The 127,963-nt window shown below is 40.1% G+C and overlaps 1 protein-coding gene across 1 annotated transcript; it reads right to left on the bottom strand.

Annotated features, from left to right (window-relative positions):
- Positions 1–6,813: 6,813 nt before the first annotated feature.
- Positions 6,814–105,314, bottom strand: CUL5 (cullin 5). Its single transcript, NM_001132119.1, is given in 19 exon segments — positions 6,814–9,507; positions 15,117–15,240; positions 15,883–16,001; positions 17,948–18,109; positions 18,658–18,833; positions 19,131–19,254; positions 24,018–24,149; positions 24,982–25,114; positions 35,383–35,447; positions 40,131–40,238; positions 41,162–41,292; positions 43,448–43,541; positions 58,727–58,807; positions 58,890–59,035; positions 60,907–61,048; positions 63,689–63,865; positions 67,375–67,474; positions 80,867–80,976; positions 105,269–105,314. Coding segments are annotated over 19 exon segments (2,343 nt in total). The 5' UTR covers positions 105,293–105,314; the 3' UTR covers positions 6,814–9,312.
- Positions 105,315–127,963: the final 22,649 nt, after the last annotated feature.

The raw sequence follows: 127,963 nt of genomic DNA, 5'->3' as shown, positions 1-127,963 counted from the left end.
TCCACCTGCCTCAGCCTCCCAAAGTGCTGGGATTACAGGCGTGAGCCACTGCGCCTGGCCAATTTTTTGTATTTTTAGTAGAGATGGGGTTTCACCATGTTAGGCAGGATGGTCTCGATCTCCTGACCTCGTGATCTGCCAGCCTTGGCTTCCCAAAGTGCTGGGATTACAGGCGTGAGCCACTGCACCTGGCCTAGTGTCTTCTTTTAAAATATTGACAGGATCTCTTAGAACAAAACAAAACAAAAACAAAAACAAAGATCCAAGAGGGTATTTTGGAAAGTTTTTTTTTTTTTTTTTTTTTTTGAGAAAGGGTCTCACTCTGTCACCCAGGCAGGAGTGCAGTGGCGCGATCACTGCTCTCTGCAGCCTCAACCTCTCCCGCCCAAGTGATCCTCCCACCTCAGCCTTTGAGTAGCTGGGACTACAGGCACATGCCAACACACCTAGCTACTTTTTGTATTTTTTGTAGACATGGGTTTTCACCATGTCAGCTCAAACTCCTCGGCTCAAGTGAGCCTCCCACTTTGGCCTCCCGAAGTGCAGGGATCACAGGTGTGAGCCACCACACCAGGCTAGGAAGTTCTTAAGTGTAAGACATTAGTCCTACTTGCCCAGAGAATGCCTTCAGACTCATTACATGTTCCTCTACTTTAGAAGATGATGTGGTCTATTCAACAGTGATTCCCAAACCTATCAACTCAATTTCACACATAGTGGGTCCATAATTAAGTGTAGAATTGTACTAGAAAGTGTGAGGAATTTAAAAATGATAAAAGTCTTTGCCCTGCTTTTATATTTTAGATTTAGAGTGATCACTCAGCCACAGGCTAAAGAGAAATACTCCATTCAAACCTTCTGGGGTCTTGGGGCTCAGGCACTGAATTATAAGCTCAATTAAGAGAAAACTTGAGGTTAGGTCAATGGTTCAAAAATGCCAAAAGCAAACATAATCTTACTGACCACGGCTTAACCACTCTGTACATTCAGGTAATCCACTTCAAAAATGTAGGCCAGCCCAGAATAGAGAAGCATGCAAAAGAAAAAATTAAAAAAAAAAAAAAAAAAGTAAGCCAGAAGTAACCCAGCAGCTAGTAAAGGTGCATCATTCCCTACCTCAAATGGTATAAGCCTGTTACAGAGTGTGTGTGTTCAGTGAACACAGGAGAAGCAGAGGTAAACAAAGGCCAGCTTCTGGAGATAACACAGAAGTGGAATCAAGTGTGGGGCAGGGGCACAATAGGGAATTACATCAAGGTTGCTAACCTGGGCGACTGAGATAGTATTAACTGGATCAAGTGACAGATGATATGTTCAAGAAGTAGCTGGAAATACATGTTGACTTTAGAAGAGAAACCTGGGCTGGAGACAGTCTGAAGCATCCACATGCAGACAGCGTCAAAGCCAGGGAAGCAGATGACATCACCCAGGGAGAGTATACATACTATGAGATGAAATCATGGGATGTGCAGGCAGAAGAACCAGAGAACGAGACAAAGCAGAGAGAGAGGAGTGACACCAAGAGAGAATAGTGTCTTTGAAGCCAGGGAATGAAACAAATTCAGTAACTAGGAGTGTTCAAGATGCAAATGCTGTAAGATCAAGTAAGAAGCAGCTTGAAAATGAACTTTTTTTTTTTTTGTAGAGACAGGGTCTGGCTCTGTTGTCCAGGTTCGTCTCAAGCCATCTTCCCACTTTGGCCTCCCGAAGTGTTGGGATGGTACAGGCATGAGCCACTGCACCTTGCCAGAAATGAACTTCTAATAGCACTAATGAGGTAACTGATGACCTTGGTAAGAGGGACAGTGAAAACATGAGCCAATTACTACCATATTGAAAATACGAAGGCCAAGCATGGTAGCTCATGCCTAATAATCCCAGCACTTTGGGAGGCAGAGATGGGAGGATCCTTTGAGGCCAGGAGTTTGAGATCAGCCTGAGCAACACAGCAAGATCCCATCTCTGCAAAAATTAAAAAAGAAAAAAAGCCAGGCACGGTGGCATGTACCTGTGGTCCCAGGTACTTCGGGAGGCTGAGGTGAGAGCATCGTTTGAGCCCAGATGATAGAGGTTGCAGTGAGCTGTGATCACACCACTATGCTCTAGTCTGGCCTGGGTAACATAGCAAGACCCTATCTCAAAAAGATCTATAGACAGTAAGACTGTGGAATGCTCTTCCAACATGTTTAGCAGAGAAGGGAAGGGGGAAAATAAGGTCATAGCATGACCGAGGTAAGGGGAGGGGATTTTTTTCAAGCATGGTGGGTACTTCAGTATGTATATAGGCCAGTGATTTTCAAACTTGACTGTCATCAGTATCATCTAGAGGGCTTCTTAAAATTCAGATTGTTGGGCTTCACCTGAACAAGTTTCTGATTGAGTAGGTCTAGGGTGGAGCTCAAGAACTTACAATTCCAACAAATGACAATGCTGCTGGTCTGTGGACCAAAATGGAGAGCCACTGGAGTAGGCGAAGAAAAAAATATCCAAAAGAAGAATGTCTTGAGACATTTAGGCGATGGAGATATTTAAAAGGCAAAACACAGCGGGAAGGAGAGGATGGAATTCAGAAAAAGGTAAAATAGTTGGTCTTGAGCAACAAGTGAGGTCATCTCTTCCTCTGAGACAGGCAGGCAGATGAAGATGTACATGATTAGAGGTAAAGTTTACAGGTGGAGAAAAGGCAAGTTAAGAGTTCATGCCTGAAGGCCTTATTTTCTCTGTTTATTTTTTCAAAGCAATATCATCTACTGAGAATTTAGGAGATAAGGTAGAGTAGGGGAAAATATTAATAATTATGCATTTAGCAGCCATGGAAAAAAAACATGTTAAAGTATTCCCAAGTTCCACTTATTTTTAAGACAGAGTCTCATTCTGTTGCCTAGACTGCAGTGCAGTGGCACAATCACAGCTCACTGCAGCCTCAGCCTCCTGAGTAGCTGGGACTACAGGTTTGTGCAACCAACCACCGCTGGCTATTTTTACATTTTTGTGGAGATGGGGGCCTCACTATGTTGCCCAGGCTGGTCTTGAACCCGGCTTCAAGTGATCCTCCTGCTTCAGTCTCCTAAAGTGCTGGGATTAGAGGTGTGAGCCACACCTCGACCATCAAGCACTGCTGAAGAAAAATCTAAACAGTATCAGTCTGGCTCAGTAATTACAGCATAATAAAGGAAAAAAGGAAATACTCTATTTCCTTTATTATTAAGTAAAATAGCAAGAAGCCATTAACACTCAGAGAAGTCTTCTGTTATTCTCAAGGTAAGTAGAGCAAATCAAAGTTTGGATCAGCACTCCTGAAGTTAGGCCATGACCAATCCACAAAGCAAGCTGTTACTCATTTTACTCACTCTAGGACATCACTATTAAAGATTTCTAAGCTTGGGTGTGTTAACTCTTAACATTTATATATGCAATTGTTTATATTTTTGTATGCATGTATTTTGCTTTAATCAGATGTTCACCAAAGTCTGGAACTCAACTCTCACCATCAATTGTTAATCTCAATTGTCACCCTGCTCTGGATTGTACACTGTCAAAACAGGAGTTCAGTGACATAAAAAGTCCATATTCTATTGTATAGCCCAGAATGGGGAATGGGAAATAAAATCTCCACACTTAAAATGTAAAATATTGGCCGAGTGCGGTGGCTCATGCCTGTAATCCCAGCACTCCTGGATGCCAAGGGAGGAGGATTGCTCAAACTCAGGAGTTCAAAACCAGCCTGGGCAACATAGTGAGACCTCCTCTCTGCAAATAAAAAATTACCTAGGCATGGTGGTGTGTGCCTGTGGTCCCAGCTACTCAGGAGGCTAAAGTGGGAGGATCACTGGAGCCCAGGAGTTCAAGGCTGCAATGAGCTGCAATTGTGCCACTGCACTCCAGTCTAGGTGACAGAAACTCTATCTCAAACAAAAAAAAGAACTAAAACATTGAACTATATTCTCAGGCACATGTGCTATCATTCATTCAGTCCTATTATGTGCCCTTTTTACATTGAGGTTTAACAGGGCTGAATCCAACTTGATATTTTGAGGACCCTCTTTAAGAAAATACAAAATTAAAAATACAAAACTTGTAGGGCTCCCCCTCCCAGGGCCTTGTACAAGGGGCCCAAAAGCTTAAGCTTAGTTTCTTGGTTTAAATGAAATCTGTTTCTTGCTTCAGACGAAATTTTACACTGAGAAAATACCTTCTCTAGCTTCATTTCCAAGTCAACTCCTCCCCCAACCCCAAATTCCCAAATGCCAGTTTAAGTTCAAGGTTGAGTTTAGAGTCGTTATGAAGTCAAATGTGTTCCTCCATCCAGCTGTCCAAAACATTTAGTGACTACTACAGTAGGAACAAGAAATGATCCCTCAATGTAAAGGAGCTCTATAACATTTATTTATTTATGAATCAACGAATGAATTAGAGTCTGGCCCTGTTGCCCAGGCTGGAGCGCAGTGGTGCGATCTCGGCTCGCTACAACCTCCACCTCCCAGACTCAAGTGATTCTCATGCCTCAGCCTCCTGAGTAGCTGGGATTACAGGTATGTATTTTTAGTAGAGACGGGGTATTGCCATGTTGGCCAGGCTGTTCTTAAAACTCCTGACCTCAAGTGATCTGCCCACCTCAGCTTCTCAAAGTGCTGGGATTACAGGTGTGAGCCACCGCGCCCAGCCTGAAATTTCTTTTAAACTTAGTTCCTCTGTGTAATTAAGTCCCTGTATGCAATTCAAGTTTCTTATAGTCAGAGTTTTATTATTAAATTGTTCACTTGATCAGTAACTAATCGCTATTATCTGTCCAGTTTCACAACCTTATTGCTAACTATTTCTAGCTTAAAAATAAGTATTTCAGGCCGGACCCGGTGGCTCACGCCTGTAATCCCGGCACTTTGGGAGGCCGAGGCAGGTAGATCACGAGGTCAGGAGATCGAGACCATCCTGGCTAACATGGTGAAACCCTGTCTCCACTAAAACTGCAAAAAATTAGCCAGGTGTGGTGGCGGGCACCTGTAGTCCCAGCTACTCGGGAGGCTGAGGCAGGAGAATGGCATGAACCTGGGAGACGGAGCTTACAGTGAGCCGAGATTGCGCCACTGCACTCCAGCCTGGGTGACAAAGTGAGACTCTGTCTCAAAAAAATAAAAAAAAACAAAAATAAGTATTTCACAAATTTTCAAATATATCCAAAATGTGAAATGATATGTTTTACATTTTTTACTTTTTTTTTTTTTTTTTTTTTTTGAGACAGTCTCGTTCTGTCACCCAGGCTGGAGTACAGTGGCACAATCTTGGCTCACTGCAACCTCCACCTCCCAGGTTCAAGCGATTCTCCTGCCTTAGCCTTCCGAGTAGCTGGGACTACAGGTGGGCGCTGCTACACCCGGCTAATTTTTGTATTTTTAGTAGAGACAGGGTTTCACCATGTTTGCCAGGCTGGTCTCCAACTCCTGTCCTCAGGTGATCCACCCACCTTGGCCTCCCAAAGTGCTGGGATTACAGGCGTGAGCCACTGAGCCCGGCCCATTTTTTACTTTTATCTGCTATAAAATTTGAATTTTGTTATGACATAGCCTATCTTAGTTGATGAATATATTAATCACTTTCAGGTTGGAATTTTTTTTTTTTTTTTTTTTTTTTTTTTTTTTTTTAACCTCTTCCAGGCATATAGCCACATGCTATCATCAGTGGAAAAGCTACATTCCTGACTGCTCTCATTTTGAATTAGAATTTGAAGTCTAATATAAATAAGTGGGTTACTTGTCATATTTCTGATTCCTAAGGCTGGCTGAGATTAATTTACCTTCAAATTTAAAAATATACCTACTATAAAAATTTCAATTAAACTCTTTGTAACTATTTTATAGTACAACATCAACATTTTCTGGATAGGTAAAAGCTTTTATATTACATTTTTATTTTGCAAGAAAATAAATTATACAACTTAAAAAATAAAATCCAAAAATTAAGCAGTTCATCAAAATATTTCAGCCTACTGCATACAGAAACTGCTACCACTTAAAATTGTACAGCATTATCATCTCAGTATGTAGTGGCACACATTCAAAATCGTATAGACCATATGAGGATAGATTACAACTTAGGAACTAAAATAAATTTGTTCAACACTCCAGACAACATATAGTGTAGATGACAGGAAAGCTCTCATGTAATGTTTATTTCACAAACATGACCTTGGAAGAATTCATAAGACAGCATCCCAGTCACTTACATGAGAACAGAAAAACCAGCTTGAGTTTAAGATAGCAAATCTTTCTGTAAAACTAGCAAATCTTTCACCCAGACTGAAGTTTTAAAATTTGCCCTTTGAGCAGTGCTAGAGACATCTTACTGCAAATAATGCAAAATACTTTTTAACTACTCAGGTCATATTTTCTATTAAATTTAATAAAAAGTAAAAGAAAGAAAGCTAACATTTCATTTTTGGAAGGTTTAACATTTATGCACAAAATAAGAGCAAGAGACTTAAATGAAAAAGTTGACAGAACTCAGGGACCCCTCCAATAAATGTAAAAATTGGAAGACTTCAGAATTTATTTCAAGATTCTCATTTAATCATTGGAATAGTAATATTCTAATATTTATCTCATTGTGACCATCAAAATTTTTCTATATTTTTACTTCCTAAACTCTGTCTTATGTCTACTTACTCCAGCAACGAGATGGCAACACAAGTTAACGTTTTCCAGATGGGATGTCTCCGTCTTTAAACTAGAAAATGGGTATTCAGAGGTTAAGATAGCCTCTGAAGTGTCTTATTGCCATACCACTAATTTTTAAAAATTAAATGTATTTTTTTTTTTCTGGAGGGGGAGGCTGGATTTTCTTTTCCCTTAACTGCAGGTTTTATCCCTGCTCGGCACCAATTTTAAGTGCACACTGGAGAGAAGAGATGTGAATAAAGGATGCCAACTGTGATTCCAGACCTTTACAAACTGCTGGTAAGATTTTTTTTCATTTTTTTTTAAATTAGCAAATCTAATTTAAGTAATTTAATTTAAATTAAATCTAATTTAAGTAATTTAAATTAAGTAAATTACTTAAAGAAAATTTAACAATGGCATAGGCACCTTGTCAACTAAATGGTTTTCATAAACACCAAAAAGTAGTTAAAACTTTTGTATACATAACCAAAAAAAAAAGAAAAAAAGAAAACTGTACGTTTACAGTATTTGCTGCTGTTCATTCCCCAAAATACAATTAGGACATAATTCGCTATTAAAAATTTATAAAATTTAATAAAAAACTTTGCTATGAATGTAGTGTTACCCACTTTTGCATTAAATTCGCCTTCATAAATCAAAACATCATGACTCTCATTCTTAAATTAAATGACCCAAAATTAGAAGTTCCAAAAAAGTTCTGAGAACAATTATGGTTTAAAACAACAAACCTAAATTTTTTAAATGGACGGCAATTTTTCCTGTTTACTCCTTTGGCATTCTTGTATTGGGACAAGCAAATACGCCAATGCTGAATTATCTGTTAAATATAAGGGCCACAATTACTACAAAATTATTTCTTCTAAATTCCAAATATACCCATTATGAACAGTCACCTAATCAGAGAAAACTGTACGTACTAATTTTAGTTTAATTCTTCACAATATGCTCGGTCTAATAATTGACATTTGCTACCTTAAAGTGTAAAATTTTAAACAAAATTCTAATTTCCTATGAGTTTCAGAACAGGCATTCGGCTATACTCAGCAAAACTCTAAATGTTTTAAAGTTGCTTTCCTTCCATTCAGCAGGCAGTTGACAAAGCCTCTTCGGATGGGGACAGATCCTATGAAATGCTCTTGAAAGCACTCCACTGTAACATAATACTGTATGCCTTTCTGTACTCCGTTTCCTACTATCTTCAAAAACCATACTTTAAAAATATTACTTAACATCAAACAAGATTTAAAATAATTTGCAAGAAAATTTGAAACGTGCACCACAATGAATAAAAACCCACATTGAGCCATTCTTTCCCCAAGGGGAATAAATTTTCTCTTTCAAGTTGTTCACGTCCTCAAGTCCTAAAATTTCCACTACTCTGGGTATTCAGTTGCCAGCAACTAGGTAAGTTGCTACTTTGGATAGACTGAAAGGAACATGGTAAATGTTGCCTTCTGACGATTTAAAAAATGTTTATTTTTAAAATATATAAATATATATGTACATATATTTGGCAAGTTTACTGCTCGTATTAAGAGTGCAACAATTTTGCTTCTGTTTTTCAGGTCTTATGTTGTGGTTTTTCTCTTACCCCTAGGTGACTGATTCAAACCTGAGGCTACAAATCCCTAATCATGAGACCTTAAAATACCAAAATACTTCTATGCTACAGATGAAGAGATCAGTTACGTAACTATATCAGAGCAGGAGCTTTCTGTGTTGTTTTTAATAAATTCAGATATGGCATAATAAATATTAGGTATATAAACATTAAGTGTGTTAGTAAACACACAATATGTTTAGTAAACACACTTAATATGTTTGTTTTGCTATTTTGGCTCTGCAATCATAATGACCTACCTATCTCCATAAATTTTTTAAACGATTGAAGCAACAATTAATATAAGCTTCACTTTTCAAAACAAGCTCTCCAGCCATATTTAAAAAAAAAAAAATCCTTATCATTTAACAACAACTAAAATAGCAGTCTCCTGCTTAAAGAAAACCAACATTTGAAAGTTGAAAATATTTAATACCATTTTTAGGTCACCATTAAAATCCAGTTATTATACTGAGCAATGTTTGAACAATTTGATACTATTAAATACTTAACTTCTCACCTACATCTGCCGTTTCCCAATGTTGCATTGACCAGCTCACTCTTTTCATCAAAAGAAACCAAGAGTGCTATTTCTAGTTTTAATTGCATTTTTTAAAAACAAAAGATAACAGCATTTTTCAGTGCATGAATATCTGAAGATCCTTCCTTGTGCAAGTACATTTTTTAAGAGAGGAAAAAAGAGAAAAAAGCAACAAGAACCCCGCCCTCACCCTTCCCAACTATATTTCTCCTGGTGGGTACAAATCAAATTCACTTTTAAAAGTCGATAATGGGCTCTTCATGAATGCAAGTTTCTCCACAAAACAGCATGCTGTTAAAGAGTGTGCAACATGAAGGGAATGCCATCATGCTAACTAATGTGATTGGCAAAATATAGTTGTTTTTGTAAGGTAAGGCAGAGATTTTAATATTTATGTAATCAAAGTCCAAATACACCTTTCTCCAGCACAAACTTTACAACTTTCTGCCCAAGCACTCCAAAATTTGGGTTCTAAATATTGTCCATGATATTCAAAATTATGCCATATATATGAAAGTGTTGATATCAGATTCATCTCTTCTGATGTATTTGTGCTCTATTAGCCACTCTATTTGCTCTTTTATCATTTTCTTTTGTGGCAAGAACATGTTTTTCAAAATTTCTACTAATTCAGTCTGCAGCTGAGCATTACTAATTTTCTTTCTCATTTTCATTATTTGTATGATAGCTTCCTAAAAGAAAAAATAAAAATAAAAGTGCATTAATATATGAAATTATTTTAAGTACAACAAACCGAAAAATGACTTTTTATGCATATTCATCCTCTATCCAACATCTACCCAAATGAATAATAATCAGTAGGGGATTAATGTTGAGACTAGTATCTTTTACTTAACAAATAAAAACATCTTTTATTTTCTCATGCCCCATAAAAGAAAATCTGCTTATTGGGGTGGGGGGATAGGGGAGGGATAGCATTAGGAGAAACACCTCATGTAGATGACGGGTTAATGGGTGCAGCAAACGACCATGACACGTGTATACCCATGTAACAAACCTGCACATTCTGCATATGTATCCCAGAACTTAAAGTATATATTTTTAAAAAATCTGACTATAGAGATTTTGAAAAATAAGGAAAAGCAAAATTACCTCTGCTTCTCTGCTGAAAGAAAACTACACCTAACGTTTTAATATTATTTCCTTCAATTCGTTTTTTCCCATGCCATTCACATTCTTAAAAGTTATCTTACCTGTGAAAACAATGTGTATATAACCTGGTATCATGTTAAACATTAATTAAAATATAACAAACCCCTTACACCGAATTTTTCCCTTGTATTCAGTTATTTCTTTGTATAGCAGTACAGGTCAGGTGGGGTCTGTTTTAAAAGTCATTAAGTAGTACTCTTTATATATTTACCAGATTAATTATATTTGCTACAAATATTATCTTCAGTTTATATTGACTCAATTAAATGTTTTTAAGGTTTTTTTTTTCCTTCTTCTCTTTAAATACAGAGACAAGGTTTTGCTATGTTGTCCAGGTTGGTCTTGAACCCCCAGACTCAAATACTCCCCTGCCCCGGTCTCCCAAAGTGCTAGGATCACAGGTGTAAGCCACGATGCCCAGTCGTTTTTAAGTTTCTAAAGAAATAAATCTTTTTCATCTAGGTCATTTTATCAAAATTTTTCTTGATGATTTCCTTAATTACTGTTAAGTTTACAATAAGAGTTATCAGAAAATCATTAAATATTCTTTTCTCTTTTACCTTTTCCAGTACAAGCTCTCTCTTTACCCAACAAAAGGCATGTATATGCCGGGTGTGGTGGCTCATGTGTGTAATCTTAGCACTTTGGGAGGGTGATGTCGGTGGATTGCTTGAGTTCAGGAGTTTGAGAACAGCCTGGGCAACATGGCGAAACCCCATCTCTACAAAAAATACAAAAATTAGCCAGGCATGGTGGCGTGTGTCTGTGGTCCCAGCTATTCAGGAGGCTGAAGAAAGAGGATTGCTTGAGCCTGGAAGGTGGAGGTTGCAGTAAGCTGAGATCGCACCACTGCACCACAGCCTGAGACCCTGTCTCCAAAACAAAAGGCATATATCTATCTTAGCACAGATTAGAGTTTGTTGTAAAATAAATGTCAAAATAGAAAAAGAAGTAACATTTGCTTTTAACATTTAAAAATATAATTTTGCTGCAAATCAACAGACTTGGGAGTCAGGCACTATTCAGTAAGAGAAAAACTCCTTCAACTTCCCCTGTATAGATATGATAACCAGCCAGGGAGGGTGGCTCATGCCTGTAATCCCAGCAACTTGGGAGGTTGAGGTGGGCGGATCGTTTGAGTCGTGGAGTTTGAGACCAGCCTAGGCAACATGGCGAAACCCCATCTCTACAAAATATACAAAAACAAATTAGCTGGGTATGGTGGCATGCGCCTGTGGTCCCAGCTACTCAGGGGGCTGAGGCAGGAGGATCACTTGAGCCTGAAAGGTAGAGGTTGCAGTGAGCTGAAATTGCGCCACTGCACTCCAGCCTGGGTGACAAAATGAGACCCTGTCTCAAAAGAAGAGAAAAATAGGCCGGGCATGGCGGCTCACGCCTGTAATCCCAGCACTTTAGGAGGCCAAGGGGAGCAGATTACGAAGTCAGGAGTTTGAGACCAGCCTGGCCAACATGGTGAAACCCATCTCTACTAAAAATACAAAAAATACAAAAAATGCTTGGCGTGGTGGCAAGCACCTCTAATCCCATCTACTCAGGAGTCTGAGGCAGGAGAATCATTTGAACCTGGGAGGTGGAGGTTGTAGTGAGCCAAGATCACACCATTGCACCCCAGCCTGGACAACAGGGTGAGACCCCGTCTCAAAAAACAAAACAAAACAAAAATAAATAAAAGATATGATGACACCAGAAGGTCAAGTGAATTCCTCTCACCCTTGATGGTATTCAGATACCAGGCTCCTGATCATCATAAATTGGGGTTTATGTCAGGGGTTCAGAGAGGAAGAAGGAAGAAGGAAAGTGTGTTCCTTCAGGCACCTGAAGATTACAGGAACCCAGAGGAAAAGCAGAGGCATTTGTAAACATCCCAGTTTCTCCTTAGATAGAGGTGAAGGTGGTAGTTAGAGAACCTAAGAGGAAAAGAGAGCAGAGGGACACTGGCCCTGGTCCCCATTTAATATGCTGGAGGTCACTTAAAGAGTAGCATAGTATGAGGGAAATAATCTGCACTTCTGACTCTCCCTCAGTTCCCAAGTGTGACAGCAAGAGTTTCGAGCTAATGGACCTGCCGCAGGGCCTTTAATGACAGGGCAAGGTGATCCTGCCATTATTCTGCAGAGAACAGTGACAGTGTGCCATGTAGGCCAAGGAGCCACACAGAAGATGTAGTGGAGTCTCAGAGGCTTCAAGAGCTCAGTAAGAGCAGGGGAAAGAGAGCAGGGAAGAGGCCATGGGGCCCTTAGCAACTAGAAAAAGAATGAACCATAAATTCACCTGCTATAGACAACAGCAGCAGTTACCAACAGAAAGCCAAATTCCCAAAGATGATAAACAATATATCCAGATGCCACCTATGCAAATAGCAATCAATGGGGATGAGTGGAGTAGGATCAGGAGGAAATAAAGTCTGAGCATTACCTAAAGACACCTTAGATTATTGGATTGTACATAATTATGGGTCACATTAAGACAAAACAAAAGGACTTCAATTTCTCTGCACATGTTACCGTACGACTACACCCGCTTATACATTTCAACTCCTTTTTTTTTTTTTAAGATGGAATCTTGCTCTGTTGCCAGGCTGGAGTGCAGTGGCGCGATCTCCGCTCACTGCAACCTCCGCCTCCCGGGTTCAAGCCATTCCCCTGCCTCAGCCTCCTGGGTAGCTGGGACCACAGGCATGCACCACCACACCTGGCTAGTTTTTTGTATTTTAGTAGAGATGGGGTTTCACCATGTTGGCCAGGATGGTCTCGATCTCCTGGCCTTGTGATCTGCCCGCCTCGGCCTCCCGAAGTGTTGGGATTACAGGCGTGAGCCACCATGCCTGGCCACATTTCAACTCTTTACTCCAGGAGTTTATCCTGGCCTAGCTATGAATATCTTCTTACTTTTCCTCCAAACAGAGAAATTTCCCAACACCACTTAGTGAATAATTCATTTTCTTTCCATAGGTCATAGAAATTATTTCCTTTATTGTATAAATTCTTCTATACTTACAGAGTAAGGTTTTTTGGTTGTTTTTGTTTGCTTTTTTTGAGATGGAGTCTCACTCTATTGCCCAAGCTGGAGTGCAGTGGCGCAATCTAGGCTCACTGCAACCTCTGCCTCCCAGGTTCATGCAATTCTCCTGCCTCAGCATCCCCAAGTAGCTGGGATTACAGGCGTGCGCCACCACAGCTGGCTAGTTTTTGTATTTTTAGTAGAGACAGGGCTTCAACATGTTGGCCAGGCTGGTCTTGAACTCCTGACCTCAGGCAATCTGCCCGCCTCAGCCTCCCAAAGTGCTGGGATTACAGGTGTGAGCCACCGCACCGAGCCTAAAGTTATTTACTTCAATTAATCTTCTTGCCATACTGTTTTATTTTATTACTACAGATTTTTAAAATATTTTAGTATTTGGCAGGGCAAGTTCCACCACTACCACCTTTTTCTTATTTTTTTAAGTTTCTCCATCATTCTTACTTATTCTGATAAAAAACTGAGACTCAATTTGTAAAATTCCAAAAATATTCCTAGTTGAATTTTCATATGAAATTTTAAAATTTTGAACTTGATATTAATATCAGAAAAACCAATCTTTTATGTTATTCAGCCTAGCTGCCAGGTGCGGTGGCATGTGCCTGTAGTCCCAGCTACTGGGAAGGCTGAAGGAGGATCGCTTGAGTCCATTAAAAAAAAAAAAAATTTTTTTTTTGTTTAAGTTATTCAGCCTTATAATGAAAGAATATAGTTTTTCATGTTGAGCAAAAAAAGTCAGACATAAAAGTACATACTGTCTGGTTCCATTTATATGAAGACCTAGAACTGGCAGAACCAAGTGATGGTAATAAGAATCAGCTGGGGTAGGCGGAGAGCCTGCCTGGAAGCATGGGGAGATGACTGGTGTGACACAAATGTTCTGTATCTTAATTGGGTTATGTTCACACAGGTATATATATTTATCACAACTCACTGAAAATTATACTTTGAAAGATACATTCCATTGTGTCTAAATTACAACTAAAAATTTTAGCAACAAAAAAAGAGCTCAACCTTTCTATTTATTCAACTCTCCTTCTGAATCTCCCAGTAAAGGGCCACTCTTTTCATACAGCTCCTACACAGTACTTTTTAAAAAATGTGTATGTATTTTTCTTATTTTATTTTCCTTTTATTTATTGCTACATAGAAATGCAATTGGTTTTTATTCATTCATCTTTTCTCTGCTACATTATCCTATTACATGATCTATAGGTAATACGCATTTTTAATCTTTTCGTCTTGTTTCATATTTTAAAAAGTACACTGGGCTAGGCACAGTGGCTCACACCTGTAATCCAGGCACTTTGGGAGGCCAAGGCAGGCATATTGCTTGAGCCCAGGAGTTCAAGACCAGCCTGGGCAACATGGCAAAACCCTGTCTCCACTAAAAATACAAAAATTAGCTGAGTGTGGTGGCACATGCCTGTGGTCCCAGCTAATCTGGAGGCAGAGGTGGGAGGATCCTTTGAGCCCAGAGAGTTGAGGCTGCAGTGAGTTAAGATGGTGCCATTGCACTCTAGCCTGGGTAACACAGTGAGACCTTGTCTCAAAAAAAAAAAAAAAAAAAAGAAAAGAAAAGAAAGAAAGAAAGAAAAAAAAAGTACACTGGCCAGAAGTTTCAAATAGTATTAAATGAAAATAATAAAAGTTGAAAAATTTGGTTTTAAAAGGACTATTTCTAAAATTAAAAATAATCATGGGTAGGTGTTACTTATTATATTCAGAAGGTCTTAATCCTAATCCTAGTTTTAAACTATTTTTAAAAGAAGAAATGAATATTAGAGAACTTTTTTGGTTCTAAATAAGTTTCCTAATTTCACATTAAAATGGAATGTGAAACTGGAATTCATATTTCAACTGGAATGGAAATTTTTAATATATTTTTAAAAAATTGATTGAGACAAGATCTCACTTTGTTGCCCAAGCAATCCTCCTGCCTCAGCCTCCCAAAGTGTTGGGATTATGTGTGGGCCACTGCACTTAGGCCCTACATGCTTTTAAATTCAAAAAAGATTTCAAAATTTAAAAAACAAAAAAAAAACTAAGTTTTTTTTTAAACTTCAGACATTCTGTCAACATTACAAACCTGGGTTCTTAGTATTCGTAGTTGAACTATTCCTTCATTCTCTTCTTCTCTCATCCTTTCTGTAGTGAGCTGCAAACGTCCAATCAAGTTGATTTTACCCCTTTTCTGAACCTTTGCATTTTTTCTACAAAAAGAATTGAATCAAATATTTTATGGTGAAAAACACCTTAAAAATCCTATTATAGCAACAATGTCTGAGAGAAAAGATTTAAAAATATGCTAAAATATCAGAACTGTTTAAAGGTTAAATGACAAATAACCTACATATTGCTTTAAAACAAACTCTATGTATTTTCCTTAAACATGATAACTAACCTGTTAACAAAACCAGTGATTACATTCTCTGTAAAAACAAAAGTTAATATTTTATATTGCCATGAAAGTGACTAGCTAATTGAAGATATATGGGTTATGATTCAGTGTTACCGCCTAACTGGGTCTTAACCAAAAAAAACAAAAACAAAACAAAAAATGCAAAAAACACTTTCTCTGAATAAAGTTGCTTTAGAGCACAAAAAGATATCAACCTGAAAGATGAAATGCAATACAGTATAATGTCAGAGACCAAAAATGTATCAATGAAAAATACAGAAAAGAAGTAAACATCTGATTAATATTTTCCATAAACAACTAAATGATCTAAGTTTAGACTGATGACAGTATGTAATGTTTTAAATATAATGTAAGGAAAACAATTATTTTGCAAAAAACAAAGTGCTAAAATTCAAACAAGGTGTTTTTATTTTAGATCAACTAACGAGCTTACATTAAACTGAACTCCTGGTTCACTGAGAAGAGGGTACCTTCTGTAAAGTCTTTGGGTGAGTTGACTTGAGGTTCATACAACAAAACTTGCCGTTTGAGTTTTGGGAAAGCTACTAAAGACTATGAAGAATAAGGAGAAAACAATCAGCATCTATAAACAGTATGGAATACTAAGATCAATTCTCCCACATAATCAACATAGGCAAGAAAAAGATTACAAACACAAACTTAAAATGTTTGGTACGTCCATGAATATAACATTTGAATGCATAATGAGGAAAGAGAGGAGGTGAAAAGAGTTGGTTATGGGAAAGCAATAAATGCTCTCTTTACAGTAAGACAAGAAACTGGGATTGGTCACACAGGACCACAGTAAACCCCATCTGCCAGTTATATACCAGCTATTTCCTCCATAGGTAATAATTAATTTTGGAACTTCAGGCCAAGTGCAATGGCTCACACCTGTAATTCCAGCACTTTGGGAAGCTGAGGCAGGCAGATTACTTGAGCTCAGGAGTCTGAAACCAGCCTGGGCAACACGGTAAAACCCCGTCTCTACTGAAAATACAAAAATTAGCCAGCGTGGGGCATGCACCTGTAGTCCCAGCTACTTGGGGGCTCAGGTGGGAGGATCGCTTGAACCTGGGAGGTGGAGGTTGCAGTGAGCTGAGATTGTGCCACTGAACTCCAACCTGCAGGACAGAGCAACACTCTGTCTCAAAAAAAACAAAAAAAAAACTGGAACTTTTAAGAAGTCTATAGAGTAGGAATAAAATGTAGTTGTGAGCAGGGGGCTAATGAATACAATCTACAAGTCCTCAAACAGACCAAAGTTTTCTTCTAGATTTTTGATTATCATAAAATCTTTGAACACATTCTCAGTATAAAAATTAAGTATGTATCTGAGGCACGGTGGCTCAGGCCTGTAATCCCAGCACTTTGGGAGGCCGAGGCAGGCAAATTACCTGAGGTCAGGAGTTTGAGACTAGCCTGACCAACATGGTGAAACCCCGTCTCCACTAAAAATATAAAATTAGCTGAGTGTGGTGGCACGTGCCTGTAATTCCAGCTACTTGGGATGCTGAGGTAGGAGAATCGCTTAAACCCTGGAGGTGGAGGTTGCAGTGCGCTGAGACTGCGCCATTGCACTCCAGCCTGAGTGACAAGAGTGTCTCAAAAAAAAAAAAAAGTACATAGCTGGTCACATTCCTCACAGGTAACACTTAAAAACCAACTCAATCTTTCTCTTTTTTAAAAAGAATTTTTTTGAGATGGGTCTCACTATGTTGCCCAGGCTGGAGTGCAGTGGTGTGATTGTGGCTCACTGCATCCTCCTGGGCTCAAGCAATCTTCCCACCTCAGCCTTCCAAGTAGCTGGGGATACAGCCACCAAGCTGGCTAATTTGTTTTTTTTTTTTTTAGGGATGGGATTGCACTATGTTGCCTAGCTAGTCTCAAACTCCTGAGTTCAAGCAATCCTCTCCTCCCACCTCGGCCTCCCAAAGTGCTGGGATTACAGCCATGAGCCACTGCCCCTGGCCTCTCCTTTTTTTTCAAGCACTTTTCTCTGCCTTGGTAACTTGCCTATTTGCAATTTATTTTTTCCATAAATATCTCGTGTGTGTGTGTGTGTGTGTGTGTGTATGTGTGTAATTTTTTTTTTTTCAGACGGAGGCTCACTCTGTCGCCTGGGCTGGAGTGTAGTGGCGCAATCTTGGCTCACTGCAACCTCCACCTCCTGAATTCAAGCGATTCTCCTGCCTCAGCCTCCCAAGTAGCTGGGATTACAGGCACCACCAGGCCCAGCTAATTTTTGTATTTTTAGTAGAGACAGGGTTTCACTATGTTGGCTGGGCTGGTCTCGAACTCCTGACCTCAAGTGATCTGCCCACCTCGGCCTCCCAAAGTGCTGGGATTACAAGCATGATCCACTGTGCCCAGCCTCTATTTTTCTTGATAAGACATTCTGAAACTGTTATGAATTTTACTAATATATTACAAGCCAATCATATATTTTCTGCTACATGAGAGGATACAGTCTTAAAAACAAAAAAACATAAACCAACCCATAAAGTCCTTCTAAGTTCAGCATCAGGGAGTTCAGTTGCAAGCTTAAGATTTTCAAAGCTGATTTTCTCTCTGGGTCTTTGGTTCCATGCAAATAACACAGCGAGCTGAAATGTGGTTACCTCCAAATCATATTGACCGACTTCATTCTTAAATGTTATCTATAATAGATAAAATAGATTTTTAATAAATAAGAATCTCATGATGATTATCTCTTAATATCTATGACATGAATTTATATATGAAAAAGGTTGCTGTCTTCCAATATCTACTCTTTCTTTCACAGTAATAAACATTTTAGAAGACGTTAATGACTGCCCAGAATACATGCTCATCTTCCAGCTTTCCATATAACAAAATGTGGCCAAGTGACTGAGTACTGGCCGATGCAAATGGAAATGACAGAGGAAACTTCTAGAAGTTGTCCCTAATGAAAGGTATAAGCTACCCTCACCTTTTGCTTTCTGTTGCCAGGAATACTGAGATAGCTGAGATCATGTTGAATTCTGTAGACAAGGGCAGTATCTTAAGCATGATGGTATAACCAGAAGCCTATGTCCCTAATAGCTTCATGAAAAAAATTCACTATTTCTGCTCAAACTTTTACATGTGAGAGAGGCAAAAATCTATTTTGTTTAAGCAATTCTGTGGAGTCCTGCTACTTTCATCCAAACTGAAAGCTGAAATAACAAACACACTATGTACTTACAATTCCATTTGACATGAGATGATGCCAATGTAATTTTCTACCACTATGATTTTTTTTGTAGAATTCTTCTACTTCCGGTATCAAGTCCTCCAGTTCAGTAGGAAGTGAGACAAAGACTTTCTCAGAACTTCTTGACCAGGCGCCAGCATTCAGAATTTTTATATTAACTGAATCAGCTATAGAGAAGAATATCAGGAATATAAAGTAAATTAACAATGGATAAAATTCAAAATAAATACAGGGTAACTTTGGGTGAAAAATCAATAAGACTATAAAGATTTTGTTAAAAGTGTCCTTTTGTTGTGAAATAAAGATCTGTAAATCTAACACACTGCTTTGATAGCTGTCTCCACGGAAACGGACTTCATAACATCTTTCGATCTATTACTGCTGAGGTTTATTTTTAATTTACTGGAAAACAAAGATATTCTTCTAAGTTTAAAAAATATATACATGTAATTATAAAATAATACCTGGTAATGCCAATTTATTATTTTTGTGCATTTCCTTAAAAGCTTGGTTCAAATCTTCAGATACTTTTATGTCCTGAAACATTCTAGCAAGCTTGTTTACATAATCCGCTGGCATACCAACTTCCTATAAATATAAACCAAAGAAGGAAGAGGTAATAAATACATAATCTGATATACTACTGGGAAAAATTTTAGTGGAAAAACTAAGTCTTAGATGTTTTAATACAAAATTTTTCTCATTTATTAGAATTTTATTGTCTAATACCTATGAAATTTGCTACTTAGAAACAAAATACAGTATTACAAGGGGTCCCTGCTTTGCGCAATTTTAGTATGTATGAATTTCAGTTACCACAGTACAGTTAAATAATACCAATTCTCCAAGAACAAAGCTCAACTTTCAGTTGACACTATATAATAAATGTAACTGCATGAAGTAAAAACTTTATTTCTAACTCTTTGATCCACAAATCATGACAAAAGTAACAATGACTAACCACAATACTTCTTTCAAAATCTATTAGTTGGCATGCTGTGTAATCCTAGCACTTTGGGAGGCTGAGGCAGGAGGATCACTTGAAGCCACGATTTTAAGACCAGCCTGGGCAACACAGTGACACCCCCATCATTACAAAAAAATTTTAAAAGTTAGCAGGATATGGCGGCATACTGCCGAGATAGTCCCAGCTACTCGGAAGGCTGAGGTGGGTGGATTGCTTGAGCCCAGGAGTTTGAGCTCTGATTGTGTCACTGTGCTCCAGCCTGGGCATCAGAAGATCCTGTCTCTTAAAAAAATTAAATAAATAAATTTTTTAAAAATGTAAACACAACCTATTAGTCATTTGTTTATTCAGTTAAACCACAGACAGCAAAGTATGCAGTTTCATTGCCTCCTTGTCTTCCAGTAATAAACCCACATGACTACTTACAAAAAAGAATAATCAAACAAGATAATTGGCAAAGATAATAAAAGTAAACAGAGGAAATGAAAAGTGATAATGCTGGAAATGAAAATAAAATAGAACATAAATGGAGTTATAGAAGAAAGCTGACTGTGATTGTAAAGCTGACAATGCCAGTGTTGAGGAACTTAGTGAAAGCAAATTATCAACATAAAAGATAAAAGTGGTAAGTGACAAAAAAGATAAGATACCCTAGAGGAAGTGATCCTGGCAAAAATGCTATAAAGGAATTTGCAGTATTTCATGACACTGAAAGCCCAAAAGATAAAATGCTAGAAGATGATCCAAATTACAGGGGGTGTGACAACTCTCCAAGGCAAAGAAAAGATGCTTACTCTGTCAAGTTACAAAACAAGGCAAAAGCTATTCAAACTACTCTTTATTAACAGCTTTACTGTGTCAGATAATTTATCTACCATAAAATTTACCATTTTAAAGTATACAATTTGGCTGGGCTCACGCCTGTAATCCCAGCACTTTGGGAGGCCGAGCCGGGTGGATCACCTGAGGTCAGGAGTTCAAGACCAGCCTGGCTAACACGGTGAAACCCATCTCTGCTAAAAATACAAAAATTAGCTGGGCATGGTGGCATGTGCCTGTAATCCCAGCTACTCAGGAGGCTGAGGCAGGAAAATCGCTTGAATCTGGGTGGCAGAAGTTGCAGTGAGCCAAGATCGCACCACTGCACTCCAGCCTGGGCAACAAAGTGAGACTCTGTCTCAAAAAAATATAAAAAATAAAAATAAAAATAAAATATACAATGTAATGAAGTTTAGCATATCTACAGAGCTGTGTAACCATCACCACTATCTAATTTTAGAACATTTTCATCACCCCAAAAAGAAACCCCATACTATTTATAGTCACTCCTCATTTCCCCTCCTGGCCCCAACTCCTGGAATTTGTGGATTTGCCTATTCTGGACACTTCACGTTAGTGGAATCATATGATATGGTCTTTGGGATTGTCTTCTTTCACTTAGCATTATGTTTTCAAAGTTCATCTAATATTGCAGCATGTATTAGTAGTTCATTCCTTTTTATTGCAAAAAATATTCCATTGTATGGATAAATCACATTTTATTCATTAGCTCACTGACATTTTGGGTTGTTTCCACTTTTTGACTATTATTAGTAATCTTGCCATGAACATTTGTTACAAGTTTTTACATGAAACATATGTTTTCATTTCTCTTCAAATGAATTACCTGAGAGTGAAATTGCTGGGTCAGCTCTATGTTTAACATTTTAAGGAACTGCCCAATAGTTTTCCAAAGTGTCTGCACCATCTTATGTCCCCACTAGCAACTTACGAAGGTTCCAATTTCTCCTCTTCCTTACTAGCATTTGTTATCGTCTGTCTTTATTTTAGCTACCCTAGTGGGAATAAAGTAGTATCTCTTTGTGGTTTTTTTGTTTGTTTTTGAGAAAGGGTCTCACTCTGTCGCCCAGGCTGCAGTGCACTGGCACAGTCTCTGCTCATTATAACTTTGAACTGGGCTCAAGCAATCATCCCATCTCAGCCTCCTGAGTTAGCTAGAACCACAGGCACACATCACCATGCCTAGCTGATTTCTGTATTTTTTGTAGACATGGGGTATTGTTATGTTGCCCAGGGTGGTTTCTAACTCCTGGCTTCATGCGATCCTCCCACCCCAGCCTTTCAAAATATTTGGGATAAGCAGGAGCCAACATGTTGAGCATTTCACTTGCATTTAACTAATGACTAATGATGTTGAGTATCTTTACATGCACTTATTGGCCATTTGTCTATCTTCTGTGAAGAGATGTCAATTCGAATCCTTTGCCTGCTTTTAATTATTTGTCGTGTGTGTGTGTGTGTGTGTGAGAGAGAGAGAGACAGGATCTGACTCTGTTGCTCAGGCAGGAGTAAAGTGGTAAGATCTCTGTTCACTGCAACCTCCACCTCACAGGCTCAGGCGATCCTCCCACCTCAGCCTCCCAAGCAGCTGGGACTAAGGTGCATGCCACCACGCCCAGCTAATTTTTTAAATTTTTGTATAGAGATGGGGTTTCACCACGTTGCCCAGGCTCGTCTCAAACTCTGAGCACAAGCCATCTGCCCTCCTCAGCCTCCCAAAATACTGGGATTACAGGTGTGAGCCACCATGCCTAGCCTTATTTGTCATTTTACCGTTGGGTCTTGATATTTTTTTTTAACAAAGAAATAACGTAGGCTGGGTGTGGTGGCTCATGCCTGTAATCTCAGTACTTTGGGAGGCCGAGGCAGGCGGATCACTTGAGACTAGGATTTCAAGACCAGCCTGGCCAACACGCAAAACCGTGTCTCTACTAAAAATACAAAAATTAGCCAGGCGTCATGGCACAAACCTGTAGTCCCAGCTACTTAAGAGGCTGAGACAGGAGAATTGCTTGAATCTGGGAGACAGAGGTTTCAGTGAGTCAAGATTGTACCACTGCAATCCAGCCTGGGCAACACAGCAAGACTCCATCTCCAAAAAAAAAGAAAAAAAGAAAAAAAGAAAGAAAAAAATAAATTTAATTCTAAAGGTTTCTCGTAGTAAATACGTATTAGTTTCGCTATTTTCCCCTTTTCCCTGTATACTTATAAGTGACAGTAAGAGTTTTGAGTCTTTTGACAATAGTTCTAAAAAGTCACAGAATAATCATTCTTTTTCCTACTAAGCAGTTTCAGTTAGCACAGTAATTTTTACTATCCTACAGTGCCATGCGAAGGGCTAGCTATAAGTTAAAATATCTGTAGGTCTCTCTCGTGTGTGCTTGCTCGCACTCTCTCTCTCTCCATATATATATATGGAGAGAGTTATATACATACACAGAAATTAAAGACATTTACTTTAATAATTAAAACAAAAAAAGAACTCAAAATATTTTATATGGGAATTTAGTTATAATCAGCATTGATTACCCTAAATAGGCCATCATTTAAAGGTTCTTTTTGCTATATAGAAGTATTTATTGTTATCATTTATAAACATCTCTAAAGTTAAGCATTTAGTACTGAAAATACCTTAAAGATATAATAATTTGTCCTGCAGTCCATTTATTTTTTTTTTTTTGAGATGGAGTCTCGCTCTGTCACCCAGGCTGGAGTTCAGTGGCTCGATTTCAGCTCACTGCAAGCTCCACCCCCCGGGGTTCATGCCATTCTCCTGCCTCAGCCTCCCAAGTAGCTGGGACTACAGGCCCCTGCCACCACACCTGGTTAATTTTTTTGTATTTGTAATAGAGACGGGGTTTCACTGTGTTAGCCAGGATGGTCTCAATCTCCTGACCCTGTGATCCACCTGCCTTGGCCTCCCAAAGTGTTGGGATTATAGGCGTGAGCCACCGTGCCCAGCCCCTGTAGTCTATTTATTAATAAGGTCAGTTTAAATGAGAGTTGAGGTACAAATGGGAGTGAAACAGTAGAAACAACTCAAGAACAAAGATACTTTACTGAAAGTATTAAGAACATTTATTAGATATCACTTTATTTTATATAATTGATGGTATATTCTTTTCTTTTGAAATGGAGTCCCACTCTGTTACCCAGGCTGGAGTGCAATGGCACGATCTCGGCTCACTCAACCTCCACCTCCTGGATTCAAGCGATTCTCCTGCCTCAGCCTCCCAAGCAGCTGGAATTACAGGAGTGCACCAGCACGTCCAGCTAATTTTTGTATTTTTAGTAGAGATGGGGTTTTGCCATGTTGGTCAGGCTAGTCTTGAACTCCTGACTTCAGGTGATCCACCTGCCTCGGCCTCCCAAAGTGCTGGGATTACAGGTATGAGCCAGTGCGCCCGGCCTAATTGATGCTATATTCTTATAAAATGTTTCCTACTTTTTTGACATTAACAGTATCTCCAAAATGTATTACTTAAGCACACATATAAATGATGTAATATATTAGAAAACCAAATATTTAAAAAAATTTACTTACTCTTAGCCACTCTACCATGTTTTCTTCAATTTCACTATCAGCAGAGATGTCTAATATAAGACGTCGTGTCAAATGAGCTTTATGATACCTCATAAAAACATCTTTGTTCTGTACATACTTAAGTACCAAGAGCTGTATGAAAAATAAAGTTACTTTCAGTTCTTATATACTCTTACCATCTCTCGAATTTAGACCTTTCTATATCCACCAATTGTCACAAGTCAGAAATTTTTATAAGCACATACAGATAGAGGCCTATTGAATTATCCATCTCTGAGAAATACCCAGTCCTGATACACTACTTTAAAAGTTAGCAAAACTGAGACTATAACCAAATTTTTAGTTGTTCTAAATATCAGTTTTTTAGATTTTGTATAAAATGCAACGATATACTTTACATGAAAAAAATCAATGTCCCCCCGGCAAAGTGTCTCTTCTACTTATCTTTTTCACTTTTTTTTCTGACACTAATCATCTCTCTCGGCCTTTCTGTCTACACTTGCCCAATATCTTATTTTTTTTCTTGTTTGTATTCTTGGGCTTACATCATTACACTAACAACTGGGTGACAAAGACTAAAGCAACTACTTAATCTACTCTCATTCATCCCTTGCTATCTATCTTGGACTCTCACAAAAAGGAGGAGTGAAAAACTCCCAATCTGTCAACTATCATTCCAAATTTGTTGGAATGATATGTCCTGTATTAGTAGCTAGAACTTAATTCCTAAAAATAACCAAGAAAGGAGAGGAATTAAATGGTATTCCTTTCAAGAAGCTGTAGAATAAAAATTTTCAGAAAGAAAAATAACCCCCCGAGAGGTCTTGCACTGTAAAACTTCATAACATTAGTTCTTTACAGATAATGCAGTTTTAAATTGATACTATCACAGAAAGTCCTGTAAGCAAAACACAAATTCAAAGTAAGGTAATTTTAAAAGTTGAAATACAAAAAATTCATGTACCACTTCTTTAAGCTTTGCTTCAATCTCTTCAGAGGTTAGTTTTTTGCTTAATGGTGTTTTTCTTAGCAACATGTCACAGTAATTGGCAAGCAGCTCAGGGCATTTTGATTCAGGCTGAGTTTTTAATCCCACCCTAAAAAAACAAATTAAAAGCAGTTGATGGAAAAATTATTAATGTTTGCAATTATTTTTTTCTAAAGTCAATTATTCACAAGTGAATTTCTTATGTTAAATAATCTAGTGATCAGGTTTGGAACTAGGATGAGCAAGCATCCTAGGGTGCCTAATTTAGGGAGGCACTCACTTTTACGTTCCCCTAAGTGCTGATGCTGCCCTTGCAGAACCCTGAGAGTAAGAACCTTCTTCAATTTTGCACTCTAGGTGCCTTCTTGCCTCACCCTAGTGCTGACCTTGGCAATGATAATTAAAATATTTTTTTCAGAAATCTGTTAAAATACTTTAGAAAAAGTGTTAAATTCTTGGATATTTATGTTAACATTTAAAACTTTTTATGATTAATACATTAAAACTGCTACTTCACTCTTTAAAATGAATCCAATATAACCTACATTCCATAATGATGATATATATACCATCATGCATTAAAAAAAAAACTATAAATGAATTCTTCCTAAGCAATAAAGAATTTGTATCTCCATTTCACTTTCCTGATACAAATTTTTTTTCAGTTTTTTTGAGATGGAGTTTTGCTCTTGACCCCCAGGCTGGAGTACAATGATGCCATCTTGGCTCACTGCAACCTCTGCCTCTCGGGTTCAAGCGATCCTCCTGCCTCAGCCTCCAGAGCAGCCGGGATTACAGGTGCCTGCCACCATGCCCAGCTAATTTTTAAATTTTTAGCAGAGATGGGGTTTTGCCCTGTTGGCCAGGCTGGTCTCAAACTTCTGACCTCAGGTGATCCACCTGCCTCGGCCTCCCAGAAAAGTGCTAGGATTATACGCGTGAGCCACCACACCTGGCTCCTGATAACAATTTAAACACAGCATATTGTTGCTTTTTTAAAAAATAACTGAGACACAAACACACACAAATTAAAAAATTTAAAAAATTGAGACAAGGTCTCACTATCTATATTGTCCAGGCTGGACTCCTCCCGAGTAGCTGGGACTACAGGTGCATGCCACTGCACCCAGCAGTATATTGTATTTTTATGCTTGAAAGTCTTACATTTATTTTTTAATCCTACTTCTCTAAAAATATACGTAAATAAATTTAAATTGAAGATTTTGAAATTTCTCGTGCTTATGAAATTCAAGTATTGTTTTCCAAGGATTGAGCTATCCAAATTTTAAGTATACAAATAATTCAAACAACAATTATATCATGCATACACATACATAAAATATATGCATATGTAAAATTTTACTGGATGTGTCAACTCTTAGTGGGGTGGATGAAACTTTTTTCCTCCCAATTATAAATCCAGGAATCAGCATAGATTAATTTCTTTTATTTGTATAAATTTATGTCTTTGCCCTGAGAAATCTTATTCACATAAATAAGTAGATGAGACTAGAATATGTTTTTCTTATTATATCATTCAATTATTTGAACACCTCCTGAGCCATTTGCAAAACAAAAAAAAATCCATACTGATCTAATATTAAAATTTATTTTTAATTATGCATCTTTAAAGAATGGCTAACATCTACCAGCGAGGTGAGGAATGAAAACAATAAAATAAAAAAAGAACACAAAAATAATATCTAACATTAGCTGTGCTGAAAGCAAAGAAGTAGAAACTATCTGACTAGGATCTGATACCTAACTCATTAAAAATTAATTCTATGTACATCAATACCAGTATTTCAAAATAGCCTGTCTTAGGCCATCTGAAGGCTGCTACATTCTGAGGCAAAGCACCACAGTAAGAATCAAGAGAGGTATGCCTTTCTTTGCAAACCGGGAATGGGTAATTGTGAAAGAAACAGAAAGGAAAAACTGCTGTGATACTTCCATCACAGGGTGGAATTTTAGAAAAGAGTGAATGTGGAAGTTGAAAATTTAGAAATGGATTTCCCTGAAAGTATCCATACTGGCATGCTCCAGGGAAGTCTTTCTGTATTCCCTTAGGTAGCCATACTCCACTAACTTACTGAGAATCCATCCATCTCTCCTTGCAATGCCTGGCTCAGGTGTGAACTACTGTAACAATCAAAGTGATCTACCTCCCTCCTTCATTCAACCTATCAAGAGGACAGCTATCAGTTTTTATTTTTGTTTTGATACGGACATCTAGATATGTTGCTCAGGCTGGTCTTGAACTCCTGGGCTCAAGCAGTCTTCATTCCTCAACCTCCCAACTAGCTGGGATTACAAGCTAGCTATTAGTCTTACATTGTTACTTTGAAGGTAGTGTGTTATTTTTCCCCCGTGGCTGTTTTAAAAGTTTTATTATTGTTTTACTATAATGTACCTAGGAATGGTTTAATTTGTATTTATCCCACTTGGGATTCACAGAAACCCTTAAATCTTAGATCAATTTTGGAAAATTTTAGTCAATACCATTTCAAATATTGGTTAATACCCTCTTTTCTATGCTCTATGACTCCAGTTATATATGGTTTTAGACACTTTCTTTCCTCAGATAACAATTTCCATCTATTTATCCATTAATATGTATTATTTCTTCATTGCTATTTATTATCTAAGCTTATTAATAATTACTGATATACAATTCGCAAACCACACAATTCACTCACTTAAAATGTACAATTCAGTGCTTTTAAAGTATATTCAGAGGGTTGTGTAATCACCACCACAATAAAATTTTAGAACACTTTCATTACCCCAAAAAGAAACCCCACACCTGCTAGCAGTCAAATCCCATTCTCTAGCTATCCTCCTCTCACCTCTCAGGCCTGGGCAACAACTAGTCTACTCTATGGATGTGCTGATTCTGGGTATCTCAGATAAATGTTATCATACAGTAAGTGGTATTTTGTGACCCACTTCTTTTACTTAGCATCAAGTTTTCAAGATTCATCCATGTGTCACAGCATGTACCAGTAGTTCATTCCCTTTTTTAACACATATCTTTTATTAAGAGTAAAAAAGATTTATCATTTTAGTAATTTTTAAGTGTAAAATTCAGTGGCATTAAGTACATTCACAATACTGTACAAACATCACCGCTATCTATTTCTAGAACTTCTTCATTATCCCAAACATAAATCTTGTATACGTGGAACAGTAACTTCCCATCCCCCCTTCCCCATCCCCTGGTAACTTTTATTCTACTTTTTGTCTCAATGGATTTGCCTGTTCTTGATACCTCATACAACCGTATTCATGCAAAATTTGTCCTTATGTGTCTGGCTTATTTGAATCACCATAATGTTTTCAAGGTTCATCTACCTTGTAGCATATAGCAGAATAATAATTCATTTCTTAGAACTGAATAATATTCCACTGTATGGATACAGCATACTTTGCTTATCTATGCAACTAATGGACATTTGGGTTGTTTACACTCTTTGACTATTAAGAGTAACGCCACTCTATTATGAACATTTATGAGCATGTTTCTGAATGAAAGTATGTTTTCATTTCTCTTTGGTATACACCTCAGAGTAGAACAGTTGGGCCATACAGCAACTCTGTTGAACTTCTTTTGTTTTAAAAGGCTAGTCAAGTGAAGCAGTGGGAGTGGAGAAGGAACAACTAAATCTGTAAATGGTTGTGATCAATTAGCTGTGAACACCACTGCACTTGGACCAGCCTATGTTGAACTTCTTGAGGAACTACCAAACTGTTTTCACAGCAGCTGTGCCACCAACAATATGATTCCAATTTTTCCATATCCTTACCAACACTTGTTATATCTGTCCTTTTTATTTTAGTCATCCTACTGGGTATGAAGTGATAGCTCATTGTGGTTAAGCTATTAATCTTAATTAATTAAAGTCCTTATGTGCTAACTCCAACATCAGGATCACCTGAGATCGCTTCTAAAATGATTTTTCTTTTAGTTAAGTCACTAATTTATCTGTCTTCATAGGACTAGTAACGTACTGAATACTGGACACTGTACATAAAAGAATCACACAAGAACAAGATGACGTTATCTTGCATTAAGAATGGGTTCACCCTTTGTTCTGCTATGAAAGGGAATCAGTCCATCTCCAGGGTTAGCCACTGAATCGAAGATATGTCCCTCCTGGACTTTCAATTCAGTGTCCAATGGGTTTTGTTACTCCAGTCCTGTGTGACCACCAAAACATCTGCCCCCCAGCAGTATTGCTTAGCCTAGGCCAAAACTACATTCTCAGCTGCTGCTTCTCCTTAGGGAAACACAGTTACAAATCCTCAAGTAACCTCTGAAAGGTTTATCTGGCATTTCTGTACATTTCAATCCTTTGTCATAGCTGTTTCTATAGCTCTTAAATAGCATGAAATTACTATTTTCTACATTTACCTGATTTTCTAGTTGTTCTCAGCAGCAGCATTGGTCTACCACAAACTACTCCACTCCTCCTCAGAAGCAAGTCTCCCAAATAACTTGGATGCTACTATCAGTTTATTCTTCTAAAGCAGGGGTGTCCAATCTTTCGGCTTCCCTGGGCCACACTGGAAGACGGACTGTCTTGGGCCATACATAAAATACACTAACACTAATGACAGATGATGAGCTAAAAAAAAAAAAATCGCCAAAAAATCTCATAATGTTTTACGGAAGTTTACAAATGTGTGTGTTGGGCCACATTCAAAGCCGTCCTGGGCCGCATGCGGCCCGCGGGGTTGGACAAGCTTGTTCTAGAACATCACCTCCTCCACACCTCCAATAGCCACACCACCTATTCTACTGCCTAAATCAGCTAATGATACTTACTCTACTCCACAGAAATTTTCTACTTTGAGACAGGGTATCACTCTGTTGCCCAGACTGGAGTACAGTGGTGCCATCATAGCTCACTGCAGCCTTGACCTCCTGGGTTCAAACAATCCTCTTGAATACCTAGGACTACAGGTACCCGCCATCATGCTCATCTAATTTTTAAAACATTTTGTAGAGATGGGTCTCACTACATTGCCCTGACTGGTCTTAAACTCATGGCCTCAAACAATCCTCCCATCTTGACTTACCAAAGTGCTGAGATTACAGGCATGAGCCATGGCACCCAGCCTAGAAATGTTCTACTTTAATGTGGAGCTAAAAGTAGGACATAGTCACCTCAGAATCAGAAAACTAAGAGAAACCCAGCAATCCTCACTTCTGGGACTCTATCTTGTAGATAAAGATTCACAAATATTCAGTGTACAATATTATCCTCTGTAGCACTAACAGTAATAGCAACACATTGGAAACTACTTAATGCAGCAGTAAAGGACCAGTTAAATAAGCTATAGTACATCTACCAGACAGAGTGCCAAGCTGCTATTCAGCATAGTGAGGTTATGAAAAACCAACATAAAACAATATAATGGCAAAAGACTAAGAGTGAGCACCCTAAAATCAGGAATAAGACAAGGATGCCTGAATTCACCCCTGCCATTTGTTACTATAGTAGACGTTCTAGTCAGAGCAATTAGTCAGAGAAAAGAAAATAGAACCAAACTGGAAAGGAAGAAGTAAAAGTATTTCTATTTGCAGATGTCATGATCTTATATATAGAAAAGCTGAAAGAATCTACAAAAAAGCTATCTGAGCCAATAAATAAATTGAGGAAAGCTGCGAAGTACAAAATCAACACATAAAACTTATTTGTGTTTGGGCATGGTAGCTCATGCCTGTAATTTTGGCACTTTGAGAGGCAGAGGCAGGAGGCTCACTTGAACCCAGGAATTCAAGACCAGACTGGGCAACACAGCAAGATCCTGTCTCAAAAAAAAATTAGCTGGGCATGGTGGTATGGCCCTTAGTCCCAGGTACTCAGAAGGTGGAGGCTTGAGCCCAGGAGGCGAAGGCTGCAGTGAGCTGTGATCAGGCCATTGCATTCCAGCCTAGGTGACAGAGTGAAACCCTGTCTGAAAAAAAAGAAACAGAAAAAAAAATCAGTTGTGTTTTTATACACCAGCAAAGAACAATCCAGAAGAAAATTAAGAAAACAATTCCAGGCTGGGCATGGTAGCTCCTGCCCGTAATCCTAGCACTTTGAGGGGCTAAGGTGGGAGAACCACTTGAGCCCAAGAGTTCAAGACCAGCCTGCTCAACACAGTGAGAGACTGTCTCTACAAAAAATAATTAGCCAGGTGTGGTGGCCTGAACCTGTGGTCCTAGCTACTCAGGAGGCTGAGGTGGGAGGATTACTTGAGCTCAGGAGGGCAACGCTGCAGTGAGCCGTGATTGCGCCACTGCACTCCAGCCTCAGTGACACAGTGGACCTTGTCTTTAAAAAAAAAAAAAAAAAAGAAAGAAAGAAAGAAGAAGGAAGGGGAAGGGAAAGGGAGCGAAGGGGAAGGGGAAGGAAAAGAAAGGAAAGAGAGAAGAAGGAAGAGCAATTCAATTTACAATAGCATCCAAAGAAAATACCAAGGAATAAATTTAACCAAGAATGTGGAAGACTTGTACACTGAAAGCTATAAAACACTGCAGAAAGAAAGACAAAAAACAAATAAAAAGAAATTCCATTTTCATAATTGGGAGACATAACATTAATACAATTCAATGCATTTCCTATCAAAATTCCAAAGGTCTTTTTCACAAAAATGGAAAAGCTGATTCTCAAATTCATATGGAATTAGAAGGGAACCCAAATAGCCAAAATGATCTTGAAAAAGAACAAAGTTGAAACATGCACACATCTTGCTTTTAAAGCTTATCGCAAGGCTACAGTAAATCACAACGATGTGGCACCAGCATAAAGACAAATATAGAAACCAATAGAACTGAACTAAGCATTCAAAAATAAACACATACATCATAGCCAACTGATTTTTTTTTTCGAGACAGAGTCTCGCTCTGTCACCCAGGCTGGAGTGCAGTGGCCCGGTCTCAGCTCAATGCAAGCTCTGCCTCCCAGGTTCACGCCATTCTCCTGCCTCAGCCTCCCGAGTAGCTGGGACTACAGGCGCCCGCCACAACGCCCAGCTAATTTTTTGTATTTTTAGTGGAGACAGGGTTTCACCGTGTTAGCCAGCATGGTCTCGATTTCCTGACCTCGTGATCTGCCCGCCTCAGCCTCCCAAAGTGCTGGGATTACAGGTGTGAGCCACCACGCCTGACAGCCAACTGATTTTTGATAATGGAGCAAAGACTGTTCAATGAGTGCTGGAACAATTGGGTATCCACATGCAAAAATATGAAGTTGGACCTGTATCTCACACCATATTACAAAAGCTAACTCAAAAAGGATCAATGACTTAAATGTAAAAGTCAAAACTACAAAACTCTTTCTTGTTGTTGTTGAGACGAAGTCTCACTCTGTCACCCAGGCTGGAGTGTAATGGCATGATCTCGGCTCACTGCAACCTCCACCTCCCAGATTCCGACGATTCTCCTGTCTCAGCCTCCCAAATAGCTGGGATCACAGGCATGAGCCACCACGCCTGGCTAATTTGTTGTATTTTTAGTAGAGACAGGGTTTCACCATCTTGGCCAGGCTGGTCTTGAACTCCTGACCTCAAGTGATCCACCCGCTTTGCCCTCCCAAAGCGCTGGGATTACAGGTGTGAGCCACTGTGCCCAGCCCTATAAAACTCTCAAAAAAATAAATAAATAAATAACAATACATCTTCATGATCTAAATATGAAACCAAACCAAAAGCAAAAGCAACAAAAGAAAAAAATTGGTAAACTGAACTTAATCAAAATTAAAAGCTTTTGTGCATCAAAGGATAGTATCAAGAAAATGAAAAGACAACTTACAGAATGGGAGAAAACATTAGCAAATCATCTATCTGATACGGATCCAGTACCAGAATATATAAAGAACTCTTACAACTCAACAACAAAGAGAAAGAATCCAATTAAAAGTGGCCAAAAGGGCCAGGCATGGTGGCTCACACCTGTAATCCCAGCACTTTGGGATGCTGAGGCAGGCAAATCACGAGGTCAAGAGATCGAGACCATCCTGGCCAACATGGTGAAACTCCATCTCTACTAAAAATACAAAAATTAGCTGGGCGTGGTGGCACACACCTGTAGTCCCAGCTACTCCGGAGGCTGAGGCAAGAGAATCACTTGAACCCAGGAGGTGGATGTTGTAGTGAGACAAGATCAGACCACCGCACTCCAGCCTGGCGACAGAGCAAGGCCCCTTCTCAAACAACCAAAAAAAACGGGCAAAAGGCCTGGGCATGGTAGCTCATGCCTGTAAGCTCAACACTTTGGGAGGCTGAGGCAGGAGCATCTCTTGAGGCCAGGAGTTCGAGACCAGACTGAGCAACGCAGCAAGACCTCATCTCTAAAAGAAATTAGTAAAGTATGGTAGTGTGTGCTTATTGTCCTCCCAGCTACTCAGGAGGCTGAACCAGGAGGAATGCTTAAGCCCAGGAGGTGGAGGCTGCAGTGAGCTATGATCACCCTTCATAAGGGAAAATATACGAATACAAAAAAAAAAAGATGAAAAATTGCTCAACATCAAGACTCATGAGGGAGACGGAATTAAAACATTAAGATACTACTACATACATCCCAAATGACTAAAGTTAAAAGAACACTAAACACTGATGAGAATGAGGATCAGCTGGTACTCTCATACGCTACTGGTGGAAGTGTAAAACAGAATAACCACTTTGGAAAGCAAACTACTGTTACATGCCAAAACATCAAAGAATTTCAAAAACACAATGCAGAATGAAAGAAGCTTTACACAAGAAGTACACAGTGTATGATCCTATTTATACAAAGTCCTAGATTAGGCAAAACTAATCTATATTGAGGGAATTAATCAGGACAGCAGATGCCTCTAGAAGGAGGTGGTGGGGGGACCAACTGGGAATAGACATGAAGTAACTTTGTACGACGATAAAGACATCATACATGTTAATAGGGGTATAGGCATTTGTCAAATCTGACTCAAATGTACACTTAAGATTTATGCATGGAACTGTATATAAATTTTGCCTAAAAACATAAACATTAAATTCAATAAATGACTGTATGCTGAAGTGTTTCGGGACTAAAGGTTACTGATGCCTGCAACCTCTTTAGAAATACACTTAAAAAGTTGACTGATGGATGTACATAGGGAGATACATATTTGATAAAGCAACCATAGTAACTCTATTGTAAGTTTGAACATTTTCATTTAAAAAATGCTTGGGACTGGGTGCGGTGGCTCACGCCTGTAATCCCAGCACTTTGGGAGGCTGAGGTGGGCGGATCACTTGAGGTCAGGAATTCAAGACCAGCCTGGCCAATATGGCGAAACCCCGTCTCCATTAAAAATACAAAAAAATTAGCCGGGCCTGGTGGCGTGTGCCTGTAATCCCAGCTACTCAGGAGGCTGAGGCAGAAGAATTGCTTGAATCCGGGAGGTAAAGGTTGCAGTGAGCTGAGGTCGCACCACTGCACTCCAGCCTGGGTGACAGAGTGAGACCCTGTCCCAAATAAATAAATAAATAAATAAAATTAAATTAATAAATAATACAAAAAATACTTGGGTGAAAGAGAATGAAGAAGATCTATCTACTCATGTGAAGAGATGGCCAAGATGTAGTGCTATATGTTTCACATATTTCACAGTTTATAAAAGAGAACATATTCCTTTCTAAAATATATCAATATTATAATATGGTATGACTCAGATGTCTTCCACTGTAATATTACTCAAGCAACATACACTGCTCAAAAAAGACAAAACGAAAACACTAAATAAAAAATACCTGATTATTTTTCCTTCTTAAGAAACGTTATTTTTCAGTATTTTTCAAATATTTTAGCATTATATAGAAAATTTCTTTAAAATGGTAATTCTTAGCTAGAAGTACATCAAAAGACTTTTTTCAATTAACCTTTATTGCTATTTAGTACTACTCTGAAAGTACTATAACTAGCTCAGATTTCAGTTGTCAGATTTTCTATAAGCTATGCTTAGCACAGGCATATTCATCTTACCAATTATAGAACAATTTTTTAAAATGGTAATAGGAAAATTTACATTAAAACTGAGTTCTTTTTATAACATTATGGTAAACTGAGTCATTTTCTCTGCTTCTAGGGGTAATAGAATACTTTTAGTGACTAATGAGGGAAAAACAAGTAGAGAACCTAAAAGATTACAAATATTTTTTTACCTGAAAAAATAAAGTCAATTTTTGTATTGTAAAATAATTTAATAAAAAATTATAAATGAACTTTAACAGCCAAAAGCTGCAAAACTCACAAAACTAACAATAACAAAAATAAACCTAACAGGGTACTTTGTATACCTAGTTAACCCCTATTACACTAAAGAAAATTTAAGTATTTTTAAAGTATGGTTTTAAAAAACTTACCCCTTCTGCTTCAAAGGTAATTCAAGTTTAAATATGGTAGCATCATTAACAACTGCTTTATATGCCTGTAAAAAATAATTTGGAATAAAATATTTTTAATATTTAAAATATACAGATAAATTTTTATACATCCCAAAACACATAAAAATATGTTAGTTTTTATTTCTAATGGTATATCTGGCCAAACAGAATTTGCCTATTCAAAGACTTTAGCAAGTGCTTTGTCATATTATAATTATCAATATTCTCAAGTGAGGTTGTTGTTTTGTTTTGTTTTGTTTTGAGATGAAGTCTCACTCTGTCGACCAGGCTGGAGTGCAGTGGCGTGATCTCCACTCACTGCAACCTCCGCCTCCTGGGTTCAAGTGATTCTCCTGTCTAGCTGGCCTCCTGGGTAGCTGGGATTATAGGTGCCCGCCACTACACCTGGCTAACTTTTGTATTTTTAGTAGAGACGGAGTTTCACCATGTTGGCCAGGCTGATCTCAAACTCCTGACCTCAGGTGATCTGCCTGCCTCAGTCTCCCAAAGTGCTGGGATTACAGGGGTGAGCCACCATGCCTGGCCTCAAGTGAGATTTTTTTTCTTTTTTTTTTTTCGGAGACAGAGTTTCACTCTTGTTGCCCAGGCTGGAGTGCGGTGGTGCTGATCTCAGCTCACTGCAACCACCGCCTCCTGGGTTCAAGTGATTCTCCTGCCTCAGCCTCCTGAGTAGCTGGAATTACAGGTGTGCACCACCATGCCCGGCTAATTTTTGTATTTTTAATAGAGACAGGGTTTCATCATGTTGGCTAGGCTGGTCTTGAACTCCTGACCTCAAGTGATCCACCCGTCTCAGCCTCTCAAAGTGCTGGATTACAGGCGTGAGCCACCACACCCAGCCTACACAACTGTTCTTGTTAAAGTCACTGGCAACCTCCATGTTGCTGAAGACAATGGTTTATCTCCATCTTATTATCAGCATTTAAAAACAGCGGATCACACCCTCCTCCTGAAAGTACTTTTTTCACTTGTCTTCTAGCACATAACATTCTCTTGATCATTTCTCCCTTCTCATGAAAGATGACTCCTCATTTTTCTAACAATGAAATATCAGAATGCCCTAGGCCAATCCTTGGATCTGTCCTCTTTTCTATCTCCACTCATTACTTTGGTGATTACAGCCTGTGTCCGTGCTTTAAAAACCATTTAGATGCTGAAGCTGCCAAACATATTCTTCCAGCTCCATTCTTTCTCTTAAGCTCCAGACTCAACATTACCATATGGATGTTTAACAGATATTTCAAAGCTAACTTATTCAATACTGAGTTTCTGATCTCTCTGCAACCATCTCTCCAAAAACTATTTCTCTTACAGTCTCTTCCCTATCGCAGTGAACATATCCTTCTAATTGATCAGAACACGAATCTGAGTGTCATCCCTGACTAGTCTATCACATTCTACATCTGATTCAATAGCAAATCCTGAATAGTCTATCTTCATAATATAATCGTAATCCCAGCAATCCCTCTTCTAGGCATATACCCGAAGGAAATGAAATCACCACTTCACAAAGATAACTGCACTCCGAAATTCACTGCATTATTCACAATAGCCAAAATATGGACACAACCTCAGCGTCCATCAATGGATAAAGAAACTGGTACATATATATGACGGAAGCCTGGAAGACCTTAAAAATAAGCCAGACACAGGAAGAAAAATACTGCATGATCTCACTTATATGTAGAACCTTAAAAAAATTCAAATATACAGAGAGAGGAATGAAAGAATAGTACCAGTGGCAAAATGGGTGGGAAAGAAACAAGGAAATGTAGGTCACACGATACAAAGTAGCAGACACACAAGATGGAAAAAGTCTAGAGAGCTAATGTACAGCATGAGAACTATAGGTAGTAAAATTATACTGGGCTGGGCATGGTGGCTCATGCCTGTAATCCCAGCACTTTGGGAGGCTGTGGTGGATAGATCGCTTGAGCCCAGGAGTTCAAGAACAGCCTGGGCAACATACTGAGAACTCATCTCTATAAAAAAAATTACAAATTAGCCAAACATAGTGGTGCATGCCTGTAGTCCCAGCTACTCGGGAGGCTGAGGTGGAAAGATCACCTGAGCCCAGAGGGGTCGAAGCTCCAGTGAGCCATGTTGTGCCACTGCACTCTCTCCAGCCTGGGTGACAGAGCAAGACTCTGTCTCAAAATAAATAAATAAATAAAACAAAACAAATTAAAATTATACTGTATATTGGATTCATGCTAAGTAAGCAGACTTTGGGTGCTCTTGCCACAAAAACAAAACAAAACAAGAAAATGGATAACTATGTCAGATGGTGGATATCTTTATTTCCTTCACCAGTGAGATGACAGGACTGAGACAGCATCAGTGCGGGTGAAGAGTTCTCAAAGAACATGATTTAAAGGGAAAGGGGGCCAGGGTGGTGGCTCACGTCTATAATCTCAGAACTTTGGAAGGCTAAGGCAGGAGTTCAAGACCAGCCCCGACAACATAGCTAGATGTTGTCTCTACAGAAAAACTTTAAAAACCTAGCCAGCTGTGGTTGTGTGGGCTCACAGTCTCAGAAACTCAGGTGGCTGAGGCGGGAGGATTGCTTGAGCCCAGGAGTTCAAGGCTGCAGTCAGCTATGATTGCACCACTGCACTCCACACTGGGCGACACAGCGAACTTCCCTGACAAGTCACTTGTAGAGCCTGCTGTCATTTTTATTTTCCAATTCCAAGCCACATACCTGGTGTAACAAATGCTGTCAAACCTTCCCACATCCCTTAGACTTTTCCCACTATTAGTATCTGCATGTGCACCCAAAGCTGTTTTTTCCTAAAACTGCAGAAATATGTGTTGCCTGTGCAAGTGGCAGGCAGGAAATTTCAAGAACTCAACACTTGATAGGTGACGTAATTTTGAGCAGGGTTTTTAATAAGTTTCCTTGCAGAATTAAGTTCAAGTAGCTCACTGTAGATCTGACTTACTAATACGCCACGCTATCGTCCCTGCATTTCCCAAATAAGCTACTTGCATTAAAAAAAAAAGAGAGAGAGAATTATCGAACTACTTTTGACCACCTCTACCATCACTCTGGGATACGCCTCCATCATCACTTAATTGAATTATTTAAATAAGTTCTTAACTGGTATTCTTCCTTCTTTCTTCCCTTCAGTATATATTTTGCAACAGCCAGAATGATCCTGTTAATACATAAATCACATCCTACCATTCTGTTTAAAATTTTTAAATGACTTCCCATCCTACTCACAGTAAAAACTAACTCCTTCCCATGGCTCAGAGTCTTATATGATCTGGCTTCCTATGAAGCCTTTGCAGGCTACTCAATTTAAGACTTCACACCACCCTCACCATGTCTATACTCCCTTAACTCCTTTCCTACTTTACCTACTTATTTGTTTTATTTTTATTTATTTATTTTTTGAGACAGAGTTTCGCTCTTGTTGCCCAGGCTGGAGTGCAATGGCACGATCTCAGCTCACCACAACCTCCACCTCCTGGGTTCAAGCAATTCTCCTGCCTCAGTCTCCTAAGTAGCTGGAATTACAGGCATGCGCCAACACGTCCAGCTAATTTTTCATATTTTTAGTAGAGATGGGGTTTCTCCATGTTGGTCAGGCTGATCTCGAACTCCCGACCTCAGGTGATCCACCCGCCCTGGCCTCCCAAAGTGCTGGGATTACAGGCGTGAGCCACTGCACCTGGCCTATTTATTTGTTTTAAAATAGACAAAAAGAGTCTGGGCACAGTAGCTCAGGCCTATAATCCCAGCACTTTGGGAGGCCAAGGCGGGCCCATCACCTGAGGTCAGGAGTTCGAGACCAGCCTGGCCAACACAGTGAAATCCCATCTCTCCTAAAAATACAAAAATTAGCCAGGCATGGTGGTTGGTGCCTGTAATCCCAGCTACTCAAGAGGCTGAGGCAGGAGAATCGCTTGAACCTGGGAGGCAGAAGTTGCAGTGAGCCAAGATCACGCCATTGCACTCAAGCCTGGGCAACAAGAGCGAAACTCAGTCTCAAAAAAAAAAAAAAAAAAAAAATTATAATAGACAAAAAGAGTGAGAAAAAAATCCTACTGGAGAATGGAGAAAGTTGTCTTTTTAGAATCAAACTTGGGAAGTAATGAAAGGTAGTCAAAGAAGAGAAAAAACTAACAGCAATTTCTTGTTATAGGTTTATTACACTAAAAAAGATACAATGCTAAGGACAGTATGGTGTTTTATTATCATTATCCTATACTAGTGAGGACGGAAAAAGATGGTATGCAATACAAATGCTTCCCTGGGAAACAAGGATAAGTATAACGTAACTCTCGAAGGAGTCCCATGAAAGGACAGAGGATGGAGGAATCAACTCTGCTGGTGATGAGCTGCGGAGGGAGGCAGGATATCAAGGAAGCTCCAGGGGAAGTATTCTTTGAGCTGGGTCTTAATGGAAGGATGAATAGGAATTCAATAGATCAGTAATATTCAAAAACAGAAAAACATTCTTGGAAAAATGAGAAAAAAGCAACTTTCTAACTAAATTCTAATTCACAAGGCTATCTAATGTTTAACGAATGCTTACAACCAAAACAAAACGAATAGTTGTTCTCCACTGATGAAAAATAACAGTTGCTGGGTTTTTAAGTTTATAATAGAAAAATAATGCAAATTGATTATTAGAAGTAAATTATGAGAATAAAACTTTTAAAAGTGTTTTTTATATATATATAGGAATATATACCTTATCTCTTGCAGTAAGAAATCGTGGATCATCTTGAAAAGCTTCTTTGACGAGTTTACTAAATCTATTAAATAGTGTAAGTAACTGCTCAACGTATTTCTCAGAGTCCTAGAAACAAAAGGTTTTATATTAAGTTTTTAAAAGAAAAAGAATAACACAAAAAAAGAGAAAATAAACATAATTTTAATAAAACTCATTTAAAACTGGGGATTTTTTTCTTAAAAATAAAACTAAAAGGTGTTCCAATATTACTGTTTTGCCACTTCTTTCTTTCTTCCTTTTTTTTTTTTGAGACGGAGTCTCGATCTGTTGCCCAGGCTGGAGTGCAGTGGCGCCATCTCAGCTCACTGCAAGCTCCGCCTCCTGGGTTCACGCCATTCTCCTGCCTCAGCCTCCCGAGTAGCTGGGACTACAGGCGCCCGCCACCACACCTGGCTATTTTTTTTGTATTTTTAGTAGAGACGGGGTTTCACCATGTTAGACAGGATGGTCTCGATCTCCTGACCTTGTGATCTGCCCACCTCGGCCTCCCAAAGTGCTGGGATTACAGGCGTGAGCCACCGCGCCCAGCTCCCTGTTTTACAGAGAAAATAGTAATTTCAATTACTATTTTCAATTTTCAATTCTGCATTTTTAAAAATTTAATGTTTTTATTTGTAATCAACACATAATGGTACATACTATGGGGTACAATGTTATATTTCAATGCACGTATATACAGTATAATGATCAAATTGGGGTAACTACTATATCCATCACTTCAAACATGTATAATTTCTTTGTGGTAACAACATAAAAAATCTCTTCTATCTTGAAATATACACTACATTGTTACTTGCTATAGCCGCCCTACTGGGTAACAGAACACCAAACTTTTTCTTCCTATTGAACTATAACTTTATACCCCACTAACCAACCTCTTCTGCTCCCCCAACCCCCAGCCTCTGGTAACCACTCACTATTTTCAATAATCCTACATTTAAAAAATAGCCTTGATATATATCTATCATTGCCATTGGAAAAAAACTTACAGTAGTAATAGTTTCAGCAGCTGCTACCATATCTGCCAGGCCAGCACTAATGATATGTTCCTCCAAGTCTTTCAACATTGGCTCTATACCATTAGGAACTTTGTCCATCAATGAAAACATTAAATGTAATTCTGGAAGGAGAGAACACATTCACGTAATCATTTCATTTACTAGAATAAGAGTTTAGAGAAATATTAGTTAGAAGTTTGTAATGTTAATAGTATTCTGTGGATACAATGCCATTAGGAGTAGTTGTTTGTTTTTTTTTTGTTGTTTTTTAGTTTTTGAGACAGGGTCCCAGTCTGTCACCCAAGCTGAAGTGTAGTGGCTTGAACAAGGCTCACTGCAGCCTTAACCTCTTGGGCGCAAGCAATCCTCCCATCTCAGCCTCCTGAGTAGCTGGGACCACAGGCACATGTCACCACGCCTGGCTAATGTTTTTTGTAATTTTGTAGAGACAGGGTCTCCCAATGTTGCTCAAGCTTGTCTCAAACTTCGGGGCTCACACAATCCTCTCGCCTCGGTCTCTCAAAGTGTTGGGATCATAGGTATGAGCCACTGTACTTGGTCTAAAAATTATGTTTAAAAAAAATCGAATTAAAAGTGATCACGCTGGGTGTGGTGGTTCACGCTTGTAACTCCAGCACTTTGGGAGGCCAAGGTGGGAGGATCATTTGAGCCCAGGAGTTAAAAAGACCAGTCAGGGCAACATGGCAAAACTCACCGTTACACACACACACACACAAACAAAAACAAACAAACAAAATTAGCTGGGTGTGGTGGTGCATGTCTCTGGTCCCAGATACTTGGGAGGCTGAAGTGTGAGGATTGCCTGAGCCCAGGAGGCTGAGGCTGCAGTGAGCTGTGATTGCACCATTGCACTCAGCCTGGGCGACAGGGCAAGACAGTCTCAAAAAATAAAAATAAAAAAAGTGATCAAATACTGCAAAACCCAACTCCTTTCTTTAAAAGGTCAGTCATTTGGCCAGAAACAGTGGAGATCAGCCTGGGCAACAAGGTGAGGCTCTGCCTCTACAAAAAATATAAAAATTAGCCAGGCATGTACACGGCTGTAGTCCCAGCTACTCAGGAGGCTGGGAAGTGGGAGGATCACTTGAGCCCAGGAGGTCAAGGCTATAGTGAATTGTGATCGTGCCACCAAATTCCAGCTTGGGCAACACAGCGAGACCCAGTCTCAAAAGAAAAGGTGAGTCATTTGATTTTCAATGCAAAGGAATATTTATTTACACACAAGATTAGTGTATTTCATAAGGTAGTTGTAATATTAAATATACAGCCACATCATCAAAAGGTAAAAAATAACATGAATAATAATTACGAAAGCAACTGTATTAGAGATTAGAATATAAAACTGTATTCATAAAGAATTTTTCAATTTACAAAGCACTTTTTCATGTTATGCCATTTTATTGACCTTCACAAAAACCCTACCTCACGGTACTGATTACCACTAAATAAATCCTTTTGAAAAGAGTACAACATAGATCAGACATAACTCTAATTAGACTGGCACACAGAATACAAGTATTTTGTTTATGCCAGTAAAGCAGCTTGCTTTTTACTACTGAATTACTCCTAAAAAGTGTATGAACTTAAGTGAATTGAAATACGCACTTTAAATGCAACTAGAGATTAAACAGGACCTTGCAGTTAGATATAATAAAATCTGGAAACTCAGCAGAAGTAAGTTATTTAAAAAACAAAAGCAAAAAAATGTTAAAAGCAGTTTTACTGGGGTAGTAGGTATATGTACAATTTTTTTTTTTAGTTTGTTATATACTTGCTACCTCTCAAAACACATCTTTTTAAGAAGACACTGAAGTAATAAAAAAATCCTTTAGAAATCTTACGAAGTATTTTGGGGGACAGAGATAAAGACTATTAACAGGGAGTGTTTTATTACATTCTAAAAAGATTCATCACAAGGTTCCACACAAAAGTCAAATACCTGATTCTAATCTATAACATATGTTTCCAGTTTAAATTGGCTTTTAAAAGCAGTGTCTTGCTTTTGAGAAAAAAGTAGAAATTCACCATATACATACACAGATGTTGCTAGCCAAGAGGGAAAATGCTAAAATTTATATACTCTTTAGCAGTGCCTCTGTGTTAAATATTTTATCTATTTCCTTAAGTATAGTTCACTCTAACAGTTCCACATATACCTATGTGGAAAAGAATTATCTAAGAGCAACTTACTAAGTGATTTGTTTCAAAGATACCCTCTTAGAAGATTATGATAACTTTATGTGATGTTTTACCTACTTTCAGTTTCATTTCTCTTGATCATGCCTTGGCACTCAGCTAAGATAGTCTCTTTAAATGATGTCACCAGGGCATTTACACAGCATTCCATGAGCTGAAATATATCAAAAATTAGTCAAGGCTACTATAAGCTGTATAGCACAAATCTATTCCAACTCACAAAATAAAACAATATTGTTCAACAGAAAAAAAAATTATACAGAAAGTAGATTTCACTTACCTTAACTATAGGATTATTGAAGTTGGATATGCTATACTAGTTTACCAAAGTATATTTTCCCCTAAGGAAAAAAACTATAGAACTAGACTCTCTTTAGAAATTTTAACAAAAGTCCTCAAGAAGGGGAGAGAAAAATATACAAACCAAACTTTGATTAACTCTTCCTATCTGGAGAGAACCTGTTTTAAAATTAGGTTATAAAATTCTAGAAGTGTGAATACATTCATTCAACAAACCATTATTGGATGCCTACTACGTGCAGGCACTAAGGAAGTATTTAGGAGACAAGAATAAGATATAATTCCTGCTCTTGAAGAGATCACTGTCTAATTGAGAGTGAGGAGGGCAGTAAACCTACACTGCTAACTAAATATAACTCAGTTAAGTGGCATCACACACAAACACACACAAAATAAAAAAAAAACTTAGAAACTACTTTTTTCTAGGATAGTTAAAATGGCCTCATCCACAAGTTGATATCTAAATGGGATCCTGTAAAATAAGTACAGGCCTTAAAATAGGTTATGTATTCTAGGAATACCAGGAAGCTTAAAATGGTAGAGAAGAGACAGACAGTGGAAGAGAAGGCTAGAAAGATAGGCTGCAACCAGATTATGAAAGAAAATCTATGATTTGGGGTTGTATTTCATAGGTAGGGAAGGAAGAACAAAGGAAGGTTTTTTTGTTTGTTTAAGAGACAGGGTCTTGCTCTGCTGCCCAAGCTGGAGTACAGTGGCATTACTACATAGCTACTATCCTACCTCACTACAGCCTTGAACTCCTAGGCTCAAGTGATCCTCCTGCCTCAGCCTCTCGAGTAGCTAGGACTACAGGGATGTACTATCAAGTCTGGTTAATTTTTTAAACTTTTCTGTAGAGATGATGTCTTGCTATATTCCCCAGGCTGGTCACAAACTCCTGGTCTCAAATGATCCCCCTGTCAGTCTCCCAAAGTGTGGGATTACAGGTGTGAACCATCAGGCCTGGCCCCAAGGAAGTTTTAAACAGAGGATAAACGTAATGAGATTCTCCTCTCCTCAAGTCATTATTAAAGATCAGTGTAATGGTAGTAAGGCAGGTGCTAAGGAGTGGGTGGTTGGGATATGGTAGCGAGGCTGTTGAACTATTTCAGGTAAGATAGCAAGGGTCTAGTGCTCTAGGAGGCCATCAGGAAAATCTAAATGAGGCAGAAGATATCATGTCATCTCTGCTCCCTCATGTCATGTAATTATTTACTTCTCTTTTGGGGATCAGATGAAATTAATAGGTTGTGAGGACTAAAGCTAAGTACAATAAGGCTGATATATTTCTTCTGAAAAACAGATCATCTATCTGTAAATTAAGGGAGGGAATTACGTGTTCCTTAAAAGTTTTTTATTAAAAATTCCTTTGGAACTCACATAATGTTGATAACTACTAAAGTTGAATTTAGGTAATGGGGATTCATTATACTGTTCTTCCTACATTGTAAAAATGCTTAAAATTTTCCAAATAAAGAATTTTCTGTGGTCCCTGCAAGTTGGGGGGCTGAGGTAGAAGGGTCACTTAAGCTCAGGAGGTCAAGGCTGCAGTGAGCCTTGATCATGTCACTGCAGTGTAATCTGGGCAACAGAGCAAGACTGCCACAAAAAAAAAAAAAAAAAAAAGGATTTTTCAGGCTCCTCTACAAGAATGATGCTGATGACTTTTAAATGCATATATCCATGTATATTTCTGTCCTAAGAAAATAATACACATGGCTGGGCGTGGTGGCTCATAGCCTATAATCCCAGCACTTTGGGAGGCTAAGGCGGGCGGATCACCTGAGGTCAGGAGTTCAAGACCAGCCTGACCAACACAGAGAAACCCTGTCTCTACTAAAAATTAGCCAGGCATGGTGAGCGCCTGTAATCCCAGCTACTCGGGAGGCTGAGGCAGGAGAATTGCTTAAACCCGGGAGACGGAGATTGCAGTGAGCCGAGATCGTGCCATTGCACTCCAGCCTGGGCAACAAGAGCAAAACTCCATCTCAAAAAAGGAAAAAAAAAAAAAAAAAAGAAAAAGAAAGAAAAGAATACACATATAAAATGGTTAAGAAGAAACTCTTTCCTTGCAAGGTGGAAATCTCTGCCCCAATTGCTGAGTAATCTTATTCTATAACATCACTGAAATAGGCCCAACTAAACACTTCCACCTTCAGCAGTGAAACCAGATTCAGCATAGGTAAATCTAACAATATATAACTAATAGAGAACAAAGACAAAGTGGAATCTTAATAAACTCTAAGCTCTGTGTTTTCTATTTCATTGAAAACTTTCACTTGAACATTATCCTGTTCAGCAGTAGTTGAAATTTTGCAGATTCTAAAAATCCAGACCAGTGTGTTTCAGACTGTATGTTGTGAAATCAGTTTTAATAGCTGTGACCAGGTTTAAAAAAAAAAAAAAAAAGTACATAGGACAGAACAAAAAATATCAGAGCGTATCACATATTGTAACAATGAATATTATTTCATAAGACTTTTGTTTCAGATATGTACAAATAAACAGTATATTCTAAGCCACAATATAAAATGTATTTCTTATTGTGGGTTACAACTAGGATTAAAAGGAGAAGCTAAATTGACAACATAATTAAAGTAAACTGAGAAGAATTTGATAAATGCTTAAATGAAAGGGATTAGGGAAATAAAAGGTTGTTGAATCCATTTCTAGCTTGAGAGGTTAAACAAATTATTATAACAGGTATCTTTTAATGAGCACTTACTTTGTAGCAGGCATTATGCTAAATGCTTTACATATAGATCTCATTTAACCCACATGGCAACCTGATGAGGCAGATATTTACTTCATGAGGACATAGACTGAGAGTAGCTACATAACTTGCAAATGTTGCACAGTTGGTTCATAAGCCATAAGGTCTTGAGTTACAATTTGAGGCCAGGTGTGTATCTCCATAGCCACCAACTTTTCTTACTACAGAAGTAGAGAATGTACATACTTAGTAATGGCTATATGCTCAGAACTGAGTTACATGTTTTAAGGAATAGAGAAGTATAAACATGGTTCATGCCCTCAATGATCTTACAATCCAGTTGGGAACCCATAAACTATATACCTAAAAACATGTGTATGGTTCATATGTACAGACGTGTATGAAAAGAAGATCAACTTCATTAGTAAGCAAATAACTGGAAAACGCATCATTACTATACTATAAACTTAAGGACAAAGACTGTGCTCTGTCCACAGCTATAAAGACTGTGCTGTGTCCTGGCACACAGCTGGTGCTTGATAAGAAATACAAGGCAGTCTATAATTTGCTCCTAAACCTAGTGGTAGAAACAATAGTTACCAGGGGAATTCAAATAGGAAGAAACTGATGAAGGCTAGATGATCTGAGCTACTTTATTACAACTTTATTACAAGATGAGTTAAAAGAATCCTTGCAAGATTTTGGGTAGGCAGAAGAAAACATTGCTAAAACGAATCCAAGAAAAAAAAAGTAACAGAGTGAGTTATATGAATAAGAAAATATTTCTTATTGGAGTAGAGTGACTCTTGCTGGACAATATTAAGTTAGAAAAATAGGTTAGGGTCAAATTATGTAGGGTCTTAAATATTAGGGGTATGAAATAATGATACTCTGGTTTTTTTTGAGACAGAGTCTCGCTCTGTCGCCCAGGCTGAAGTGCAGTGGCGTGATCTTGGCTCACTGCAAGCTCCGCCTCCTGAGTTCACACCATTCTCCCGCCTCAGCCTCCTGAGTAACTGGGACAACAGGCGCCCGCCACCACGCCCGGCTAAATTTGTTTTTGTATTTTTAGTAGAAATGGGGTTTCACCGTGTTAGCCAGGATGGTCTTGATCTCCTGACCTTGTGATCCGCCTGCCTCAGCCTCCCAAAGTGCTAGGATTACAGGCGTGAGCCACCGCACCCAGCCAGTACTCTGGTTTTTGAATAGAAAAGTAAAACAATGAAAGTGATGTTTATGAAAGATTATCCTGAATTCACAAAAGAATAAATACAAATGGTCAGGAATAAGAATAAATATGCAGGCCAGGCTGGACAACATAGTGAGACCCTGTTTCTAAAAAAAATAATAAAAAATAGAGGAGTGGAGCAAGATGGCCAAATAGAAGCCTCCACCAATCATTCCTCCTGCAGGAACACCAAATTTAACAACTATCTACACACAAAAAAACACCTTCATAAGAACCAAAAATCAGGTGAGCACTCATAGTACCTGGTTTTAACTTCATGTCACTGCAAGAGGCACTGAAGAGGGTAGGAAAGATAGTCTTGAATTGCCAATGCTACCCCTCCCTCATCCCCCAGCAGCAGCTGTATGGCATGGAGAATCTGTGTGCTTGGGAGAGGGAGAGAGCAGCGACTGTGAGATATTGCATTGAACTCACCGCCACCCTTTCACAGCAGAAAACAAAAGTAGGATGAACTCAGCTGACACATGCCCATGGAGGGAGCATTTAGACCAGCCCTAGACAGAGGGAAATCGCCCATTCCAGCGGTAAGGACTTGAGTTCTAGCAAGCCTTGCACTGTAGGCTAAAGTACTCTGGGGCTCCAAATAAACTTGAAAGGCAGTCTAGGCCACATGGACTGTAACTTCTAGGCAAGCAATAACAACGAGATAGAAGCCATAATAAAATTTCTCCCAACAGGCCAGGCGCAGTGGCTCATGCCTGTAATCCCAGCACTTTGGGAGGCAGAGGCAGGCAGATCATGAGGTCAGGAGAGAGACCATCCTGGCTAACACGGTGAAACCCCATCTCTACTAAAAATACAAAAAATTAGCTGGGCGTGGTGGCAGGTGCCTGTAGCCCCAGCTACTTGGGAGGCTGAGGCAGGAAAATGGTGTGAACCCAGGAGGCGGAGCTTGCAGTGAGCCGAGATCACGCCACTGCACTCCAGCCTGGGTGACAGAGTGAGACTCCGTCTCAAAAAAAATAAATTAATTAATTAAATAAATAAAATGAAATAAAATTTCTCCCAACAAAGAAAAGCCTGGCACCTGAGGGCTTCACTGCTGAATCCTACCAAATATTTAAAGTAGAACTAATATCAATCCTACTCAAACAGTTCTGAAAAATAGAGGAGGAGGGAATACTTCCATACTCATTCTATGAGGCCAGTATTACCCTAATACCAAAAGCAGACAAAGACACATTTTAAAAAGAAAACTACAGGCCAATATCACTGATGAATATTGATGCAAAATCCTCAACAAAATACTAGCAAACCAAATTTTTGTTTTGTTTTGTTTTTGTTTTTTTGAGACAGAGTATCACTCTGCTGCCCAGGCTGCAATGCAGTGGCATGATCTTGGCTCACTGCAAGCTCCACCTCCCAAGTTCAAGCAACTCTCCTGCCTTAGCCTCCGGAGTAGCTGGGATTACAGGCACCCGACACCTCGCCCACTAATTTTTGTATTTTTTTAGTAGAGATGGGGTTTCACCATGTTGGCCAGGCTGGTCTCAAACTTCTGACCTCAAGTGATCCACCCACCTTGGCCTCCTAATGTGCTGGGATTACAGGCGTGAGCCACTGAGCCCAGCCTAGCAAACCAAATTTACCAACACCTTAAAAAAATCATTCATCATGACCAAGTGGGATTTATCTCTGGAGCAAGGATGGTTCAACATACACAAATTGATCAATGTGATACATCATATCAACAGAATGGCAGACAAAATCCATATGTTCATTTCAATTAATGCTGAAAAAGCATCTGATAAAATTCAACATTCCTGCATGATACAAACCATCAAAACACTGGGTACAGAACAAACATACCTCAACATAATAAAAGCCACATGAGAGACTCGTAGCTAGTATCACACTGAATGGAGAAAAACTAAAAATCTTTCTTCTAAGATCTGAAACATGACAAGGATGCCCACTGTCACCACTTTTATTCAAAATAATACTGGAAGTTGTAGTTAGAGGAATCAGACAAGAGAAAGAAAGAGCATCCAAATTGGAAAGGAAGATGTCAAACTACCCTTGTTTGCAGATGATATTACCTACAATGAAACATCATCTCATCCCAGTTAAAGTAGCTTTTATCTATAAGACAGGCAATAACAAATACTGGTGAGGATGTGTAGAAAAAGGAACCTTCGTATAATGATGGCGGGAATGTAATATTAGTACAAGCACTATGGAGCAGTTTGGAGGTTCCTCAAAAAACTAATACAGAGCTACCTTATGATCCAGCAATCCCACTGCTGGCTATATACCAAAAAGAAAGGAAATAAGCATAGGAAGAAAGGAAGAGATAGATGCACTCCCACGTTTATTGCAGCACTATTTATTTATTTATTTTTATTTATTTTTAAATTTTATTAATTTTATTACTTATTAAATTTTATTATTATTATACTTTAAATTTTATTATTATTATAAAATTAATTTATTAAATTTATTATTATTATACTTTAAGTTTTAGGGTACATGTGCACAACGTGCAGGTTTGTTACATATGTATACATGTACTGCAGCACTATTTATAATCAAGATTTGGAAGCAACCTTACTGTCCATCAACAAATGAATGGATAATGAAAATGTACATAAACACAATGGAGTACTATTCAGCCATTAAAAAAGAATGAGATCCTGTCATTTGCAACAACACGGATGAAACTGGAGAACACTGTGTTAGGTGAAATAAGCCAGGCACAGAAAGATGAACTTCACATGATCTCACTCATTTGTGGAAGCTAAAAATTAAAACAATTGAACTCACAGAGATAGAGAGTAAAGGATAGCTGCCAGATGCTGGGTAGGGTAGTGAGGTGGTGGTGGGGAAATAGGATGGTTAATGGGTACAAAAAAACCAGAATGAACAGTCGGGTGCAGTGGCTCACACCTGTAATCCCAGCACTTTGGGAGGTTGAGCCAGGTGGATTGCCTGAGGTCAGGAGTTCAAGACCAGCCTGACCAACACGGAGAAACCCCGTCTCTACTAAAAATACAAAATTAGCCGGGCGTGGTGGTGCATGCCTGTAATCCCAGCTACTCAGGAGGCTGAGGCAGAAGAATCACTTGAACCCAGGAGGTGGAGGTCACGGTGAGCCAAGATCCTGCCATAGCACTCCAGCCTGGGTGGGCAACAAGAGCAAAATTCTGTCTCAAAACAAAAGAAAACAAAACAAAAACAAAAAAACAAAAACAGAATGAATAAAACATAGTATTTGATAACATAACAGGGTGACTATAGTAAAAAATAATTTAATTGTACGCTTAAAAATAATAAAAGAATATAATTGGATTGTCTGTAACACAAAGGATAAATGCTTGAGGTGATCGATACCATTTGCCCTGATGTGATTATCATGTGTTTCATGCCCATATGAAAACGTCTCATGTAACCCATAAATACCTACAACTACATACACCATGTATGTATGCACAAAATATTTTTATATTTATAAAATATTTATAATTATATATATTCATACTTATATTTAATATTTATAATTATTAATATTCATTAATTTTTAAAAGCACACAAAAAATATTTTAAAATCTATGATACTGGTAGATTGGTAGAAATCAATAGACTGACAAAACTCAGATCAGCAACGATATGGATAAACAAGCACACTGTTGATGAGACTACATTCCTGAAAGTCAGTTTGGTATTTATTGTGTAGCAATTTGTAAAAGGTTCAGGGACTTTTACCTCAGCTATCTAATTTCCAGGAGATTCTATTCCAAGAGGAAGCCAAATGTGAGAAAAGATGTATATACAAGGATGTTAAAAAGACAGAGGTATTTAAGGATATTCCAGAAAGCACTATTTATAAGAAATAAACTTATAAATAACTTATAAATAACCAATGAAAATGGTCATCATTAGAGAACTGGCTAGTAATACTACAGTGCATATAGGTTACGTTATAATATAGATTGTGATATGCTTTGGCTCTGTATCCCCAGCCAAATTTCATCTCGAATTGTAATCCCCACGTGTTGAGACAGGGACCTGGTGGGAGGTGATTAGATCAGCATGGTTTCCCCCATGCTGTTCTTGTGATAGACAGGGAATTCTCAAAATCTGATGGTTTTAAAAGTGGCAGTTTCTCCTGCACACTCTCTCTCTCTCTCTCTCCTGCTGCCACATAAGATGTGCCTTGCCTCCCCTTTGCCTTCCGCCATGATTGTAAGTTTCCTGAGGATTTCCAGGCCATGTGGAACTGGGTCAACTAAACCTCTTTCCTTTATAAATTACTCAGTCTCAGGTATCTTTATAGCAGTGTGAAAATGGACTAATACAATGTGTGTGGAGTAAAAATGAGCAACATCATAAATTTATTTTTAAATGTAGGAATGCAGGAGGGAAGGGAGGCAAAACAGGGAGGGAAATAGGAAGGAATGGAAAAGAAAGGAAAACAGAAAAAGAAGGATCAACAAAACAAGCATGACAAAATAATGATAACTGTTGAATCTGGAAGACTGGGTATGGGGGTAGGGTTCATTATAGTATTTTTTCTACTTGTGTAAATATTTTAAAACTTTCATTACAAAGCTTTTTTAAAAAATGAAGAGAAAAATTATGGTATAGATTTCTATATATTAAAAAATCCTCCAGAAAATTATTTTACCTAGGCAAAAAGAAGGGAGATTGCTAGATAGAATTCTCTCCTTATTTCAAATGAGTCTTGTCCTAACAAGAGAGTCAGTTTCTTGAGGACAGAGATCATGTTATTCCTCTTTTGTATTTCTTCCCACTTACCAAATTACTATATACATAGTTGATCCTAAATATATAACTTGTTATTTGAAAATACATCTTGAATGGAAAGTATAGTGATAAGCCATCTCTCTCACCTTGTATTCCCTTTCTGTCTCCTTTTGCTAGATTCCGTGAAGAAAAAAACTTTTTGCCATATGTCATCAACTCCTGTATGTTTGCCTGAGATGAGCACAACTTCTAAATCCATAGCAATCTCTCCCCAGAGGTCTGCAAGGTGAAACACTTTAACTATCAATGTGCTTGATGTTTTAACCTCCTCTATAGCAAGACTATAAACTCTTCAAAAATAATGACTGCCATAAAACACAGCAGGCACTCCAATAAGTACCTGTTGAATGAATGAATTCATAGGTCTGGAAAATGAAAGGTGAGACAGGTAGGCTACGAGACATGGTAGATTCTTATTCTTTTTTTTTTTTTTTTTTTGAGGCAGTTTCACTCTTGTTGCCCAAGCTGGAGTGCAATGGCGCGATCTCACTGCAACCTCCGCCTCCCGGGTTCAAGCGATTCTTCTGCCTCAGCCTCCCAAGTAGCTGGGATTACAGGCACGCACCACCATGCCCGGCTAATTTTTTGTATTTTTAGTAGAAACAGGGCTTCACCACGTTAGCCAGGCTGGTCTCAAACTCCTGACCTCAGGTGATCCACCCGCTTCAGCCTCCTAAAGTGCTGGGATTACAGGCGTGGGCCAGGCATCCGGCCAGATTCTTCTTTTAGTGGTATTTAATTTGCATAATTATTTCTACCTTGCTCAAATTTCGTTTAAAAAAAAAAAGCATTTCTGATTTTCATTAGTTATATAGCTCTGTATAAGGAATAGTTTGCTTTGCCTCAGCTACAACGTAAGAATTGAACTAAAAATTATTTTAAGTTCCCCCACTTTATGATTCTACTCTATCATTATCAGGCCCTTAACCATACAAGGATATCTGTAATGTATTCAATAATTAATTTCCTGGCCTTTCTAGTTTGACTAAGATTCTTTCTGTACTACTATGATTAGCGGCACTACAAAAGTCTGGATCACCTTGCCTTTTTGAACACCAAGCTTAATTTTTTTTTTTAATTTTAGACCTCCTCTGTGGAGAGGATACCATGCCTGAAATACCAAAATACTGAAGGTTAATAAGTGCTTATTTTAATGTTAATAATTTATAATTTGTGACCTAGTTGCTTATTCAGCTTTTTAAATCAGTATTGCACAGATGGTAAAATAGTTTTTACTTGTCTTAGAATTAGTAAGCAGTTTTCTCTGAACCAGTGCCTAACAGTAAAAGCTATCATGCCAGGCACAGTGCTCAAATGTTTAATATATCGTATTTCATTTAATTCTGCTAATACAAAAGGGTATTATTCAATTTTTTTTTTTTTTTTAGACAGAGTCTCGCTCTGTCACCCGGGTTGGAGCGCAATGGTGTGATCTCTCCTTACTGCAACCTCTGCCTCCTGGGTTCAAGCAATTCTCCTGCCTCAGCCTCCCGAGTAGCTGAGATTACAGGTGCGTGCCACCACGCCCAACTAATTTTTTTGTATTTTTTTTAGTAGAGACAGGGTTTCACCATGTTGGCCAGGCTGGTCTTGAACTCCTGACCTCATGATCCACCTATCTCGGCCTCCCTAAGTGCTGGGATTGCAGACGTGAGCCATCGCGCCCGGCCTATTCCATTTTATAGTTAGGAAAAGAGAGACTACAAAGGTTGAATAACTTGCCAAAACGCAGACAGCTGGTAAAATAACATCTGTGGGATTCAAATCCTCATCTAATTCCAACATGTATGACCCTAACCACTGTAATACACTCCCTCCCTATCAGTGCCCTGATCATTCTGAAGTGATCAAGACTTACACTACCAATTCACTTTTCTATTCCTCTATTGTATAAACAATCCATTTTATTCTAGTGTCATCCTGACGATAGGGACTAGGTCTATCTTATTATCCGCAACTAGCATAACGCCTGACACACTGTGGGTATATAATAAATACTAATTGAATTTCCCCAGGAAATACTAAGGTATGCAGGACTAGCACCTAAAAACTAAAAACCAAACACAAATTTTAAGTCATTTTGGCTTAAAGCTGGGTGTGGTTGCATGCGCCTACAGTCCCAGCAACTCAGGAGGCTGAGGTGGGAAGATTGCTGAAGGCCAGAAATTCGAGAATGCAGTGCACTATGATCAAACCTGTGAACAGCCACTGCACTCCAGCCTGGGCAACACAGCGAGGCTCTGCCTCTTAAAACACAAAAGGCATTTTGGCTTAATTTTTTTTCTTGCTCTTTTCTTATGGTTGTGTTACTTTTTGCTGTCAACATGCCTGTTCAGCAGCACAGGTCGGAAGTCTCTTACCTTGTTTTACATTAAATACATTAAATACATTCCTGTTCATCTGCTATAGGCCCAGCCAGTGATAATCAAGCTTATTAGAATTGTATGTAAAATCAGATCTAAGTAGGGTCTAAGTGGCTCTCCTATAAGTAAAAATAAAACTGTAAGAGTAGGGCTTCAGACATCTAATGCAACACTTAACTGCCTCAGATCTTCACAAGGGTAGTTCCCTATCATTCAGGTCTTAACTCCAATATCATTCCCTCAAAGAGAACTTTTCTGACCATATTCCATAAAGTAAAAGCAGCAGGAGAAGCATTACCACCACCAACACACTCTATAGTATTACTCTTACTTCATTTAAAAAAAAAAATCACTTTTGGCTGGGTGCGGTGGCTCATGTCTGTAATCCCAGCAGTTTGGGAGGCCGAGGCGGGCGGATCAAGAAGTCAGGAGATCGAGACCATCCTGGCTAACACGGTGAAACCCTGTCTCTACTAAAAATACAAAAAATTAGCCGGGTGTGGTGATGGGCACCTGTAGTCCCAGCTACTCGGGAGGCTGAGGCATAAGAATCACATGAACCTGGGAAGCAGAGGTTGCAGTCAGCGGAGACTGCACCACTGCACTCTAGCCTGGGTGACACATCGGGGCTATGTTTCAAAAAAAAAAAAAAAAAAAAAAAAAAAAGGCACTCTTCATAATATTCTTTTTTTTTTTTTTTGAGATGGAGTCTTGTTCTGTCACCCAGGCTGGAGTGCAGTGGCACAATCTCAGCTCACTGCAACCTCTGCCTCCCAGGTTCAAGAGATTCTCCTGCCTCAGCCTCCTGAGTAGCTGGGATTACAGGTGCATGCCACCACGCCCGGCTAATTTTTGTATTTTTAGTAGAGACAGGGTTTCACCATGTTGGTCAGGCTGGTCTCGAACTCCTGACCACGTGATCTGCCTGCCTTGGCCTCCCAAAGTGCTGGGATTACAGGCGTGAGCTACTGCGCCCAGCCAATATTCTTTATTTTTTCAACTTCTTTATTTTGATTAATGATTACAGAAAAGTTAGCAGAAAAATAGCACCTCACTTCTCCCAACATTAACATCTTACATAACTATAGGACAACTATCAAAACCAGGAAAATAGTATTGGTACGATACTATCAATTTAACTCTAGGTCTTATTCATTTCACCAGTTTTCCCACTAATATCCTTCTCCTATTCCAGGATCTTATCCACAAGCCCATGTTGCATTTAGTTGTTATTTCTCCTACTCTCATAAAATCTGTGGCAGTTCCTTTGTCCTTCAGTCTGTTACAGTCTTGACACCTTAAAGAATATTAGTCATTTTGTAGGCTATCAATTTGCGATTGTTTAATCTTTCCTCATTATTACGGTAAGATTATACATTTTTGGCAAGAATAAAACAGAAATAATATTGTATTCTTCTTAGTGCATCATATCACGGGGTATGTCAGCATGTCCTACTACTGGTGATGTTCACCTTGATCACTTAATTAAGATGGTGTCTTCAGGCTTCTCCTTTAGTAAATATCTTGGGGAAGATACTTTGAAACTATGCAAATATCCTATTTCATTTCAAACTTTTGACTGTTACTGCCAAGTGCCGTGGCTCGTGCCTGTAATCCCAGCACTCTGAGAGGTCGAGGTGGGAGAACTGCTTGAGCCCAGGAGTTTGAGACAAGCCTTACCAACATAGTGAGACGCGATCTCAAAAAACAAAAAATTAGCCAGGTGTAGTGGCATGCACCTGTAGTCCCAGCTACTCTGGACTTATTCTTTTAGTTGGCCCTTTACAGTTGAAAGTTCATAAGTTTAATGTGGCTATGATATGACTAACATATAAATTGCAGTAGGAGATCAGAACAATTTCACCTTATAAAACTGTAACATCCCCATCCAGGTGCTACAGGTACGTCAATCTACAACAAATACCCAAATCCTCCAAAATGAACTCATCCTTTCTCCCTCACTAAGACTTATTTTTATACCTAATCTCTCAGTAGCAGCACAGTTCTCCCTGGCTGAAACCTCAGAAACATTATTGGCTTGATTCTCTGTGATATCTAGCCCCATCCATGTGATACAATGTTCCACCTCTAAGAAGTTTCTCTCTTCCCTTGTCTTTTCCATTCCCACTTCTGTAACTCTACTTGGTCTGCCTAATACCTTGCCTGAATTACTGCAAATGCTTTCTACTTCTTATTCCCAGCTCCTCCCCATTCCAGTCTTCCATCTCTCCTGTCACCAGATTAATCTTCCTAAGGGACAACTCTGTGGCCCACCTGTTTAAAAAAAAGTCAGCCTTCTCGGCCTTCTGAATGTAGCCCAAACCTGAATTTATATCACTATAGAGAACTTTTATAAATAATCACTAAATTACCTTTCCTTTTGCCAATATCAAAACTATTTCAACCACTCGAAGAGGATACATACTGCAAATCAAGGACAAGCAAAACAAAAACTAAAAGAACCAAAGGGAAAAGACATCCAACTCGGCGTGATTTCTGAACAAAGAATAAAATAAACACGACTACCACTTAAGATGGACAAAGCCAAAGAAAAGTCAAAAGTAAAAAAAAATTTTGAATCCCATTCATAGTTGAAAAATATTTGATTATGGGCAAGCTAGAATGTTATTCCTGAGAATGCAAATCTAAATCAAGGCTCCAAAGACTGAAAAAAACCAGAGGAAATACTATTGTTGTGTTTCAACAATTCCAAGACTGTCCCAACTAGATTCTAATTTTCCTTATACTGAAGCACCCTAAGGTCAGTCCTCCAAGTAAAAGAAAACACCTACCATGGTACTACCACTGACCAGTTGTTTTTTAATATTTTGAGGCCAGGTATGCTGGCTCTTGCCCATAATCCCAGCATTTTGGGAGGCTGAGCAGGAAGGATTGCTTGAGGCCAGGAGTTCAAAACCAGCCTGGGCTACATAGCAAGACCTGCTCTCTATGAAAAATAAAATAAAAAAATTAGCCAGGTGGCCGGGTGCAGTGGCTTACGCCTGTAATCCCAACACTCTGGGAGGCCAAGGCAGGTGGATCACCTGAGCTTAGGAGTTCAAGATCAGCCTGGGCAGCATGGTGAAACCCCATCTCTACTAAAAATAAAAAAATTAGCCAGGCATGGTGGCATGCGCTTGTAGTCCCAGCTACTTGGGAGGCTGAGGCAGGAGAACTGCTTGAGCCTGAGAGGCAGAGGTTGCAGTGAGCCGAGATTGCACCACTGCACTCCAGCCTGGGCAACAGAGAGAGCCCTTGTCTCAAAAAAAAAGATAAAGTATATATATATATTTATTAGTCAGGCATGGTGACGTGTGCCTGTAGTCCCAGCTACTTAGGAGGCTGAGGCAGGAGGGGCCCTCATGCCGAGGAGTTACAGTGAGGTATAACTGCACCACTGCACTCCAGCCTGGGCAACAGAGCAAGACTTTGTTTCTAAAAATAATAATAATTAATATTTTTACCTCATGACAAATGAAGTTTGAAACATCTTCCCAGAAGGAGAAGAAATATCCCCTAGGAATAAATGATTCATTATTCACTAATTTGGTGTTTGCAGCCACTTCAGAGAACATAACTAGCACAAAAAAAGAGAGTCAACTGTATCCCTAAGGGAGCATATATTACTTGCAACATGAAAATCACAAAATGGTTAACTTTAGATATGCATAAAACATAATAAAAGAAAACTTACCAAAAATTAATTATATTAAATAAAGTCTAGAACAGGTATGGCAAATAGATTTGATCTTGCATACCAGCTCCAAAGGACAATGTGTTCTGAACAAGATACCTCCTATGACGTTGTGCTATGACTCATAGGCAAAAAGAACTAAAATCAATTAACAACGTTGGTTGTTAAATAATATTATTTGTGTTGTTTATTTGCCATTCCTATGCTTCTGTATTTCAAATAATCCCATAAAATGTACAATTACAAAATTACTTACTGCTTCAACGGAGTTACATTCTCGTCTTGTCTCTAAATAACGTAGTGCTCGTTTTTCTTCTTCTTTTAATTTAGCATCTGCCTGTCCAGAAGCAAAATAGCAATCATTTTAAGAATATCAAGGGAATTGCTCAAATTATCACATATACTAAGTTCTAACTTACATATTTCATATAATTCTGTACACCATTTTGTTGTAAATACGAGGGTGCTTGTGTTCTATAAAATCTCTCTGTTGAATCCAAGTATGCCTTCTCAAAATTGTCCCTATAAATTTGAAGTTTATCCTCAGGATTAGAACAAAGGTTAACTGAAAAACAGAAAATAAAGTATTACTCCAATTATGATCAAAATCAATATTTTGAGTATAATAAATGAAATAAATATTGAGGAGTCATTATGTGCAAGGTAACAATGCTCAAGAGAACATATAATTATATAAGACAAAATCCTTCTCCATAAGAAACTTATAAAGATAACAGCATAAAGCAGTAAAGTAACAAATAAATAATACAGATAATATAGACTATTTTTGAATAGGTAAGAAACTGACTTCTAACTGAATAATCAAGAAAACATTCACAGAAGCAATGGCATTTAAACTGAACCTTAAAGAATAAACTACAATTTGCATAAATGGAGATTAGTAAGGTAAGTAAATATTCAGAAGCAGAAAAGCACAAGAAAATATGACTAGGTTGTCTAAGTGGATTGCAAGGTTAATAGAAGGTAAGGTAGAATGGTAAATTACAAATGGTTGTGAAGATGCCCTGGGCAACATAGTAAAATATGTGTCTACAGAAAAATTAAGCCTGCACACAATGGCTCACACTTGTAATCCCAGCACTGTGGGAGGCCAAGGTGGGCAGATTACTTGAGGTCAGGAGTTCAAGACCAGCCTGGCCACTATGGCAAAACCCCGTCTCTACTAAAAATACAAACATTAGCTGGGCGTGATGGCAAACACCTGTAATCTCAGCTATTCTGGAGGCTGAGGTATGAAAATTGCTTGAACTTGAGAAGTGGAGGTTGCAGTGAGCTGAGAGCATGCCACTGCACTTCAGTCTGGGTGACAGAGTGAGACTCTGTCTCAAAAAAAGAAAAAAAAAGAAAAAAATTAGCCAGGTGTGGTGATGCATGCCTGCAGACCCAGCTACTCAGGAGACTGAGATAGGAGGACTGCCTGAGCCTGACAGGTGGAGGCTCAATGAGCCATGATCATGACACTGCACTCCAGCTTGGGCAACAGAGCAAAATCCCACCTCTTTAAAAAAAAAAAAAAAAAAAAAAAAGCATGGTATACCACTTAAGGGGTAAGTAGAAAAAATACCAATAAAATAGTGCTTAAACATTCATCTTATGAACAGCATATGGGTTATACAACAGCAATAAGATCATTATAAGAGGACTGTTTCAAAACTCTGCATGTGAAGTTTAATGTCTGGTGGCAGTTCAATTAAAAAGAAATTTCAGGAGCACTGCTAATGAAAATCTAAAGGCTTGATAACTAAAAGAATATGGGGGCCATGAAGAAAAGCCAGTCAAAAGTAACTCTATAGGTTCATTAACTCAATAAATACCTATCTAGAGTGATTTTGTGCCATGCGTTCTATGTTCAGTAAAGACATGGTGCTAACAACACAATTTAACAAAAGTACTATGCCAAGGAGGCACAGGTACTGTGAAGCACTAAATGAGAGAAGTTAACTTACTCTGGGAATTAAGAAAGGCCTCCAGGAGGAGGATGAAGCGTGGGGAAGAAGCATACTCTAAGTCACAGGAAACAAATTAGAAGTAAGAGAGAATGTACTCCTACATGCTCTCCTTTTCATTACTTTTCATGGAAGTAACTTACTTCCTGAAAACATAAATACCTAACCTTTTAATGAACTAGTTACCTTTTATGAGCTACACATTCAAATTTATATATCTAATTTAGTTCACTAAAAGGACTTGCCAAGAAATTAATGGCATGAAGAAAATATTAACCACATTAATATGAATGTTTATATACATTCTTTTAAGCAGAATTATCATTTGCGTACTCTCAAAAAAAGTATCTAGTACAAAAAGTAGATGTAACTTTGTATACTAATAAACATAACTTTGATTGTGCTATTCTATAATTGTTCTACAATTTCCATGAAACAGAAATTATGAACATAAAACTTCAGAACATACCATAGGATTCTCTTACTCCAATAACCAGCTGAGAATCAAAAGCTTCTCCCAATCTCTCAGCATGTACCAGCTTCATTGCACTATCTTGGAGTCTGTTTTTTATATTTGAAAAGATTGACTCATTCCATGTATCAAGCATAAGCTACGAAAACAAGAACAAATTGTAACATAATTTTCAATTATTAATATACAAAGTATCATGTACAAAGACCAAAAAAGGAAATCAAATTTGTAGGCCTGGGCCAGGTGCAGTGGCTCACGCCTGTAGTGCCAACAATTTGGGACGCCGAGGCAGGTGGATCGCTGGAGTCCATGAGTTCAAGACCAGCCTGGGCAGCAGGGCAAAATCCTGTCTCTATAAAAAAATACAAAAAAAATAGCCAGGTGTGGTGGTGCACGCCTGTAGTCCCAGTGAGCCAAGACCACACCACTGCCCTCCAGCCTGGGTGACAGAGTAAGACCCTGTCTCAAAATAACTTAGGTTGCCTTCACTTGAATACTTCAGGGAAGCAGTATATTTAGCATAATGGTAAAGAAGGGTCGACTGGGCGTGGTCTAATCCCAAAACCTTGGGAGGCCAAGGTGGGAGGATCACTTGAAGCCAGGAGTTTGAGACCAGCCTCGGCAACACAGTAAGACCCATCTCAACAACAACAAAAAATACAAAAATTTGCTAGTCATGCTGGCATGCGCCTGTAGTCCCAGCTACTTGGGAGGCTGAGGTGGGAGGCTCACTTAAGTCCAGGAGGGCAAGGCTGCAGCAAGCCAAGATCACGCCATTCCACTCTAGCCTGGGCAACACAGCAAGACCCCATTTCAAACAAAACAAAAGTAAATAAAGAACAAGTGTTTCAGAATCCAACTGGATTTGAATCCCAGCTGTTACTTATTTATCTGCTTTCTTATGTGTAAAACGGTCAAAATAATAGTGCAAATTTCAGTGGTTGTGAAAATTAACTATAATACATGGAAAATGTTTATTCTCCTATAGTTCCATGGTTGAATTTCAGATATATTGGTGTGTTTGAAATAGACATATGCATATGTTTGTAAAGACACATAAAAAATGCAAAAAGGACCAACTGAAAATCTGATACTGGACCTTATAAAACAGTATGCAAAATCTACTGTTTAGATGTTCCATTAAAATGATAAAAATGGTATATAAACATTGGTGATTATATCAGTACTCCAAGAAACTTGGTCAGATGTAGAAGATACCTTAATGACAGCAACAATAACAAGAGTTAACAGTTTTATAACACTCATTCTGTACCTGGGACTGCTTGCTCTATGTATTGTCCACATATAACTCATTTAATCCTCATAATCTTGATATAGGTACTATGATTATCCCCCCTTTAGATATGTGAAACCTGGGGTACAGATAGCAAAGCTAACTTTCCACATTTATGCACCTCATCAGCGGCAACACTGAGATTTGAATCCAAAAACTGTGGTCCCAGAATTGATACACTTAATCACTAAGTGGATGCTGCTTCCCACAACCAATAGAGAATGGCAAAACTTCCCACAACCAATAGAGAATGGCCAGAAAAAGAGGACAAGATTATGAGACTACAAATTAAATGGCAGCCAGAAGTGTTTTTCACTTTTTTTTTTCCTTGGCACAAATTTCCCATATTGCAGTGATTTCTATCACTGAAGAACCACTGGGTATCTAAATTTACAGTATCCCTGTCAACATCAGAGCAAATTTTAAGGCTGGGATGGGGCAACAATGCCCAGGTTACACTATTGTAATGCCTGAGTGTTTTACTATAAAAATCACAGTAAACAGTAAATTGACTAAAGTTCAAATGGCATTTTTTACTTTTCAAATCTACGGTTCCATTTGATTCTTACCAGTGGAAAGATACATGGAAAATGAGGACAGAGTTTGAAGAGATGAAAGGGAAACCTAGGACCCTTCATATTCAGCACTGAGTTCTTTCCATTAAATCATGACTGGTTACTTGACACAATTTTTAAACAGAAAATAAGCACAGTATATACTGAATTTATAATAGAAGAATTAAGTAAAAGGGAAATTATAAAGATAGCAGTTTAGCCACAATTAAACAAAAAGATATCAGAAGTAACCTAATAAAAGGAGATTTTTGAGAGAGGGAGAAAAGTAATTTAATTTCTAGTAAGGGTATAGGTTGGGTGCAGTGGCTCACGCCTGTAATTCCAACAGTTTCGGAGGCTGAGGCAGGCGCATCACCTGAGGTCAGGAGTTCGAGACGAGTCTGGCCAACATGGTGAAACCTGGTCTCTACTAAAAATACAAAAAAATAGCCGGGTGTGGCGGCACGTGCCTGTAGCCCCAGCTACTCAGGAGGCTGAGGCAGGAGAATTGCTTCAACACAGGAGGCGGAGGTTGCAGTAAGCAGATTGCGCCACTGCACACTCCAGCCTAGGCGACAGGTGACACTCCAGTTCTTTAAAAAAAAAAAAAAAAAAAAAAAAAGAGTACAAAGAAAGAATAGAGAAATAAAATACTGAAGATAACACCAGGAAAAGGAGAAAGTAAAAAGGAAAAGTAAAGGAGATAATGGTTGAAGATGCAGATCTATAGCTTAAGACCACATAAAAAGATGAAAGATTGAACCTAAAGACATAAAAAAAGAATATTATTCAATAAAATCTAGTAAGAGCTGAAAAGCAATTGACATGTGAAGTAGAAAAACCCACTTAAAAGTTCAAATTACTTTCAAATGCTTCCAAATTACCCTCTTTCTGAAGAATATTAGGAAAACAATGAGAAAAATCGTCTTACCTTTCGAACAATACTGTCTTCCACATTTGATTTTTTATTGCTGCCCTGTTTACCCATTAAAGTAATCTCTAGTTGACAAAAAGGTTTTGGTAAAATATCACATTGTGTAAAGAACTTTCGCCATTCAACAATATATGCTTTTAGCAAAGCCGTATCATCTTGATGGCTCAGTACTCGCTGAAAAAAAGAGGTGTACCAATTTGAAATAAATGCAGTTGCTTTGAAAAATTAAGAACAAAACATATTCATGCCAAAATTTAAATTGTACATAATTTTTAAATTATTGTACAAGCTCTTATATCCAAAAGAAATTAAAACATGTTCACAAAAAAACTTGTATATGAATGTTCATAGCAGCATTATTCAAAATAGATAAAAAGTAGAAACAACCCAAATATCCATTAGCTGAAATATGGATAAACAATATATGGGCCAGGCGTGGTGGCTCATACGGTAGTCTCAGCACTTTGGGAGGCTGAGGCAGGAGGATTGCTTGAGCTCAGGAATTTGAGACCAACCTGGACAACATAGCAAGACCTCATCTCCACAAATAATACAAAAAACTGGCTGGGTGTGGTGGTGCGTGCCTGCGGTCCCAGCTACTTAGGAGGTTGAGGTGGGAGGATTACTTAAGCCCCAGCAGTTGAGGCTACAGTGAGCTGTGACTGCACCACTGCACTCTGGCCTGGGTGACAGAGCAATACCCTGTCTCAAAAAGAAAAAAAAACTAAACAAATGAAAAAAGAAACCAAAAAACCCCACAATATATGGTATATCCAAATAATAGATATTATTCGGCCATAAAGAGAAACAAATATTGTGAAAGAAACTAGTCACAAAAGGCCACATATTATGATTCCAGTTACAGAAAATGTCAAATATAGACATATCCATAGGGACAACAGATCAGTGATTTAGTGGGTTGGGAGAAGGGAGTGACTGTTCATAGGTATAGGATTTCTTTTTAGGGTGATGAAAATATTCTGGGATTATTGGGTGATGGTTGCACAATTTTATGAAATATACTACAACTCACTGAATCATATCCTTTAAGAGAGTAAATTTTATGGTATATTAATTATATCTCAAGTTTTTAAAAGGTGGTGGAGTCACGCCAGGTGCGGTGGCTCATGCCTGTAATCCCAGCACTTTGGGAGGCTGCGGTGGGCAGATCACGAGGTCATGAGTTTGAGACCAGCCTGACCAACATGGTGAAACCCCGTCTCTACTAAAAATACAAAAATTAGCCAGGCATGGTGGCATGCGCCTGTAATCTCAGCTGCTCGGGAGGCTGAGGAGGGAGAATCGCTTGAATCCAGGAGGCGGAGGTTGTAGTGAGCCAAGATCGCGCTACTGTACTACAGCCTGGGCAACGGAGTGAGAATCCACCTCAAAAAAAAAAAAAAAGGTGGTGGAGTCTATTTCCCCACTATTAGAATTTGGGCTGGTCCTGTGATTTACTTTGACCAACAGAATGCCACCGATGTAACACTGTAAGATTTCTCAGCCTATCCATGAATAGGTATTGTAGATTCCACTTTCATCTCAAAGTCTGGTCTCCTTGAGAATGACAAACCACACAGTGAAGAGAAAGCCACATCAAAAACCATGTATGTGTTTTAATGCTTTCTTAGACCACCATGTCCAACAGCCACTGCTGCTGCATTAATAAGCTTAGGCAAAATCAGCTGAGACCAGCCCAAATTGCTAAGCCACAGAATTGTGAACAAATAAAACAGTTGTGTTAATGCAGGTTAAACAAAAAAGACTCCACCTATGTTTATTATTTTTACTTTTTTTTTTGTTCTTTAAAAAATGTTATAAACTTTTCAATGCATATTGCGTTTCAACCATCTGGGAGATTTGGTCCATCCTAACAAGGTATGTTGAACTGAAGATTGCCTAAGTAAAATGATTCACCAAAAAAAAAAAAAAAAAAAAAAAATTTCTTAAGCGTTTAAAAATCTTTTTAAGATGGGTCTTTTTAAGACCCATGTCTGACATTGCTATTCCTATTAACTGCTCAAAATTAGTGGTGCTAAATCCCATTCTTGGGTTCTTGCTGAGGTCTACATTTCCAGACTTTTTACTCAGTCATGTTACAGTGAAACCCTCCCCTACTTTTTTTTGCCAGTGTTCAGCATATTTTTTAACATCTGTTAAGAAAATCTAAGGTAATTCTTTATAAGTTTATTTCCAGAAACTGAATAAAGCTCTATCAATCTGAAATGAACATAATTTATCTTTATCAAGTCATAAAAGGAAAACGTGGTACATTTCCCAATGCAAGTAGAAACTGTATCTCTAAATTAGTTCTAAGAAAATAGTTTTAAATTGTGATATTGAAACATTTAATTTTCTAAGTGCTTGAAAACAGATTTTCATTAAAAGATAACTTCCTATAAAACTACAATTTAAAAAATTTGTCAAGAAACTATCAATAAAACACTTAATTTCTTAAGTAATATCCAATAGATTAGTCTTACTCCATCATGGTAGTGGCTACTAGCAAAATTAAAATATACACCAATCACATACTTGATTTCAATATCTTAAGTCATATATAGAAAAAACTCAGTTTTAATTTTCAACTGCTGAGCACCTTTTAGTATTTAATAACACGATTTAACAAACAACTTTTACTAATGTTGTACAAGACATTAATGGAATGATCCAACTAAAAAATAAGAAATTCTAGCCTAGCCTTCTAGCCATCAGACCAGACCTTTTTGTTTTTTTGCTTTTGAGACAGGGTGTCACTCTGCTGCCCAAGCTGAGTGTAATGGCATGATCACGGCTCACGGCAGCCTCAACCTTCCGGGCTCACACAATTCTCCTGCCTCAGCCTCCCGAGTGGCTGCAACCACAGGTGTGCACCATCACGCTTGGGTAATTTTTTATTTTGTATAGAGGCAAGGTCTCACTATGTTTCCCAGGCTGGTCTCAAACTCTTCGACTCAAGCGATTTGCCTGCCTCAGCCTCCCAAAGTGCTGGGATTACAGGCCTGAGCCACTGTGCCCTGCCCCAGACCTCATGTTATAGAAAGGAAAATAAACTCATGTCCTTAGGGTCCTCCTCAAAATGGTAAGGGATTTATTCATAAGAGAGGCCGTGGCTGATTTGAAACAACATTACAAGGTGTCAAAGAAAAAAAAAAAAAAACTAACTCTTGCATAACTGATCTAATGCCTAAATGAGCTTTTGATTTTTGATCAAAATTTTTGATTTATACATAACAGCAAAACAAGAGTGCTGAATTTCAGCTCAGCAACAGCAATACAAAGGACAGTCTAAAGAAATTACAATTGGAGAAGGATCTGGAATTGAAGAAATTACTGTCAACTTGAGAAGAGATATTAGTCATGAGAGAAAAAAAAGATTTGTGTGGACTGATGTGTAGCCAAAAAATAATGGTGGTGGGGACTCCTAAAAAATATAAAAAACTGAATTCGCTATAGCACCTTTTAATTAAATATAATATGTACTCTCTTGACAGAAGTATCACTGTGGGAAAAAAAAATCCAACTAATGACAATAATTTCATTAATAAATTTATTTAACAAATGTGTCAAAAGTCAACGCAATATTTTGAAATTACTTCAAGAAGTTCTACTCTCAAAATAATAAAATTTGATATTATCTGAGTAGTTTTAAAACAAGTCTAAAATAAGCACGTAGAACTTACTGCCTGTGCTTGCTTAATAAACTCAAGAATATCTTCTTTTAAAGCCTGATGAATTTTTGCTGGGCCTTTATCATCCCAAAGACAGACTGCATGCACATCCCTGTAAATATAAAGTAGGTAAACAAACATTAATAATGAAACAACAACTGAACAAAACATCTTAAATTCTATTTCAGTAGTTTCCACGGACCATATTAGAACCAAGCAAATGGTGTCTGAATTCACTCATATAAACCAAGTACACTTGTAAATTGCCTCACATATACATTTGTTTCTATTTTTATTTTCTTTAGCCATTGTTTTCCTCTTTAATTCTCTGCTACTTACCACATAAAATTTAGTTATGAAAGCATGTCTCCATCTCCCAATGTCACTGCCCAAAGTTAACTGCTATTAATATTTTCCTGTGCAAAAACAACTACAAATCCTTTTAATTCTTTAACACAATAGATGTATATTATTTTGTCCTTTTTATTTTAACTATTTTAAAAAATTTTTTTATTTTTATTTTTTAGAGACAGGGTCTCACTCTGTTGCCCAGGCTAGTGTGCAATGGCACAATCACGGCTCACTGCAGCCTTGACCTCCTGGGTTGAGGTGATCCTCCCTCCTCAGCCTCCCAAGAGCTGGGACTATAGGAGCATGCCACTAAGCCTAATTTTTTTTAAAATTTTTTTGTAGAAACAGTCTTGCTATGTTGTCCAGGCTGGTCTTGAACTCCTTGTTTCAAGGAATCCTCCTGCCTCAGTCTCCAAAGTGCTGGAATTAAAAGTGTGAGCCACCATGCCCAGCTTTGTTATATACTCTGTCACCCAGGCTGGAGTGCAGTGCCACAACCATAGCTCACTGCAGTCTCAAACTCCTGTGCTCAAGGGATCCTCCCGCCTCAGCCTCCTGAGTAGCTGGGACGACAAGCATGCACCTGTCTAGTTTTTTAAATTTTTGGTAGAGATGGGGTTTTGCTATGTGCCCAGTCTGGGCTTGAACTCAAATCCTCAAGCAATTCTCCTGCCTCAGCCTCCCAAAATGGTGGGATTGTGGGCCAGCCTATTCTGTCTTTTTAAAAAAATTAGTCACTTAAATCACAGTAAAGCAAATCTCCTAGCTTCCCCATGTATTACCCATTTACACATCAATTACTGTTTCTCCTTTAAACAAAAAAACCAAAACAAAAGCTATCATAAATTGATATACAAAAACTCAGAACTTATAAAGCTGACATAGTTTACAAAAAAGTCCTTCATTATAGAAATATATTTAATACTAGTACAGCATGTTCAGAAAATTAATTCCTTAATTACCTAGTTGTAGGCCAGGGGCAGTGGCTCAAGCCTGTAATCCAAGCACTTGGGGAGGCTGAGGTGGGCAGATCACTTGAAGTCAGGAGTTCAAGACCAGCCTGGCCAACATGGTAAAACCCCCATCTCTACTAATAATACAAAAATTAGCCAGGCGTGGTGGTGCGCACCTGTAATCCCAGCTACTTGGGAGGCTGAAGCATGAGAATCACTTGAACCTGGGAGGCGGAGGTTGCAGTGAGGCAAGATGGCGCCACTGAACTCCAGCCTGGGCAACAGAGTGAAACTGTGTCTCAAAAAAAAAATAATAATAAATTAAAATTAAAAAAAGTAAAAAAATTACCAAGTTGTAAATCAAATCACCAAGTTGTAAATCAGAGAAACTTACAACGAAAGGACAGGGTCATACTGAAGAATCATTCCTTCAAAAAATGTTCCCTAGTGATTCATTCAATTCATAATGGAGCCTCTAGTATAAAAAAAAGTCAAAGAAATCCAAATAAAACAACTCCAGAATTACAACATGTCAATAATCAAATTGTTTTATATTCTAATTTTTTTTTTTTTTTTTTGAGACAGTCTCACTCTGTTGCCCAGTCTGAGGTGTAGTGGCATGAACACAGCTCACTGCAGCCTCAACCTCCTGAGCTCAACCCTGCCTCAGCCTCCCAACTAGCTGGGACCACAGGTATGTGCCACCATGTCTGGCTAATTTTTTATTTTTTGTAGAGACACGGTCTCCTTATGTTGTCTGGACTGATCATGAACTCCTGAACTCAAGTGATCCTCCCGCCTCAGCCTTGCAAAGGGCCAGGATATCGGCATGAGCCACTGGGGTTGGCCTATATTCCAATTTTTAGAGACATTATTAGAGCCCAAAGTTTTGTCTCCATATTAATTTGAATGCTTTTTTCACTTGTTCAATTCAGCTTGATAATGGTATCTGGTCCAGTGCCTAGGATGCTATAAGCACACAAATATTTGTTAAATTACAATATAAAAGGTAACACCTGACTGCCTGTTATGTGCCAGATACTATTTATTTATCTATTTAGAGATGGAGTTTCACTCTTGTTGCCCAGGCTGAAGTGCAATGGCGCAATCTTGGCTCACTGCAACCTCCGCCTCCTGGGTTCAAACGATTCTCCTGCCTCAGCCTCCCAAGTAGCTGGGATTACAGGCATGCACCACTGGCTAATTTTTGTATTTTTAGTAGAAATGGAGTTTTGCCATGTTGGTCAGGCTGGTCTCGAACTCCTGACCTCAGGTGATCCACCTGCCTTGGCCTCCCAAAGTGCTGGATTACAGGCATGAGGCACCAGCCAGATACTATTCTAAGTTCTTTTAACTTATTTTATCTTTATAGCAATTCTAAAGTACTACTATTTTATCCTTATTTTACAGATGGGGAAATTGAATGAAAAACAATCCAAGATTATACAGTTAGTTTATGGTGGAGCCAGGAAATCAGGCCCCAGAACTCACACTAAACCAAATCTACTCTTGAAACCTTCCAATCTATTAAACAAGAAGCTAAAGTGATCTTTACAAAACTCAAGTCACATCATATTACCCCATACTTAAATTCTCTAATGGTTTCCCAATACTCTTAGAATAAATTACAAAATGATTAAATGACTCCTGCATACCTATACAGTCTCATCTAATGACTAAAGGAATCTAGAGTCTAAAAGAAGAGGCCGGGGCAGGCATAGTGGCTCATGCCTGTAATCCTAGCACTCTTGGAGGCCAAGGCAGGAGGATCATTTGAGGCCAGAAGTTCAAGATTAGCCTAGGCCGCATGGCAAGACCACATCTATACAAAAATAAAATAAAATAATTAGTTGGGCATGGTGGCACATGCCTGTAGTCCTAGCTTTTCAGGAGGCTGAGGGAAGATCAATTGAACTCAGAAGTTCAAGGTTACAATGAGCTACAATTGTGCCACTGCACTCCAGCCTGAGCAACAGAGTAATGCCCTGCCTCTAGAAACAATTTTTTTTAAAAAGAAACAGGCTGGGCATGGTGGCTCATGCCTTTAATCCTAGCACTTTGGGAGGCCGAGGTGGACACATCACTTGAGGCCAGGAGTCCGCAACCAACCTGGCCAACACAGCGAAACCCCATCTCTACTAAAAATGCAAAAATTAGCCAGGCGTGATGGTGTGCGCCTGTAGTCCCAGCTACTCAGGAGGCTAAGGCAAGAGAATCGCTTGAACCCTGGAAGTGGAGGTTGCAGTGAGCCAAGATTACACCTCTGCACTCCAGCCTGGGCAACAGGGCAAGACTCTGTCTCAAAAAAGAAAAAAAAGAAACTGATAGAAAAATTGATTGATTATAATATGTTTATAACTATTTTATGCATATAAACAAAAGATGGTTTAGGAACTCAAGGACAGGGTAAGGGCGAGTGAGAGATAGAGAGGAAAAGGAAAGGCTTCCTGGAATAGTTGGTTCCTGAGCTTAATCTCCAAAAATAGGAGTTTGCCAGGCAAAGGTCTACAAAAATAGGAGAGAGGATATTTTATGGAAAAAAAATCGACAGTATATAGAATTGTGGGCCAGGTACAATGGCTCAAGCTTGTAATCCCAGCTCTTAGGGAAGCCAAAGTTGATGGATCACTGGAGGCCAGGTGTTCAGGACCACCCTAGACAACATGGTGAAACCCCGTCTCTACTAAAAAAAATACAAAAATTAGCCTGGTGTGGTGAGGCACGCCTGTTGTCCCAGCAATTTGGGAGGCTGAGGCATGAGAATTTCTTGAACCCGGGGGTGGAGGTTGCAGTGAGCCGAGATTGCACCACTGCGCTGCAGCCTGGACAAGAGGGCAAGACTCTGTCTCAAAAAAAAAAAAAAAAAAAAAAAAAAGAATTGTGGATGACTAAGGTAACTGCAGTGGACTATAAGCACATCAATGATCAATGTGGCCACCCTGTAAAGTGAAATGTGAAAATGTGAAGTGATAAGAAAAAAATTGGGCAACCCAACCCCCTTTTATCTCTTATATTCAATCACAGTCCTATTATATTCATCATGCAAATGTCTCTCTAATGTGGACGTTTCCCTCTCATTACCTCCCATTACCATAATGATAGTCACCATCATCTTTTACTTAGTTTACTATAACAAAAGCAACATGTATTAACTGCTTACTATGTGCCAGACATTCCACATTGACTCGTGTTAGTTCAAGAAGCCTTTTAAGAAGCTGATGGGGCCTGGTGCGGTGGTTCACGCCTATAATCCCAGCACTTTGGGAGACCGAGGTAGGTGGATTACCTGAGGTCAGGAGTTCGAGACCAGCCTGGCCAACACGATGAAACCCCATCTCTACTAAAAATACAAAAAATTGGCCAGGCTTGATGGCAGGTGCCTGTAATCCCAGCTACTTGGGAGGCTGAGGCAGGAGAATCGCTTGAACCCAGGAGACAGAGGTTGCAGTGAGCCGAGATCACGCCACTACACTCCAGCCTAGGAAACAAGAGTAAAACTTTGTCTAAAAAAGAAAAAAAAAAAAAAAACCCAGGCTGGGTGTGGGCGTGGTGGCTCGTACCTGTAATCCCAGCACTTTGGGAGGCTGAGGTGGGTGGATCACCTGAGGTCAGGAGTTCGAGACCAGCCTGGTCAACATAGTGAAACCCCGTCTCTACCAAAAATACAAAAATTGGCCAGCGCGGTGGCAGGCGCCTGTAATCCCAGCTACTTGGGAGGCTGAGGCAGGATAATCGCTTGAGCCTGGGAGGCAGAGGTTGCAATGAGCCGAGATCATGCCACTGCACTCCAGCCTGGGCGACAGAGACTCTGTCTCAAAAAAAAAAAGAAAAACAAAAACAAAAGAAGCCAATGAGATTATTAATGTAAGAGATTTACTAAGGGAACACCTGTGAAGGAAAATGGAAAATGGGCTAGAGAAAGCTGGGTGTAGGTGTGATCCCGTAGAGGAGACAAGAAAGGAAGTTTGAGCAGTAAGAATCAGCACAGTTCTAAGAAAGGTTGGTAAGGCTGTTGAAGAATTCTGGAGCCAAAGTCACCCATCAGAGGAGACCTGTGCATCCCAAAAACAAACCTACCTTTGTAACCCTGCCGTACTCAAATCACTTCTGCATATGTGTCAGAAAGGTTCAAACAGGACTTGAGTCTCATAGGATAACAGGGAATGGTGTGGTAAAGGGGGTGGAGTTAGATAATTCCCTAGAAATCTTATCAAAAGAAGAGTCAAATTTAGAAGGGATTTGGTACATCTTCTCCAGCTCTCTTTTCTCAATCACCAGTTACTTCTCTGCATTGCTATATCAGGGAAGAATGTTCCCAATGTACTTTTTTTGTTGTTGAGACAGGGTGTCTCCCTGTCACCCTGCCTGGAGTGCAGTGGCATGATGAGTTCATAACTTAAAACTCCTGTGCTCAAGGATCCTTCTGCCTCAGCCTCCTGAGTAGTTGGGACTACAGGCATGTGCCACCACGACTGGCTAATTTTTTTTTTTTTTTTTTTGAGATGGAGTCTCACTCTGTCAGCCAGGCTGGAGTGCAGTGGCACAATCGTGGCTCACTGCAACCTCTGCTTCCTGAGTTCAGGCAATTCTCGTGCCTCAGCCGGCCAAGTAGCTGGGATTACAGGTGCACAACACCACACCCAGCCGATTTTTGTATTTTTAGTTAAGACAGGGTTTCGCCATGTTGACCAGAGTGGTATCAAACTCCTGACCTCAGGTGATCCACCTGCCTTTGCCTCCCAAAGTGCTGGGATTACAGGCATGAGCCACCACACCCAGCCTTGGCTAATTTTTTGTAGAGATGGAATCTCACTGTGTTTCCCAGGCTGGTCTCGAACTCTGGCCTCAAGCAATCCTCCAGCCTTGGCCTCCCAAAGTGTTGGGATTACAGGCATGAGCCATCACACCCAGCCCCAAAGTGCTTTTAAAAGGGAACATGCTAAAAGGTAAATCTTTTTAAAAACTTAACTATATTAGAAAAATCTAGGAGTTGGGAAATAGGAGAGGGAGGAAATAGAAGCTTCTCAAAAGTCTTAAGGAGGCAGACAGAAGCGACAGGAAAAGCAGCAAGAAGTAAAAACTATTCCAAAGGTTTTGATTTCCTTGTGTAGAAGAGAAGAAGAAATAGTGTGACCTTGGTGTGATAAAATGATATGTATTTTGTTTCCAAGTAGTAGGACTATCACACGCTTCTAACTAAGAGCAAGAAACATGAAGGCAACCACTAATGGAAATAAACTTTAAAATTAATAAAAACAAAGAAAGGGAAAATGAAGAAACAATAACATCAGATCCATGATAAAGTTATAGAAGCAACAAAAGGAAGAATATCAGTCATAACATTAAACCTGAACTGAATAACCAAGCCCATTAAAAAACAGTATGTCTTTCAAAACAACAAATACTATACGATTCCATTTATATGAGTTATCTAGATAAGCAAATTCATAGATGGAAATTAAATGGAGCTGAGGAGAGGAAGAATGAAGAATTATTGTTTAATGGGTACAGAGCTTCTGTTTCGGATGATGAAGCATTTGGGGAACGGACTGTGTTGATGTTTGCAAAACACTGTGAATATAATTAATGTCATTGAATTGTACACTTAAAAATGGCTAAAATTGTAAATGGATCTAGAGCAGCAGTTCTCTCAACTGAGGACGGTATTGTTCCCCTAGAAGGGTATCTGGAAATATGGGAGAATCTTTTGTTTTTATAATGCAAGGTGGGAAGAAAGACACAGAAGGGTGAGGAGAAAGACACAGAAGGAGTGTTCATGACTGGAGTTTATAAGCATGGACAGGCCGGGCACAGTGGCTCATGCCTGTAATCCCAGCACTTTGGGAGGCCAAGGTGAGTGGATCACCTGAGGTCAGCAGTTCAAGACCAGTCTGACCAACATGATGAAACCCCATCTCTACTAAATACAAAAAATTAGCCAGGTGTGGTAGTGCATGCCTGTAATCCCAGCTACTTGGGAGGCTGAAGCAAGAGAATTGCTTGAACCTGGGAGGCAGAGGTTGCAGTGAGCCGAGATTGCGCCATTGCACTCCAGCCTGGGCAACAAGAATGAAACTCTATCTCAATTAAAAAAAATAAAAATAAAAAAAAGAGTGAAGGACAGAAGTGATAAATATTGCACAATATTCAGAACAATCTCTTATACCACCCAAAATACCAAGAGTACTTCAATTGAGAAAGAATATAGATTAGGAGAAAAGGGGGGAAAATCTCAGATAGTCAATGTACCCTAACATCAACACATTATTTAGTAACTAAGATTTAGAAAGACATAAGCAACCTAAATGTTAATGATTAACATGGCCAAAATATGGCTAAAATTTACAAGGGTTTTAATTATTGTCAGTCTTGCAATTTTGGTGATATACAGAAATCCCTTTACCCAAAAGGACGACACATTGAACTGCTTTAGGTACTCCAAGGAGATGAAAGATCTTTTTTTTTTTTTTTTTTTGAGATGGAGTTTTGCTCTTGTTTCCCAGGCTGGAGTGGAATGGTGCAATCTTGGCTCACTGCAACCTCCGCCTGCCGGATTCAAGTGATTATCCTGCCTCAGCCTCCCAAGTAGCTGGAATTACTGAGGCCCACCACCGCACTCAGGTAATTTTTGTATTTTTAGTAGACATGTTGGCCAGGCTGGTCTCGAACTCCTGACCTCAGGTTATCCACCCACCTCGGCCTCCCAAAGTGCTGGGATAACAGGTGTGAGCCACCACACCCGGCCAAAAGATCTTTAAAAACATCATGTTGAGGCCACTAACTGTAGCAAGTACAAGGTTATTGACGATTTCTACTTTGAAGTCCCCTTTTAGTAGGGAACACCATCACTCTATGCTCCTTTTCTAAGTCAGGAGTGCTCAGAGAACAAGCACTATTCTCGATAATAAATCTTATCAACAGAAATTGGCAAAAACAACATAACAACAAAACACTCCACCACACCCAACATAGCATTCATAAAATAATTTAATCAAATAATTTACAAAAAACATATGTATACATGAAGGTAATAAAGCTTTAAAAGGCCTCAGCTGTTTCTGACTGAACTTTAATTTCCCAAAGGCCAGAAGTATAAGTTAATTGATAGTATGCAACAAGGTCCTACATCATTTCGGAAATTAGAATATTTTAAGTGATAAAGAGAGAAAACGATTACAATAGCCCAATGTGTACAGCTTATGCAATTATACATCTATAATTCATTGATACAGCATTTTAATAGTGTGTCTGAGACTCCTATCCTAAGACAGACCTGTGTACAAGACTGGCCTTTGGCTAGGATATGGCAATTTGGATTTTTGGGAGGATTCCCATCATTCCTTAATGAGAATGTTTTACGTTTCTAAACTGTTTACACAAACAGTGTGACTTACGTTGAACACTTCCTTTTCTTCTTCCAGTCTCGAATTTTGGTATGTGCCAGGCAGAAGCTGCTTACATGACCAGCCCCCAGTAGAAAGTTTGGGTGCCGAGTCCCTAGTTAGCTTCCCTGGTAGACAATATTTTATATGTGTTGTCACCGTCAGTTGCTGGAGGATTAAGCTTAATGTGTGACTCCTCTGTGAGAAGACATTGGGAAGTCTGGATTTCGTTTCCCCTGGACTTTGCCACATGCACTTTTTCCCTTTGTTGATTTTGCTTTGCTTCCTTCACTGTAATAATTCATAGCCATGAATACAACTACATGGTGAGTCCCATGAATACTCCCAGCAATCACTGAGCCTAGGGATGACCTTGGGATTGCCGACACAGCTGGTGTTAGAAGTTGGACTCATGAAGAGGGAAGAAGCAGTAGGATGACAAACATTTGCTGCTTGGGTGGCTATAAAATCATTCATAGTATGAAACAGCAGCTGAGCTTCTGTCTGTTGTGACAGGTAAAAATTACCTATGAAATTTGAAAATGATAGCTCTAATCCAGGAGAATTGGCTACCTCATTCCCCTGGCAGTTTCTGGCCATGCTGACTAAAGTGAAGGGAGAAAAAACAGAGCCTGGATGATGTCTCTGTTTTTGTTTTTTTCGTTTTTTTTTTTTTTTTTTCTTGCCTCCAGGTGGGAAAAGGCCCAAAAGTTCCCAAAGGTGAATTTTGGGTGGACCAAAAATGTTAAAAGTTTGTATGCTCTCTCCTCTGAATAGGAAAAAATAATAGCAAGATCAGAGCCCAGGGCTGGAGCAAAGCTTTAGATAAACTAGGGGAGAAACAGGAGCGGGGAAAGTGAACCTCTCCAGCTGTTTCTTCAGCCTAGCTGCTGCTGCTGCAGTTCCTCCCTACACCTTGCATTCCAGTCAGGATCTCCCAGCAGCTGTAATGTGTTACTCTTATAAACACTGAATTTACTGCTGGGGGTTGATTAAATTTAAAATAAGGAATAAGGATGGCTGGGCACGGTGGCTCACGCCTGTAATCCCAACACTTTGGGAGGCCAGGGTGGGCAGATAACTTTGAGGTCAAGAGTTCGAGACCATCCTGGCCAACATGGTGAAAACCTGTCTCTACTGAAAATACAAAAATTAGCCTGGCACAGTGGTGGGTACCTGTAGTCCCAGCTACTCAAGAGGCAAGGCAGGAGTATCACTTGAACCTGGGAGGTGGAGGTTGCAGTGAGCTGAGATTGTGCCACTGCATTCCAGCCTGGGCAACAGAGCAAGACTCTGTCTCAATAATAAATAAATAAATTTAAAATAAAGTGGGGGGTTGAGAGATGACTTTGTACTTTGCAGCTATTGCATCTAGATGTATAATCAAAACTGACATAATATGTAATATGCTGCTAGTCATTTCATAAATGCTAGACGATTGTCCCAATCAGGAAGAGTTAGTGAGACAAAATTTCTTGCTTTTTTCTGCTGAAGGGACTGGAATTTAAACTCTCTGAGTATTGGTAACAAAATAAATCTCCACAATGGATGATATTTACTATGACTTTTTTAACTACTGATGACCCTGGAAAAAGAGAGACAATATGAAAACAAACGAAATCTCCAGATGAAAGAAATACACTTTTGGAATTTTAAATGCAGTTTTTCATTGCTATTGAATTCTTGTGAAATTAGATGTCTGACCCTTAGAAGCTGATGATTTTCCAGCCTGATGTGCATCTTTTTGAGCAGATCAAGTTGGATCCTAAGACAAGGTAAAAAGGACTTAGGACAGTCTCGCTGATCACTCGGACTTGAAATACGACTGCGAGCCTGCAGTATCTTGGCTTTGCTGCTGCCAAAGACAAGACACTAACTGTTTTGGAATCCTGAAATCACAGATCTCAATTACCTGGATCTGACGTTAGGCTGAAACCTGACACTCTGCTACTGGGCTATTTCAACCTCAACACAAGCTGTGCTGAACCAAAAGCAGGCATATACTCAATAAACAGGACTTTGCCTCAATTTTTTTTTTTTTTTTGAGACAAGGTCTTGCTCTGTCACCCAGCCTGGAGTGTAGTGGCACAGTCATGGCTTGCTGCAGCCTCAATGCAGCAAGCAATCTGCTTGAGGGCTCAAGCAATCCTCCCACCTCAGCTCCCAATTAGATGGGACTACAGGCATGTGCCAACCACACCCAGATAAATTTTTTTTTTTAAGAGACAGGGTCTCACACTATGTTGCCCAGGCTGGTCTTGAACTCCTGGGCTCAAGTGATCACCCTGTCTTGGCCTCCCAAAGTTCTGGGATTACAGGCGTAAGCCACTTTGCCTGGCCATCAAAGATTACTGAATATTTAAAAGATATCCTCCTGTGGAGCCAGAAACTATGAAAACATCATGGATTCTGGCTGGACCACCTCAACCACTCACAGATATCCAAAGAAAAAGGCTTATTCTCTGATAGGACTATCCAAAATCAAGCTGCTGATTGGTCTTATGTATCTGATATGGAGACTAACAGTATTCCCAACTGGTGGTTCCTACCAAAAGCTGTAGTTGGGAGGGGGCACATCACAAGGAGTGTAGCCCCTTCACCCACTTCTTACAGATTAGATTTTGACCCCTTCTTGAGATGTCTCACTGCTACTGACTTGTGTTTGCCTTTCTGGATTGGTTACAGTTTGCAACAACAGATTTAATAACCTGACTCTAGTTCTCTCTTTCCTGTCACCCCTCCTGGTACACACACACCTTAGTAAGTCAGTCTGGTTATTAAACGCAGCTGTCCCCAGAAAGGAACTGATGTTTTCTAGGCTACCCACTAGATAAATGATCAGGACAAAAGGGGTGGGAGATAACATAAGCCCATTTTGAAAAGTTTTAAAAATTCAGGATTTCATCCTGACCAATTCCTAAATATAATACGTCTTTCTAATTAAGTTGTATAAAAATGTTCTTTAGTAAAAAAGACTTTTTTCCCTCATGCAGGTCTGGATGATTGAGAAGACATGAAATTTTCATTACTGAAAGGGATACACTGATTTTATAAGGAAGAAAAAACAAAACCTAGCAGCTGAGAAGGGACAGCGGAGGAGGAGGACATTAATGATTTTTGCTTTTCACAACTATTCCTGAAAGCTTTCCCCCTTTTCCTAAAGGAAATCTCTCAGGTCCAGCCAGAATCCATGATGTTTTCCCTTTCCAAGCTGCCATGAGTCCTTTTAATTCAACCTGACTGCTGAACTTACAATCATACCTAACAGCACCAACTATGAGATGGCAAGGAACAGCCTCAGCTTCTGCATTTTCCATGTAGAACACCTTCTGTTTGGAACTAACTGCCTTCAGGCAGTCCATCTGAAACCAAGGCCTGAACTGAATTATAAATCAACTACACTGAATCGGGAACCCCAGAATGTCAGGCCCCACGGGGTGGGAGGCCACAACAGGGGCCTTGTTAACCTGTACTACCTAATATCTTGCTTGGAGTATCTTAACAATTTTAAACTTTTTGTTTCTAGAAGTACTACATGTGCCCTCTGGGATTATATTTGTTAGTATATGTACCCTAGCATGTCACTGTCTCAATCCTGGAAGGCTTTCAGGTCTGCTTCAACTTACCACCCTGAGTTATACTGTGCCTGAGTTGACCATGTTAAAAAAAGGCCTATACAGAAACTGAAAGAGAAAGCTACATGGTTTTCTAAGATAAACCTTATGATTAACGGAGTTTAACTGGCTAAATCTAGGACCCCTAAAAAGGGATAACTGGCCAGGCGTAGTGGCTCATGCCTATAATCCCAGCACTTTGGGAGGCCAACATGGGCAGATCACCTGAGGTCAGGAGTTTAAGACCAGCCAGGACAACATGGAGAAACCCCGTCTCTACTAAAAATACAAAAATTGGCCGGGCATGGTGGCGCACGCTTGTAAGCCCAGCTACTCAGGAGGCGGAGGCACGAGAATCACTTGAACCCATGAGGCAGAAGCTGCACTGAACCAAGATGGCACCCCTGCAATCCAGCCTGGGCAACACAGCAAGACTCCATCTCAAAAAAAAAAAAAGGTGGCGGGGGGGTTGGGGGCAACTGAAATCAATACTACAGGTTGGTCTTGTCCTGCTACATGGGGGCATGCTGACATAATTTTGCTGTAAAGACAAGTTGGCCAATGGCAAAAAGTTAAACCAGCACCCCTGAGACTGCATCCCCTAGAAATGCCTGCTTGTAAGATTAGCCCTTGGCTGGCATCTGAGAACTTGAATGGTCAACAGTTTCCTACACTTTCCTGAAATAACAGTGGCTCACTGTACCTAAACTGTTTATATAAACAATATGGTTTACACTGATTTTGGTACATGTTGAGAGAGACTGCCTATGTGACCAGCCCCCATAAAAACCCTGAGTACTGAGTCTCCAATAAGCTTCTCTGGTAGACAACATATCACACGCTGTCAATCATTGCTGGAAAAATTAAGTGTGTCCTGTGTGACTCCCCTGGGAAAGGACTCTTCTTGGAAGCTTGTGCTTGTTTTTTCCTGCACTTTACCCCATGTACCTTTTCCCTTTGCTGATTTTGCTTTGGATCCTTTCACTGTAATGACTCATAGCTGTGAGTATGATTGTATGTTCAGTCCTGTGAGCCCCCTAGCAAATCTTCATACCTGGGAGAGGTCTTGGAGACCCTCAATATAACTAGTAATACTTTTTAATAGGTAAACAGACCAACTTAGAGTTACACATTCCATTTGGGTATGGAAAGACATCACCAAAATTTCCTTTATGCTAGCAAACAGAATTAGTGGGGTACTTACGAAAACAGATCAAACCACTGCTGTTTTGTAACAGATTCCTGGCGTAAAAGCTTCAAAACAATCGGGCGCATAAAATCCCATTTGTCTTCAAACTGAAGAGAACCTTTATTCTTGAAAAAAAAAAAGATAAAAGGAAGTTTAATTTAAATGCAGTTAAATAAAAAGTATCCTGTAATTTTTATGCGACAGCTAGAGAAATGAAGGGCTCAAATTTAAATGAACCAGTTTTCCATAATGGAATCCCTACAGGCTTAATCTGTTATTGAGGAATCACAGGAAGACAATCATAAAAGAGAATAATTAATTGTACAAATGTGTTTAGTAAAGAATTTGGCCTTGTCCAAGGAGACAGTCTGGTCTTTCTTCTTGGCTTCTAGTAGATAATCTCTGGACACTTAGAAAGTTACGTCTAAAAAGTATGTCTTTGGGAGGCCTTGGGTCATACTGGATAGGCTAATAATGCAATTCAGGGAGGGGACTGTCCACACCTATATAATCCTAGGTAGAGGCTGACCAACTGGGAAGACGAACAATATAACTTGAGATACGGGTTTGGGGTCACAGGGGGTCAGTCAACATGGAGACTGAAATCCCTGTAAGCAAGTAATCAATCACACCTATGTGGATAAGCTCCATCAAAACTCAACAGTAAAGGTTGGGTGAGCTTCCCTACTTGGTGGTACTCGTGCATACTGTCATACATTGATGCCGGGAGAGAAATGTGTCCTGACCACATGGGGAGAGGGCAAGATAAGCTCGTATTTGGAACTCTCCTAAACTTAGCCCTATGAGTCTCTTCCTTTGGCTGATCTTATCCGAATCCTTTCCCTATAACAAATAACTATGGGTACAACAGCTTTCACTAAATGCTATGAGCCTTTCTAATGAATTATCAAACCTGAGAGTGGCTTTGGGAATCCCCCAAACTTACAGTTGGTGTCAGAAGTGAGAATAGTCTTATATGGAGACTGTGTCATCTAATTTTGTAGTTGTCCTAAACTCCTCACAAAAAGTATATTGGAAATCTATACAAACTCTGAAAACTGAGGAGAAAAAAAAACAGAAAAATACTCATCTCCTTTTATAATGCTAACAAAAAACCCTGACACCGAACTGTTGAGAAAAGCATAAGAAATGGAAACTCCAGGCCAATCTTACCAGAGAACAAAGATGCAAAAATCTAAATAAATATTATCAAATCAAACAAGTGGCATATCAAAACAATCAGACCTCATAATCATACAGTTTATCTCTGGAATGTAAAAGTAGTGCAATATTAGGAAAAATAATAATCAATTACATTACCAAAGAGAGAGAGAGAAAGAGACCCCGTATGTGTTAGTCATTAGTACTCCTTTTCAAGTTAAATGTGACCATGTGATTTGTTTTTTGTTTGTTTTTAAGACAGGGTCTCGGTCTGTCACCCAGGCTGGAGTGCAGTGGAGTGATCATAGCTAACTGTAGCCTTGACCCCCTGGGCTCAAGCAATTCTCCTGCCTGAGCCTCCCAAGTAGCTGGGACTACACGTGCGCACCACCATGCCCAGCTAATTTTTGTATTTTTTTGTAGAGATGGGGTCTTGTTATATTTCCCAGGCTGGTCTTGAACTCCTGGGCTCAACTGATGCACTCACCTGAGTCTCCCAAAATGCTGAGGTTATAGGAGTAAGCCACTGAACTAGGACCATCTGATTTGTTTTGGACAATAAATTTCAACAAAAGTCATAATTTTCTTTAACTTTTAAGTTTGGGGTACATGTGTAGGATATGCAGGTTTGTTACAAAGGTAAACTTGTGTCATGGGGATTTGTTGCACAGATTATTTCATTATCCAGGATTAAGTGATTAGTTATTTTTCCTGATCCTCTCCCTCCTCCCACCCTTCACCCTCTGGTAGGCCCCAGTGTGTGCTGTTCCCCTTTATGTGTTCATGTGTTCTCATCATTTAGCTCCCACTTATAAGTGAGAACATGCAGTATTTGGTTTTCTGTTCCTGCATTAGTTTGCTAAGGAAAATGGCCCCCAGCTCCATCCATGTCCCTGCAAAGGACATGATCTTGTTCTTTTTTATGGCTGCATAGTATCCCATGGTGTATATGTACCACATTTTCTTTATCCAGTCTATCATTGATGGGCATTGGGGGTGATTTCATGTCTTTGTTAGAGTGAATAGTGCTGTGATGAACATATGTGTGCATGTGTCTTTATACGACAGCACTGTAGTAACCAAAAAACATCATGGTACTGATATAAGACCATATACACAGACCAATGGAACAGAATAGAGCCCAGAAATAAGACCACACACCTACAACTATCTGATCTTCAACAAACCTGACAAAAGCAACAGAGAAAGGACTCCCTATCCAATAAATGGTGCTGGGATAACTGGCTAGCCATATGCAGAAAAGTAAAACCAGACCCCTTTCTTATACCATATGCAAAAATTAACTCAAGATGGATTAAAGACTTAAATGTAAAACCTAACTTTCTAGTACACCAGCACCAAACACCCCATGAAACTCATGATTTTTTTTTTTTTTTTTTTGAGACAGAGTCTCGTTCTGTTGCCCAGGCTGGAGTGCAGTGGCATAATCTTGGCTCACTATAGCCTCTACCTCCCAGGGTCAGGTGATTTTCATGCCTCAGCCTCCGAGTAGCTGAGATTAGACATGCACCACCACACCTGGCTAATTTTTGTATTTTTAGTAGAGACGGGGTTTCGCCATGTTGGCCAGGCTGGTCTCGAACTCCTGGATTCATATGATCCATCCTCCTCAGCCTTCCAAAGTGCTAGAATTACAGGCATGAGCCACCAGGCCCAGACTCATGATTATTTTTCAGTTATACAAATCTGTTGATATTGCTCAGGTTAAGAACCTGAGATGCATATAGTGATTGTATGGAATATGCAAACTCCCTGAAATTATAACACTGAAACAGTTTCTCAACATATGATCTGACAACAACCTATATGAAAATCATCTGAGGTGGTGATTACACATACAGATTCCTAAAACCTACCTCAGGCCTATTGGATCAGAATCTCTTGAAGTTAGTCCACAATCTGCATGTTTATCAAATTCACGATAAAATTACATAAAAATAATGTTAGATGGTCTATGACCCAAACTAGGTTAAGAACCACAAATTAACATCATACTCTTATAAATGCTGCTTATATTCACGAACATAGTTCATCCTAAAAGTTAATATACTGTCTTGCTCCAGATGCCTGCTTCTATCACACTGTATTCTTTTCTCTCTTTTTTTTTAAGACAGAGTTTCGCTCTTGTTGCCCAAGCTGGAGCGCAGTGGCGCGATCTCAGCTCACCGCAACCACCGCCTCCCAGGTTCAAGCGATTCTCCTGCCTCAGCCTCCCGAGTAACTGGGATTAAAGGCATGCGCCACCAAGCCTGGCTAATTTTGCATTTTTTGTAGAGACAGGGTTTCTCCGTGTTCATCAGGCTAGTCTCAAACTCTCGACCTCAGGTGATCCGCCCACGTCAGCCTCCCAAAGTGTTAGGATTACAGGCATGAGCCCCCGCGCCCAGCCACTCTGTATTCTTGTCATAAGGACCCGCGGGAGATATCCACCAAAAACTTAGTACTGGGATTAGCTATGCTTCTCTCCTGAACAACTAGTTTCTTTTTACCTTATGGACTTAAATGAATCATGTAAGTAACTTCGCACTCCTCTTAGTGTTGGCTACTGGGAAATTCAGTCAGAATTGTGATGCTGTGGCATATACTTTGTATAATAACTTTATGCCTGGCCTCACATTACTTTTTCTACTTTTTATTATTTTCCTGTAACCCTCATTTTCTTCTTTTATTCTTCCCTATGAGGAAGAGGTGTGCAAATAAACAAATATGAAAGAACCATGGAAAGAACACACTTTTCTTGACTGACATGGAAAAAAAGAATACCCTCTTAATAAGAGGATACTTTCTAATTTCAATTAAGTCTATTTCCACAAGCACTTTTGGTAATTCATAAAATTAAATATAGTGTAAGTCCTGCAATTAAAAATAAAAGGTGCAGAGTACCAGAGTAGAGAGGTACTAGAGATAAATTAAACACTGGTTAGGCTCTGAAATCTCCTAATAGATATTGTTAAGTACCAGGAAACATATTTTTGCTCTCCTTTTTGATGGAACACATAATAAACACTTTCCCCTAGTACTCAATTTTAAAAGGAATTTAATAATTGTTTTCTATTAAACTTTTATAACAAATTCCAAAAATGATGCTCAAGTAGTTCTTTGACCTATTCTCTATTAAACTGAAGAGCATATCATTAAATCATAACTAAGTGGCAGGACACCAAATCCACTATCTACAAAAGAGAATGCCTTATTAATAAGAAAAAGAATCTTCAGACTATGAACCTTGATTTATGTACGTTTTCATTGACTGACTGAAGGCTGCCTCATCTCTATTAACTTGCTACAAAGTCTCTTGAATTCTTTCATTATTATTCAGAATAGCAAATAGGCTGGACTCAACAGTTGCTAGTAGGTCTACAATTCTCTCATTCACTGGCTCTTTAGAGAACTTCAACATTTGCCATACTCCTGCCCCTCTATCCTTCACTCCTTACAGCACAACTAATCCCTTCACAGGCACTCTTCTTCTCACACAAATGGGCCGTGGGGAAGCCAACAGGGAGTTGACAATGGGGGAATATCTGGAAAAAGAGTATTCTAGGCAGAGAAAGCAGCCAATGCAAAGAACATAAGGTAGAAACATGCTTAATGTATTCAAGGTAGAGCAAAGTAAAGAAAGTGGAGAGAGCAGATAAGGTCATAGAAGTAACTTAGCTTACTGGATCTTACTGACCTGGATCTTGTAGGACCCTGAAGGCCATTATAAAGACTTTGGTTTCTACTATAAGTGAGATGAAGAGCCATTAAAAGATTCTGAGCAACAAGTGTCATAATCTTTTTTATTTATTTTATTTTATTTTTTTTGAGATGGAGTCTTACTCTACTGCCCAGGCTGGAGTGCAATGGGGCAATCTCGGCTCACTGCAACCTCTGCCTCCTGGGTTCAAGCAATTCTCCTGCCTCAGCCTCCCGAGTAGCTGGGATTACAGGTGTGCACCACCATGCTCAGCTAATTTTTGTATTTTAGTAGAGACGGGGTTTCACCATGTTGGCCAGGCTGGTCTCTAACTCATGACCTTGTGATCCGCCCGCCTCGGCCTCCCAAAGTGCTGGGATTACAGGCGTGATCCACTGCACCTGGCCTGAAGTGTCATAATCTTATTTACATTTTAAAATCTCCCTCATTACTATGTTGAGAATACATTATAAGGGCAAGGGTTAAAACTGGGTGTAGGATTAGGAAGCACTGACGGTGACTTGGACTGAGGTGATAGCAATGGAGGTAGGAGGTATGAGAAGTGGTTCAATTTTAGATGCCCAAAAGGTGGTACTAACAGGACTTCCTAACAGCATCTGAGATATGAGAAAATGGGAGTAAAGCATGACTTTAAGGCTTTTGTCCAGTAAGTGTGGCACTACCATCAACTAGAGTAAAAGAAGATTTGACAGGCTTATTAAGGAAAGCTTGTGAGACTGGCTTTAGATGTATTACATTTAACATATCTATTAGACATTCATATGAAAATGTTGAATAGGCAGTCCAATATGGAAATCTAGAATTTAAAAGGCCTATCAGAAAATAAAAACTCGAAGTCATCAGAATACAGCTGGGTTTTAAAACCTGTTATTGGATGAGATCACTGTGAGAGAAGTGATAAATAAAGATGGAGACCCAAGCCTGAGGTCTTAGATATCCAACACTGAGGCAGAGAGAGAAGTAAGAACTAGCAAAGGAGACAAAAAGAGCAACCAGAGCACAGGTGGCAAGAAAACCAAGAATACGGTATTCTGGACAAAAGTAAATAAGGTGTGTCAGAAAGACAGAATAATCAATTTTAAGAATTTCTCCTGACAGATCAGGTAAGATAACCACTGAAACAGCAATATGGAAGTTACTGAAACTTTGTCCACAGAAGTTTTTGCAGAGTAGTAAGGACAAAAACCAGATTAGAGTGGAATAAAGAGTGGAATTAAGAGAAACGAGGAGCCAGGCGCAATAGTTCATGCCTGTAATCCCAACACTGGGAGGCTGAGGCGGGCGGGTCACTTGAGCCCAGGAGTTCGAGACCAGCCTGGGCAACATGGAAAAAGCCTGTCTCTACTAAAAATACAAAAAATTTGGCTGGGCACGGTGGCTCGCACCTGTAATCCCAGCACTTTGGGAGGCCGGGGTGGGTGGATGACTTGACGTCAGGAGTTCGAGACCAGCCTGACCTACATGGTGAAACCCTGTCTCTACTGAAAATACAAAAATCAGCCGGGTGTGGTGGTGGGCCCCGGTAATCCCAGCTACTCAGGAGGCTGAGGCGGGAGAATTGCTTGAACCTGGGAGGCGGAGTTTGCAGTGAGCCAAGATTGTGCCACTGCACTCCAGCCTGGGCAGCACGGGGAGACTCTGTCTCAAAGAAAAAAAAAAAATTAGCTGGGCATGGTGGCACCTATAATCCCAGCTACTAAGGCCTGGAGGCGGAGGTTGCAATGAGCCATGATGGCGCCACTGCACTCCAGCCTAGGCGACAGTGAGACCCTATCTCAAAAAATAAATAAGTAAATAAAAACAAAAATAAATAAATAGAGAAGAAGAAAACTAGAAAGAGTACAGACAACCCTTCACAATTTTTCCTGTATAAGAGAGTAAAGAAATGGCATGGTAATTGATAGGGTGAGAGGAAGTGAAAAAATAATAATTTTTTTTTTTTTTTTTGAGACAGAGTCTCACTCTGTCTTTCAGGCTGGAGTGCAGTGGCATGATCTCTGCTCACTGCAACCTCCGCCTCCCGAGCTCAAGTGATTTTCCTGCCTCAGCCTCCCAAGTAGCTGGGAATACAGGTGCCTGCCACCAAGCCCATCCAATTTTTCTATTTTTAGTAGAGATGGGGTTTCGCCACATTGGCCAGGGTGGTCTCGAACTCCTGACCTCATGATCCGCCCACCTCAGCCTCCCAAAGTGCTGGGATTACAAACGTGAGCCACTGCGCCTGGCCAAAATAATAATTTTTTAAAGCTAGGATACAGTATGATTGTATGCTGACAGGAACATTCCAGGATATAATGAGATGTTGATGATGTGGGGAAAGGGAGAGAAACTGCTAGTGAATTTAAATTGCACTGGATAGGCAAGAGGGAATGGGATCTAGCACATATGTGGAGGAAGTGACTACAGGCTAAGAGGAGAAGGCAAAAGAATGTACATGTAGGTGCTGGTACAAGGACAGATGTCGTATGACTCTGAGAAGTTCATATTTTATTGCTTTAATTTCCCAGTGATGTGGAAATAAGGACAATGCCTGAGAAGATGGGGGAGGAAATGCTAGAATGTTGACAGAAAAGATGTGAAAAATACATCTAGGAAAGTGGAAGAATAAGTGACTCTGGAAATGCAGTATGACTGGCCTCATTGTGATCATGAATTTAAGGTGCAAATAGCACGGTTGTGTCTTTTTCTCGAGTGACATTCAGCTACACAGGTACTGGCACTGAAAAGTGAAGAGACAGATTTAACCAGGGTTGTACACTTTTCCCAAGCAGAACAAGACAGGGGCAAGGAAGCGAAAAGTGTATTGAAGGGAACAACTATAATGATTGAGAAGAGAATTTATGTTGGGTAAGGGGGAGAAAATGGACTTCAAGGTGAAAAGAGAAAGAGACTTCTGCTTCCCATCATGACAGAATAACAGGAACCAGATTTTCCCTCCTGCCTAAACAAACTAGAAAACCAAAAGCAGTGCAGGACAGCGCTTCCTGAGAAAAGAAAAACAAACGAGGTGAGCGCTACAAATGTCCAAACATACGCCTAGAGAGTGTCTCTTAGGCCTCGTCACAACGAGGGGAAACCCAAACAGTGGCTAGGGATTTTACTACGTTTAAGAGGCAGAGTTCAGAGTTTGAAAAGGCTGAGGTGACTAGAATTTGTGGCACCAAGGGAGCTCTGGATATCTATAGAGAAGGTCCCTGAGGCCTGTGGCTGAGTACTAACCTGTACCTGGGTGTGAGAAAACTATAAGAGACTGGGGAAAGAACCATTAGGAAGGAATGGGAATGGGCAGAACAATCAGCAGAGCGCACACAGGGCCAGAAACAGTGTTGCTACCAGCCAGAGTGGAAACATCCTTTAAAGTGCCAGGCATTGGGTAGAGTCCACAGAAAGTTATTGAGTCTATAGTGGAGCCAAAGTAGCCCTACCCCGAGTGATATTCTGGACACACTCTAACAAAACTTAAAGGTAAGGTTCAAAAGGATCAAACTGATTCCAAGTTACCTAACTGCATCACAGCCAAATCCAAAACTATTTAGAGAAAATCTTTAAAATCAAGCCCCTAAAACATATACTCACAATGTCTGACATCCAGTTAAAAACTACCAAGCATGGAAAGAAACAGGAAAATATAACCTATCGCCAAGAGAAAAAATATCATCAAAAGAAGCTGACCCAGAAATGACACAGGTGTTACATTCAGTAAACAAGGACATTAAGTCAGCTATTACACATATGCTATATAACCAAAAAGGTATGGGATGGCATGAACATCATAGAAATATTTTTTAAATGAGTATCAGTAAGCTGTGGAACATCAAACGACCTAACCTACACATAATTGGAATCTTGACGTAAGGGTGTAGACAGTATTTGAAGAAAAATGCAAAAATGTTTTCTAATTTGATAAGAACTATAAACCACAGATATAAGACATTAAACAATAACGTAGCAGAGTCAGTGAACTGAAGGCTTTAGTAGTGGAGGTGGACTGTTGGAATAAAAGCACTAGAGAGAGTCAGAAAGACAGGGTGGTAACAGGCAATCAAGTAGGATGCTTGAAATTGAGATTATGGAAGGATGGAATTTAGCAAAAGTTTCTCATTTCTATTGTCTTTGTTTAACCATTCCACTGCAAGATTTTCTACTATTTTTTTTTATTGCAAATATATGGCATTTCACTAATTGGGGATTATAAAGGCCAACAAATTTTGTACATGTGGTATCTGTTGTACAAAAGACTTCTTTTGATTTTCCTTACATTTCCACGAATGGTTTGAATATCTGACATCTGTAAACAAATTTTAGTTCAGCATTTGTATCTTCTATTAACTTCACTATAATCTTCAGCATAGATGTGTACATCACTGCATCACTGTGATTATTTTACTTTATAATATCTGACTGCTAGTTACGTGTTAAGTGCTGTACTGTTCCAAATAGTTTACAAGTATGAATTAATCTTTACAACTATCCTATGTGTTCAGTGATATTATTCCTTTATTATTAATAATTTTTTTTTTGAGACAGGATTTTGCTCTGTTGCCTAGGCAAGAGTGCAGTGGCATAATCATAGCTCTCTGCATGTTCAAACTCTTGGCCTCAAGTGATCAAGTGGCCCTCCTGCCTCAGCCTCCCAAACTGCTAGGATTACAGGCATGATCACTATGCCTGGCCTATTCCCATTTTATGCACACTGTACAACCTGAGATTAAGTTAGATTATTTGTCAAAAATTACAGGCAATAAGTGGCAGGGCAGGAAATCAAATCCAAGCAGTTTAGCTCTGTTAAAGCCACATTCTTAATTAACTATTCTCCGGTCCTTTCCTGGATAAGGAATGAATGGGCTTCTAATCCATGGGCCAGATCCAGCCCTTGGCTTAATTTCATCAGGCTTATAGAGTACACTGCAAAGATCTATGATTATAAAAATTTAGTGACAATTATCTAGAAACCATACAGCGGAAATATCACTACATAAAAGACATTTCTTTTCAAACATGGTGGAGGAGAAGGAAGAGGACACTGTTTTCCAAGAAGTTAAATATCTCTTTCCACTGAAATAAAAAATTTCATACCACACTCTCTTTAAACTTTTAGGTTCCTTTTATAAAGGAAAAAAATTTCAAACAAATTCTAGCAATACTTGTATTTTTTGAAACCCAAACAAATAATTTTAAGGAAAAAGCAAGAATAATAAAACTGATAAAAGAGTTTAAACTTATTTTGGGGAGCTTGTCATTTATTACATTTATTCATTGAACAAACATCTGAGACTCTACTGTGTATTGGGGCACATAAATGAAAAGTCCTCAAGCAACTCACATTCTAGTATAGTGTTCCTTAAACTGTAGTACGTGGACTCCCGAAGGGTCCCAGGATATATTCTTTGTTTTTTTTCTTTTTTCAAAACACCAACTTCAACCAGACACCCAGGATACATTCTTAAGACTCAATCTATAAAAAGAATTTTAAAATTTTGTTTTCGTTTTTAAAAATCTAACAAAATATTAATACAAGTAGAAATCTGAACTGCTCATATGACCTTAAAACCAAGCATTAACCATAAAGGGAAAAAAAATTATAAATTGCACTATATTAAAATTAACTTTAGCCATTAAAAGACACCATTCAGCGAGTGAAAAGGCAGCCCACAAAGTGGAGAAGATACTGCGTTTTTTTTGTTTGTTTTGTTTTTGATACAGAGTTTTGTTTGTTGCCCAGGCTGGAGTGCAATGGCAAGATCTTGGCTCACTGCAACCTCTGCCTCCCTGGTTCAAGTGATTCTCATTCTCCTGCCTCAGCCTCCCAGGTAGCTGGGATTACAGGCATGTGCCACCATGCTTGGCTAATTTTTTATTTTTAGTAGAGATGGGGTTTCACCATGTTGATTAGGCTGGTCTCGAACTCCTGACCTCAGGTGATCCACCTGCCTTGGCCTCCCAAAGTGCTAGGATTACAGGCGTGAGCCACCACGCCGGGCCAAGAAAGGATATTTCTAATATGTATATCCAAGAAAGGCTCTCATCCAGAATATGTAAGGAACTAAACAATCCATAAGAAAAGCAGAACAACTCAATTTTATAATTGACTTTTTTTTAGAGATGGGGTCTTGCTGTCACCTAGGCTGGAGTGCAGTGGCACCATCACTGCTCACTGTAGTCTTGAACCACTGGTTCAGAGAAAGTTAGAAAATTTATATCTCAAAAGCACACAGCTAAGGCTTCAGGCCTAAATACTGTACCATCATTTGCCCAGACCAAGGAGGGAGGGTGGATTACAGAAGAATAACTTAATTTTTAAAAATGCGTTTGGGTCCTGTGTTAATTGGCTTAGGAAAAAGAAAATGTGTTTGGGCTGGGGGTAAGTGTTATCAGCCAGAAATATAAGATGTTATATAGATCTTTCTAGAACATATTACTGCTTTAAAAAAATGCATATCCCCCATTCAAATTTAGGAGTGCATTTTCAAGCAATTAGCGTATCTGTAACAATCCCACTTTACTAGGTCATGAGTAAAAGAACAGATATATAATGGTGTAGAAATACAATATTTGGTATCATGTTAAAAAATAAAAATGTTTAAACACAAGAATGTAAACAAAAATAGAAAAATCCACTGGCTTGCAAAATGATTCAAATAGAATCATTTTTAAATAATTCACTTACTTTACAACAAAATAATACAAATGTTGACCTACTGGTTTGCCCCAAAAACACCCAGAAATCCCTACATAACACATGGGACAAAACATACCACAGCAAATTATAGAAACAATATTATGGCAATATTTTAATGATGTCAAATGTTGCATTTAAAAGAAAACAGAGAGGGCTCATGCCTATAATCCCAGCACTTTGGGAGACCAAGGTGGGAGGATCACCTGAGCCTAGGATTTCAAGACCAGCCTGGGCATCAAAGCAAGACCCCATCTCTAAGAATGGATGGATCGATGGATAGATAGGTAGATAGATACAGATAGATAGATGGGCATGGTGGGGCACACTTACAGTCCTAGCTACTCCAGAGGCTGAGGCGGGACAACTGCTTGGGCCCAGGAGTTCAAGGCTGCAGTGAGCTATGATCATGCCACTGCATTCCAGCCTGAGGAACAAAGTGAGACCCTGTCTCTGAAAAATAAATAAATAAATAACTGGGCGGTGTGGCTCATGCCTATAATCCCATTACTGTGGGAGGTCAAGGCACGAGAATCACTTGAGGCCACGAGTTTGAAACCAGCCTGGGCAACATGGTGAGACCCCATCTCTACAAAAATAAAATAAAATAATACAAAAATAAAATAAAATAAAATATTAGCTGGGTGTGGTGGCACACACCAGTAGTCCCAACAGCTACTCCAGAGGCTGAGGCAAGAGCACTGCTTAAGCTCAGGAATTCAAGGCTGCAGTGAGCTATGATCATCCCACTGCACTCCAGTCTGAGTGACAGAGTAAGACCCTGTCTCTAAAGAATGAATAAAATTTAAAAATAATACAAGGAAACAAAGAATTTGTTATTATTGCTGTATATCTTGCTATATCTTGCTTAGGACAAAGGTGTAAGAAAAGTTAAGATGAAAAGACAAGCTGAAGGAAAAGCAAGAAATAATGGCATCCATAGAATTAATGGCAATTTTTTTATCACCTTACTTTTACACGCCCATAACATTTTGAACACCATACAACCAGTTTAGTTGTTTTAAGATTTGTGAAGTTCCCACCATACTGATTGTGGATTACAGCCATGTGTCACTTAATGACGTTCTGAGAAATGCATCGTTAAGCAATTTCATCGTTGTGTGAAAATAACAGCATGTACTTACACAAATCTAATGGTAGAGACTACTACACACTTAGGCTAAATGGTATAGTCTATTATCCTAGGCTACCAACCTATATAGTATGTAACTGTACTGAAGCTGGAAGCAATTAGGACAAAATGGTAAAAATTTGTGGATCCAAACATAGAAAAGGTACAGTAAAAATACAGTATGAAAGATAAAAAATGGTAGACCTAAATTGGGCACTCACCATGAATGGAGCCTGCAGGACTGGAAGATGCTCTAGGTGAGTCAGTGAGTGAGTAGTGAGTGAATGTGAAGGTCTAGGACATTACGGTACACTTTATAAACTCTTAGGCTATGCTAAATTATACAAAAATATTTTTCTTCAATAATAAATTAATTTCAGCTTATTGTAACTTTTTTACTTTAAAAACCTTTCCTCTTTTTGGAAAACTTTTTGACTTTTTTGTAAATAACACTTATTGTGAAACACAAACACACGGCCAGGCACAGTGACTCACGCCTCTAATCCTGGCCCTCTGGGAGGCTTAGGTACAAAGATCACTTGAGCTCAGGAGTTTCAGACCAGTCTGGGCAACATGGTGAGACCCTGTCTCTATTTTAAACAAACAAACAAACAAAAAATCACAAACACATTCAGCTGCACAAACATATTTACTTTATATCCTTATTCTATAAACTTTTCTATTAAAAAAAGCTTTTTTATTTTTAAACTTTTTCATTAAAAACTAAGACAGACATACACACTAGCCTAGGCCTCCACAGGGTCAGGATCATCAACATTACTGTCTTCAACCTTCACATCTTGTCCCACTGGAAAGTCTTCAGGAACACTAACCTGAATGGGGCTATCATCTCCTATGATAACAACGCCTTCTTCTGGAATGCCTCCTAAAGGACCTGACTGAGGCTATTTTACAGTTAACTTTTAAATTTATTAGAGGGTACACACACTAAAAAAAAAATAACAAGTATATAACAGTAAATGTACTGCTACAGTTTGGATGTTTGTCCACCAAGCCTCATGTTGAAATTTGATCCCCAATGTTGTAAGTGGGCCTAATGAAAAGTGTTGGGTCATGGTGGTGGATCCCTCATGTATAGATGAATGCCAGTGGGGGTGGGGGCAGGGTGGTGAGCAGTGAGTGAGTTCTCACTCTGTTAGTTCCCTGAGAGTTGGTTGTTAAAAAGAGTTTGGTACCTCTCCCCACTCTCTTGCTTCCTTTCTTGCCGTGTGATCTCTACACACACAGGATCCCGTTCACCTTCTGCCATGAGTAGAAGCAGGCTGAGGACCTCACCAGCCTACAGAACTGTGGACCAAATAAATCTTTTCTTTATAAATTACCCAGTCTCAGGTATTCCTTTATAGCAACACAAATGGACTAAGATATACATAAACCAGTAACACAGTCACTTATTATTATTAGGACAATAATTTTATTATCCTATTATCCAAGGATTGGGTACTGTATACAATTATACGTGCTAGATTTTTATAAGAGTGGCAGCACAATAGTTTTATGTACACCAGCATCGCCACAGACACGAGTGATGTGTTATTGCACTACTACGTTACAAGGGCTACAATAAACATTGCCAGACAATAGGAATTTTTTAGCTCCCATTATAATCCTATAAGACCACCATTATGTATGTGATCCGTTGTTGACCAAAACATCAATATGCAGTAAATGACTGTATATCCAATTAATGGCACTCTAATTACCAAAGGAACCCAGTTGGCATATTTTAGATAATTCATGTGAATTATGAGGTTAGCTATTTGAATGTGTGGGTTCCCTTACTGTTTATGAAGCCACTATTGCTCCCAGTTACGTGATTTTAAAACCCCATTTGCCAATCCCCACTAACCAAAAGAATCAAACCACTGTACAGTTGTCCCTTGGTATCTGTGGGGAAATGATTCCAGGATCCACCCCACCCCACCCCCACCCCTCGGGATACCAAAACCCATACATGTTCAAGTCCCTGATAGAAAATGGCATAGCATTTGCTTATTACCCATGCACATCCTCCCATACACTTTAAACCATCTCTAAATTACTTATAATACATACTATAATGTAAATGCTAACAGCTGCTATATTGTATTGTTTACGGAATTATAAGAATAAAAGGTCTGTACATATTCAATACAGACGCAATTTTTTTCTGAGGTTTTTTTTTTTGAGATTACTGCTATTTATAGATATAGAAACTGAGGCACAGAAATGTTAAGTAACTTGCCCAATATCACACAGCTAGCAAATGGCAGAATCTGGAGACCAACCCAAGCAGTATGGCTCCAGAGGCTGAGCTCATAACCACTGTTACATTGCAAGTCCACTACTTGCATCTATAAGGGATTCATAAAACCTTTCTTATCTCAACAAAAGTGAGGTGGCTTAATAAAAATAAATGTGTGCGGGTGCCATACCAAGTGCATATATATGATGTTTCTCTCTTTTTTTTTTTTTAAAGACACAGTCTCACTCTCTCACCCAGGCTGGAGTGCAATGGCGTGATCTCGGCTCACTGCAACCTCTGCCTCCCGGGTTCAAGTGATTCTCCTGCCTCAGCCTTTCGAGCAGCTGGGGCTACAGGCATGTGCCACCACACTCAGCTAATTTTTGTATTTTTTTAGTAGAGATGGGGTTTCACCATGTTGGCCAGGATGGTCTTGAACTCCTGACCTCAGGTGATCCGCCTGCCTCAGCCTCCCAAAGTGCTGGGATTATAGGCATGAGCCATCACGCCCAGCCTTTTCTGAGTATTTTTAATCTTTGGTTGGTTGAATCCACAGACATGGAACTCATGAATACTGAGGGCTGATTGTATATATTTGAATACCAGTAATTCTTACTACTGCAATTCTCACTATGTTCCAGCCACAGAAACCTTTTAAAGGTGTTCCTCAAACAGGCCAAGCTCATCACTGCACCTCAAGACCTTTGCCTTAGAATGCAGATCATTCAGTTCTCAGCTCCAATGCCACCTCAGAGAGGCCTCCCAAATCAGCCTAAGAAAAATGCCCTTCCTCCATTCCTCTCTGCACATCCAGAGACAAAGTCTTGAGATGGTACAAGAGACACACTGATTGTCTATAAGACTGAAATTTTAATTTGGAATAACCAGGCTTTTAAGAAAAGCCCAGGAAAGCTATAGGATCTGGCTGAAATGTCAACATGAGGAAGAGAAAAAACATTCAACAAAAAATAGTCAAAAGCAGTTTTTTGGGGAAAAATTATTTTCTGTTGTAAATAAGTGAGTAAAATAGTGGCTCCACCTTCCGGAACACTTTTTTTTTTTTTTTTTTTTTGAGACAGGGTCTCACTCTGTCGCCCAGGCTACAGTGCAGCAGCATGAACACTGCTCACTGCAGCCTTGATCTGTGCTCAAGCAATCCTTCTGCCTCAGCCTCCCCATGTAGCTGAGATTACAGGCATGCACTAACATGCCTGGATAATTCTTAAATTTTTTGTCGAGACGAGGTCTTACTATGGTTGCCCAGACTGGTCTTGAACTCCTGGGCTCAAGCTATCTTCCCACCTGGGCTTCTCAAAGTGCTGCAATTACAGGCGTGAGCCTCCGCATCCGGCCTTGAACATTCTTATCATGTTGTTTTCGGTACTGCCCTAATTACCAGTAAAAACTATGCAAGTGTATTCTTTATGTCTTTAGTGTCAGTATTCATCCATCAGGATATAAGCCCCAAAGTCTAAGAACTTTGTCATATTCACTATTGTATCACTGATACTTTTTTTTTTTTTTTTTTTTGAGACAGGGTCTTGCTTTGTCGCCCAGTCTGGAGTGCAGTGGTGCGATCTCAATTCACTGCAGCCTCAACCTCCTGGGCTCCAGCAAGCCTCCCAACTCAGCCTCCTTTGTAGCTAGAACTAAAACTGTACACCACCACCCCCAGGTATTTATTCTTTATTTTTTGTAGAGACGAGTTTCACCATGCTGTTCAGGGTGGGCTAAAATTCCTGGGCTCAGGCAATCCACCCACCTCAATCTCCCAAAGTGCTTGGATTACAGGTGTGAGCCACTGTGCCCAGCCTGACATTTAAAATGGTATCCAGTACAGCATAAATGCTCAGATTTTTATGGAATGAACAAACCGCAGTTACACAGATCAATTACCTTTGATATTATTTGTATGTACTCCATGGATATGACCAACGTTTTCTAATTTTTATTTTTGTAGAGGTGGTAGGTCTTGCTATGCTGCCCAGTCTAGTCTCCAACTCCTGGCCTCAAATGATCCTCCTGCCTCCGCTTTCCAAAGTGTTGGGCATGAGCCACTGCAACCAGCCTTTGACCAAAGTTTTAACCTGAGCTGTATCCTGCTTTTTGTTTGTTTTTTTGTTTGTTTGTTTTTGTACAAATGGGGTTGCCCAAGCTGGTATCAAACTCCTGGCCTCAAGCAATACTCTCACCTTGGCCTCTCAAATCACTGGGATTACAGGTGTGAGTTACTGCACCCAGCCCTGCTTTCCTTACAGAGCATATGAGGCATCTATTTCCTCCACCTACTAACCAAGGCAGGAGGCAAATGGCTTTTAATGACAACTGGGTTCACCAGGACACTAGGCAAAATATTTATTAAGAGAAACCTCAGGTAGGGGTGGTAGCTCACGCCAGTAATCCCAGCACTTTGGGAGGACGGGGCAGATTGCCTGAGCCCAGGAATTCCAGACTAGCCTGGACAACATGGCAAAACCCTGTCTCTAAACATTTTTTTAAATGAGCTGGGCATGGTGGTGTGGGAGGATGAGGCGGGAGGATTACCTGAGCCTGAGGAGGTCAAGGCTGCAGGGAGCTGTGACTGCGCCACTGTACTCCAGACTGGGGGACAGAGTGAGACCCTGTCTCAACAGAAAAGAAAAGAAAAGAAAAACCTCTCTGGCTGACTAGCTCTTTTGCTCATTCCTGTAATCCCAGCACTTTGGGAGGCCTACGCAGGAAGATCACTGGAGCTCAGGAGTGGAGACCAGTCTGGGCAATACGGTGAGATCCCATCTCTATAAAAAGTTAGCCAGACCTAGGGTGGTATGTGCCTGTAGTCTCAGCCACTCAGGAGGCTGAAGCGGGAGGATCGCTTGATCCTGGGAGATCAAGACTGAAGTGAGCCATGATCGTGCCACTGCACTCCAGCTTGTGTGAGAGTAAGACCTCCTCTCAAAACAAACAAAAACAAAAACAAAACCTCTCTTTTTACTAGAAAGATGCTTAGTATCCCCTTTCTACCTTCCGGCAGTCTAAAATTCCCCTCCTCTAATCTACTGAAAAATGACTGATCAAAATTTATCCTGAGCTGCCACTTCCTTTTAGAAGTTTTAATGAACATACATCACCTCCAGATTATGGTAATTGTTCAATCATTTATTTTCATAGAACATGAAAGATTCCACCATTTACATGTATCACAAAGTTTTACAGTTACTCATTAGTCCACTAGTCCCTCTCCCATTCCTACCCACGACCAACACAGACACCCTTGAAATTTGTTTCCTCCCTAGGCTGTGTCGAACGCAACCATCTCTCTAGGACAGTACACGGAAGTAGGGGAAGGCCGCTCTAAGGCCCATGCCCCTCTTAGATGTACGTTTCAAGAGGGCAATTTCTATCAACCCAATGAAATACTGACAAGTTCTTAATAAGGTTCTCATTTATGTTTAACTAGACATATTAAAAAGAATTCTCTGGTTATGTACCTTAACCACATTCACCAACAATATTCAATTCTTCGTATCACACCCATATTCCTTGCCAAGCATGATCCTGACTCTGTGCTTTCACACTGGCTGTTCCCTCTACAAGGAATTCTTCTAAATATGTACATGACTTGCTCCCGTGCTTCATTCTGGTTTTACCTCAAATATTATCTCCTCAGAGGCACTCCCTCACTATCTTATCAAAAATAAGCCAGCCGTGGTGGCTCATGCCTGTAATCCCAGCACTTTGGGAGGCTGAGGTGGGAGGATCACTTAAGGTCAGGAGTTCAAGACTAGCCTGGCCAACACGGTGAAACCCCGTCTCTACTAAAAATGCAAAAATTAGCCAAGCGTGGTGGTGGTCACCTGTAATCCCAACTACTCGGGAGGCTGAGGAAGGAGAATTGCTTGAACCCAGGAGGTGGAGGTTGCAGTGAGCCGAGATCGTGCCACTGCACTCCAACCTGGGCAAGACAGTGAGACCCCGTCTCAAAAATAAAAATAAAAATAAAAATAAAAATAGCATCGAGCACTCTCTCCTTTACCCTGGTTTTTATTCATAGTACCTATCACAACTTGACTTACAGTATGTATTTAACTGTTTATGTTTATTGTTTCTCTTCCCAACAAAAATGTAAATTATACACGGGCAGTTGTCTGCCTAGTTCATCATTATCTAGTTAGAATTAGGAAATACTAAATTCTTGTTCAATGAATAAATGTATTTCCCATAGACTTCATTACTCCTGCTATGGTTACGGTTTCAATGAACAAGGTGTCACTGGCACAAATGCCCCTCATCCATGGCCAATCTCACAAGCAGATTATAAATATACAGAAAATAGAATAACTTTTATGTGTAAAAGCTAAAAACAGATTGAGGGCTTGAGAGTATCTCTGCTCACATATTTTTCAAATATTCCTCAGTAACTATAGAACTTTATTTCAAAACCCTTGCCTAGCACTGAAGGCCCTTTGTAATCTGACCCGACTTCCCTTTCACTCCTATCCCTCTTCTTGTTTCCCTGTATTCTGGGTTTCTATGCTGCAACAATCCCAAGGAACACTATTCATACAGAATATCTAACACAGCATGCAGCCCTGCTTACACTGCAGCCAAACTGATCTAGCCTAGATTCCTACCAAATTTTCTCCTAATTACCAATACAAAAAGTTTACCCATTATTCAAAATCCAGCTCCAACACTTTCTCCATAAAATTTTCACTGATCATCCCACCAGAAATTATTTCCTCAATCTGTGAGGGAACATAGAGCAGTTGGTAACACATCTGAAACTTTTGCCTTATAATAAATCATTAGTACCTTTTACTCTCCTTTAGCATATGGTAAATTCCCAAAGAGCATGGACATTGTTCTACATATCTTTGCATTCTCCATGATGCCTTGCATACGGGTGTCAATAAAGTTATTTTAATAATGAATAACTTTTACAGGCACTTTTTATTGTTGTTGTTTTATAGAGACAGGGTCTTGCTACATTGCCCAGGTTGGCCTCAGGTAATCCTCTCACCTCATCCTCCCAAAGTGCTGGGATTACAGGCATGAGCCACCATGCCCGGCCTCTATAGACACTCTGAATCACTGCTTTACATTTCCATTTTCTTTCCTCTTAAAGGATAAAAAAAAGTCCACTGAGAAAAGTAGTATGAATCATATTTCAGTTTAAAGTTTGATTTATCTTGTAGTTCGGTTATATACTACTGCCTTCTTGTGCCTCCAACTCACTAGATCCAATTAGAAGGAGAGAGAATGAGAGTTAAGAGTTAGTTATTAGGGAGAAGACGACCTCTGGCATGCTAGTGAGCCAACAAGTAACCAGCTAGGTAGGGGTGTGTGTGCACACACGTATGAGAGAGAGACAAGAGACAGAGAGAGAGAATACTAGTTAGTTATCAGGAGAAGACCCAGCTGGAAAGATCTCAAACAATTTGAATCGTCAAAGGTATCTGAACAGGAAAGTGATATGGTGAAAACTGCATTTTGATCTAGAGCTCAGATCAGAGCTAAGAGATAAAAATAGTGAAATCATGGGAGTTAAGACTGTCCCAGAAAAAAATATACAAAGATAGAAAAGGGCTGAAGATAAAATCCTGAGAAATAATTCTATTGGGGACAGGGGAGGGAAGCCAGTAAAAAAACAAACGTGATTTGAGAGCGAGCAGATCAAGGAGGGAATGTCATAAAAACCAAAAGAGAAGCAGAGGAAATGAGCAAGAATACCAGAAAAGAGGATAAATATTACCAGAGAAGAATCTCATTTGATAATCAGGAGGTTGCTAGTACTTTTACGACTGACAGGTTCTATACAATTGGGTGGGAGAGAAGAGTAAGCCATATCAGTAAGTTAAAGGGCAAAGAATTATAAAGGCAGCAAATGGGGGCTGCTTTTCTAAGAAGTGCGACAGTGAGAAATAGAAGTTTGAGGCAGAGGCAGAATACAAGTTTGTATGAGGAGGCAGAGTGCAGTGGCTCACGTCTATAATCCCAACACTTTGGGTGGCCGAGGCAGGCCGGATCACTTGAGGTCAGGAGTCTGAGACCATCCTGGCCAATATGGTAAAACCCCGTCTCTACTAAAAATACAAAAATAAGCTGGGTGTGGTGGCGTGTGCCTGTAATCCCAGCTACTCAGGAGGTTGCGGCAGGAGAATTGCTTGAACCCGGGAGGCGGAGGTTGCAGTGAGTGGAGATCCACACCACTGCACTCCAGCCTGGGCAACAAGAGCGAAACTCCATCTCCCAAAAAAAAAAAAAAAAAAGTTTATGTGAGGCGACATATGAACTTTCTTATCGGCATAGGAGAAAAAAGGGAAACTGAAAAAAAAAAAAAAAAAGTAAGAGGGGATATACCACCAAGTCCTAGGGGGAAGATGAGGACTGAAAAAGAACAAGCAGAATGAGACAATTTGGGAGGTAGCATGGAACAGAGAAGAATATAGGAGAAACAAGAAAAATGTTTGGTATCGACCAAGGAAGTTAAGGGCACTTCAAATAGCTGGGTAAAGTAATGTACTAAGAATTAAGAGGGGTGAGGCTCAGCAAGAAAAGGTTTAAACAATTGCTGTTTGGGGTGGAACAATAAACTGGAAATGAAAAAAATGAGCACTAAGGGCCCAGATGATAATTGCAAAAGAAAAGGAACAATCACAATTACACATTCAAAGTAATCTAAAACAGAAGATAAAATTATAATATCAGATCCCTACAAATGTTCTACAGACTCACTCTGTAAGGAAAAACAACAAAGATAAAGTAGTTATATGGAAAGGTTTTCAGAGATATAAAACCCCTAAGCAGTTAACTGTATATGTCAAAATGTGCTACACAAATCTTTACATAGCTGAAAGACTTCTAAGATACAGCAATAGTCCACTTGCTTTAAACAGACAATAAAATTATTAGAGTCAAATTCCAATATTAAAAAAGAAAAGCAGCTGGACATGGTAGCTCACACCTATAATCCCAGCACTTTGAGAGGTCGAGGCGGGTGGATCATGAGGTCAAGAGATGGAGACCATCCTAGCCAACATGGTGAAACCCTGTCTCTACTAAAAATACAAAAAATTAGCTGCGCGTGGTGGCGTGCGCCTGTAGTCCCAGCTACTCGGGACGCTGAGGCAGAAGAATCGCTTGAACCCGGGAGGCGGAGGTTGCAGTGAACCAAGATCGCACCACTGAACTCCAGCCTGGCAACAGAGCGAGACTCCGTCCCCCAAAAAAAAAAAAAAAATTAAAAAGAAAGAAAAGCTGGTGGTTTTTTAATGACATTGGCTTCTAACTTCTAAGTTACACATCAAGAAAGTTCACTAGAGTGACTGAGTCACTCACTAACTTTTTTTTCAAAATATTATCACCTTCCCTTTATTTGTAAATGTTCAAGTTAAAACACTTTTTAAATTCTTGTGAGCTTTTAAACCTAAACCCTAAGTACCCCGTTTTCTGTATATTCAGGCAGTTTTCCCATTCACAGGTCTGTGCTGTGGATGTAGATTCAGAATTTCCACAAGTACTTAACTAATATGAACCAAAGTAGCTTCCACAGGTAAGTACTTAACTAATACAGACCAAAGTAGCTTCCACAGGTAAGTACTTAACTAATATAGAACAAAGTAGCTTCCCCTCCAAACAATCCTTTGTGAGGTTTTGTAAGTAGAACAGTGACTTACTCTTTTCTGAGAGTTATTTTTGGGGAGAAAAAGACCTTGCTTTATATCCAGGTAATCAACAAGTCAAAATTTCCCAGAATCACGGACAAAATTACTTCTTAAACACATTTCAATTAATAGCATACTGTTTATGTAAACACACAGACGCATTAATAGGAGTCTTCAGAAATAAAACAAATTTTCTTTCCTTTTCTTTTTTCATTTAGAGTCTCACAGAGCAGTGGCGTGATCATAGTTAACTATAACCTCTAACTCAGAATTATCAATAGCACCTATATTGTAGGAACACTGTGAAGATTAACCTATCTAAAACAATCCTCCCACCTTGGCCTCTCAAAGAGCTGAGATTACAGGAGTGAGCCACTGTGCCCAGCCCACAAATTTTCTTTCTGAAGTAAAGCATGGGAATTTTGCTATACCATTATAAAAGAGAAAAGCAGAGTGGGATGGGTTACTCAATTCCCCGAATTAGTTTTCTTAAAGAAAGAGGGGGAGTAGTTATAGTAATTTATTGTATTATACTAATTAAGTGCCAGGCACGGTTTTAAGCATTACAGATATATTAACTAATTTAATCTTCATAATGTTCCTATGATACAGGTGCTACTGATAATGCTGTCCTACTCATAAGGAAACTCGCCCAAAGTCATACAGCTTTTAAGTGGTGGCTATTCAGGGAGTCTAATTCTAGGGCCCCTCTCCCTTTTAAAAGGTGATATACAGTACTGCCTCTTAGTAAAATTTGTTCTTCATTTTATGAGACAGTCCCATCTATTAGACAATCAAATATCAGTGGTCTAAAGAAGACATGATGGTTAGGTTCCTGTATATTTTCTTTTTTATTATTTTCTAGTATTCATCCGCATTGCCTGAAGGCATGAGAGGCCTCAGGAAGAGGTGGTTCATCCTTTGTATTAGGCTGGTGCAAAAGTAACTGCGGTTTTTGCCATTAATATTATGTTGCCTGAGCTAATCACTACCCCCATTTCTGTCCGTACTTTTAAGGCAAATGATTAACTACTACAGACACATACACAGAACAGACCAGTTCTAAGTCTTCCTCATTCTTCTCCAAACTTTTTAACTGGTGGAGAATCTGCCCCTGTGGGCCTAGATCTCCCTTGCTGTATAAAACTAACTTTAAATACTGTCTTTGACAAGGTAACTTTCCTGCGCCCTAAAACGATAGTATCGCTTCATCAGTTGTCATCTGGTTGTGTCCTGTAACTGGGGTGGGGGTTAGGAAGCAGTTTCCTAAGGAAAAAGATGAACTCAAGAATGGGAGAATTAGGAGGGAAGGTGTAACACGCAGTAAAGGGAGGAAGGGGGTGGAGTGGGAGGCACTGCTGGTCTGACTTGGAATTTCGTGCAGACAGAACGAGAACAGAAATGGAAGAAGTGGGGGGTCGAGTCACTGAAACCTGTTAGGCAGCATTTTCTTGGTTTTTCCTTTGATGCGTCTTAGGCATTGCTTCACAAGAAACTGAGACCTAGCAGTACTAACGGCCCAGCTGGTCAGGACACCGCACGACCATTCATCTCCCGCTCCCGGCCACAGCTGGTCCCTGGAAAGCATCGCTCCTCGCCAGCGCTCAGCCAGGCTTTTCTCCCAGCGGCCAGTCGGCGGGACCGACCACCAGAGCCTGTCGACCCCAAGGCCACAGACCCGCATTCCCGTCCTCGCCGGCTGCCACCGCGGCTTCCCTGCCAGTGGACAACCCCTGAACACTCCCACATTTCGCAGCTGAACCTGAACCGTGCCTTTCCCAAAGAGCCAAACCCGGCGGCCCCACAGTAAAACCAAAGCTGGAGGGAGGGTCTTACCTTTAACAGATTAGACGTCGCCATGTTCCTTCAACTTGGACTCTCGCGAGACGACGCGAGAATTCCTGGCGCTCCCGGCCAGGCCTTGACCGGAGGCCGGAGTTCCCACCAGGGCCCAGGGCCCGCCGGCCCGCACCGGGGTGTGGTGGGCGCTGGAGAAGCGCGCCGAGAGCGCTGACCTCGTCCCAAGCACCAGGAGCTTCCTCACTCTTGTCCCCTACATGGTCACCGGAGCTTCCCCACTCGAAAGACCTCATGCACGCGCTCAGGAAGACGGGAACGGCGAATGCTGAGAAGGCAACGGGAGCCGACCTGACTTGGAAGAGGAAGCATCGACTCCACGAGCCTTCCCGACTCCTTCGGATTAGCCTTTGTGGTTGCACCCGCCGCGGCCACCTGCAACGAATTTAGCTCAGCTTAGGCCCCGCAGCTCAGGTTCCGCGGCCACGTCACGTGACGCGAGGGCGGGGACGCGCTCGGGAGCGAGCGTGGGAGCTTGGAAGCCTCGGTGGGTCCCGAGGCCTCAACGAGGCCGGGACCGCGCCCTCTGCTGGCGGGACCTGGCGTTTTCCCGCACCCCGCCCCAAATCCCGGACTCGGTGTTAAGGGAGGTGCATTGTCCTGAAATGCTCACAACAGCTGTCTTCAATAACTCGTGCATAGAATGAGCCCAGTAAATATGTGTTGAGTGCACAAGCGTGTTGACTCTTAATATTTCTATTCAGGAATGCTTGACACTTAGATAAAATATTGTTCAGCGCTTTGGGAGGCCGAAGGGGGAGGATCACTTGAGGCCAGTTCAACACCCTCGTCATTACAAAAAAGTTTGAAAAAAAAAAAAAGATTGTTTAGAGAATGAATATTAATCTTCGATTTTCTGAAGGCGCATTATCCTAGAAGATCCTAAACCATAAGCCCCCAGGTTTTACCCCTTCAGACCACAAACCACTGGCCAATGAGAGAGTATAATTTACATGTAGAACCTGCAGGATACCTGGTATTGTATTATGCATGTTTACAGACAACCTTCATACGGCCATAATGCGTAGAATTAAGTAAGAGCTCTGGACTGAGAAGAGGGATGGGCCTACTTAAAAAATCCAATCAAGTAGTTAATACTTGTTTGAGCACTTGTATGAACTAGGCACAGGAAATACAGGATTAAATAAAAGAGAAGACCCCTGCCCGTTTGGAGTTTATGGCCTAATAAGGTAGCCAAATGTTAAGCATGGTTACACAAGTCAAATATTACTTCGTGGGAGTTGTGATAAATACTGCAAAGAGGCCGGGCGCAGTGGCTCACGCCTATAATCCCAGCACTTTGGGAGGCCGAGACACCTGCGGTCAGGAGTTCGAGACCAGCCTGGCCAACATGGTGAAACCCTGTCTCTACTAAAAATATACAAATTAGCCGGGCGTGGTGGCGGGCACCTGTAATCCCAGCTACTCGGGAGGCTGAGGCAGGAGAATCGCCTGAACCCAGAAGGTGGAGATTGTAATGAGCCGAGATCGCGCTATTGCACTCCAGCCTGGGCGACAGAGCGAGACTCTTGTCTCAAAAAGAAAAAAAAAAAAAAACTACAAACAAAAAAATACAGTGTGCACTTGAGAGTGTAGGAGGGGAAAGTAAACTAGTATCCTAATCTCCATCTACCCAAGCCACCCTTTGCTTATGAAAGGAACTTTATAACTGAACCTTAGGACAACTTTTGAGAGCTTGATTTCAGCGTCCCACTGTCAATCGAAGCATTCCAGTTTTCCTAACTCATTTGTTCTGGAAACACCACTGCTACAACTCTGACTTCAATAAGTTCTCCATTCCATTGACCCCCATCACTTGTTATCTGCCATCTCCTTCTGTTTTCACTCTTTCTCATCCAATTTAGAATCGGCCCACTGTTATAAAAATGTTTAAATATTTAAAATGCTTAAATATTTATTTCTTTAAAATAGCACAGGCACATAATACAAAATTCAGAAGGTGCTAAAAGTAATACAATCAAAAGTAGGCTTCCTTCGACCTTCTGGGGTGATGTAATGTTCTATATTGTGGTAGGGACTTCAGTTATTCAGGTGTATGCACTTGTCAAAACTCAGCCAGTATACCCTTAAGATTTATGCATTTCAGCCAGGCACAGTGGACCAGGCCTGTAATCCCAGCATTTTGGGAGGTGAAGGCAGGCAGATCACTTGAGCCCAGGGGTTCAAGACCAGCCTGTGCAACGTAGCTATCTCTATAAAAAAAAAAAATTTTAAAAAAATTATGCATTTAATTCAAAACAAAATAGTAAACAAAATTTGAAGTTTAATGGTATCCATACTGAAGAATTTAGGAGTAAGTGAATCTATATTTATAATTTACTTGGAAATGTATCAAAAAATAAGATGAACTGATGGTTGGGTAGAAACATTGATAAAGCGGGCCTGGCGTGGTGGCTCACGCCTATAATCCCAGCACTTTGGGAGGCCGAGGCAGGTGGATCACCTGAGATCAAGGGTTCAAGACCAGCCTGGCCAACGTGGTGAAACCTCGTCTCTAATAAAAATCAAAAAATTAGCCAGGCGTGGTGGCGGGCACCTATAATCCCAGCTACTCGGGAGGCTGAGGCAGGAGAATAGCTTCAACCCAGGAGGCGGAGGTTGCAGTGAGCCAAGATCGCGCCACTGCAGTTCAGCCTGGGCAACAAGAGCGAAACTCTGTCTCAAAAAAAAAAATATATATATGTATGTATATGTATATATATAGCAAGTATAGTAAAATGTTAATGATAGAGTCTAGGTGGTGGCTATGCTAGTGTTCCCTGTGTAAAACCAGCTCATCTATATGTTTAAAATTTTTCATAATTAAATATTTGGGGAAAATTTTTTTTAAATAGGCCTGCCTTCCTCCGCAGTCCCCCAGGCATCCATTCTTTCTTCTCACAGACAACGGTTATGTTTCTTGTGAGTGCCTAGGACATTCTGTGCATGTATAAGCATTCATGTAGGTATTATTTTTTCTCTCCCCACAAATCATGGTTTACTACATATATTCTTTAGCATATTTGTTTTCACTCAGCAGTATGATATAAATTACTGAAAAAAAATTTTGTGCCTATTTTTTTTCCACACTTTCTTTTCTTCTTCTTCTTCCTCTTTTTGAGACAGAGTCTTGCTCTGTCACCCAGGCTAGAGTGAGGGGGCATGATCTCCACTCACTGCAACTCCTACCTCCCAGGTTCAAGCGATTCTCACACCTCAGCGGCCTGAATAGCTGGAATTACAGACCTGAGCCACCATGCCCGGCTAATTTTTGTATAGAAACGGGGTTTTGCCATATTGGCCAGGCTGGTCTCAAATTCCTGGCCTCAAGCAATCCTCCCACCTCAGCCTCCTAAAGTGCTGGGATTACAGTTGTGAGCCATCATACCTCACCTTTGACCTTAAAAGTCAAAGCTTTTAAGTTGTAAGAGGGGTTTTGTGAAATTACGTTGGCAAGTAGAAATGAGCATATGTTTCTTCTTATATTTATATAAGACATATATAAAAGGCAACCGTTCCTTCTTTTATTTCATAGCCTCTTATGTGATTAATTACATGGGAAAATGCTCAGAATATAATAGGTAAAAATATAGGATGCAAAATTCCACATATGTGCCAGAATTCCAACTTTGTAAAGAAAGAAAGCTACAGTTTTATTTCCTACACTGAATAGTGGATAAACTGGAAAAAATATTCAAAATGTTACCAGTGTTTGTGAGTAGTAGAAAATGGGATAATTTTACTTTTATTTATTTAAAATCTTTTTAAAAATCACCTGCTGGCTGGGCACAGTGGCTCATATCTATAATCCCAGCACTTTGGGAGGCTGAGGTGGGCAGATCACCTGAGGTCGGGAGTTCGAGACCAGCCTGACGAACATGGAGAAACCCTGTCTCCACTAAAAATACAAAATTATCCAGGCTTGGTGGCGCATGCCTGTAATCCCAGCTACTTGGGAGGGTGAGGCAGGAGAATCACTTGAACCTGGGAGTGGGAGGTTGCAGTGAGTCGAGATCACGCCATTGTACTCCAGCCTGGACAACAAAGAGCGAAACTCCATCTCAAAAAAAATCACCTGCTAATTTAAGAAAATTTAGTCATCATGTTAAACCATAATACCTTACAAAATGAAAGTTCTCTATAAACTTTTCTCTCCCACCTCCTAAAATATCCGCTGTTAGCCATTTGTTTTATTCTTCTCATTTGTTTTCTGTGTATGCAGTAAAACATATATAAAGGAGTTTGTCAAATGTGGCTGATCATTTACATCAAAATAACCTGGGGTGCTTATTTTAAAAGCAGATTTCTAGGCTCTACCCTCTGAAGATTCTGATTCTACAGGTCAGGAGTGAGGCCCCAAATCTACCTTTTCCCTAAGCATCCCAGGTGACTTTTCTTGTACACCAGTGTCCAATAATTCTTGTGCATCAATGGCCCGGAATTTCTCATAGAATGCTTAAGAATGTGTGCTTTAGAACCAAACAGATCCTGCCATTTATGAGCTACGAGACACTGGGTATATTACCTAACCCTGATGAGTCAAAGTTTCCTTGTCTGTATCTGTAATATAATGTATTACAGTGGCTCACACCTGTAATCCCAGCACTTTGGGAGGCCAAGGCGGGCAGATCACCTGAGGTCAGGAGTTTGAGACTAGCCTGGCCAACATGATGGAACCCCGTCTCTACTAAAAATACAAAAATTAGCTGGGCATGGTGGTGTGTGCCTGTAATCTCAGCTACTAGGGAGGCTGAGGCAGGAGAATCACTTGAACCCGGGAGTTGAAGGTTGCAGTGGGCCAAGATTGCACCACTGCACTCCAGCCTGGGTGAGAGGGTGGGACTTCATCTCAAAAAAAAAAAAAAAAAAGAAGAAAGAAAAAGAAAAAGAAAAAAATGTATTGCACGTGTAAGCACTCAGTAAATGTATTAATAATAAGACCTAATACATATAATGCTTACCATATGTCAGGCACAGTTCTATGCACTTTACATAGATGAATACATTTGACATAGGAATTTAATTCCTCCTTGTGGAGACCTTAAGTATCTTTTTTTGTTTGTTTCTTTTGAGACAGAGTTTCACTCTTGTTGCCCAGGCTGGAGTGCAGTGGTGCGATCTTGGCTCACCACAACCTCTGCCTTCTGGGTTACAGGCATGTGCCACCATGCCTGGCTAATGTATTTTTAGTAGAGACAGGGTTTCTTCATGTTGGTCAGACTGGTCTCGAACTCCTGACCTCAGGTGATCCACCCGCCTTGGCCTCCCAAAGTGCTGAGATTACAGGCGTGAGCCACTGCGCCCGGCCTTAAGTATCTTTTAAACTTCACACCTGAGAAGAGGAAGAGTCAGGTAGCTGATGTGAATGATCCATCATTTAGAAGGGGAAAAATGATGATGGAAAGGATAGAAAGGAGAAAATGTGCTAGAACCATGTTCCTGATAAGGAAAGAGGATGGCACTTAGGGCACATATGGGGAGAGGTGCACCTTGGCGAGCATCATGGACAGTCACACCTACTAGTAGGATAGACACAAGATGGTAGATAGGCTCTTGGAAGTGAAGATTCTCTTCCGATTGCTTCTCTTCTCTAATTGAAGTTGGAAGCCAGGTCATGAGCTGATAGTGAGGATGCTGTGAGGTTTAAGAAGAAAGGAGAAAAGGAGAAGATGGGAAATTGTTATCTACGATGGTGGAAGAGGAAAGAGAAATATATAATGATTCCTGGGCATCCCTAAGTGCCAGATTGAGACTAGTTATCCCAAATTTTAATTGAGGTCTCTCAGCATAGCTAAGGAAATTAACATTCACCAGAGTTAAGTAATGTGCCTAACTAAGGTCTCACAGCTCCTATGTGGCAGGACCTGTTTGATTCAAAAGACATAGTCAGCCACTCGGGTGCAGGCATAGAATTGGATGTAACCAAAGTTGGGGTTTTGTGAGAGAGAATGATGGAGGGCATTGAGCCTACCTACAAGGGAGTATGATGATTGACACTTGGAATTAAGCTGAATTAGGAGGCAAAGAACAGTGAAAAGACAGTAGGGTCAAAGTACCGTCCATTCACATTGGAATCTAAGGATTGCCGGAGTCAAATTCAAGAGGTACTAGGCTGAAGATAGGAGGTGACAGTTGGAGAATGAAATTGAGCTTAGGTTGTTATTGGGAGCATTATGGGTAGTGACAAAGGCTACACTCTGATCAAGATTGAGAGTAGTTGGCTGGGCGCGGTGGCTCACGCCTGTAATCCCAGCACTTTGGGAGGCCAAGGAGGGTGGATCACTTGAGGCCAGGAGTTGGAAACCAGCCTGGCCATCATGGTGAAACCCCGTCTCTACTAAAAATACAAAAATTAGCTGGGCATGGTGGCACACACCTGTAATCCCAGCTACTCAGGAGGTTGAGGCATGAGAATCACTTGAAACCAGGAGGTGGAGGTTGCAGTGAGCTGATATCACACCATTGCCCACTAACTGGGAAATAGAGTGAGACTCTGTCTAAAAGAAAAAAAGAGAGAGAGAGAGAGTAGTTGAGCTGGAGAACAGGAGAGCAGAATCATTAGAAAAGTGGAGGTTAAGGAATGGAGAAGCCAGGCATACCAGACACTTTCGGTGTTCAGTCACGTCCTCTTGACCTATTTCTGATTTCATCAGCGGCTATGAACGTTCTATGTGAGCTCAGATGTCCCCGATACCTTCCCACATGAAAAGAGCATCTCTCCTTTCTGCTTTCACCTCAAGGTCTTCTCTGAAGGTCCAGGAACCTGCTAGGTCCACAGACAAGTGCAGCAAAGCACAAGGAAGACAATGCTTTCAGGGACAACTGCCAACCAGGAGAGTTAGCAGTCACTGGGTATGTGTCCCAACCTCTGTTCCATTGGTGGACAATTTTATGGGGCACTCAGGATGCTTCCCAGAGATCTCAGTGGACTTGAGTCCCCTTTGTTCATGGTGGTGACCTTGATGGCACACTTTTCTTCCTTCTTTATCTTACTCTCCCTACTTTCTCATTCCTGCTTCTTGGGTTATCTCTCAAAGAAATCACTTGTATCCCAGGTCCTTGTTTCAGACTTGCTTTCGGGAGAAACCTTACTAAAACACCAGGGTACTAATAATCTCTTTTTTTTTTTTTTTTTTGAGACAGAGTCTTGCTCTGTCGCCCAGAGTGGAATGCAGAGGCGCAATCTCGGCTCACTGCAGCCTCCGCCTCCCAGGTTCAAGCAATTATCTTGCCTCACCCTCCCGAGTAACTAATAATCTTTTATATAGATGTTGAAATCACTAAGAATGACCACAGGAATAATGCTGGAGAGAATGATATTGGAGTCAAGATCTAAATTCATTAAAGAATGAGGGCATATGACCTGGGAAGTCATTACGTGACTGAAAAGGAGCGTTAATGCATGAGTAGCTGACTGACAGAAGACTCAGAGCTGAGTGTTTTTAGGGAGGATGATCTGGAAGTGGCAGTGGGAGCAAAGAGGACCCATGCATGAACTGTAGGCCCAGTGGTACATCAGCCGTCTTGTGAGAGAGATGCAGAAAAAGCAGTGACTTCAGGAGGGAACCAAGTTTCACTTAGAATAAAAAAGTAAATGGACTTCTTTGCTATAGTTGAAAGTGCAGAAGCTGGGGAGGGACACTTTTACCCCAAGTCCACAGGATTTTTGGGAATGCTCCTAATCCTTACAGGAAGAGGCAGGGAACCCAGGGAGAGCATGGGTTTATCTGGGGTACTGAGAATTCTGGGGAACAAATTTTAGTGACTAATTTGAAGCTATTCTTCTCTAACTCTTGTATAGTCACTTACCCTTTCAAGATTCTTCATTTGTTAACCAATCGTTAACCAGTGCCTAAAGCTTATGCCTCAATTATATTTGCTATAAATATTTTCTATAAATAATGATATATTATTTAATTCAAGGATGAATTAAATAATATGGGGCTTGGCTGGGCATGGTGGCTTATGCCTATGATTCCAACACATTAGAAGGCCAAGAAGGGAGGATCGCTTGAGTTCAGGAATTCAAGACCAGCCTGGGCAACATGGTGAAACCCCATCTCCACAGAAAACACAAAAATTAGCCAGGCGTGGTGGTGCATGGTGTAGTCTCAGCTACTGAGGAGGCTGAGGTGGGAGGATCACTTAAGCCCATTAGGTCGAGGATGCAGTAAGCCAAGATTGTGCCACTGCACTCCAGCCTGGGTGACATAGCAAGAACCTGTCTCAAAATAAAAATAAAAATAAAATAATATGGGGCTTACACTATTCTATTTATATAACAACCCCAAATACTGAAAAATAACAAAACTGTCTAAAAATTTTAAATATTGCAAAACCGCATTCTTATGCACCACCAGTTATCAATTCTTGAAAAAAACAGTGCTTAGGTATATGGTTTTTGGAACAAATGGATTTTTTTTTTTTTTTTTTGAGACGGAGTTTTGCTCTTATTACCCAGGCTGGAGTGCAATGGCGCGATCTCGGCTCACCGCAACCTCCCACTCCTGGGTTCAAGCGATTCTCCAGCCTCAGCCTCCCAAGTACCTGGGATTACAGGCATGTGCCACCATGCCCAGCTAATTTTATATTTTTAGCATAGATGGGGTTTTGCCACGTTGGCCAGGCTGGTTTCAAACCCCTGACCTCAGGTGGTCTGCCCGCCTCAGCCTCCCAAAGTGCTGGGATTATAGGCAGGAGTCACCACAGCCAGCCACAAATGGATATTTTAACCAACCCGATGGGCTGACCAACTTGCACCCTGTGGATTTGCTTAGGGCCGGGTTATCTTCCACTGTATTAGCTAGTGTTATTGATGGATGTAACTGGGACTAGATGCAGGTCTTCCAAATTGTGATCCAAGGTTTTTCCTGCCGGAAGGATGGTTTCAGAGAATAAAATCAAAGAAAACAGAGACCAAAATGCTCAGGGCATGCTTCTCTTGTACTGTGAGGTGGACCCTTCTCTTCTAAACATTCACTTCACCTTTCCTGTGGCTGCCACCGACCCTGGTCCCTCTGTGCCCGGTCTACAACTGTGGACTCGCTCCCACAATGTACCCTGACTCTTCACGTGGGGCAGGTGGTTAACCTGAGATGGTTCTAGGTTTTCTGATGTTTTTACTGGACGTGTTTGCTTATCCTCTAGACCTGTTTGCTCCAGTGACTAAGTCAAGCCCACCCCTCTCCTTTCGTCTGTCAGTAAATAGATTTTCCAGCCGCTGGAAACTCTCCTTGGAAAGAATGCAAGTCTGAGGTTTTCAACTCCAGGCTCCTTAACCTCCCACTTTGGTGCCCCCTCAGTGGCCACTGTCGGGTTTGCAGCAGCTGGGATGGGGAGTGTTCAAAACTCTATTTCAACAGCTACCCCCAGTGGAATATCAGTTAACTACAGTGGCAAGATCTACTTGAGATGAGGTTGACTTGGCTTAAGGAGAATTTCAGACAGACCCTCAAAGAAACACGCGTACACAACACACACACACCAACACTTCTGACACTTGTTTCATTATCCATGACTGTTCACTTTTTAAATACCAGAAAAGACAAACAATTTATCTTGTCTAAGTGGCACTAAGTAGAAGAAACAAAAATGAGCAGCCATTGGAGAATTATGACACTTTTTATTAATGCTATCATTTGGGAGACTTCATCTAACTAGAATTTTATTTTTAAATTTTATAATAATACTTTTTATTTATGCTACTATTACTTAAAAGCCTTATCTAACTTTATTTTTATTTTATTTATTTATTTATTTATTTATTTTGAGATGGAGTCTCACTCTGTCACCCAGGCTGGATTGCAATGGCGCAATCTTGGCTCACTGCAACCTCTGCCTCCTGGGTTCAAGCGATTCTCCTGCCTCAGCCTTCTGAGTAACTGGGATTACAGGCACACCACCACGTCCAGCTAATTTTTGTATTTTTAGTAGAGATGGGGTTTCACCATGTTGGTCAGGCTGGTCTCGAACTGCTGACCTCGTGATCCGCCTGCCTCAGACTCCCAAAGTGCTGGGATTCCAGGCGAGAGCCACTGGGCCTGACATAACTTATTTTTAAATATGCTCAGTTCAGACGATTAGCAAGATAAAAATGAACCATTTGAAAATAAGATTTTAGTAATATAATTTACAGATTTACTTTTTACATGAAATTCAATTTGTTAATTGATTCATATCTGAAGTAAATTGTCAGAGTATTTTTGCTGTGCCAAAGCAATCTAATAGTTATAGTATAAAGGATGCATTGTGCTATACTTTTGCTTAGTAAACTACTTACTACTTATAAAATTAAAATACTGCAAGACTTCACAAGTCTAGGCAATGAGGTCACATCAACTTTTTTTTTTTTTTTTTTTTTGAGATAGAGTCTTGGTCTGTTGCCCAGGCTGGAATGCAATGGTGTGATCTTGGCTAACGTCAACCTCTGCCTCCAGGGTTCAAGCGATTCTCCTGCCTCAGCCTCCCTAGTAGCTGGGATTACAGGTGTGCACCACCACGCCAAGCTAATTTTTGTAATTTTAGTAGAGACAGCGTTCCACCATGTTGGCCTGGCTGGTCTCGAACTCCCGACCTCAAGTGATCCACCTACCTCGGCCTCCTAAACTGCTGGGATTATAGGCGTGAGCCACTGCTCCTGGCCCACATCAACATTAATACCTAAATTTTGCTGCTCCTTTTACTAGCCTTCACTTCTCCCATCACTTTTAAATTTTGTTTTATTTTGTTAGTCTCCAAGGCATGCTTCAAAATGCTCAGGATCAATTCCGCTTATGTTCTTCTGCTCCACTGAGCTCCATAATTTAGTCAGCTATCTAAAATATATTGGTGATTTCAGAAAATATAATTAGAAATGCTAATTATGAGCCAATTGAGAATATGCATAAGGGAACAAACAGGGCTTAAAATATTTACATTGTGGTAGTAAAGCTGTATTGTAGATTGCATCTTGAAAGGTCAAGTGGTTTTTTTTTTTTTTTTTTTGAGAGAGGGTCTAGCTTTGTTGCCCAGGCCAGAGTGCAGTTGGGGGGATCACAGCTCACTGCAACCTCAGCTTCCTGGGCTCAATCGTTCCTCCCACCTCAGCCTTCCTGAGCAGCCTGGCTAATTTTTTGCTTTTTTTGTAGAGATGGGGTTTCACTGCGTGACCCAGGCTTGTCTCAAATTCCTGGACTCAAGTTATCCACCACCTTGGCTTCCCAAAGTGCTGAGATTACAGGAGTGAGCAACCACGCCAGGCCCCAGCTGGTCATTTTTCCCTCTCTTCTTTTTGAATAGAACTTGTGCATTCTGTCATAGGTGGGGTGGCTGGAGAACCACAGACCTCCCTTCAATTCCTGAAACTTAGAAGGGATGATAGCCTGAATCTTCCCACTAGGTATACACAATCAACTTAGACTAGCAGGAACAGCCTGTTACATTCACCTCTAATATGAAATTAATTCTGCCAAATTAATCTGCATATTCAATAAAATTTCAATAAAATATTTCAATCATTTTTTTAACAGAAACTTGACAAGAAAATTGAAAATGTATTAGGGAGATAAAATGTGGAAGAACATACTAAGATATGGGCTTAAAAAAATGTTGAAGAAGGCCGGGCTTGATGGCTCATGCCTGTAATCCCAGCACTTTGGGAGGCTGAGGCAGGAGGATCACTTGAGACCAGCCTGGGCAATGTGGTGAAACCCCATCTACACAAAAAATACAAAAAAATTAGCCAAGCATGTTGGCGGGTGCCTGTGGTCCCAGCTACTTGGGGGGCTGAGGCCAGAGGATCGCTGGAGCCCAGGAGGCGGAGGTTGCTGTGAGCCGAGATCACTCCTCTGCACTCCAGCCTGAGTGACAGAGCGAGACCCTGTTTCCAAAATAAATAAATAAATAATAAATTTAGTGACTTAAAACAATACAAGCTTATTCTCTTATAGTTCTGGAAGTCAGAAGGCTAAAGTCAAGGTGTCAGCAGGACTGCTGAAACCTCCTTCTAAAGGTTTCAGGAAAAATGTGTTCCTTGCCTTGTCCAGCCTCTAGAAGCTGCCCAAATTCCTTGGCTGGTGGCTCCTTTCTCCATCTTCAAAGCCAGCAGTGTAGCATCTTCTGTCTTTGACTCTGCTCCCCTCTACTTCCATTTACACGTGGTCTTTTTTTTTTTTTTTTTAACTTTAACCTTTGTGCCTTCCTCTTATAAGGACCCTTGTGATTATATTGCGGCCATCTGGAAAAGGTTAAACTCCCCATCCCAAGATCCTTAACTTGATCACAACATCTGCAAAGTCTCTTTTGCTATGTAAGGTAACATGTTCACAAATTCTGGAAATTAGGATGTGGTCATCTTTAGGGGGCCATAGTTTGTCTTCTACACATACCAGCCACTCATAGTCACTCTTATTTCATGTGTACTCCAACCCACTTGTAATCTATAGCGTATCATTTCATTCATAAACATTTTAGTATGTATTTCTAAAGGATAAGAGCTCTTTAGAAAAATAATATCATTATCACACCGAAAAACTAACAATAATGTTTTAATATCATTATTTAGTATTCCGATTTCCCTGACTATCACATCATTCCTTTTTTTTTTGGAGACAGGGTCTTGCTCGGTTGCCCAGGCTGGAGTGCAGTGGTGTGATCATAGCTCACTGCAGCCCTAATTTCCTAGGCTCAAGTGATCCACTTGCCTCAGCCTCCCTAGTAGCTAGGACTACAGGCACATTCCACCACTCCCAGCTAATTTTTGTATTTTTTGTGGAGATGGGGTCTCACTATGTTGCCCAGGCTCAACTCCTGGACTCAAGCAATGTTCCCACCTTGGTCTTCCAAAGTGCTGGGATTACAGGCGTGAGCCACCATGCTCAGCCACATAAATCTTTTCTATGGTTGAATCAGGAACGTATGATCAACACAATGCAGGTGGTTGATATATCCCTTAAGCCTTTCTAATTCATAATCTTCTAAGATGGACACTGAGATACCCTACTCTGATCATCGCTCTGCGAAAGACTTATTGCCCCAGATTCTGGCAGTGCTGTTGACAGGCAACATTCAGCTAGCAGTTTCCTCAGGGATTGCCTCAGTGGCAGAGAGCCACGTTACCCAAGGCCACACCGTTTCTGTGTGATAAGAAAGCCAAACAGCCTTATTGCTGATATGGAGGAAGTTTTAGAGGTCTGGATACAAGATCCAAGCAACCACAACGTTCCCTTAAGCCAAAGCCTAATCCAGAGCAAGGCCCTAACGCTCTTCGATTTTATGAAGGCTGAGAGGAAGCTGCAAAAAAAAAAAGTTGGAAGCTAGCATAGTTGGGATCATGAGATGTAAGGAAAGAAGCTGTCTCTGTAACATAAAAGTGCAGGGTGAAGTAGCAAGTGCTTATGTAGAAGCTGCAGCAAGTTATCTAGAAGATCTAGCTAAGATGACTGATGAAGGTGACTGCGATAAACAACTTTCAATGTAGACAAAACAGCCTTCTTTTGGAAGAAGTTGCCATTTAGAACTTTCATAGCTAGAGAGAGATCAATGCCTGGCTTCAAAGCTTCAAAGGACAGGCTGACTTTCCTGTTAGAAGCTAATGCTGCTGGTGATTTTAAGTTGAAGTCAGTACTTATTTACCATTCGGAAAATCCAAGGGCCCTTAAGAATTATGTTAAATTGGCTGGGTGCAATGGCTTATGCCTATAATCCCAGCACTTTGGCGAGGTTGCAGTGAGCCGAGATCGCATCACTGCACTCCAGCCTGGGTGACAGAGCAAGACTCCATCTCAAAAAAAAAAAAAAAGAAAAAAAAAGAAAAGGATTATGTTAAATCTACTCTGCCTGTGCTCCAGAAATTGAACAATAAAGCATAGACAAAGCACATCTGTTTGTGGCATTGTTTACTATTTTAAGCCCATTGTTGAGACCCACTGCTCAGAAAAAAAGATTTCTTTCAAAATGCTACAGTTCATCAAAAATGCTTCTAGGGCTCTGACAGAGATGAACAGAGATGAATGTTGTTTTCATGCCTGCTAGCTCACATCCATTCTGCAGCCCATGGATCAAGGAGTCATTTTGACTTTCAAGTCTTATTATTTAAGGAATACATTTCCTAAAGCTGTAACTGCCATAGATGGCAATTCCTCTGACAGATCTTGGCAGAATAAATCAAAAACCTTCTGGAAAGGATTCACCAGTCTAGATGCCATTAAGGACATTTGTGATTCATGGCAGGAGGTCAAAATAGCAACATTAACAGGAGTTTGAAGGAAGTTGATTCCAGCCCTCATGGATGACTTTGAGGTGTTCAAGCCTTCAGTGAAGGAAGTAACTGCAGATGGGATGGAAAAAACAAGAGAACTACAATTAGAAGTGGAGCCTGAAGATGGGACTGAATTGCTGCAATCTCATAATCAAACTTGAATGCATGAGGAGTTGCTTCTTATGGATGAGCAGAGAAAAGTGATTTCTTGAGATGGAATCTACTCCTGGTGAAGATGCTGAATCCTTCATTGTTGAAATGACAATGAAGGATTTAGAATATCATATAAACTTAGTTAACAAAGCAACAGCAGGGTTTGAGAGGATTGACTCTGATTTTGAAAGAAGTTCTACGGTGGATAAAATGCTATCAAACAACATGGCATGCCTCAGAGAAATCTTTCATGAAAGGAAGAGTCAATTGATGCAGCAAACTTCACCATTGTCTTATTTTAAGAAATTGCCACAGCCACCCCAACCTTCAACAATCACCTTCCATCAGCTTCCAGGCAAGACCCTCCACCAGCAAAAAGACTAGATTTGCTGAAGGGTTAGGTTCATTAGCACTTTTTTCACAATAAAGTATTTTAGATTAAGGTATGTACATTATTTTTTCAAACATAGTGCTATTGCACACTTAATAGACTACAGTATAGTAAGAACATAACTTTTATATATACAGTGGGAAACAAACAAAAAATTCTGTCACAGAAGGCGCAGGATTGGAAAACAAAACAAAAAAAAGGCTGGATTCAGTGGCTCACGCTATAATCCTAGCACTTTGGGAGGCCAAGGTGGGCAGATCACTTGAGCCAGGAGTTTGAGACTAGCCTGGGTAATTTGATGAAACTTTACCTCTACAAAAAATACAAAAATTAGCCAGGCTTGGTGGCACATGCTTGTAGTCCCAGCTACTTGGTAGGCTGAGGTGGGAGGATCGCTTGAGCCTAAGAGGTTGAGGCTGCAGTGAGCCGAGACTAGCACCACTGCACTCCAGCCTGGGTAATAGCTCGAGACCCTGTCTCAAACACAAAAACAAAAAACAAAAAAAAGAAAAAAAGGCCAGGTGCGGTGGCTCACGCCTATAATCCCAGCACTTTGGGAGGCCAAGGCAGATGGATCACTTGAGGTCAGGAGTTCCAGACCAGCCTGGCCAACATGGTGAAACTCCATCTCTACTAAAAGTACAAAAATTAGCCAGTAGTCCCAACTACTCTGGGGGCTGAGACAGGAGAATTGCTTGAACGCGGGAAGCAGAGGTTGCAGTGAGCCGAGACTGTGCCATTGCATTCCAGCCTGGGCAACAGAGAGAGACTTCGTCTCAAAAAAACAAAACAAAAAAATGTTGTGACCCACTTTATTGCAACAATCTGCAACTGAACCTGCAATATCTCTGAGGTGGGCCTGTATAACCCAGTTAAGAATGTGTTCGGCTTGATAAGGGATGAAAGAGACTGTATTCCAAAAAGAGCTATAAGACTGTCAATATGTGCTGGGGTATTGTGCATGCTATTGGTCTCTGAAGGATGCTTGATCAGCAGGCCAGAATATAAGATTGAGTGAGGAAAATTTTATTGATTTTGGAGCTCTCTCATAGGATATTGGATTTAATGTATTGGCAAGAACCTGAGGAGGTAGTGCCAACTTTCCCTGTTGATGCCTTCTAGAAACATAGAAAAGATGATGTCCACACTAACTAAAGTTAGATGCCAGATGCCAGAATTGTTGTGACAGGTGGGTTTTTCTTTTTTTTTTTTTTTAGATGGAGTTTTGCTCTTATCACCCAGGCTGGAGTGCAATGGCACGATGTCGGCTCACCGCAACCTCTGCTTCCTGGGTTCAAGTGATTCTCCTGCCTCAGCCTCCTGAGTAGCTGGGATTACAGTTGTGTGTCACCACACCTGGCTAATTTTATTTGTATTTTTAGTAGAGACATGGTTTCACCATGTTGGTCAGGCTGATCTCAAACTCCTGACCTCAAGTGATCCCCCGACCTTGGCCTCACAAAGTGCTGGGATGACAGGCGTGAGCTACTGTGCCTGGACTTTTTTTTTTTTTTTAAACGCTTGCTATGGACTAAGGCAACGGCCCCCAGCCTTTTTGGCACCAGAGACCAGTTTTGTGGAAGGCAATTTTTCCGTGGATGGTGGAGAGGGGAGATGGTTTTGGGATGAAACTGTTCCCCCTCAGACCATCAAGCATTAGTTAGATTCTTATAGGAAGTGCACAACCTAGATCCCTGGCATGCACAGTTCACAATAGGGTTCGTGCTTTTATGAGAATCTAATGCCACTGCTGATCTGACAGAAGGCAGAGCTCAGGCAGCAATTCTCACTCGTCCACTCACCTCCTCCTGTGCAGCCTGGTTCCTAACAGGCCATGGACCAGTACCAGTCCACGGCCCAGGGATTGGGCACCCTGGACTAAGGGACATGACAGGTAGTAGAAGAAAGGGTTCAATGGCTCTGAGAAGTGGGCATGCTGAAATGGATATTCTAGAAAAGTAGAAAAATCCTTCAGATGATTCTGTACCACAGAAGGACCCAGAGATACATCATTTACCGGGGCAATAAGGAATGTCCTGGTAAGAGGGGCATCTGTGTCACTCACTAAGAAGGTCAACTGTGGCTCTCCTCCAGAGGATAGGGCTGATGTTAGAAGAGGTCCTTAGAGAACTAAGCTCCCTGATAGGATTGGCAATGATACGACTCTAAAACAGAGTCTACTTGGCGACACTTCATCCTTAGAAACCATACAGACACAATGATCATAAAGTATGTCAAGGTCAAAGGGGCAGTCAGCGGGGGGGGGTCTTATTTGCAGAGATTTGTGGAGATAGTTACAGAATGTGGTGTTTGCGATGGCTAATTTTATGTGTCAACTTGGCTAGGCCAAGGAGTACCCACAAATATGATTCCCAGTGTTTCTGTGAGGGTGTTTTTAGATGAGATTAACATTTAAATCAATGGAATTTGACTAAAGCAGCTTACTCATGACAACGTGGGTGGTCCTCATCCAACCAATTCAAAACCTGAATAGGAGAGAGAAACCAGCCTCTCCTGAGACAGAGGGAATTCTCCAGCAGACAGCCTTTGGACTTAATTTGCAACATCAGCTCTTCTTGGCTCTACGGCAGACAGGCTTTAGGCTTGAACTGCAGCATAAGCTCATCTGGGTCTCCAGCTTGCCAGCCCACCCTTCAGATTTTGGACTTGCTAGTCTCTATAATTGTGTGAGCTAATTCCTTACAATAAATCTCTTTCTTTGTATGTAAACATCCTATTGGTTCTATTTTTCTAGAGAACCCTAACTAATACATGTCTGTGTTATAAAAATAGATGAGCCACCAAGGCTGGGTGTGGTGGCTCATACCTGTAATCCCAGCACTTTGGGAGGCTGAGGTGGGTGGATCACCTGACGTCAGGAGTTTGAGACCAGCCTGGCTAAAATGGTGAAACCCTGCCTCTACTAAAAAGACAACAATTAGCCAGGCGTGGTGGTCTGCACCTATAATCCCAGGTACTCAGGAGGCTGAGGCAGGAGAATCGCTTGAAACTGGGATGTGGAGTTTGCAGTGAACCGAGATCACGCCAGTGCACTCCAGCCTGGGTGACAGAGTGAGGCTCTGTCTCAAAAATAAATAAATAAATATAATTTTAAAAATGAAATAGATGGGCCACCAAACTAGTATAATCAATCTATATGATCAAAAGAAATCAAGGATGTATGATCAGGAGGTTGAGAACAGTCACCCCAATAAAAAGTCATAATCCCTTGCCCAGTTTTTGGAACTGAGCCAGTTTTCAGATCCAGAGTCTACTGACTTTAGAAGAGATTGGGTCTCCAGGGTCAGACATGGTGGCTCACACCTGTAATCCCAGCACTTTGGGAGGCCGAGGAGGGCGGATCACGAGATCAGGAGATCGAGACCATGCTGACTAACACGGTGAAACCCTGTCTCTACTAAAAATACAAAAAATTAGCCAGGTGTGGTGGTGGGTGCCTGTAGTCCCAGTTATTCGGGAGGCTGAGGCAGGAGAATGGTGTGAAGCCAGGAGGTGGAGCTTGCAGTGAGCCGAATGGCGCCACTGCACTCCAGCCTGGGCGACAGAGTGAGACTCCGTTTCAAAAAAAGAAGAAGAAGAAGAGGTTAGGTCTCCAGAAGGAAAGACCCTGCAAAACCTCAGCAAGTGTACATATTATAGTAATGTTTGCCTCCATCCTTTTCCAAAGAGAACTATAGCCATTTACTTGGGTAACTATGCACAAGGACCATTGGACACAAGGTCCAAGTTGACTCTGATGACATTCAGAGACCTGAAGTGTCATCACGGGTCCACTGTTAGAATAGGGGCATACAGGGATCAGGTAATAAATGATCCCCTGCTTAGGGACAGCTTACGGCTCACAGTGGGTTCACTGCATCCAGAGACTCATCCAGTGGTCATTTCCTCAGTCCTCAAATGTATAATCGAAATAGACATACAGTTATGTGCCACATAACAATGCTTATATTGTTATGTGGTCCCGTAAAATTATGATGGAGGTAAAAAATTCCTATTGCCTGTGATGGCACAGTTGTCATAATGTCGTAGCATAACATTATTCACGTGTTTGTGGTGTTGCTGGTATAAACAAAACTACTGCACTGCCAGTTATATAAAAGTATAGCACATACAATTATGTACAGTAAGTAACAGTTGATAATGATAATACTGGCTCATGTATTTACTGGCTTATGTATTTACTATAGTATACTTTAAGTATATTTAAGGTTATTTTAAAGTGTACTCAGGTCCGGCATGGTGGCTCATGTCTGTAATCCTAGAACTTTGGGAGGCCAAGGTGAGTGAATCACTTAAGGTCAGGAGTTCAAGACCAGCCTGGCCAACATGGTGAAACTCATCTCTACTAAAAATACAAAAATTAGTCAGGCAAGGTGGCACCTGCCTGTAATCCCAGCTACTCAGGAGGCTGAGACAGGAGAATCACATGAACCCAGGAGGCAGACGTTGCAGTGAGCTGAGATTGCACCGCTGCACTCTACCCTGGGTGACAGAGCAAAACTCTATCTCAACAACAACAAAAAATAATAAAATAAAGTGTACTTCTTCTATTTATATAAAAAGAAGTTAACTGTAAAGTAGCCTCAGGTATGTTCTGTCCATCATGATTTATTCTAGAAGAAGACATTGTCATCCTAACAGATGATAGCTCCATATGTGTTATTGTCCCTGAAGACCTTCTTGTGGGAACAGATGTGGAGGTGGAAGGCAGTGATATTGGTGAACCTGATCCTGTGTAGGCTTAGGCTCGTGTGTGTTTGTGTCTTTGTTTTTTGATTTTTGTTTTTGTTTTTTTTTGTTGAGACGGAGTCTTGCACTGTCCCCTGGGCTGGAGTGCAGTGGCGCGATCTCGGCTCACTGCAACCTCCGCCGCCCAGGTTTACGCCATTCTCCTGCCTCAGCCTCCCGAGTAGCTGGGACTGCAGGCACACACCACAACGCCTGGCTAATTTTTTGTATTTTTAGTAGAGACGGCGTTTCACCATGTTGGCCAGACTGGTCTTGAACGCCTGACCTCGTGATCCGCGCGTCTCAGCCTCCCAAAGTGCTGGGATTACAGGCATGAGCCACCATGCCCAGCTGTGTCTTCGCTTTTCACAAAACGTTTAAAACGTTTAAAAAATAAAAATAAAGGCCAGTGCTACTCAGGAGGCTGAGGCAGGAGAATATCTTGAAGCGGGAGGTGGAGGTTGCAGTGAGCCGAGATCACGCCACTGCACACCAGCCTGGGTGACAGAGAAGACTCCATCTCAAAATAAATAAATAAATAAAATAAAATAAAATAAAAAATTTTGAAAATAGAAAAAAGCTTATAGAATAAGGATATAAAGAAAGGAAATATTTTTGTACAGCTGTATGATGTATTTTATGTTTTAAGTTAAGTGTTATCACAAGAGTCAAAAAGTTCTTAAAAAATGAAAAATGTTATAAAGTAAAAAAATTATAGTAAGCTAATGCTAATTTATTATCGAAGAAGAAGTTTTTAAAATAAGTGTAGTATAGCATAAGCATATAGGGTTTATGAAGTCTACAGTAGGTACAGTAATGTCCTGGGCTGACACATTCACTCACCACTTACTCACTGACTCACCCAGAGCAACTTCCAGCCACAAACTCCATTCATGGTAAGTCCCCTATACAGGTATATCATTATTTCTCTTTTATATAATATTTTTATAGTACCTTTTTTGTTTAGATATACAAATACTTACCATTGTGTTCTAACTGCCTACAGTATTCAGTAGTGATATGCTGTACAGGTTTGTAGCCTAGGAGCAATAGGCTCTACCACACAGCCTGGGTGTGTAGTAGGCTATACCATCTAGGTTTGTTAAGTACACTCTATGATGGTCACACAATGACAAAATTGCCCAATAACACATTTCCTGGAACATATCCCATTGTTAAGCAACGTGACTATGCCTGGTAATTGGCACATACTAGATCATTAGCCTGTTTCTCCTCCCACCCTCCACACTCTGAAAGGCCCCAGTGTGTGTTGTTCCCCTTTTCATTGTGGAGTAAAAACTAGCGTGGTGGGGAAGGCGAAGTAGTAGGTTCCGAAAGTGCACATGTTCCCTGGCCAAGATAATAAATATATACTGGAGGAGATGGTGAAAATTAAGACTATTGTTAGACATTTTAGGATTCAGGGCTGGTAATCCTCATATATCTTCATTTAATTTACCAGTCCTCCCCCTGAAAACACTAAACAGATATTGTAGAATGGCAGTAGACTCTCAAACTCAACCAATTGTGGCACCAATAGCATCAATCGTAGCACTGTCCCAGATGAGGTATCTTTGCTAGAGTAGATTAACATGGTCCTAGGTACATGGCTTATGGCTTTTGATTTGGTGGATAGAGTCTTTCCTGTCCCCATAAGAAAATAGGATCAGAAACAGTTTGCATTCATGTGTAATAGACCACAGCAGAAATGTACAGTTTTGCCCTAGGGCTATGTTAACTCTCCTGTCCTCTGTCATCCTATAGTCCAAAGAGATCTGGACTATGTCAACATCCTGTTCAACATCATTTTGATAAATGATATCATGCTATCAGGTGGAACAAGCAAGACGTGGCTATAATGCTGGAAGTCTTTATGATGCTGGAAGCTACATTCACTTCCGAGATGTGAAATAAACCCTATAAAGACTCAGGAACTTGACACAAGAGTGAAAAGTGATCAGGTGCGTGCTGGGATATTTCACCTGAAGTAAAGAATAAATTGCTGCTGGACGAAGTGGCCCACACCTGTAATCCACAGCACTTTGGGAGGCCGAGGCTGGTGGATCACTTGAGGTCAGGAGTTCGAGACCAGCCTGGCCAACATGGTGAAACCCCATCTCTACTAAAAGTACAAAAATTAGCCGAGTGTGGTGGCAGGCACCTGCAATCCCAGCTACTCAGAAGGCTGAGACAGGAGAATCGCTTGATCCCGGGAGGTGGAGGTTGCAGTGAGCCGAGATCACACCACTGCACTCCAGCCTGGGTGACAGAGCAAAACTCTGTCTCAAAAAAAAAAAAAAAAAAAAAAAGAATAAATTGCTGCATCTTACATCTCCCGTCATGAAGAAGGGAGAACAAATCTTAGGTCTCTTCAGATTCTGAAGGCAAGTTAGTCCAATCAGGCAATGCTGTTTTACCCATGTACCAGGTTTCTAGAAAAGGAAAAGGCTCTGAAGCAGGTCTGTATTGTCGTGCAAGTGGCCTTGCTGCTTGAACCAAACAACCAGCAGATCCTGTAGCCTTAAACGTGTCGGCAGTAGGGAAAGACACCCAATGGAGTTTATGGTAAGACCCAATGGGAGAATCACAAGCAGCCCTAGGTTTCTGGATCATAGTTTTTCCATCCATAGTAGAGAATTATATGCCTTAAGAAAAGCTACTAGCATGATACTGGGCACTGAGAGAGGTGAAAAGCCTGACCATGAAGCACCAAGTGACCATAGGGCTACACTTGCCCTTCGTCAGTTGGTTTCCATCAGAGCCACCAAGCACAGCAACTCTATTTTAGGAGATGGAAGTGGTGCATCCAGGATCAAGCACAAGCCAGACTGTAGGCACAAGCAAGCTGTGCAGGCAAGAAGCTTGGAATCCTGTGTCATCCCACACTTTTTTTTTTTTTTTTAAACTTTTAAGTTCAGGGTTACATGTGCAGGTTTGTTACTTAGGTAAACCTGTGTCATGAGGGTTTGTCATACAGAGTATTTCATCACCAAGGTATTAAGCCAGTACCCATTAGTTATTTTTCCTGATCCTCTCCCACCTCCCACCCTCCACCTTCTGAAAGGCCCCAGTGTGTGCTGTTCCCCTCTATGTGTCCATGTGTTCTCATCATTTAGCTCCCACTTATAAGTAAGAACATCTGGGA

Source organism: Pongo abelii, chromosome 9 (genome assembly GCF_028885655.2).
Source record: "Pongo abelii isolate AG06213 chromosome 9, NHGRI_mPonAbe1-v2.0_pri, whole genome shotgun sequence".
In the NCBI taxonomy this organism is placed as follows: domain Eukaryota; kingdom Metazoa; phylum Chordata; class Mammalia; order Primates; family Hominidae; genus Pongo; species Pongo abelii.
Note: the sequence above shows the minus strand (reverse complement) of the source record. Positions and strands in the feature narration are given on the sequence as shown.